Raw genomic sequence first — 134,276 nt, 5'->3', positions numbered from 1 at the left:
TTTGAAAATATTGTCTTTTCATTCTTTACAATGCATCTAACTATCCCATGTATTTTTTCATTAGCCTACTTTTGTAATTTTTTGGTCTGATGTGAAATAGGTTGGCTGTCTCCCTGCTAGCGCCAGCACTTTATAAAAGTGGAGCCACTCCAAGCCATAAAAGGTGGCATGCATGAAACATTGCTCTCAAAAAATAAGTTGGCCTAAATGATCTTATCGATTCACTAGTTTATTTTGTAAGCAGCCACTTCCCCGTGTTCTGTTCGGATATGACTCATGGTTCATATGATTCTGACATACTTATTGTTGCCATATTACAGTTTTTTCCAATCACTTTGACACTAATTTCAGAACTTAGATTTTTCAAAATGCTAACTATCTTTTGTCACAGGGGTTTTTCAACGTTTTTTGACACGCACATTTGAGCTGGTGATCAAATGTCTGATAATTGATTTTACATGGTGTTAAGAGCAGGAGTAAGGATGTGTATCCACCTGCAACAACATAGCGACAACATGGAGCAGTCAGATGATCCATGTTAGAATAGAAATCAAGCAGTGAGAGGAGGAGATGGAGGTGATCACTGGAATGGCAGACGTACTGTACTCCTTCAGAGAGGTGGGCTTGTTTCTCATCTTAGTGGTGGGGGGCAGTGTCTTTCACTGCAGTTCAGGATTTTTTACAGTTTTTTTTACAATTGCTAAAAATTCACTTTTTCAAAACTCTTCATACAACTCTCTGCACCAACATGCAGCTTGTCAGTTCATTTCACTCACAAAATGGATCAAAACTACCAAATCACTGCGAACATGGAAAAGCACTCAAAGGACTCAAAGGAAAAGCACCAGCACTACATTTTTTTTGCGTCAATCATAGAAAAATTATCTTAAAAGCACTAAATCAGTGGCATTATAGTTGATGCCTTATTTTCTGTCAAATTGGTATATAATTAGGCCAGATTTTTTGTAAAAGTAATGAAAAAATCATTCAGTTTGGTCCACATACAGTGCTCTTTGGCTAACTGTGAAAAGTTCAAAAAAGTCTGAAAAAATTATTGTTTACAATTGGAAAAAAACCCAAAGAAAAACAGTATATTATAATAATATTATTATTATTATTATTATTGTTTTTTTAATATATATATATTTTTTTTACAGTACTCAGATTTCAATGATTCCACTCTCTCCTCCTGTTTCCACTATTCCCTTTATTTAGGGCCACAAAAAGACCCTATTGAAACATGTATCAAGTATCTTTTCATGCTATAGTAAAGTATTGTAACAACAACTCAACAGTGAATCTATAGGTATTTTTTTGTGGGGGCAAACTTAACAAATAAATTCCTATAGTATTTCATGATAATGCGCAATTTGAACCAATGAGTTTAGAAGTGCCAGATTTCTTCAAAGATATGAATGCACAATGTATGTTTTGAACCGGTTAATGGGCTGTGTTACAAGTGCTTACCATTTTAAGTATTGTGTCTAAGGTTTTGAAAATTGAGCACAAACTTGTGAGATTAGGGTTGAAGTGATTGTAAAAAAACTGTAATTTGAAGAATGAACCAACAAATAAACATTTCTCTCCCTGGTCTTTCATGGTAAGCTAAGATGCAATAATAACCAATGGACATAACTTCAACAGAGATGGATTTGCTGACAAGTATTTTTCGCCATTTGCCAGACACCACTGCACATAGCACAAGAAGCCAAATGGGCCACATGACATGATTCAAACCCATTCCGCCATTTTCATCATCAGTTTCAGATGGTGCTCATTATTAGCGGTTTGTGTCTGTGCATCAGAACGGTTGTCGAACTGACCGAATTATCCCATTTTGCGAAACCGCGTTAATAAAAAAATCTGTCCGTCCTGGCCAGACCTGCTGTTTGGGAACGTACGCGTTGAGCGTGTTTGTCTTTGCGTCTGCAGGGATGCTGGCTGTGATCTGCGTCTCCGCCGCGGCTGCTGTCATGCTCATCCTCGCCGTGTCTCTCTGCGTCTTCTGGTGAGTCTGACGCCGGAACGCGCCGCGCAGGTGACGGGCGGCGGGTAGGCAGGTCGCCAGGCGACGGAACACGTGATCCTCTGGCAAACAGGAAGCCCGCGGCAGGATGTCTGATCTGTATCGCTGCTTACCTTGACCGATATAGCGCTCTAGTTTTGATAAACAGGAAACAGCGTGGTTAGAGCAGGCGAGTAGTAGGGCAACCACATAAGTGCTGATTGCACAGCTGTAGTGCAGGACTCTGATTTCACATTTTGATTAACTTCTTCAATATGCAATATGTATATCTACGTTCTTCGTACAGCCTTTCATTTTGGTGGTAGTCGCTAAAAGTGTGCCCCTGTGGTTAGCACGGCGTGCTCCCGATCTCGCAGAGATAAGGCACGTCTTACTTTCCGCCGTGTAGGACAGGCCTGTGAAAAACCACTAAATAGAACGAGAGACGCGAGGCAGTCCTCCATATTCTGCTCTGATTTTCTCGCATCCGAACCCAGCGGAGGACAGGCAGGTGAGAAAACCAGAGCAGTCTCTCGTTCTTTTTAGTGGTTTTTTTCCACAGGCTTGTCCTACACGTGCTCTCAAACAGCGGAAAGTAAGACGTGCCTTATCTCTGCACGATCGGGAGCATGAGGCAGTCCTCCATATTCTGCTCTGGTTTTCTCGCCTGCCTGTCCTCCGCTGGGTTCGGATGCGAGAAAATCCCTCTCCCCAGCTGTGCTGTGCTGCGAGATGCTTCCATCGACAGGTGGCACTCATTTGGTTCTCAGCAGCCCAATCAGAAAGGCACGCCCACATCCTGCTCAGGGACACAAGGCTGCCATTCCTTCTGTGACGGCTCCTCTCTCTCATTCGCACAGCTGGGCCTGGAATCCTTGCCTGTCAATCATCAGCTGAGGTCAGAGGTCAGGGGAATAAGGGGTGTGAATACCAAACTGCTGGGACATTGCAGGTTCAGATGATCAGTTACAAATGCCTAAACTGTGCCAGTAAGAAAGGGGTGGGGACAGTTGTAAATGCTGATAAATCATACACGGTATGTTGGGATACTCAAATCTGGCCCTCAAAGTTAGAAAGTCATGTTTTCTCTTCTGTATGATAGTCTATAGCTCTGCCCCACCGTCATGAAATTAAATCATGCACTGACTGGCCGGAGATTACACTCACCTGGAGCATCAGGTTTAAATCAGTCCTTGAGTAGAGGGGAGAAATGAGAACCAGCAGTGGGGGTCAGATATGAACCTCTATTATGCACTATATGTTATACATATTCCCCTGTGATGCACAGTAATGCTTAGTAGCAACTGGAAAATTATACATAATGACAGACTGCATGGGCAGGTTATCATTGAGACTTTGAAACAATTCATGAAGGACTTTCACAATGATATTCCAGTTAGGTATGGTGCGCAGATCCCCTCCTTATCTGTTCTTTTCCATGGCAGTCTACTGAGAGCACGGACGAGCACCTTGCGCTCTGAATGAGCATCATGGCGTCACGTTTCCTCTTGGACACTAAAGCTGCGCCCGTCAGCAGAACCCGCTAATTTGATTGCTCCAAATAACTCCCTACCTGTGTAATAAATGGCTCTGGACCGTGGACGCCAGGCACTTTGCGCGTAAAATAATGAATGAATGAAGGAGCGCACCCAGAGTAGCGATGGCAGCAGTGGACCACGAAAAAAAAAGAAGTCGCACTACGTATGCTACACGCTCCCGTAATTTATTCAGCGCGTGGTGCCTCGGTGAGCAGGACGCCACAGACCCGCCCGTGCACTCTGGCGGGGCGGATGGCGGGATCGCGCGGCCCTCGCACGAGAGCCTTTGCGCTTCAGCGGTGAGCGAGGCGCGGTCAAGGTGCCATTGGCTCTGGGCACACCTCCGTCTCATCAGTCCTGGCTCCTGAGGGAGGCTCTGATGCGGGCCCGGCTCAGAAGGTCAGCGGGGTGGCACGCGCACGCAGCCAGCGAGCCGCCCCGGTAGGCCGGCTATTTCGGGATCAGTGTGACCCGATCGCGCCGGCTAGGGGATGTCGGGGCGGGGGGAGAGTGTTGCGGGATGAGACAGGTGAGACACGGCTAGCATCGCATGATGTCACAGGCACACCGCTGTTCTTTAAATGACAGTGATCAATGCTGTGGCCTGTCGCTTGAGTGTATTATATACCCAATTCATCAGTAGAGGTAGATGAGAAAATGTTTCAGGCAAGAGCACCCCTCATGGAAAACAGTTTGTCTCTGCAGTCACTTGAGACTGTATAATGTGATAACTTGGTATAGTTTTCCTTTGTGACTTGCAAATTGACTTGAGAATCAATTTAATTTACTGATCCTCCAAGCCAGCACAATTTATATCACCCCAAAGATAATATATTTAAGTATTTATTGCTATGCATTCACTAAATGGAGACATTTAATTAAGACACGAGTGCATTGTAGGAGTATGTTGGCGTTGTTTCCATTGAAGGAGGACACACAAACAGTTAAAAGAGAGGAAAAATAGGCAGAAATAGACTCAGATCTAAACGTTTCACTGGAAGGTTGTTTCTCGTATGCGTGGAGTAATTTCGATGAAAACTACCCTGGCTGTGCCTGCAGGCTGACTGTTCAGATGGCTGAGAGAGATATCATCTCAGAAGCGGAGATATCATCGCACAAACGGAGATTAAAACAGCGCAGGAGCGATTTCCTCCGTTCGTCTGTCGCTGTTCGCCCTTCGTCCGCCTCCTCCCGCTAGATTGATAACAGCTGTCACTCTCCTTACTTTCTCCTTTTTTGAGAGAAATTCATCAGCTTCTCCTGAAACCAGACCGTGTGCAGATGAGCCGTTTGGCTGCTGTCTTGTCCTCAACCACTCAGAGAACAAAGATGAGCTCAAGAGCTGTGTTTAGTGCGGCCGGCAGGGAAGTGCGTTGTGCTGTTTTCCATTATGGCCTTTAGCAGACACTCTTATCCAAAGCCATTTACACACATTACATTTTAACGTGCTGTACAAGCCATCTATACAGCTGCGTATGAACTGAGGCAGCCCGGGTTAAATACCCTGCAGTAACCAGACTAACCATCACCCTAACCGTTGCATTACACTGGTCCGAAGGTTTCTGACCAAGAAATCAGGCAGGCAGCTAAAGGCAGCTTTTAAACACCGTCTTTCGCTCAGAATCAAGGCCATGTCCCTTACAGTTTGCCATCTACTGTGACTCCAAGTAAATCTGTGCAGTATTTTTCCCCAGTAATCAGTTTTATTTATCTTTTTTGTTTTTCAGTAAAAGAACTGACAGCGATGGTTCCAGATCAAAGGTATGTAATGATCAAAGGAGTGCGTGGGAAGGATATCGCACGTTTCTCCGGATTTTGTAAACGTGTTGCGTTTTTTTCCAACATCAGTCGCTTTCTAGACTTTGATTTGGTGCAGCTTCAGACATTTTGCAAATGTGATTGTAATTTGTCATTCTGACCAGGTTTCTGCACAATATAAGATATGGCTTTTTCTTAATTCTCCTCCTCTGTCTCTCACTCTCTCTTCCTGTCTCTCTCCTCTCTCTCCACCTCTGTCTCTCTCCTCTCTCTCCTCCTCTGTGTCTCTCGCTTCTCTCTCCTCCTGTCTATCTCTCCTCTGTCCTCCTGTCTCTCTCTCTCTCTCTCTCTCTCAGGCGGCCCATGGTAAGCGGGAGTCCCTGGCTGCGCTGACCTCCCTCATGCAGGACCCGTCCTCCCCAGCTATCTCCGTGCAGAAGCACCCCAAGTACGCCGAGCTGGTCAGATACTCCATCGTCATCGACGTCAAGACCAACGTGTGAATCCGAGGGCTTTCTGCCTTCCACACGCCCAGTGGGTTTTCTCCTTTGGTTGTGCCACTGAAATACAGACAGTGACACGGGGGCACGTGATTGGTTGCGTAGGGAGAGAGGCTGAGTTCACAGCATCGAGCACTGGAGTGTGATTGGTCAGCAGCTTCTGTGCCGTTTGTAACCTCAGGAGTTACTGAGGAGCAGTAGCCACCGCACTAGCCTGCAAAAATCTGATTGTTTGACAGAAACAGAGTTCAAAATCACGGAGTTGATGCACATAGTCTATGTGGACATACTGTATGGCATGCCTCCTGTTTTTCCCGTACATGACAACTTTGTGAGTAGCATATTTAGTTCTAAAGGGATTGCTTTACCTCTCACAGACCATTGTGAACTCAGCATCTACAAAGCCTTGTTGGAACCAGGATTAATCCTGACAAAAATATGACATAATAATTCCTCTTTACTGTGCTGAGATTTTATTCAATGAACATTTTTGCCTTACCTACCTGCATTTTTGCTTTACATACCTGCAATTGCACTGCACTTACCATAACAATGCAGAGAATATGAGAGAAATAGAATATAATGATTGTTTACTCTTTTTGTCCTTATGTGCTTATATTTAGACATTGCCGAAAACCCCAAGCATTATTGATAGATTTTTTTCATATTAATCTGTACTGTATTATTTGAAATAAAAAAGAAAAAAAGCATTATTGATAGATTTTTTTTCATATTAATCTGTACTGTATTATTTGAAATAAAAAAGAAAAAAAGCATTATTGATAGATTTTTTTTCATATTAATCTGTACTGTATTATTTGAAATAAAAATGAAAAAAAAAAAAGCCTGTCTTTGTTTGTACACTGTAATACTTGCCTCTGTATCCTGAGCATACTGAAGATGCATAAACACGTATTCAGCACATCAAGCCAGGGAAATGATTTTGTACTTAAAATAATGTTTCAAACAACAAGCTAATCGAATTACTTACTGTCTTAAACGTACACATACCCACAAACACACACACAAGGTACACTACATGCTCACATACTGACAGACATGCGGAGACACATACACACACACACACACACACACACACACACACACACCTAGCAGATGAAGTCATTGTCATTCCAATTAACTGGATAGGAGCCCATGAAATGAGAGTCATGTAAAAGACTTGACCTTCAGAGTTACACAAAAAGAAAATAATATCAATTCTCATCCTGGAGAGAAAAAAGCTATATCGAGCTGGACGGAGATTAGCATAATTTCAATGCAGAGCGCACCTCTCCTCTAATGAGTTTAATATAAATTCGTGGCGCAGCAATTTCTCCAGGCTGCTAAGAGCGAGGCATCTCTCCATTTGATTGAAGTGATGAATTTGTGGTTCAGGGTCTATTGTTTTGAGTGAGTGGGGTAATTAACTAGATTCCCCTGGGACGATCGGAGCGATAATGTGCGAGTAATTACAGGTACAGTATGTTTTTTATCTCTGCCGCTAGCCTGAAAAACGCGCTGCGATGGTATCCACGCCGTCTGGCTCGTAAGGCTGACTAACTTAAAGAGGGAGGGCCTGGTTCGCCCGGCAGTGAATCCATACCGAAACAGTCTGCCGCGTCTGTGGAATTCCGCTGAGCTGTAATTAGCAGTCTCCCGTCCCCGCGTGTGCTGTTACAGCTGCCCGCCATTCGCTTTTCCCAGGTAGCTCAATATGCGCGTTCACACCTATTTATCTTGATGCCATGGCGATGGAGGGGTGGTGGTGAGGGGGGTGATTCAGTGTGAGGAACCTACCTCTTACCACATTTAATGTCGCCCCGGGCCTGAATTTTTCTGAAATATTGCCCCGAAGTTAAGGGCTGCAAGGGTGCTGTTTTTCACCTCTTCCACATCTTTTACCGGAACCCATTCGCCCCGAGCGCGTCGTTTTAGATGGGTTTTTCAGAGCAGAAGAAAGCACGCGCTCATCTTTTTATATCCTCTGTTTGTTGTTCATTCACGTGTTTATCACATAAATTAAACAGTGCTTATAATTCAGACATAATTAAATGGACACTCCAAGGGAAAGGTGTTTTCTTATTGAAGACTTGCATTAATAATGGATGGACACAGTATTCATTAAAATTGAATGGAATGAAAAATCACGGGTTCTGTTCGTAAGACATTAACGGAATGCAAGCTTGGCTTTTGTCTTATCTGACGTGTGTGTGTGTGTGTGTGTGTGTGTGTGTGTAAAGAATGCTAAGATTGCAGGACATACCAGATGCAGCCTGCCAAATCTTACAGACTGACACCCTGTCCCAAAGGAGCGCTTACCCATGTCAAACAACCTCTTTCCACAGATAATTTCTGGATAAACTCTGACCCTTTCAACACATCAAGTCAGGAAAATGACTTTCTCCTTACATTATTGTTTCCCTCATAATCGTTTCTATACACAGACAGGTTTATCTTTTTCTTAGTGCCTTTGATGCACACATTCACAGATACACACAAACACATGCAATGTATGTAGATGCACGCACACACAGTCAGCACACGATATGGGGTGATAGCCATCGTTCTGGACATTGTCCATAGAGTGGAGCATGTGGGGGGGGGGGGGGGGGGGGGGGGGGGCATTCCTGCTGAACAGTTGCTGCCGTTCAGTAAGTACACTGGGGTCACGGCCGGGTCTTCAGCACCAAAACCAGTACCAAGACAAACACCCTCTCCTGGATTACTACAAGAACACACAGCTCACGTCTGCGAACAGGACTGGGACACTAATGCTAAGCTTGTCTTGGGTGTCCTGCCATGTTAATGTGATTTTCCGTGTGCAGATGACAAGCACGTCTACTGTGTCGCTCCTGCAAGTCACCCACAGAACACTGACTCGAGTCTGAACCCTGCGTTCAGATTAAATGTCAGGATATTGACGGAGGAACCACCAACAAAACGATTCCATTCCAGGGATATTATTGACCCCTCTGTCTTCATTGCAGTATTGAGTTAGTTATTTCAAGTTAATAAACCATGCATAAATATTGTAGATCAAATTCAATTACCTTAAGACATGCAATCAGACCCAGCGAAGCATCGCTTTATGGACTCGTGTCAAGTTATGAAATTAATTTTCCAACCCTGGGTTGTGACTGTTCCAGAGACTACAGCATGGGGCATCATCATGTTTCATCAGTACTGAACCTGTCACTCCCACTTCCATCACACTGGGGCGGGACGTTGATTGAGGAGATGGGTAAGGCGCTGTGGATGATGCAGAGGAGTGTGTTGTTCTATAGGTGCCTTTGGGGTTGTATGAGACAGGAGTGTGTTTTTGGGGTCTTATGAGACAGGAGTGTGTTGTTGTATAGGTGCCTTTGGGGTCCTATAAGACAGGAGTGTGTTGTTGTATAGGTGTTTTTGGGGTCGTATGGGACAGAGGAGTGTGTTGTTGTATAGGTGCCTTTGGGGTCCTATAAGACAGGAGTGTGTTGTTGTATAGGTGTTTTTGGGGTCGTATGGGACAGAGGAGTGTGTTGTTGTATAGGTGCCTTTGGGGTCGTATGAGACAGAGGAGTGTGTTGTTCTATAGGTGTCTTTGTGGATGATGCAGGGGAGTGTGTTGTTCTATAGGTGCCTTTGGGGTCATATGAGACAGAGGAGTGTGTTGTTGTATAGGTGCCTTTGGGGTCCTATGAGACAGGAGTGTGTTGTTGTACAGGTGTTTTTTGGGTCGTATGAGACAGAGGAGTGTGTTGTATAGGTGTTTTTGGGGTCGTATGAGACAGAGGAGTGTGTTGTTGTTTAGGTGTTTTTGGGGTCATATGAGACAGAGGAGTGTGTTGTTGTATAGGTGCCTTTGGGGTCATATGAGACAGAGGAGTGTGTTGTTGTATAGGTTCCTTTGGGGTCATATGAGACAGAGGAGTGTGTTGTTGTATAGGTGCCTTTGGGGTCATATGAGACAGAGGAGTGTGTTGTTGTATAGGTGCCTTTGGGGTCATATGAGACAGAGGAGTGTGTTGTTGTATAGGTGCCTTTGGGGTCATATGAGACAGGAGTGTGTTGTTGTATAGGTGCCTTTGGGGTCATATGAGACAGAGGAGTGTGTTGTTGAATAGGTGCCTTTGGGGTCATATGAGACAGAGGAGTGTGTTGTTGTACAGGTGTTTTTGGGGTCGTATGAGACAGAGGAACTGAGGTGGCCACAGGACAAGGCATGCGGGCCACTCTTTCAGAATCCTAGCCCAGCATCAGAGCGTTCCTCTGCACTGTTAGTCACCCTGTCTGGGAGAGTGCAGCTCTAGACTCTTGGAGACTTGCTGTTTGGCATGGAGGTATTGTTTCTTATTGCTTTTGCAATGGCTATCCAAGCCCCAGGGCCCAGCTTGTAGACTGGTTACAGGTACAAGAGGCCAGGTGGGAGTTGTTTGTTGTACATATATTACCCCACAACCAGGACAAGTGATCCTGTCCATACAGTATAAGGTGCTTACCAGCGGGAGGCACAATGCCAGATGACCAGAGCTTTGTTATTGAAGCTGGACTCACTGCCCTTCACCACTGCAATGACATTGCTGTCGGCATCAGAATATGGAAAGCATCGATTTACAACTTATTTTAATCCTACATCACTTGTCCACTCTTAATATGCTGATGGGAGCTACATAATGTGGCCTGAAAATAATAAATCTCTGTGTAGCCCTATGCGCGTGTGAGCATAATGTGTGTTTGTGTGTGTGTGTGTGCCTGTGTGCTTTTCAGCGTGTAAGAAAGTGTGAATATCTCTACAACCAGTCTGTTTTTTTCCACTGCAAGTGTATTCACATTGCGTAAAATGTATAAATTGATAACTAGCAGATGAAATGTGACTCGACATTGCAAAACCTAAGCAAGCGACTTAAAAAGGTCTACCAGGACATGCACTTCCTTAATATGAACTGTACAGCAGCACTAATGAGCAGAACTAATGAATCCTCCTTGCGTTTAATCGCTGCGGCTGTGTTGCACCTTGCTTCTTGCTGGTATCAGCATCTGCACGTCTCATCTCCGGCAGGGCTGGTATTGGCTTCCTGGCCTTCAGCCCAGTCCGTTCCGTCATTCGACAAATAATCCCGGCGCACAGGGACACGTTCAAACGTCCGGAGCCAGTCGCCAGAGCACTTTACTGAATGCAGGGCACCGTGCTCTCGCTCTCCTTGCTTGCACCGTTAACATGCGAAGTGTTTCCTTGACATTCTTTGTCTTGTTGCGCCCTCTTGTGGTAAAGACTTAACACTTTAATTGTCTTTACTGTACATACGTCACGACATATGAGAACCTCAATACTGTTAATTTTTTATTTTAATTTGAATTTGAATTCATTTTTTCTGCAGGAATAGCCAACTTCACGTATTCACAATATTTATTATATTCATTCATTCATTCATTCATTCATTCATTCAATGTCCTTATCAAATAGCCTATAATGTCAAATAGTGAAACGGTGCAATAGTGCGATTTTCCAGGTTTCTAACCGAGTACAACCACCATCAGAGCATTACAAGTGGTCCTAGCTACCAAGTTAGTTGATCTGCAGTTTGAATGGAATGTCACGAAATTATTCAGCAGCTTCAGTTTTATCTCCCGGGATGATTGTTTAAAATAGCCGTTTTCAGCTTTTTCAAAAGTGTTTATGCGGTGGACGAAAAGATTGTGAGGAACTGGAATTTCAGGGTGTCGATTCTGGCACCTTGAACCAGACTGAATGGACTACCCGAGCTGCCGTAGCGTAGTTAGTGACCATGGGAACTATACCAAACACTTTGCAGACAAGTGTGAGATCTTCGCGTCCGAAATTTTAGCTATTGGCTACAGGTGAGACAATATAAAGTCTAAAGTTAAATTTAAAAATAAAGTATTCATATTATGTCATTAACGCTGTCGTTTAACTTCACTTATGCATAATAGACCGCCACAGATATACTCGCTTAGCACATGTTCAAGTTAGGTAGTTTGCAAACTTTTTGCTTAAGTAAGTAACAAAAAAGTACAAATCACAAAATTTGTACGGGGAGGCGGAGGTAGTTTTAGTATTTAATTGTGCTTGAATTTACATTGTGATTTTGCTGGAACCAGGTATGTGCCAATGCCAAGGCGTGCTCTATGACTAGCTTTAGGTATATTGTATGGAGCAATACTACTAAATGTACTCTGTGCAGAAAGTAAATTATATTACCAAATTATGTAATATCATTATTTTGATGCGGTTAAACTAACTCCAGAACGTCAACGCGCACAATAAATAAATAAATAAATAAATAAATAAATAAATAAATAAATAAACAGCCTACTTTGAATTGAGAGCGATTTAATTTAACGAATTAAGTGGCTATTCCTCAAGGCGCTTTCATGCTGTCAGGTACAAACGCTTCCCAGGGCCATTGCACGCGCTTTGTAGTTCTACAAGTGTATAATTGCAAATGAAATAGAAATTACAACAGAGTATTAATTAGTTGCCTTCGGTTTTGCTAAATTATACGAGGTATAATTTTATACAGCTCCACAAATGCAGATGGCCAATTCAATTAAAAATGATTGTGCACTTTTTTTGCACAATTAGTTATTATTGACAAATTCAACATTGTCAAGGCAAATTGTCGCAAACCTGAATAAAGTATACAACTGAACTGAAGTAATGGGTTGTTAACTTAAATGGTTGTACGTAGCAACAATCACAGGTTTACTATTTTAACGGTTTACTATTTTGTCCACGTTAATATGAAGCTACAGGTGCATTGATATGCGCATTTTCAAAGAATTTACGTCAAATAGAGTAGAGTTATTGATGAAGCGTCGTTAGACCTCTGTCCTTGGTTAATGACTTCTCTCAGATATGTTCTTTGGTGTTTGTGTTCTAGCATGGTGGCATGGAAGAGATGCACCTCACGCTTCACTGAACACGGAGAAAGGAGAATGCATGGAATACTGTTCAACATAAAATAAAAATAAATCGAAACGATGAAAAAATGAGCACAGCAATGCCCTCAACCAAGAGAGATGTCCGACCCAGGTCCCCCACCATCCCAACAAGGCCAAGCCTTCCTGTCAGGCAGGGCAACCGTAGACATTCTGTAAAGTCTCCCGCTATGGTGTCCCTGCCTCTGCTGGCCCCTGCAGATTTGGGTGGCCGTGCCCCCCATGTGCGCCCCTCCCCGGCCTTCATGCAAGGCCCCCAGCCAGGGCGTCCCCTGTCCCCCATGAGGTATTCCCCTGTCCCGCCCGCGCTGTCCACAGCAGAACTCCCCCGCCTCGTCGCAGAGGTGGGCCCCCATGTGGCCGTAGGGGACTGCGCATGGATGGAGGGGCCCCAGCTCATGGCCTCTGCTTTAGGGGTCCAGATCCCCCTGAGTGCCAGCCAGCTGTCCTGTGAGGAGCTTACAGTGGAGAGGTGAGAACTGTCTACTATTAAATTCTGCAACCGTCTATCCAAAGCAAAAATTTCACATGTAGAACTGTCTATCACTAGACCTTACTGAATGAGGCTGGTGCATCGTGCAACAATAAAACCTTTCTTAAAAATGAACCCCCCCCCTCTTGGGTAGATTTGAGTTATTTGAGATTTGGGTGTTCTTTTATAATACATTCTATTCTGTCTACTTTCATTTTTATTACAACACTTGAACAAATTTCTCTTGGCTTTCATTTTTGTGCTGTGTGCCATAATACGGAAATCTGTCATTCTGTGTGATAGATTGCAATATCACTTTACAGTAGTCTTTGCTTTAATCTTTAAAAAAATATATATTCTGAAAGTACAGCAAATATTTTAATGCCTGTTTCTAATTTGTTTCAAACTGTATGTTAAACACCTGCTGTATGTAAAATGTTAATTGGCTTATTTGTTTTGTGCAAAGTCCTTAAAACTTTAACCATGTAGATGGAATTATTTAAATAATCCATCTTTAAATAATGTGGCGGCGATATATAAATGCCAACCATTTTATCTCCATTCAGCCATTTAAATGTGTTTTGCATTCTCTATGTGCAAACACAGGTCATACACAGTTGATGTGCAGATCATAACTCAGTGAGTCCCTAGTCTTTATTGTATAAGTCCTGATAAGTACACTGACTGACTGTCATTCAGTGTTACAGAGGAAGAAGTACCTGAAGAGCAGAAGAAGCCCATGGCCATTTTAAATGCAGTGGGAAAGACTGAGACGGCCATTTTAAATACAGTGAGAAAGACCGAGCTGCTCAGGCTGGGGCCGCTGACGGGGATGGAGGTGGCGGACATTTTCATGAAGAGGAAACACGTGGGGAAGCTTCAGTTTGTTCACCTAAAGGCCATGGAAGGCGGCGCTTATAGGTACCCTGTTTTTACGATGCTTCCTCACCCACTTCCTCCCTACGTGACTCAGACTTAAGTCAGTCTTAAGTCCTGTAGCCCAAGCGCTTTGTAAAACAGCTTCCTGTCCTGTGAAAGATTCCAAACATTTCCATGTGCAAATATTCTAGCCCTGTCCTGTCTGTTGATGTTATTGTTTTATTTTGTTTATTTAAAAAAGTTGTTGCACTGATGATGATGTCAGTACTGTTCATACTCATGTCTTGTTCAGAATAGCGAGCCTAAACGTGATTGAACAGTCATGGCTCAGGGATTATTAAGTACTTTTTGTGAGTTCAGCAGATGGAAATAAGACAGTAGCTGCCTTGCCACATCATTAAACATTTTAGCAACAGCCTCTTTAGATAATGGACGCAGACTGAAATCACTGTTGCCAAAAAAAGTTTCTGCTCGAGCAGTCTAGTTATTTAGCAGTCTAAATAAAACACAGCACAGCTGCTGATGATGACAGTGACTAATCCTTTCCATGCAGATAACTTCATTTTCAAGGGAAACTCCTCCATAACAAACGCACAATCGCTACATGTGTAAAATGGATGGCGAGTGGCGTAATGGCACGTAATGGTAGTTTCTCCCTGATTGTCTGTCCGAACCCTGGCCCGTGTGTCCGTCTCCTTGCCCCAGGCCCTACGACCTGCGCGTGGTCCCCCACGACCGGACCGGGCCGGACCACTACATCTTCTCCCCGTCCTCGGTCCTGCACGTCCGGGACGGGTGCAGCGTGGGGTTCCAGACCCTGGAAGAGTGGCATCGGGAAGCCCTGCTGTGGACCCTGCTCAGGGGCCTCCCGTTCTTCAGGCTCTTCCGGCTCCGCAGAGCCTTCACCCGGTGACTGTTACACACCGCCGAGTGTACATACCCCTACATTTAACACCTTTCAACATGTCCTCCGCAACACCCAGCCAAGTGTGTAATCGCTGAAATAATGATTCATCGTCTTAAAGTTGTGTGTTTAAATTATTTCTTTCTTTCTGGCTTAATTGCCGTAATTTCACTCATTATTTTTTAGCTTAGTGTTAATAATGTGTGAATAGTATATGTCTTTGTTCAAGTATCTGCAGTTCACTGATTTAATCATACTTGGTGATGCATTCTTTGATGAAACTACTAAAGCAAGGCCGGCTTACTGTTCACCACAAATTCGCTTTTTTTCCCAAATTGCCTTGGCCTAAATGAAACCTGAACATGATACGTTTTGTCCTGATACTGCCATAATAACTGCTAAGTGCCATGACAAAGCATTCCTCCCTAATGTAACTGATTGGTGCTGATTTGAGTCTGAACTGTAGCTCTTCTGATGCCTGCTGTCTGTGCTGGGCTGGATGCGTGTGTGTGTTTGTGTGTGTTTGTGTGTGTGTGTGTGTGTCTGTGTGTGTGTGTGTGTGTGTGTGTGTGTGTCTGTGTGTGTGTGTGTGTGTGTGTGTCTGTGTGTGTATGTGTATGTGTGTGTGTGTGTGTCTGTGTGTGTGTGTGTGCGTGCGTGCGTGCATGTGTGTGTGTATGTGTGTGTGTGTGTGTCTGTGTGTGTGTGTGTGTGTGCGTGCGTGCGTGCATGTGTGTGTGTATGTATGTGTGTGTGTGTGTGTGTGTGTGTGTGTGCGTGTGTGTGTGTGTGTGTGTGTGTGTGTGTGTGTGTCTGTGTGTGTGTGTGTGTGTGTGTGTGTGTGTGCGTGTGTGCGTGTGTGCGTGTGTGCGTTTGTGTGTGCGTGTGCGTGTGCGTGTGCGTGTGCGTGTGCGTGTACGTGTGCGTGTGTCTGTGTGTGTGTGTGTGTGTGTGTGTCTGTGTCTGTGTCTGTGTGTGTGTGTGTGTGTGTATGTGTGTGTGTGTGTGTGTGTGTGTGTGTGTGTGTGTGTGTGTGTGGTGGCCCCTGCAGGTGGCGCAGGACCGTGCGGAGGGCCCTCCTGTGCCGCACTGGCAGCCTCCTGCAGGAGCAGCTGCTGATTTCCGTTCCTCAGTTTAGGGAGGCCCTGCTGCAGGTGTCCAGGTGCTCCTCATCACCCTTTCCCTTTCATATTTAACCTTTTACCAGAGCTACTACCAGCCATGGACTGACTGACAGATTTCACACATTTTCATCTGCAGTTATTATTATTATTATTATTAATATTATTTTGAAATACCACGTGTTGTTTTCCCAGGTTAATTGAGGAGCTGAAGAAGGTTCACTGGCTGCCCCAGGATGACTCCCACACCTACACGCTTCTGGAGTTCCACAGCGCCCTCATGAGGCAGAATAAGGAATCGCGGGCACTGCTGGAGAAGTTTCTGCAGTACCGTTCGCTTATATTGAACATGGTACCCTTTCCGTTTCAGTGAGGGAGAGAAAAACATATTGAATTCAGAGGCACTTGTTGGCATTGTGTTATTAATTCAGAGCCGGTGTAACCTAAATTTACTATTTGCTACTAGCTCTGTGTCTCTTTGTTTCATCCTAAAATTCGAGTAACACATTTACTTTTTTGCCAGCATTACTTTTCTTTATTTTTTATGATACAATATTATTTTACTGAAAGTATTGAAAGAGCAGAGTTGTTAACATAAAAACAGTCAAAGCCAGTGCATAAAATACTGTGCATGCACATCAATTAAAAATGCTCTTAGTGTTGAGTTGGGATACAGATTCTGGTTAGGTAATATTATGAAGACTCGACACTGTGGTTGTGGGTGCGCAGGTGCAGGAGGACAGCTACAGGGCCCAGCAGCACTTCCAGCAGCAGGTGGAGCAGGTTCAGGTGAACCGGCCAGATCAGCCCCTCCACCTGCAGCGTGCCCACCAGCAGCACCTCCACCAGAGGCAGGCCCAGGCCCAGAGTGCACTGCAGCGGCTGGGCAACATGGCCGCCCTCGTCAACCACATGACCGTCCAGTGCCTGGCCACTGTCGCCCACCGCGAGGTTGCCCACTTCCTCAGAAATGTCGTGACGGTGAGGGGGTGGGCGGGAGAGCCATGACCACAGCCTGTCCTGGGTTCAAATAGTGTTTGTTTTGGATATCGGCCGGCCTGTAGCGTGGTAGTTAAGGTACATGACTGGGACCTGCAAGGTTGACGGTTCGATCCCCAGTGTAGCCACGCAAGAGCCACGCAGCCGTTGGGCCCTTGATCAAGGCCCTTAACCTTGCATTGCTCCAGGGGAGGATTGTCTCCTGCTTAGTCTAATCAACTGTATGTCGCTCTGGATAAGAGCATCTGCCAAATGCCATTAATGAAATGTAATGTAATGGATTCAAATCCTCTTCTGAGCTGTATTGATCTTGCCTAGTGCATTTGGGCCTGCAAGGAGAAGTCTTTCTACTTTTGGGATCATTTAATTTGTTCCAATACACCAGGTCTCTTAACGAAGCTTAAACAAAGGGAAAACAGTATTTGAATCCAAAATAAATACTGTATGAACCCAGGTCTGAGGACAGCAGTGAAATTAGCGGTGATGACGGCAAAAACATGCAGCTTATAATTTTCAAAACAATAAAGCAAATTGTGGTAATTGTTTTTATCAATTTGTAACAGTAATATTCATCATGTTAATTGAAGTCATATTGATAGAGGTTATAATTTGTTACCCATTGTGCTGTAGCTGATATAACGCTGGTGCATAATAGTACAATACTGCAGTATAATATTAGAGTAATATATCTCATCCTAGCCACACATATTTATGCCTTATGTGTGTGTGTATGTGACAGAGAGAGAGCGAGAGAGCGAGAGATTTTATTGGTTGGTTATTAATCGATGGCCATAAAAGTGCTTTCCCTGTGTTTCTCTGGCCAGAGGAGCCAGCCCCAGCAGGGGGGCCTCTTCCTGATGGAGCTGGCTTTCGGGGCGGAGGCTCAGCTCGCCCTGGTCCCCCCTGTGCACCTGCTCCAGGAGGCCCTGCAGGGGGCGCTGTGCTCTGTGGCTGATTCTGTCCTGCAGGTGAGTGAGTCCCCTCTCACAACATGGATTCCTGTTTTATACTCTGTAGCGGCGAGCTGAAAAGCTGTCGCTCGGTCTTACTCGATTTTGCCGTTATTATTTTTGTTTATTGCGCTTGTTGAGGGGGGAAGGGCGAAGACTTTTTATTATTTATTTTGTGTTGGTGTGTCGCCGCTCTCTCTCTCTCCATGCGGCAAACGACGGCTGCAAATCCCAGAAGTGCCGTATCTCCCTCCCAGGGTAGTCACCTGGCGTGTGACATCATCTTATCCAGCGTCATATCCATCATACAGCTTCATGTGGTGTAAAAGTCTCAGGACTGAGCCAGTAACATCAGTCCAAACCCCAGTGTGACTTCTCCATAACACTGTGGCATTGAGTGACCCTTTTTTACGTTCCTGATAATTAACATGTCTTAAATATACAAGCCCTTCCATGAAATGGTGATAAATACTGGACAGCAGAGCCATAATTCCATGCTAATGGTTTTTTAAAAGATAGAAGAAGCTGTCGCACAGATGTGAAGTAATGTATGTATGTAAAGTATGTCTTCTGAAAGGAGGATTGGAGTTCCTTGGAGTTCCTTGGAGTTCCTTGTTTTAGCTAAACATTTATCACAATGGGAAAAATTGCCCCCCAAAACTACAAATTAAATCCACGGTCCACGTATGTGAGGAAATTGCTCTCTTCTTTTGTAGGTGATTGATAGTAACTTGTCTGGGTCAAAAGACTCCATCTCTGATGCTCCTCAGGACCTGACCTCAGACCCCACACTGCCCAGTAATAATGAGGTGGCTGGCACTATTGGTGAGCTTTATAATAGAGGCCTCTTAACATCTATTCTCTTCTGTGGTAGCCATTCAGTTACACTGCAGGTTTTGTCAAGCAAAACAAAACATGCCCGTAATTGTTCCACTCTGTATTTGCCTCGAAAGATCCCTGGGCGGGACATGTCATGCCGCGCCCCCAGTCCCGTGCCAAACTAGTGCTGGCCAATGCGTCCACCCCGAGGGTGGAGGGGCAGAGGCTGAAGGGGCACTACTGCCCCCTGTCCCGCCCGTCTCTGGAGAGGCAGCTGAGCGCCAGCGTGGGCGAGCAGGCCGCCCAGGCAGACCTGGAGAGAGTCACACAGGTAAGGACACCTGGGCAACAGCGCAACAGTGCCTTTGTGCCTGAAGATATAGAACACAACGCCTACAGTATGTCACACCCTCTGTATATCAACATCTACATGTACACAGCAGTCATGGCAGTTCGCCCTTATCATCCTGTACAGTACATGAGGATAGAGAAGGATACGCCATTTATTTATTATGAGCCACTACTACAAATGTAGTACCAGTGGGAACTACATTTCCCTCAACAAATAAATATAGTTTTTTCTGACATTTCACAATGTAGCTATATTTGCACCATAAGTTATGCCCTGTCATTTGTAATAATTGGTGTTTTATGTGCACATTGCCGTTATTCGGCAGAAGTGTTTGTCCAAAGAAATCTATAAAGAGTGTATGCCAAAGCTCATTGGCTCAACTACAGAATACAGGTCAGAGTCTTTCATAGCCATGAACCTTAGTTCATTAATCATTTATCAAACGCAGCAGCCTCTGTAGCCCTGCTGGTTCATTAGTAACTGTGCTGTATGGTGAAGCGTTACAGATATGCAGTAGCTGTATTGTGCCACAGGGGGCGCTGCAGGAGGTTGAGGGGCTGTGTGACAGGTTCTCCTGGCTGGGGGAGGTCCACATGAGCTGCAGCCAGTGGAGCTCGGCCAGTCTGGAGGCCATGAGGGGGTGGCCCTCCCAACACTACCATGAGCACCTCCAGAGAGGCCGGGACTGGGCGGAGAGGCTGAGCACTCTGCCTGTCTGTTTCACCACCTCCAACCGACTCGTCACTGTACGCTGCAGCCACATACGGGAGGACCTAGGTGTGTGTGTGTATGTGCGCGCGTGTGCGTGCGTGCATGCGTGTGTGTGTGTGTGCGTGTGTGCGTGTGTGTGCGTGCGTGTGCGTGCGTGTGTGTGTGCGTGTGTGTGTGTGTGTGCGTGCGTGCATGCGTGTGTGTGTGAGTGTGCGTGTGTGCGTGTGTGTGTGTGTGTGTGTGTGCTTGTATGTGTGTGTTTGCATGTGTGTTCTTGTGTGTATATGTGTCCGCATGCATATCTGTTTGCGTGTCTCGCAGTGTGTGTGTGTTGCACTCAAGTGTGTGCTTTAATGTCAACATAGGTGTTACATTGTCAAACCAAATCGATTTATTTGCAGTGGTTTTTCTTCACTGAAGAAATAAATTATATAATAAATGAGAAATATGTAAATGTTTAATCTGTAAAAGGTTGTTATATGCTGATGGAAACCTTAGCCTAACTGTAAAACGCCAGCCGCCACATAGACCAGGCGCAGATGTAGCATAAGGAGCTCTGCCTCTCCCCGTCTCAGCTCCTCAGCTGGCCTCCATGGAGGAGGAGGTGCTGTCTCTCCTGCAGGAGGAGGTGCAGCGGCGCTCGGAGGCCTTGGTGTCAGAGCTGAAGACGGCGGCTGATTGGCTGAGGGCCGAGCCCGCTGACCTGGACGGCTTCTGGCAGTACGCCAGCAGGGTACTGTATCCTCCCTGTGTCTCAGTGATGTGGCAATGCTGCTGTGAGGTGTCCCCCATTTTCTGCCTACACATTTACAATACAAATCTCCCTGTATTATCACTCCCCAAGCCTGTTGCTGTTGCAGTAAATCAGTTTCTATCTCCCTGCTCCCTCTATCTCTCTCTCTCACTCCCTCTCTCCCTCTCTCTCTCTCCTTCTCTCTCTCTCCCTTTCTCTATCTCTCTCTCACTCCCTCTCTCCCTCTCTCTCCCACTCCCTCTCTCCCCCTCTCTGCCTCTCTCTCTCTCACTCCCTCTCTCCCTCTCTCTCCCACTCCCTCTCTCCCCCTCTCTGCCTCTCTCTCTCTCACTCCCTCTCTCCCATTTCTCTCTCTCTCTCCCTCTCTCCCTCTCTCTGCCTCTCACTCCCTCTCTCCCCCTCCCCCTCCCCCCCCTCTCTCTCTCTCTCTCTCTCTCTCAGGTAAAGCGGTGTGAGGGGCTGTGTGCAGACCTGCAGACTCAGACGCAGTACCTGCAGTCTCTCCAGGAGACCCTAAGCTCCAGCTCCAGGCCCCTGAGCCAGAATGAAGCGGTGCTGGAGGCCCTGGTCAGTACAGTCTTACTGCTCTTCTGTTCGTGCCTGTCTCTGTCTGTGGGTCTGTAGTTTGTCTCTGTGTCTCTAAGTTAAGTGTAACTGGGTGCGTAGTGTGTCTCTGTGTTGTTCGGTATGTGGGTAGTGTGAGTGGGGGTAATTTGGTAAGTCACACATGGTCCTACCTGTGCACAGGTGCAGGACAGCTGGAAACACTTCCTGCCGCTGCTGCAGCAAGCTGGGGAGACGGTTAGGCAGCACACACCTTCGATGGCCGTCACCCTGGACTGTACTGCTTCCTCCCTGACCCACAAGCTGCAGGGCCTGGTGGCCCAGGCCACCTCAGGTCCCTACACGGACCCCTCCCAGGAGAGCGCTGTCATGGTGGGCCAACTGCAGTCCATACACAGCCAGTTCTGCACCGTCGCTGCGCAGCTGGAGCAGATGAGGGAGGCCAGCGTGGTCATCGGCGATGGTGGTATGAGTGGCATAATAAGCGAATTGGTTCAGCTCATTCAATCTGCACGTGTGTGTGTGGTTGCAATGCACAGTCACATATAGGAAGAATCATCTTCCTTTTAAAAAGTTTCATTTTGATAAATTTGTTGTCTGATAAGTTTCTGACAGTGAATTCTGTTCCCGTAATATACCCTCTCTCCCTTTAGAAAATCCCCTTGATATATCCTTAGTCGTGGAGGAGAGGCAGAAGTTGGAAGACCGCAGAGCATTGTGGGAGCTGCTGAGAGTGTCTGCTTCTTACATTCATGAGTGGAGACAGCTTCTTTTCAGCAAGGTCAGGAAGGGGGTCCGGGATGGGGGAGCCAAGCAGCCAAGAGCCTCATAAGTGTGCATACATTACCCGAATGTTAGTCATTATGCTTTTTACAACATAGAATAAAGCAGGAAGTGCATTAAAATATGCTGACTTGGCTAAGCAGGCAATGTGCAATAAGCAAAATGTAAAAAGAAATGTCAACTCCTGAAGATAATTGTATAAGTGATCAACATGCACTGTACCTGCTCATCATCATAAAAGCCAGATGATTAAATATATTGTTGCTATATAATGTAATTTATGCAGCACTCAATATTAGATGCAGCCTAATTTAGATGCATGGAGATGATTATGATGATATAAACAGATGAGGTAATTGCTGAAAGATTTTAAAGCGCTGGCTTGTGCCCTCTGGCAGTTTGTGGTACTCCGTGCCCAGGAGAAAGTGGACAGGTGGCTGCAGCAGGCCATGTTGTTGAAAAGGACAGTTCCTCCCTGTGACATGGTGCTTAAGCATGTTCTGCAGCTCCTGGAGGGCTTCAGGCAACAGCTTCCCCTGCTGGCCAAGCTCAGCAGCCCCGGGCTCGGACACAAACACTGGGGGAAAATCTTCAAAGGTCAGGTCATCCAGGCACTAGTGAGAAAATAATAGGTATTTACATATGAATACACACACATGTACCCCCCTCTCGACACAAACACACTCTCCTCCCTCCACAGGAATGGGGTTGGTTTTTACCCCAGAGTCGGGTATGACAGTTGCTGGTCTTCTGTCCACAAACCCGTTGGACCACCAGAACATGATAACCAAGGTGAATAGAGCACTGTTCCCACTCCAGTGCAGTACTGTTCTGGACATACAATAGAACTACTTAACATCATAGGACTGTGTTTCACTCTTTCAGCCCTTTTGGCATCGCTAACCAATCAAACAAACTGTGATGACTGATCCTGTTTCTCATTTCTGTGGTGACTCATTTTTCCATGTATTGTTTTTCCATCCATGGAATTGAAAACCCGTCTGTGATACAAACAGAAGACCTGATGTGTTGGGCTGATCTCCCCGCGGGGTGTACAGTAAACACTGTTATCTGATCTTTTGCAGGTGTGCCAGGAGGCGAGGGCCGAGGCGGACATGGAGCAGGCCTTCCGAAAGATTCCGCAGTGCTGGGAGGAGACGCTCTTCCGCCTGGCGAACTTTCTCCTGACCGTGTGGCGGGAGGAGGAACCGCACCGAGAGCCAGCGAGCGGGAGGACCACTCCCGACAGCCACGGGGCGAAGCACCATCCCAGGGCACGGCAGTCTCGCGACAGTGGCACCTTCATCGTCATTGGTGAGAGAGGAGGATGAGGAGTATTTCATCTCAAATATGACGCATCTGTGCCATCTTCTACTCCCTTATCAAAATAGGACAATAATATTATCAAATTTTTTGTTTCTTTTGAAATTTTGCAGTCCACCACATCAAAAGATATGATTTTGTACTGTACATATGGCGATAATGATTTAGTGTCTTCCTCCCACTCTTGTCTGTGTGAGCCCAACTTGCAATATGTCATGTGATGAGAAGCGACGTCAGACATTGCCTGCTTCATGCTTGGCTGCACTCTCCCGAACAAGGGCAGTTGCAATGAGCGTTGCAGCTTTTGTATGATCGGGAATCCCAGCCTGGTGAGTAAAAGTATAAAAACATCATGATTCTCTCACGGTTCTCTCCCAGGGCTGGAGACTCTGCTGTCTCAGACGCAGGGCAGCATCATGACTCTCTCCAGCATGCTGCTGTCCCCACACGGGGTGGAGCTCAGGCCGGAGGTGGAGCAGTGGCTGCAGCAGCTGCAGGAGCTCGGTACAGTGCATCCGGGGGGGGGGGTTGGGGTTGGCGGAGAGTATATTTCTGCTTTGAACGGCCAATTTGAGATTATTTTTCTTTGTAAACCATTCAGAGGAGCTGTTGGATATCTGGAAAAGGTACCAGCTGAAATGGGCCTACCTGAGTAAAATGTTTCATGAGTTCGGAGTCATCATTCAGAATCCAGAGGTGGTGAGTTCATGATGAGTTTTGTTATGATCTTTAATTGGTGAATTCAAACTTTCTCAGGGAATTAATTTCTGTTTTATAGTCATTGCACCAATTAAACAATTAAATAAACATGTAAGTATTGACCTTTTTAAAAGTAATTTTCTTACTGAAACAGATTACCTTATGCATGTGTCACTGTATGTTACATTTGTTATTCACTGGTATGGCACACTCAAACCTGTGTGACATGTTTGAAACCCATGTATGAAATAGGACAAGTCATTGCCATGTTATTGTAATTATCAGCTGTAGATGGCAGTATGGACAGGTTTGTCTCTGCTGTTCTATATCTGCAGTATCAGCGGTTCCTCCCAGTGGATGAAACGTACCGGGAGGTGATTCAGACCATGTTGCGGCACCCGCAGGTGTTAAACTTTCTGCAGCTGGGGCACGGGCAGCCTGGCCTGCATGCCTTGCTGGCTGAGGGGCTTTCCACCATGGAGGGGATCTCCGCCCAGCTTTTGGACTTCTTGGACAGGCCCCGTGACCAGTTCCCCCGGCTCTGCTTCCTCAGTGACGGGGAGGTGATGGAGCTCCTCTCCCTCCACCCCACCCCCACCAGCTTGCTCCCTCTGGTGCGGAAGTGCTTCCAGGGGGTGCAGGAGCTTGAGATAGCCTACAGGGTAAAGGAGAACCCCGAGGAGGAGGAGGACCTCCCCAGTACCCAGCCCTGGGTGAGGGGTGTGTTTGGGGGTCTTGGGGAGAGGGTGCCCTTCCTCTGCTCTGTGGAGCCCAGCTTGGACCCCCTGGGCTGGCTGGGCGAGCTGGAGGAGCAGCTACATTATGCCATGGTGCAGCTCATGGCAGACTGTGCCATCGCTCGACAACGGTGTCAGTCACAACAGGGGGGCAGGAAGGGGGACACCCCGTCATTGGACCCTCAGCAGCCCTGTGTTCTGTTAGACTCTGCAGGGCAGGACAGCACAAAGGAAGCTGTCACACCCCCGTCTCTGTGGGACCTCATCTCCAGTTTCCCTTTACAGTGCCTCCTGGTGGTGGAAGAAGCGAAGTGGTGTAAGGAGGTTCGGCAGGCTTTCCTGAGCCCAGTGCCGGGAAAACGGGCCCTGTTGAAGTCTCACTATAACACCAAGCTGCAGAGCTTATGCCAGCTCATTCAGGATGTGTGTGTGGGCCGCAGCGAGAGGTCGGTGGGGTCGCGGCGGCTGGCGGCCTCGCTTAGTGCCATGGTGCTTCTCGCCATCAAGCACTCCCAGCAGCTCTCGGGCCTAATGGAGCTCAAATGTGAGCTGGAGTCCGCGTTTGAGTGGCAGAGTCTGATGAAGTATCACCTCAGTGCGTATGACCACAGCGGCCCAGTCGGTTTGACTGACATCGCGATAGCTGGTCACTCTATGGAGCTCTCCTGCTATGTGGAGATCCTGAGCTCGCGCTTAGCCTACGGTTACGAGTACTTGAGCCCGGAACATTGGACACTAGTCAACACCACGTCCTCAGACCGAGCAGCCCTCGGGATCCTCCTGGCCCTCACCTGTTACAGGTGCGGCTTTCTCAGTGGGCCCCGCATGTCTGGGAAGACAAAGACTGTGGTGCACCTGGGGCAGGCCCTCGGTCGACATGTGATCACCCTGCGTTGTTGCCCGGAGACGAGTGCTGGTGTTGTCCTGCGGATGCTGATGGGCTCCCTGCAGACCGGCGCGTGGCTTCTGCTGGACTCTGCAGACTCCATGTCCCAGGGGGCATTGTCTCTCCTGGGACAGCACCTGTCTGACATTCACCAATGCTTCTCATTTCTGCTTGGTTGTAACCAGCAGCAACCAGGCAAATCTGAGATGGAGCATGAACAGAGAGGAATATCCAGGGACAGCAGCAAAGGTAGCACTGAATCTGTTGACGTGCCAATAACACTAGGAGGGAAGACCGTTTCCGCCAAATTGGGTTATGGCTGCATTCTCCTCTCATCATCCAGGCAAGTGCTTGAAGTCCCGGAGAACCTGCGAACAGCCACCAGACCCGTTTCACTGGTCAAGCCTGACTACAGAGTCATCGCAGAGGCCACACTGGCTGCATCAGGCTTCTCAGACGCCACCGCCATGAGCCGTCGCCTGGTGTCACTCTTCCGCCTGGCCAAAGATTCGGCTTGTCTCCCAGAATCCATCTGTGCTGGTCCCGCTTCCTGGCTTGTGCTCCTAAACAGGGTCCTCACCTTTGCTGGGATGCGCTTGAACCAGAGCATGAGAGTAGAGTGGGAGAAAGACGAAGCTCTTGCACATGACCAGGAGAACCAAAGGCAGCTTCTCCACATGGTCCTGAGAGCTCCGGAGGGTTTGGGGGATGGATCCAAACGGACCCGACCCACCAAATTCAGACGCGCTAACCAGTGTGTCATCGTCTTGCAAGCTATAGCCGAGGAGCAGGCAGTCATCAAAGCCGTGACGTTGGCTGTGGCGTCGGCCATTGTTGACCCCGGAAGGGCCTGCCACTTCCACACCATCTTTGAGGAGATATTCCCAGGAGCCCGCTGCCCTGCATACCGCCTGCAGGGCAGAGAGGAGAAGCAGGAGGCTATGCTGAAGGCAGCTGTGGAGGAGGAGCTGCAGGAGGCTGGACTCAACCCCAGCCCCTGTGTGCTCTCCACCGCGCTGTCCCTGTACCAGGCCATGAAGCTCTCCCGGGCCGTGGTTCTGCTGGGCCTGACTGGCAGTGGGAAGACGGCCTGCTACCAAGGCTTGGCCGGAGCTCTCAGGAAGCTGGCGGGCAGGGCGGCGGAGGAGAGGTCTGGCGGAGGCTCTTGTGAGGCAGCCAAGGGTACGGGGACAGAATCCCTCTCCCCAGCTCCCAGCTGGAGCTCTGTCGACACGGCGGTCATCTTCCCCAATGCTCTGACCATCGGGGAGCTCTGGGGTGGCTTCTGCGGGCCACAGGGCTGCTGGCGGGATGGTACAATCACAGAGGCACTGAGGGAGAGCCAGGAGCTCTCCAACGCTGAGTCTTCCACCACCGGCACCTCCGTCCCCAATTATACCCCAAGAAGTAGGAAACTGGTTGTGAAGTTACACACGGTAAAGTGGCTGGTGCTGGACGGAGAGCCACTGGGCCAGCCTGGCTGGCTGGACCCCCTCTGCACCCTCTGCGACCCCAAGGACCCCTTCCTGTGCCTCCCCACTGGAGAAAAGCTACGCCCGCCTTGCGAGGAGCTGAAAGTGTTAATCGAGGCGACGGCCCTGGAGGACGCCTCGCCGGCAGCGATGACGCAATGCGGCCTGGTTCACCATCGCCCTGCAGAGGACCGATGGAGGTCTGTGTGGAAGGCACAGCTGGAGGCCCTGAACAGGGACCCGGCCCTGGACCACTGGTGCCTCAGGATGTGGAGCCGGCTGGCAGACGACCTGTTTGGCAGGACCCTCTCCTTCCTGAGGGAGAGGAAGCTCGGCTCCGTCCTGCCTGAGCAAGTTGCGGGAGCCGAGGAGGTCATACATGGGGTGCAGGAGGTCATGTCCTTTAGCAGGGTCTTATGTGCCCTTAAGGAGCAGTTTGGGAGGAACAGACTGAAAGCTGCATCTAAACACACAGATAAGAAAGGTAGGCAGATTTTGAGTCATTATAACTTCACTCTGTGACTCAGTAATAATTTGGAATGTACTGATTATTATTAGTTATTAGAAGCCTTTAAATAAAAATTGACTCCATCATGATCTCCTGTCAATATTCAGTATGCAGAAACAAATGGTGAATAAATTGCAGAAACCTTTGTGTATGAGATTCGTAACTCTTGCTATTCTCTTATCGTCGTGGTTTTAGAAAAGTGGCATGCAAATAAATGATGATGATGGTAATGATAAAGGATAATGATGATAAATTAATGATCTGTTTGAAGCAGAACATAACTACACTAATTGTTTTTGTCCCTGCTCCCTCATTGCCTGCTGTGACCCCATACGTGTGATACCAGAGGGGACCTCTGAGACCCCCCAGAAAATGTCTGTGGCCCTTGTTACCCCCTCAGCGCAGCAGGAGCTGCAGGCCAGGAATGTTTTTGTGGTGGCCTACATCTGGGGCTTTGGGGGACACTTGCATCCCAGGTACAGCTTTTGGACTGTCCCAGAACGCCAGTTAACGAGCCCCTTTTTTTACGATCCTGGGGATTTAGTTTTGTTTCTTGAATAAGGAGAGTGTTTTGCTGGAATGCTGGAATTTTGTGTAGCAAACACCCCACGCTTGTTAAACACCATTTTTTATGACTGGAGCCACAGAAAACATGGTTGTTATTACCCTCCTTAGCATAACACTGCTGTGCAAGCCAAAAAAAGTATTCCACATCAATCCAGGGGTGGTGAGGGAGAGAGGAAATCTCTTAAGCTTGAGATTTTCTTTGATTGTGATTTTGATTGTATTATATATTATTTGATTAAGTTGTTCAGCTGTGCAGTTTTTGTGCATGTCACCCATCAGCAGGACTCTAAGTCTTCAGCTTGCTTGTGTTTAGAGATGTTTAAAGGGTTGCAGGTAACCTTATCCCCTGTTTATTGAGCTTGTTGCTGTGCTGTGGGTCCTCTTTAGACACTGGCCGCATTTTGATGAGTTTGCCCGCAGCACCCTGTTTGAGAGCCGGTACAGGGTTGAGGTGCCTGCTGAGGCCTCTGTGTTTGAGTACTTTGTTCATCTAAATGACGGGCCTGTGGAAACTCACTGCGGACTCCAGAACAGGAGTGTACAGATGCCCTGCACCACCATCCCCCAGGTCTGTGGCCCCTCCAAATCTTACACCCTCTGTGTAATACATATGAGAACTATTCTCTACTGAAAAACAGCCCAGTACGTCATATGTTTTGATGAACTAAACTATGTAGCCTACATTTGGGTGGCTTTAGCCTACGTTTGGTTAATACTGACCTTCTCTGGAGTTCCAATTAATAAAATCACAAATGGGCCTGCTTCTACATTGGATTTAGCAGAAAACATAATCAGATCAGGCCCACATGGCTATGCATGCTTAAGCTGAGGATGAGTTCACAATGCATATGTTGTGACTGCGTACACATCCTATGCACTGTGACCTCATCTTTAGCTTTTGCATTTTGACATCATCCTACACCTCTACATTGTCACCGCTCAGTCATATCCTACGCAGTGTGAAGTCATAGTTTCTATTTTGCATGAACCGAGTGACCTTTTGTGAAAAGTGACCTTTGGCCGAGTGACCTTCTGTTTCTCCCCATGCAGTACGAGAGGTATGTGTTCTTGCTGCGCCTGATGCTAAAGGCCCGCCAGCCGGCCCTGCTGGTGGGGGAGGTGGGTTCAGGGAAGACCACCCTGTGCAATTCTGCTCTGGGTCTGAAGCTCCCTCACCTACGCCTCCCTACCTGTGCTCTGCTGAGAGCCGCCCACCTGCGTGCCTTGCTGGAGGGTGTGGGCTGTCAGGCAGCGAGATTAGACGCCATGACCACCGTTACCAGGAAACCAGGGCTAGTGCTGTTCCTGGATGACGTACATGATGCCCCCTGCGGTGAGCTGGCAGTACACATTAATGTATATATATATGTGTATAAAAAAATATATATATATATATATTTGTTTGTTAACATGATTGTTATGCTATTGTTTTCATCAAAATTGTGATATACATACATATCTTAGGTGTTGTGTAAAAACGCTCTCCAAACAACAGAAAGGCTTCCCAACATAGCATTTTATAATTTAACCACATGAGGGTTTGAACCAACTGTATTAGTTGTTGACTGAAGAAACACTGACAGAAAAAAAAATAGCAGTGAAGATACATTATTAAGCACATTCACTTGTGTCACCGTACCCAGATGCCTTTGGAAAGGTGTCGATGGCACTGGAGACGTTGCGGCAGTGCCTGTCCACAGGGGGCGTGCTCACCTCCGCTGGGCAGCACTTCAGACTCTGCAGCTCTGGAGAGCTCAGCTTCCTGGCCTCCTGTGCCACGCCAGGAGCGGCCATTTCCCCCCGCCTCTCTCGCCTGTTCTCCGTCCTGGTGCTGCCGGGGCTGTCCGCGGACCTGCTGTTCTCCATCCACTCCCCCCGGGTGCAGCTGTGGCTGACCGAGCTCCCCTGTGTGTCCGACATGGCCACCTGCATCCTTACCGCCACCCTGGATCTGTACCACGCCGTGCAGCGAGCGTTCCCACCCCGCTTGGACAGGCCCCACTTCCTGTTTTCGCCACACGACCTGCGGAAGGTCTTCCAGGGGATGTGCCTGTGGAGGTCTCCCTGGGGGGGTGGAGATGCCCACTGCCTCCGGGCCTCCCTTTCCTCCACGTTTACCGCCACGCTGGGCGTGGTCCGGCTCTGGGCCCACGAGTGCCTGCGTACCTTTTGGGACCGGCTCTGCTCGGAGGAGGAGCGTGGGGAGGTGCTGGCGCTGCTGGCCCAGGTGTCCCAGAAGAACTTTGCCAGCAGGCTGGCTTCCGAGCGCAAAATGGACACCAAGGAGCGGGAGTCTAACACTCCCGACATGTCTGCGGCATGTGAACCTGGAGAGGGAGAGGAGGAGAGGGCATCAACAAGAGAGGAGTCTCCAACATCCTCCTTAGAAGAGGAGGAGGATGAAGATCACACAGAGACTGGGGAGCTGGACGAGGGCAGCTCCTGTGTCTCAGTCAGCCTGAGTGAGGAGGAGGAAGAGCTTAGTGAGATTCCCTCTGGAGAACCTGACATGGAGAGCATGAATGGAGAGGCAGTAGAGGGAGATACTGGAACACTGTCCAGCCCAGAAACTCTGTCTGAAACTTCAAGGGCCCCTTCAGCCTTAAGGCCCTCTCCCCCAAAAGATGCCAGGCCCCAGGGTAAGCCAAACAGGAAACGAAGCGGGAAGCTCGTCATCCAACTCCCACAATGCACCAGTACTGACCAAGAAGCGCAGGCAGAGCAGAGTCCAGTCAGCGCCCGCTTGACTGTGGAGCCATTGCAGAACCTGGGGGAGTCGCTCCTGGACGTGGTCTACGGTCCAGACCTCTCCGGGCCACTCCATCTCCAGACTCGACTCCGCAACTTCAAACGCTGCTCCGCTTACATGGACCAAGAGCTGGAGGCGCTGGTGAAGCAGCTCGCTGCCGTGATGAAGCTCAAAGAGGAAGAGGAGGGGGCAGAAAAGGACCGATACGCTGCCAGTTACGGGCTGCACGTGCAGGGGGTGCGTCAGCTCGCACACGCCCTCCGTACTCTGATCATACCCGGGGGGCACGGAGTCCTGTTTGGAGCTGCGAAGGGTACAGGCAGGAAGACCACAGTGCGCCTGGCTGCCCGGCTGATGGGCTACCGACTGCTGGAGCTGCATTCTGGGAACGAGACAACCGTGTGGGAAACGCTTAAGGAGGCCAGTGCCCATTTAGGGGTGCGGAGGGAGGGCCTGGTGCTGCTGGTGCATGAGAGTGCCAGCCAGGTGGTTCAGGAGGAGCTCCTGGTTGCCATGGCCAACAAGACCTTCCCAAGGCTCTACACCTATAAAGAGTGGAAGATCCGCAACCTGGTTGGCTCTCACAGACATGAAGAAGACCACAGAACAGAGAGGTAAGGGTATAATTATGGTATGTGTATGTTATGAGATATTTTGATGCTTGCTTCCTTGTCTGGGATAGGACACAATTTGTGGATTTCCTTAATCCCTAATTGCTTGCATTTGCAAATGGATGGATTTAGACTGGAGCCACTGAGACAGATGGCTTCAGTTTATGCAAGATCTGAAGCTCCACAGGTCATGCTGTCCTTGTGGTCATCAGGGTGACCGGGAACTTCCTTGTGTCTCAGGTACTTTCGACAGGTCCCGTGGAATGTGCACGTTTTCCTGCTGATGCACCTGACTCCAGGTGGAGAGTGTCCCAGGACGGGGGGGTTCATAGCCAGAGCCCTGAGCCTCTGCAGCTGTGTGGAGGTGTACCAGTCCTGGACCACTGAGTCCCTGATTGATGTGGCCACTCACCACCTGACAAGCTATCTGCAAATTCCCAATCTGAACACTGAAGGTTCATTATGATACAATACTTATCTAAACTAAATAATTATTTCTAGAAAGCTGATCTTATTCTTATAGGCAATAGGAATCATATGAATCATAATGTATTGTGTTCGTATATTGAGACTGGCACCATAAAATGAACAAGCCTTTGTGAATAATGTTGTTTATTCCCTATTGTTTTAATGATAAATTCCATCAAGTGTGTTATTGCCTGGTTCTTTTGCTGTATGTATTTGCACGTGACTGTAGCTATGTAATTACTCGTGTCTATCTTCCTGCATCTTGCTCTTTATTTATGTAATTAATTTGTTTTTATATGACTCCCCCAGCAGACAGGCTTTGCCTAGTGCTCAGTCTTTCCCAAGCCATGGCTGGGGTCCACCAGTCAGCGCAGAGATACGCCTCAGTCCTCACTCCAGACCTGCAGCCCTTCGGTCCACAGACTTTCATGGAGTTCCTGTCACACTTCCTGTACCTGTGTGCACACCTGTATGACGAGGGCAGGTGTCAGGCCAACCGGTGAGCAGAAGCTATGGGTGGGGGCAGGGGGGGATTATCTTTTATCACAAGTGACTTGGCTTCACTCAAAACACATGGTGCATGGTATTCTGGGGTTAATTAAATAGGATTTATGTGGGTATAATGTGGTGGGTATAATGTGATGTACGTACAGCTTAATCAAGTGGTATAATGTGGAATTAGAACATTTCTGTGAACAATACAGTAAGATATACACTGATAGAACAGACAAAAGATAGGACTGAGAGCCTGGAGAAAACATCCTCAAAGCTTTTGTTTCTGACCCGCTGCCTGTTTTTCAGAGTGGCAGCCATCTTGGGCCGAATGAAGGAACTGACTGAACAGGCTGAGCGGTACAGCCAGGAGGTTTTGAGCCTGAAGGCAGAGCTCACTGAAGCGCAACAGGTAAAATCCAACTACCTCATGTCCAGGGTCAAAAGCAGGTTCTGAAAGGCCTTTTCCTACTTACTCTTTTCCACTGTATTCTCAGTAATGTTTGAGAGTGCTGGTTTATCCTTTTTTTCTAGCATAAGTGGTCTTTCATAAGTCTGTGTGTTTTCGGGAGTGTATGAGTGTATGTATAAGTGTGTGTTAGTGCGTGCGTTGTATGAGTGTGTATTAGTGAGTCTGCTTTGAGTGTGTTGTATGAGTGTGTGTTAGCGAGTGTGATGTATATGAGTGTATTAGTGAGTGTGCTGAATGAGTGTATGTATATGTATTTGTGGGTGTATTTATGTGTGTGTTAGTGAGTTTGTTGTAGGAGTGTGTGTTAGTGAGTTTGTTGTATTACATTTACATTTACATTTTAGTCATTTGGCAGGCGCTTTTAATCCAAAGTGACATAGGTTCTTCCACAAGTTTCAACAAGCAACACATCTATAACTAGTAAACACATCCATAACTTGTATGAGTGTGTATTAGTGAGTGTGCTATATGAGGGCATGTATGTTAGTGGGTGTATGTATGAGTGTGTTTGTTGTATAAGTGTGTTAGTGAGTGTGCTATATGAGGGCATGTATGTTAGTGGGTGTATGTATGAGTGTGTTTGTTGTATGAGTGTGTATTAGTGAGTGTATATATGAGTGTGTGTTTGTGAGTTTTTTGTAGGAGTGTGTGTTAGTGAGTATATGTATGTGTGTGTTAGTGAGTTTCTTGTAGGAATGTGTATTAGTGAGTGTGCTGTATGAGTGTATGTATGTGTATTAGTGGGTGTATTTATATGTGTTCGTGAGTTTGTTGTATGAGTGTGTATTAGTGAGTGTATATATGAGTGTGTGTCAGTGAATTTGTTGTATGAGTGTGTTTTAGTGAGTGTATGTATGAGTGTGTATTAGTGAGTGTATATATGAGTGTGTTTTAATGAGTGTATGTATGAGTGTGTATTAGTGAGTGTATATATGAGTGTGTGTCAGTGAATTTGTTGTATGAGTGTGTGTTAGTGAGTGTGCTGTATGAGTGTATGTATGTGTATTAGTGGGTGTATTTATATGTGTTTGTGAGTTTGTTGTATGAGTGTGTATTAGTGAGTGTATGTATGAGTGTGTATTAGTGAGTGTATATATGAGTGTGTGTCAGTGAATTTGTTGTATGAGTGTGTGTTAGTGAGTGTATGTATGAGTGTGTATTAGTGAGTGTATGTATGAGTGTGTGTCTCTCTCCTCCCTGCAGAGGCAGGCCCAGCTGCAGCGCGCTGTAGAGGCGGGCCGTAATGCCTGTGAGCGGGCGCGGCAGCACTGCCTCCTGGAGGAGAACCGGCTGGCAGAGCTGGAGGAGGAGCTGCTGGAAGCGCGGCAGATATCCCAGGATGCCTTGGAGCTGGTGAGACTGAACCCATTCATTACATTACATTATATTACATTACATTATATTATAGGCATTTGGCAGACGCTCTTATCCGGAGCAGCGCACATCAAAGTGCATACCCATAACCAGAGACAGGTGCGCTGAAAACCCTAGAGGGAAGTACAGTTTCAAGGGCTTCCCATACCCCTCCTCATACCCATAAAACCTGGGGAGTGTCGGGAGAGGCTGGAACAAATTGGGCTTTCTTGAGTAGACGGTCCACATTAAATACCATACTAAGAGTACGTAACATTACTATCCAACAGTGCTGACTTTTCCTTAATTTTGGCATCACTTCAAATGACATATAGAAGTATAGAACATATAAGTTCTCCTGCAGGGGGCAGCACTGAGCTATGGAATGACACATTTCACTCCAGCATTCATTGTGTCACATTGCAAACCATCTGAACCTGATAGTGTGATCGCCCCCCCCCAGGTCAGCCCTCTGTACCAGGCGGCCCTGGAGGCCATGCAGTCTCTCAGCCAATCGGACCTGGAGGAGCTGCGGCGGTACAGACGCCCCCCCGAGGGTGTGATGGTGGTCATGGACGTGATCTGCCTGCTGTTCGGCCGGCCCTGCAGCTGGGAGAGCTCTCAGCAGCTCCTGGGGAGGCCCAACTTCCTGCAGGTCAGATACTGGAGCTGCCAGAGGACACGCGAGCAACGTGTCCTCCCGCTAGGAGTGAGAACAGATTGGAGGGGTTCAGTATTTTTAATACCGTCCACAATTTCTCTGTGTAAATGACACTGTGGGTTTATTAGAGACAGTAAAAAGCTGGGTGTTTATGACCAGGTTCACTCTCTCATAATGTGTCGTTTTTTAACACGCCTCTGTGTCTAGTAAAGGACAACACATTATAGGTTACTTTCAACACAGTCTGTGTTAAACAGTCTCCCCTTTCTCATGCAGAAATTGTTTATTTGTACGAAAAGCAGTAACTTTAAACACAATGTGTTGAGAATAACACCCAAAGTAGTAGTGCAAAAAATGTGTTGGACATTAACACATCCGTTTTGAGAGTGTGTCATCTGTCCATTTTTAAACGACGTGGCGGTGTGTGGTCTCTCCCAGGAGCTGGAGTTCTTCGACCGCTCGGCGCTGAGCGGGGAGCTGTTCCGGGCCCTGCGGGAGGCGGTGGGGCGGGCCGGGTTCCGGCCGGAGGCGGTGCGGGAGGTGAGCCGGGCGTGCGAGTCGCTGTGCCGCTGGGCGCGCGCGGTGTACCAGCACGCCCGCGCGCGGCGGGAAATGGCCCCGCACGAGGCCCGCCGGGCCCTGCTGGAGGCCCAGGCGGCGCAGACCCGCGCGCGGCTGAGAGACGTGCGGCTGCAGGAGGAGGCGGCGCGCGCCCGGCTGGGGGAGGCCGAGCGGAGGCTGCAGGAGGGCCGGAGCGCCTCGGAGGAGCTGGCCGCCCGGCTGCGCCAGGCCCAGGCGCGCGAACGGGACGCTGCCGCCGCCGTCCAGCGGGCGGCGCCACACATCTCCGACTGGAACGCTTTGGCACGGGTACGCGAACGCCCCTCCGCTAATCTCTACACTCCACACTCGCTATGCCGCGCTAAACGTGCCTCTCCGCAGTACGGCTGGGGAACCCGGCTACTGGAGCGCCCCTGTTCATGCTTGTTTTGTGCTCTAATCTCCAAATCCTTAACATTCAGTTTTCCCTCAACGATTTACGTTTCGTGATTCTAAAAATATAATTACCTATTACAGAGTAAGGGTGTACACGTCCTCTCGAGTACGGCAGTGTGCTGGAGAAGTGCATGAGCGCAAAGAGATGTGGCTAATTAGCCAGTCGGGGCGTTTAAAGCGGGGTAATCAGCCGGAACAGAAAGCAGCGCACGCCGGCCCCCTGTGGAATCTGCAGCTCTCCACACCGCGTTCTCACACTAAACTCACATAAACAGGCTGTCAAGTGAACTGCAAACACTCTGCGGGCTTCAATTATTTAGGCAAAGAGAAATGAAAGGAAATCTTCTGAATCCCCGTAGCGAAGTCGAGTTCTCTGTAAAGTTACGTCTTATTTAGATGTAAATACATTCTGACATTCTACTTGCTTTGTATCGCTATTTTTCCAAGTTTGATGTTTTTCAGTTGGAGTATATTTATTGTGTTATTTTCAGAGAAAGCCTCTGTTCCCTCCCTGCAGGAGACGGAGAGGGCGATTGGGACAGTGCCAGGGGATGCCCTGACGCTGGCCGCGGCTCTGGCCTACCTGGGCCCGTTTGGGCCTGACGTGCGCTCGGAGCTGCAGGGGAAGTGGCGTGCGCTGTGTGTGACGGGACGCATCCAAACGGACCCTGCCGACCCCAGAACAGTGCACCTCTCCGCCACGCCCTGCCCCCCTCCTCTGGCCTCTCCCTACGCCCCCGTTCCCCTGGGGGAGGACCCGCAGGCGCCCATGGCCCGGCTGGTGGGTGGGGTTGAGGGCGCGGGGCAGGGTGTGGCTCCAGCGCTGCTGCTGAATGTGCTGCTGTGGGGATACAGGAGCCCCAGAGCTCAACACTGCCCTCTGCTGGCAGACATAGAGCAGCGGGAGGGCATAGTGGCCTCGCCTTCCTCAGGTGAGCTAAGCTACGGTGCTCATAATCTTACTCGTACAGTAGTATGACAATGTTTGATAATGAGAACAGGCTATTTGGTGCATTACAGGCGGCCTGTAGCGTGGTGTTTAAGGTAAATGACTGGGACACGCAAGGTTGGTGGTTTGAATCCTCGGTTTAGCCACAATAAGAGCCACACAGCCGTTGGGCCCTTGAGCGAGGCCCTTAACCCTGCATTGCTCCAGGGGAGGATTGTCTCCTGCTAAGTCTAATCAACTGTACATCGTTCTGGATAAGAGCGTCTGCCAAATGCCAGTAATGTAATGTAATGTAATTTAGGTCTGTGACCTTGCCTGCTGTCTCTAAGTGCATTGCACTGTGTCGAGCCTGGTCTAGCAGTGCCTCAAGGTCTTTTTTCCATTATTTTGTTTATTCTTGTGTTTACTGGAAACAGATAGTCAAGCTGTTCATAAAAACTGCCCTATTATATAAAGTCATAATAAGTCTGATGTACTGTAATTAGTCCACCACATGATTCAGTAATATCACTGGCATCACATTTGTCCTGGGTAGGCCAGCTCTCGGAGGGAAAGGGACAGAATGAGTATGACCTGGTGGTCAGTGCCGACGACCCTGCCCTGCTGGACAGACTGAGACAGGGGGCAGAGAAAGGTTTGGGCGCTCTACATCAGCTCACTCTATATGCCTCTCCATTGTGCTGTACTGCTGCCTGGCTGTTGTGCGGCATTAACATGCTGCTTCTGTTCTGCAGCTGTTTAATCTTTCACGCTGGCTCCACTGTCCTGGTTAGTCCTGCACGGCAGTCACAGATGTTGTTTAACCTACTGCCGGTGACGATGCATTAACTCCTCATCTCTCCTCTCGGACCCGACCCCGACCCTCTGGTCCTGAACCCCCTGCAGGTCTCACGGTGTTGGTGACTCACGCTGAGCGCGCACAGCCCACCCCCGGCCTCCTGGGGTTGCTGGGGCGACGGGCAGGGCTCCCCCCCGCCGCCCAGCGGGGGTTCACCCTCTTCCTCAGCACCTCCCTGCCTGTCAGAGCTCTGCTGCGCGGTGAGACACACAGCTACTGCTAATGATGCATTCACACAAGCCTTTACAACACCCCTGTGAAGAGCTCAATGCTCGGCCTCAATGCTAATGAGTAACGAACACATATACCTGTCAGTGTATCTTGAGTACATATTCATATATTGTGTGATTTGGTATTCCCTCTGTATCCTCTCTCTCTCTGCCCCCCACCCCTTCCATCTTAAAATACACAGAGATCCACCCCTTGATCTTGGCTGAGGTGCGGGTGGTCGACCTCTCTCTGAGTGGGGCAGAGCTGCAGGAGCTAATGCAGACCGAATTGATGCAGTCCAAGTGCCACCGAATTTGGTCGCAGAACTGCCAGGCGAGGGAAGAGAAACAGATGCTTCTGGACAGACTGGAGCAGGAGGAGGTAAAATGGATGCCTTCTGGAAGCTTCTGTTTTTCACAACATTACATGACATTACAGTAATTTAGCTGACACTTTTATCTAAAGCGACTTAGAGTTGATTTGACTAAGCACTTATTTAGGCTACACTGGGGCTTGAACCACCAACCTTCCAGGTCCCAGTCAAGCACCTTAGCCACTATAGGCTGCCCTATAGCTGTTGTGGGGCATTATGTGTTCAGGCATTATGAAGGACAGTCTTCCTCTCTTTTTTTCAGGTCTCTCTGATGGACTACGTCCTCCAGTCCTCCGCTCCTCTCCTGCAGGACCCTCAGTTCCTCCCGCGGGTGTCGGCCTGTCAGACCACCGTCTCCGGGGTGCGGAGGGACCTGCTGGACCTGGACCAGGAGCTGGAGGGTCTCCGTCCCGCCCTGGCGTGTTTCGACAGGGAGGCGGAGCCGGTCACGGCCTTCTACCAGGCCCTGCAGGGCGTGGCCCGCCTCTCGCCCCTGTACCTGTTCCCCCTGCGTCACTTCCTGCCCGCCCTGCGGGAGGCGCTGGCCCTGCAGGACACACCCGACCCGATGTTCGGAGGGGACGCGGGGACGTGCACGGTTTCGGGGGAGGTCCTGGTGGCCCACCTGATGGTGCACTACCGACCCTGCCTGTTCCAGAGCCACGCTGGCGTGCTGCGGCTGCTGGTTTCCGTGGCGATGGCCCACCGCGGTGGCGGCTGCTCTGAAGCTGAGAGGGTGGCCTTCCTGCGGGGACTGGCGGACGAAAACATTCCTGTCCCCACCCAAACTGACCCTGGCCCCACCCGGCCTGCCTTCACCCCTTCCACCCCACCGACACAGCTCCCTACCTGGATCCCCCCGGCCGTTCAGAGGGAGGTCCTCCGCCTGGAGAGCCTGCCCTCCTTCAGGGGCCTGGTCTCCTCCCTGTCCTCCTGCTCCGAGCAGTGGGCGGAGTACCTGCGCTACCCCTCCTCCACCGTGATTGGTCCTGTCCAATGCCCCTCCCACTCCCACCTCTCCGTCCTGCAGCGCGCGCTGCTGTGGAAGACGCTGCTCCCTCATTGGCTGGCTGCGGTGGCGGACGACTTGGCGGCCTGTCAGCTGGGGGAGGCGTTTCAGACGGCGCTGGCCAGCGCACCGCACCCTGGTACCCCCGAGGCCCTGGCCCAAACTTTAGACAAAGCCAAGGGCCCCGTCGTTTTCATCCTCTCTGGGCCCAGTGAAGCAGGACCGCCGCCCGTACACCCTCTGCACTGGCTGGAGCAGGCTGCCCGGGGCCTGGAGGACACAACTGTGAGTACAGCCAGAGGAGAGTGTGCATTTGACAAGGACAGATTGATTCTGTTTAACGTATGCTGATTGACATTTTGTCAATGTCACGGTTAGGCTCAGTTGGGGTCCAAGCAACTATTTAAATATAAACTATATTAGACGAATGGTCCCCGACCCTGTTCCTGGAGATCTATCCTCCTGTAGGTTTTCATTTCAACCTGAATTTGGAACACCTGACTCAACAGCTCAACGGGATCACTAGCTGTTGAATGAGGTGAGCTTTGTTACTGTAAGGTTGGAGTGAAAACTGATTGGATGGTAGATCAGGAATTGGGATGGGAACTATTGATGTATAAAAAGTCATTTTCATTTTAAGATTTGATGTGCGAACCAGCCGCACTGAAGACGATTGGTGTTGTTTCCAGGTTAAGAAAGTGCAGGTCATTTCCTTTGGGGCCGAGTGTCTGAGGGGGGTCGTGCTTAAGGCACTTGACTTGGCTGTGCAGGAAGGCCATTGGCTGGTCTTTAATAACTGTCATCTGTTGGACCAATGGGATGAGGAGGTGGAGTGTCAGCTGACTCAGCTGGTGTCATGCACAGACAGAGGTGAGCTGACCGTAGCTTTCCATACCTGATCCATTTTACCTTCTCTTCGATAATATCAGCATTGCGAATAAAAGCGATTAATCCAAGTCATTTGTTGGGAGAGTTTTGACGAATAGTCTGTAGATAGTTGATGTAGTTCCTGTTATTTTTGTCACCAAGAAACAAATCTTATAAAACCATGTCACTCTGCAGTTGAAATACCATGCAATAGCTTGTATATTACAGACTTTTCAATGTATTCAATATTCTGTCTGTGAACCATGTAAATGCTGTTTTGCTGTGTTAATCAGGTCATGTGACTGCTGTAGAGAGGGGGGAGGGGCGCTCTGAAGCAGGGGGGTGTGGAGAGACTCAGATTCACCCCAGCTTCAGACTGTGCTTCATCACAGGAGGAAACAACCCTCTATCCATCCCAGGTATCAGTCTCTGCGCTACCCAGCCAGCGTACATATAGACCCTGCCCAATGAATCAGCTGTATCTGCGTACTCATTCTGCTTTACTCTCACAACAACAGAATCCACACCAGCGGCCAAATTCATACATACATAACCGCAGCGGTCAAATGACCTGTCCCTGCTCTGTCCGTAATGACACGCTAGTGTCAGCTGAAACCACGCCGCTGCCCCACACATTCCTCCAGGAACCGGTTTCCTGTTTTGTGTGCAGCCGGCCCTCAGGAAAGCCATTCTTCGCGCTCTCTCCTTTCCCGTTCCACCCCCCTCCCCTCCCCTCCCCTCCCCTCCCTCCCCCTCTTTCCGCAGCGGGGGTGAGATCGTCCGCCCTGCGTCTGGCGTGCGATTCCCCCTGGGACCTGGAGGAGGCGCTGCGCGGCTCCCTGCGGCAGGCCGGGTCTGCCGCGCTCTCCCCCGCCGGGGCGGGGCCCCTCCTGCGCTGCGCCGCGCTGCACGCCGTCCTGCTGCGGAGGCGTCGCTACGGAAACCTGGGTCAGGGGCGCGTGTACAGCTGGTGAGCCCCAGGAACCCCCACCCCCCCCCTTTCCGTTCAATTCAATTCGGTTTCATTTGTATCGCGGTCTTTGCAGAAGACGTAACAGTGACAGAAGAATAATGGAGCCAACACCGGGCCTGAACCTAGCAAATAGCACATGAGCACATGAGGTAAAATAACTCCCCAGTGGGGAGCGAGACCTTCACAGAGCAGACGCTCTCTGTCTGGTTTAAGATTTAAGAGGGAAGGCATGTTTTCAGACTCGGTGACCATGGCGTCCACCCATGCGGAGTATAAACTCTGCGCGAGGTTCTGCCGGTGAACAGACAGTGCTCAGGCCACATATTTTGGAATGGGGCCCGTTTGTGCAAAGGCGTCAAGTGTTCATAGCACATCCTGTACAATGCGGACCTACTGGCAGGATATTTTACACAGAGGAGCCAGGTTTGGGTTACACTGGTCTGGACTGACGCTGGGCTCCTGAGGGATTTCTGTTTTTATTGGACCCGAGAGGCCCCGCAGGCACTGCTGGAGGCCCAGGTTTGGGTGACACTGGTCTGGGCTGATGCTGGGTTCCTGAGGGATTTCTGTTTTTGTAGGACCCGAGAGGACCTACAGGCACTGCTGGAGGCTCAGGTTTGGACAGCCAGCCGCTGTGGTGACCCTGTGGGGGCGCTGGAGTACATAGCAGGTATTCAGCTTACAGTGGGGACATGTTGTTCTATTGGAACTATATTTATTATATGTCAGTCTGGAAAATATACATTCATATACATGTGCTTCAAGCAAGCTATAGACTGCAAAAAAATTACTGTCGTAAACATTTTAGTTCTGAAATATGTCTTAAGATCTTACTTTTTTCTCTCATAGAAAATATTATATAATATAGCTTGTGTTAAGTTAATGTTGAAGTCAAATGTTGTTATTCCATTAGCAAATTTTCAAACTATTTTTGTCTTATTTAGTTTATTTAATTAATAAATACTTGTTCTTTTATTTTAATTTTTTTGCAGTGTACTGTCTAATCTTTCAGCTCTGTAGCTCCTCTGTATTTCCCAAGATAATGGTAATAAGCTGCCTTTCACATTTTTTTCCACAAGCTTGCCTGTGTGATGTAGGATCACGGAAGCGGTAAGGTGTGTGTGTGTGTGTGTGTGTGTGTGTGTGTGTGGGTAGAGGTGTGGCCTGTTCTGGTTCCTCGTCACCCGTTCACTGTGCTCAGCCCCCTCTCCTGTCCCTCTAACAGGCTCTCTGGTGTACGGCGGACATGTTGAAGACCCCGCAGATTTGGAGGCGGTGAAGGGCGTGGCTAAGGCGTGCCTCAGACCGCCCCCTCGGCTGTGGGGGCGTGGCCCACACACCCTCTCGGAGCTCGTGGCCAGGGGCCGCTTCGGTATGAACACACAGTACCCCTCACCCTGAGCGCAGACACACACTGATCCAGTACTGCTCATCCTGACAGCAGGCACACACTGATCCAGTACCCATTACATTACATTACATTACATTACATTATTGCCATTTGGCAGACGCTCTTATCCAGAGCGACGTACAGTTGATTAGACTAAGCAGGAGACAATCCTCCCCTGGAGCAATGCAGGGTTAAGGGCCTTGCTCAAGGGCCCAACGGCTGTGCGGATCTTATTGTGGCTACACCGGGATTAGAACCACCGACCTTGCGTGTCCCAGTCATTCACCTTAACCACTACGCTACAGGCCGCCCCATCATCCTGACAGCAGCCACACACCGCAGGCACACAGTGATCCAAACACAGATTCTCATTTCCGGTCTGGTTTCAGATCAGCTGCTAAAGTGATTGTTATTTTAAAAGGAAGTCCTACTGCGACTGCACATTCTTAGCTTTCATGTTCTCCCCTACATGGACTCAAAATTATTATTTAGTTTTACTCTGAACTGCGCGTGGGTGTGTGTGTGTGTATTATGTTTATGCATGTGTGCCGTGTGTATTTTTGTGCATGTGTGAATGTGTATGAATGCTTTGTATTGTGTGTGTTTGTGTGCTGTGTATATGTGTGTGTGCAGAGTGTTTCGTGTGTATGTGCATGTTGTGTATGTGTGTGCATGTGTTTGTGTACGTATTCTTTGTAAATGTGTTGTGTGTGTGCACATGTTATGTGTATGTGTGTGTGCATATTGTCTGTGTGTGTGTGTGTGTGTGTGTATGTGTACTCCCCATGCTCTACCCTGGTGTGTGCGTCTCTCCCAGGCCGGAGGGCTTTGCTGCAGGATGTGGAGCAGCGTCTCCAGGCCTCCTCCCCCAGCTCCGACCCCCTGCTGCTGGGCCTGAGCGCCGGGCTGGCTGGGGAGCTGGTCAGGCTCCAGAGTCACAGGCTGCACCTCCTCCTGCGGGACTCCCAAACCCCCGCGGTCCAGCCCTGCCCCCCTGCCCTCCCTCAGCTCACACAGGCCCGGGACCGGCTGCAGGCCCTGAAGGACACGCTGGAGAGGGGCGGGGGCTGCAGGGTCACTCCCCAAACGCCCCTGGGCCTCTTCCTGCAGCAGGAGTGGGACGGCCTGGTGCGGAGAGCAGCCTCTCTGCATGCTAGCCTCGCTCAGCCCGGCCGAAACCACACCCCTCACCCCTCGGCTCACACCCTGTCCCGCCTGGAGGTTCGGGCAGAGCTGTTGGGGGCATATCTGCGGAGGGAGTCCCCCGGAACCCCGCCCTACGCCTACCGCCTCTCGGCTTTCCACAACCCCCGCGGCTTCCTGACGGCCCTGCTGAGGGAGGCGGCCCGTGCCGAAAAGGGGGACCCCTCCGGCCTCTCCCTCCACTACCAGGTACAGCCCCCGAAAACAGAGACAGGTGCAGCTGCAAGCCGCGTTCAGTCATGAGAATCCGACCTGCACCTGAACAAAAACACTTACACACACCAGCGCATTAAACCACCAGCACAGAAACCAGAGATAGCAGGTCGCGCATTAGAGGCAGTTTTCCTACCGTGCCAGAGGCAAGATTAGTCTTTCATTTGGGCTCAGTTCTACCCTCCCCTTAGACTCTCTAATGCACAACAAAAGGTGCTATTATATTTCATGAGACATATCGGCAGGCGTGTACAGTGTACAGTGAAACGAGCCGTGTCCTCCCTCCAGGTGCTGAGTGCTGGGATGGTGCCCTCCTCTGCCCCCCCATGCGGGGCGTACTTGTGTGGACTGGAGCTGCAGGGGGCGCTGTGGGACACAAGGCTGACCGCCGTGCAGGACACGCTGTCCCCAAAGCCCTGCCTCCTGCCCCTCGTCTGGGTACGAGCCCAGACCAGGCCCCCAGAGGAGCCCGGGGGTTCCTCCCCGCTACCCCTCTACCGCTGCCCCCTCTACCTGGACGGGGAGTTTGGGGAGGGGGGTGCGGTTACCCGCGTCCCGCTGGCGGCCAAGCTGGACCCTGTGCAGTGCGCTCTGAGACCGGTGAGGCTGGTCAGCACTCTGGAGGAGGGGCCTCGCCCGTGAGATGAGATCCACTTCCCCGCACCAAGAGCAGGGGTGTCAAACTCCAGTGCTGGAGGGCCGCAGCGTCTGCTGGTATTTGGTGCGTTTCAGCACGATACGAGATACGTTTCAAAGTCTTTAATTGGCTAAAGAGTCCACACACACCTTGTTCTCAAGGACTTAACTGGCTGCTGATTGAAAGGAAACCACAAATGCCAGCAGACACTGCGGCCCTCCGGGACTGGAGTTTGACACCCCTGATCTAGAGGGTTCACACTGACCTATACCACAAGGGATATACGTCCTTTCAAGGACCCATCAAAATATCTTGGTGCAGACCACAACTTAAGCAATGTAAAATGGTCTCAGTATCCCTAAAAGGGAACAAAAAGTTCAGGATTACTCTCAACACATACCCCAACCATGCAGGACCTTTCAAGATCGCTATCAAAAATCTATAAAATGATGACAAGCCCCTTAAAGTACATCTTATCCCTTGATTTTTTTTTACCACCTCCTTGATTACATTTTGTTTTAAATATGAGGACTTGAAAGGTTTGTGAAGGAGTGTGGGAACTACTTAAGAAAATATGAACCCAGCTGGATCACATACTGAATGCGCATTAAATCTAAAACATTGTCGCGTGTCAAAGGACTAAGTGAATTTTTTTTCTTAAGAACAACATTTTGTACATTTAGTAGATATATAATATGATGTTGACTTGTGGCTGTTTATAGCAAAATTATATACACACATATCCTTGATGTTCTTTCAATAACAGCTCTTTATTTAAAAACTATTTTTTTTGAAAATCACAATACCAATGATATTAATAACAAATAAAAAGTGTGAAAATAGTACACGTTCGCATGTAGGAATCCTGGGGTGATTCAAAAATCAGCTGTAAACAGTCTGTCCTTTTTTAAGCATCAAAATTAAAGCTGTAGGTTAGGTCCATTACAGAAAATTTGTCAAAGATCGGGCTAAGCAACATGTCTTGAATCGGCCTCTCTGTGTTGCTGCCTGGTTCTGGGAGGAACTGCTGGGAGTCAGGCGGGTTTAACGTCTGTCACGCGATCAGCTTCAGACAGCCGTGTTCTCCTCCGCCGCTCCCTTCTCTCCTCCCTCCGTTCTCTCTCCTTTATATCCTGTCTTCCTCGCCGTGGCTGCTCAGGGCCGCTCTGGGCCGCTCACCGCTTCTTGTAGACGCAGGGCCTCAGCTCCAGCCCAGCCTTGCGGTAGCTCTCCGGCGTGTCTCCCGTCTTCACGAACTCGAAGGAGTAGAAGTGGCTGCTCTCCGTGTCCTGGTTGGAGGAAGAATGGATTGGAGGGTGATGTAACCGTGGGAACGGTTGAGCGGACACCTCATCACAACGACAGCGGAACAGAAGGCCCCTCCCCCTCCTTCCCCTGGAGTCTGGTTTGTGGGCTCACCTTTGTGACCAGCTTGAACCCCAGGCCTGTGAGCGACCCCATGAAGTTGCGCAGGTTGTCGAACCTGCTCGCCACCTCCGCGATCTTCAGCACGCCCCTGACACACACACACACAGACCATCAAGACCGGGGGAAACTACGGCCGCTCCTCACCCCAGAGCAAATCTAAAGATGTGCTTTGTACCCAGTGATTGACAGACCAATACAAGCTTAGTTCTTCCTCAAATATACTCATTTAAATTTGCTCCTGGCACTCCATACTCTTCCGAAAGTTTTGGGTTACTCATCATTTAAATGCCTTCTTTTTGACAGGCTGGTGTGAAAGGTAAGACAAACAGACAATTTATATGGTCTCCTAGAAACGACTGTATTAAACAATCCCAGCATTCTTTTTTCTGCAATACCATGCATGTATATCTCAATTTCAGCTGACTTTGTCCTTTATTACTATATTCTGTATATACTTGAGTACTAATTATTAATTGGACCACGATTACATCTCCCTAACAATTATTCACACATTCATGCTAGCCAGCTGTCTTTATACAAGTTGTGCTATTTATTCTGTATAGGTGAAGAGTTTGTTAAACTAGTTTTCACAGCGATATCAGCAACAAAAATGACTTCTTTTGGACTTTTGTCATATGGACTTCACACAAGACAAGACCTTTCGACAACTTCCTGTTCCCCACTCTCCCAGTGTCTCTCTCACCCCATCACCAGCACACGGTTGGCCTCGGACAGGAAGTCCCCCAGGTTGGTCCCCATCAGGGAGAGACAGAACACTGCGATGTCCACAGTGGCATCACGCAGAGGGACCTGCCGAAAGAGAGAGGAGGGGGGTGAGGACGCAGGCAAGCAACATGGCCGCTGTGTTTCACTAGCACTGCTCAAATTCTGGCATCCCGCCCAAAAAAGATTTAGAATCAGATCCATTTATATATAAAAAAAAAAAAACATTACAGGCCTGGAAATACTGATGGGAGTTTAGAAATGGGATGTCTTGGGAAAGGTTCGGAAGTTAATGTAAATTATTTGGCAATTTCATATTTACTATTCACCCATTTCCTTTTTAATTCTTGCTTTTCTTCCTGTGAATTATGTCCATATAATTATGCTAAGAGCCAGCCTTCTCAGCCCCTATTCATCTCTGTGGAGGGTGCTATGACTGCCAATGCTGTGGTAGTTGCCAACTTGCCAGGTACTGTGGTAGCAATATGTGTTGGGAGTAAGCACCTGGCACTGTGTGCAACTTGCCAGTGCAGTGGCGATATGCTCCTCTGTAGAAATACAGTTGTCTGAAACCCCTTATGACAGATATTCAGCCAAGCCATTGTTTTGTTTCTCCCTATTGTAATTCCATAGCACAAACTGGTAAGTAGCAGGCTAGACAGCATTAATAAAATTAGACAGTAATGAATCTATCTCTAAAGATGGAAAGTCAAAACAAAAAGGAACAGTATCTCTGAAATTACACACTGCTAAAGCCAGACATATTTTGTAAAATAAGCAAAATTATAGCTCCTCTTCAAAACACTAGCAGGATAATTGAGCCGGCAGTCCCAAAAGGGATATTGTTACCATCCTTGATTCTCTGAAACACTGATGTGTTAACCACATTACCCAGCCTTCATCCTAGACTACTGGAACATGTTTTAAAACTTTACAGTTAGTAAAGGCACTTGCTAGTCTAGATCCTACAGGATACACCTTACAGGTTCAAACCAAGGCAATGTCTTTAGCCAACAATGGCGGAGAGTCCAGAGGCTGGGCACAACTGGTTCAGTCCACACAGGGTGAGTTTAAGCCAGCCAGTGACCCTCCTGTTTACCACCTGCCTTGCCAATGGTGACGTCCTACACCTTTGCTGACTAAGTACAAGCAGCATTAGCTCAGGAGGCAAGGTTGTCTGGTGACAGACGGTTGCCGGTTCGATCCCCCGCCCCCCACCCTGGGTGTGTCGAAGTCTCCCTGAGCAAGACACCTACCCCCAATTGGCCCCAACAAGCATTGCCATTGGCATGTGAGTTTGAATGGGTGAATGACAGGCATTAATTGTAAAGCACTGTGGATGTGTGTGTGTGTGTGTGTGTGTGTGTATATATATATATATATATATATATATATATATATACACAGTCCATTCACCATTCAGCAAAGGAGAGGAGCAGGGGAAGAGGAGCTCAGGCCCAGTGTGTGCCACCAGCACAGGAAGCATACTCACATTGGCCATGTCACAGACGGTGACAAGGTCGCAGACTGGTGCCAGGTCAAAGCTGTGCACCTTGTTCTTCACGCTGCGCGCAATCTTGCAGTCGCCACAGCCAAAGTCTGCCACCACCAAGGAGACAGGCCTAGAACCAAAGCGTAGGTTATCACAGTGACATTTGCAGTTGCAAATGCATATTATGGAGACAACGTTTTCAGAAAGATTTATTCAAGTCATTGTCAAGAATTTATAGAGAAACACTGCACTCCCTATGACAATGCTGAGCCTTGAGTATGGTTTGGGGACTAGTTCTTCTCTAGCCCAGTTAGAACCTATTTCTTCAGAAAATGCCCCCCAGATTTAAATGCGAGTAAAGAAACTCACTTGTGCTTGATGTAGGAGATGATTGCGTCCACGGGGTTGGCTGGCCAGCGCTGAACCTGCGCGGTGTAGCCGCGGTGGTAGATCCCAGAGGCCTGTGGGTCCTGGGAAAAAATGCGCCTGGCCTCGCGGCTGGTGGAGGTGTACAGCTGCTCGTTGATGTAGCGGAACCGGGCCGCCTCCAGGCGCTGCTCCATCTTGGACCTCAGGATGGCCGAGCGATCCAGGACGGTCCCTTCCGCCTTGGTCTTACCTGTGCCGTCCTCTTCCTCTCCCTCCCTCTCTTTCCCTTTCTCCTCCTCCTCCCCGGTGGATCGGCCCTTGCTGCTGGAGCCGTCGCTGTGGAGCATCCGGCGTAGCTTCTCCGCTAGCATTCGCTTCTCCGCTAGCATTCTCTTGTCTTTGCTCTGCTGCAGCTTCCCCTGCACTTCCAGCCCAGGGCCCTTCTCCTCTGCCTCTGTCTGGGGCACACTCTCCTCTGGCTCTGTAGCTTTGCTGAGAGATTCCGTAATTCCTGGCGATTCCTCCCTGAGCTTTGCTTTTTTGTTTTTCCGCTGCTTTTTGTTTGCGCCAGGTTGAGTGTCTGCGAGACTGACGCGGCTCTCCCCTTTCCTTTCCGCCGGCTTCACCCGCTTCTGCGCTTTGCTCTCGTCCTGCTTTTGCGCTTGGTTTTTAGCTTTCAGAGTTCGCGCCAGGACAGTTTTTTCCTTTCTGTTTGGGACGGAAGACCCCACCGCCGTCTTGCCGTCCAGCTCCAGTGGTTTTGGGTCCGCCTTCTTAGCGCCTGCCGCAGTTTCGTCATGTGACAGGAACTTGTTCTTGGACTTTTTCTTCATCTTCATTTTGTTCCTCCACTGCTGTCGGGATAGTGTATTTCCACTGTCATCCTGCTCCCCCGGAAGTGAAGCCTTGTTCTGCTTGTCACTCACATGCTCTGGCTTTACTTTAGTTGTGGATTCTTCAGAAGTAGGGACAGAAAAAAAAAAAGTGTATTGAAACCATGAAACAGGCCAACATCACACACTCGACCAAGAGAAAATAACAGTTAGCACTTACTTGCTGCCTTGGGTTGTTTCTTTTGTTTCTTTATTGGTACGACTGCCCAGGGATCTACCTCCTCACCCTCTTGTGTTCCCATCTCCTCTCCCTCGTCCCCAGCTGCTCGAGCCCTCTTTCGCTTTTTATTCCTCTTCTTCTTCTTCCTCTTGGAGGTGGAGGGGCCCTCCTCACTGTCACTGTCGCTGCCCTCTCGGATGGAGCCATTGGTCCAGGTGGGCACTGACCCCAGCGCCTGGAGGGTCCGCAATAGGCTCTTCTTACCAGCCCCCTTTGGCTGTCCAGCAGAACATGCAGACACAAAGGCATATTAATACCGGTTTCATACGTCCTGTCATTTAAGACCGTGGTCCTCAATCCTGGTCCTGAAATGGTCTTTGTTTTCACCTAAACACTGCTAGCTAGTAAGCATGCTAACCTGCGAGCTTGCTACAACTTATCAATAAAATAACTTATTTGAACACTATAGCACTGACATTTCATGGAATGAGCAGGGCACAGGCAAGCTCAAAATTTGTTATCAATAATGCTGATATGTTTTGAGGGAAAAAGAAAAGGGTTGAATGAAATTTTTTCCTTGAATGAAAAAATAATTTGATCAAAAAAAGATCAATAAAGCTGATTAACTGGGCCTGTGAAATGTGCATGTGAAGCATTTTTCATAGGCCCTGATCTTGTTGGTGTTCAGGTTTGTATTCACTTGTTTCTAAGCCCCAAATCTCAATGCAAAATGCATGAAATATATCAGTAGCACCTGAGCCAGCAGCAAGGAAGGTTTGTCTACTTCCAAGTCTACTTTCTACTTTCCAAGACTGCTAAACACTAAACGGCTTAAATCGAATATCGATCCATGTCCCAATCACCAACATGTCACTATAACTTTGAACTGTCGGTATAGTTCAACATTCAATTTGTTATCCACCTATGGGATTGTGTTCGAGTGGTCTTACTGTTTTCACTTTGAAATGAATATTTGCTTGAACTGACCGTAATATCCGTGCTGTCCACTCGTTCAGTGCCACGGATGACAGCGCGCGTTAGAGCTTCAGCATCGGGGTCATCATTCCATTCCTCTTCTTCAACAAACATGTTCTTCTCACGAGAGAGCAGCAAGTATATGCTGGATAACTAGCTGGAGAAACCACAGTTGGTACTCACATTATTGCAAGCCACCGAAAACATAGTCATTTGCTAGCGATATTATATGAATTTGCAAGCTGCCTATGTTATCATACTTTAATTAAAATGCATAACCAAACTAATGCAGCTAAGCTAAGGCTATTTGGTGGTTATGCTAACCAACTAGCTAGTCGCTAAGAAAACTATCTGGCTGTATATTATTTGAAAAGGCAATACTCACCTGATTGATCACTGGGGAAGATGTAATGTCTATATCTGGCTTATCCTCTCAATTGTTTATGATATGTGTGGACGTTTTGAAAGTAGAGAAGGCAGCAAGCCACGCTCGATTTGAAACGGCACATGTTTACTGAAAGCAGCAGTGACTGAAGGCGCCTTTTAATGACGTAATCAACACAGCTAACGTAGTAGGATCCTTTCTTTAAAAGTAATTAATAACACCACATCTCAAAAACTACAGTCTTGTATACAGGAAATATAAAATATGATTTTTTTGGGGGGGGGGGGGGAAACAACGGAAAGCTTTAGTTGTCGAACAGTAAACCTTCCACAAAGAACTACCGTTGCAATACAGTTGCTAATAGTAGTGACATTATTATTATTATTATTATTATTATTATTATTATTATTATTATTATTATTATTATTATTATTCATAATGAGTAATGAGTATGCATTATGAGTAATAATATTGTAATAAAGATTTTACATGCCTAATGGAAAAGTCTAATGACATTTACAGTTTACTTTTTCCTGTGCTACATTTGGATTAATTTGAGGTTAATTTGAGGTCATTTTTTAAAGAGCTTTTCAAAAATAAAATGTAATATTGGACACCCACAGGTTAATGCATCTTATGTCTGGTACCAGTCAGAAGTTTGCAAAAAGATAAGTTGACCAAGTGCTTAAGTATCCATTAACAGGCATTCACAACTACTTTTACTATACTTGCTGACTTTGATTTGTCTATGATTTATCAAGCAATACATAGTGTTGCATAAAAAACCTTTGGTCCCTGTGGCCCATGCTCTTGCTGTATACGTTGTCATGATCTCTCCATTTGCCACTGACTGTCGTCAGGCTTTATTGACTTTTGTTAGGGGTTTAATAGCCCTCAAGTTTGCTTTTGAGTTATATGGTTGTGTGGAGTAATTGTATTTCCAACCCCCCTCCAAACAAGAACACACACAATGTTTTCAGTTGTGATAGATTTAAACAGCCAAAGTATTGAGAAGAAATGCACGTATTATTGGTAGGGAAATCTGCTTGTGAGAGTGACAGCTTCTTACTGTTTTTGGTATGAATCGTTGGATACCTAACATGCTTGTGTAGAGAGGGGGCAGGCTATTTAGGGCTGGCTGCACTTATAAGCAAAGCCCATTCGCTGCTCTTTACCTCCCACCATGTGTTATTTGCGGAACCTTTTCATAACTTTCACATGTTATTACGCTTGTCAGCCAGTGCTGCATTCCATGTAGGCATGTTGGCCCTTATTCCCATCATGACAATACTGCCCAGGTATTCTAAAGTTCCGCTCTACTTAATAGTAACACGAAGACGGAGAAAATAATAATAATGACGAAAATAACGATGACGCGTTTCTGCATTTTAATTGGCTAATGTCTGTAACGGTAATTAAATGTAGGCCTACGTAATGTTTGCTGGACGGAGGACAGTTCGCCACACATTGCATTGTCTTCAGGGGGTGACGTTACCTTGGGTATCAAATATCACAGCTGACAAAACATGTCTAGAGGCTCAGTGTGACTGCGAAGTCAAAAACACTGCGTTCTGGAGAATGAAAAAAAAAAAAACCCTGTTGAATTTTGCGAAAAAGACACCCTCGAGCTAAACTAAGATCTCCAGACAGGGGGCGCTGTGAGTACAGCGAGACAGAGAAAATATTCCTCCCCCACGGTACTGGATTTTCACCGAATGAGGGTGTGGGCAGGGACGTAAGCGATTTTCGCTTCAATCTTTTTGGAAAATCTGAACACAAAATTCATCAGGAGTCGTTTGGTAAGTGAGACTGGTTTACCAGCATGAGCAGCATCTATTTTTGCCTTGTTTTCTTTTTTTTCCCAAAAAATTATTTTAAGAATGAAATGTGCTTGCTAGCCCGCTTGCTATTTGCGTCCGGTTCAGGAAAGACCGAACTGCAAATGCTGTATTTTTCTCTGTCCAGCAATACGATCTCGGACCGTTGTATTCTCGGATAGCTAGTAATGCTAAATAACTAATCTGCTAAATAAAATCCGCTAATCCATCAACCGTGGAAAGTTCACTAATAGTTAACAAAATACAGCCTGCTACGTTGGCTGAAAGTTTTTATTGGAGCAGGTCGTTTGCGACATTACTATTAGCTAACTAACGTTATTTAAATGAGCAAGCTTGTTGCCTGGATGCTTGGAAGTTGTTAACTTGTGCAAAGTTTCCTAGCCGGCTACATAGCTATTTATTTGTAAGGAACAACTTTTTCAGCTGTTTTCCTTTCTGACTTGAGCGCGTGTCTAAATGAGAAAGCAAGGAAGCAACATGGATTAAGTAAATTTGCCAAATTACCATGGTCATTTTATGCTGTTTGTTGGTAGTTAACGTTAGTCAGTTACATTTCTTAGTGCCAGTGGCTGTTATTTGGTATGGTTGGCTGTGAACTGAAATTTACTCCTTTCTGTCCAATATTTAATTCTATGAAATTATGGACTGGCGACCACTTACCGCTTATTTTATTGGACCAGGGACTTTTCATGGGTAATCTGAACATATGTTAATTTGCACCATGATCAGTCTCAGTCTCCTTTTTAATAGTTTGGAGTTGGACTCGCATATTGGTGTATTTAGTTCATTTATCTTATGCTTTTTGATCTCCCATTAACTACGCAGAAAAATAATATTAATATTAATAAAGGCCATTTTTCAATGTACACACCTTTCGTAAACTTTGTCAATTTTGTTGTTCAAACACAATATGGGTTGTTACAAGTCCAAAATCTGGACAAATATTACGTCCTCGGCCATTGACGATTTCTGTTTGTTATCAAAACAAAATTCAACCCTTGTGGTTATGATGCAATAGATATGAATGTTTTAACCAAACCCATAGTATTTAAACTGCAGTTTGCAAGACCTCTTGGCCTGGCACTTTAAAGTCCAGCCTGATGCGATTTGTCAGCTGCATGTAGTTAATGTGTTGCAGTGCTTGGTTGAAGGGTCTCTAATGTTGATATGTCGGGGGTAGATTTGGAGGCACAGGGTGGATAAACACAAGAGTGGTCTGTGGACTGTTGGGAAGTTAATTCAATTATGTCACGTCCATGGAAGCAGACCTGCTTTTCCTGAGCTGTGCTTTTCAGTGATAAGAGCCACTGACATTTCTCACTCCACCCCCTCCTCATCTAACTCCTCTGCCCCCACTACACTGCCTGCAAACTCTTGCATAGGTAAAATTACTTTTCTTTGCTTATTTATTTAGTTAGTTAGGCTAGTTATTGGGCTGATGTTAAAGACAGGTCTGTTTGAGATGAATGGTCTTCACTCCAGTGTAGGTCTTGATTGCATGACAGACGAGATTGTGTCCTATAAGTGGGGGTGAAATTGGCTCAGGCGGTAAGAGAAGTCAGAGGGTTGCCGGTTCGGTCCCACCGTGGGTGTCTCGAAGTGACCCTGAGCAAGACACCTAACCCCCAAATGCTCCTGACGCGCTGGTTGGTGCCTTGCATGGCAGCCAATCGCTTTCGGTTTGTGAATGTCGTCGCACTGGATAAGAGCGTCTGCCAAATGCCATGAATGTAATGTAATGTAATGTGTGCGTGAATGAGAAGCATCAATTGTACATTGGATTGTGTGAATAAAAGCGCTATATAAATGCCAAACATTTAGCATTTACCATAAGTCTTGGTGTCAGACAACTGCTGGTTTCTAGAGAAGCTCAAAAACCTTTAGTACCATGAATCCCCTGGACAGCGCTTATGTCTCACCCTCCATCAAATAATGCACAACACTTTATACTTGCCTAGTGGTGAACATCAGTGTCAGTCTCAGGAATGCAATAATGCACCGAGAAGGCATAGCAAACCCCTGTGTAATCGACAAGCGTAAAGTTAGCTGAACTGGAACGGGCAGTCGGTGTAAGCGGGGCGAAGACCCTGGTCCCAGTGACGGAGGTGAGGCTGCAGCAGACGTGCAGGCCGGTCGGCGTGGGTTAGTCAGCATGAAGGCACGGCCCAGGCGTGGGGCATGAGTCACGGCCTGCCCGTGGTGATGTCACCCTGTAGAAGCTGACTCTCCGTCTCCTTTCCCATTCAGATTGCCCAACATGGCTATTTCCTTATGCTCTTTCAGCTTGCTGGCTCTCTGACAGGCTAGCATTACAGGGCGCTTGGACCTTTTCACCTTTCACAGTTGCAGCCTTATATTGGCTTGGCCTTAGGTGTCTCAGTGCCTAAAAGCTTTGCAGCGAATTGATCTGGCCCCAGTGGTGCATTATTTATGTACGAGGAGGGCAAGTTGTGGTTTAATAAATACTGTTAGATGGGAGTGTTGTGACCGCTTTTATTCCCAGGCTTATTTGGCTTGCTCTCCGGCTGTGTTGTGGACTGCCTCAACAACAGATCCGAGATTAGTCCCCTGATACCCAATCTTTCCTCTGGCCATTAAAACAGCCTGGGACTGAATGGGGCCCAGGGTCACTATGTTTGAGTGTAGAATTTATAAATACAACTTACGCCACCTCAGCTGTCCTTTGCCAGTCTGCTTATGAATTGATTTTCTGTTACAGTAGAAATGCCCGTGTTTTGCTCGCATGCAGTAAGAACCAGAGTGTTTTCATGCTGAATTTCTGACCTCGCCTTTGTTGTGTTCTTGGTCTTGTCCTCTCAAGGTGGTGGTGAGAGAGCTTCCCCCTTCCTGTTTCTGACTGCATCTTCCCATTCACGCATCACTTCCTGTTTCTGACTGCCTCTTCACCTCGCGCATCACTTCCTGTGGACGAATGCGCTCCAGAGCCGCAAGGAACTCCAGCCTCCACCTGTGTCGATCCGCCCAGTCCTCCCACACCAGAGCAGCACTGCCCTCCAGGAGCACAGGCTTCAGTTAGCAGAAGAAGCGGGAGCCGTAATGGACGACATTTTCACCCAGTGCCGGGAGGGCAATGCAGTGGCCGTCCGCTTGTGGCTGGACAACACAGAGAATGACCTCAACCAGGGGTGAGTTTATTTGGGTGGAGTAAATCTCAGGGAGCTGGCATTTGTTTACTTTGCATCACCACTTTAACACACACACACATGCATACACACACACACACACACACACACACACACACACATACACACACACTGCATTGGCGTGAGCTTCCACATTAATAACTGACTGCAAAAGATCCTGTTGTCTTAGGGTTATTTATTGCTAGAGGATTGCCTATCCACACACTGTTGCACTTCTGGTGTCCTTCAAGGCAATTTATAAATGTTTCAAATTAGTATTTCTTGACACATTAGCTTATACAGTATGTGCAGTTTTATTTTAAGTGTTTTTTTTCAACAGGAGATTATTTAATCAACTGAGACAAAGCCACGCCTATCAGTGTTTACCTTTTAAACCAGCAGGCAAGCCCTTATTAGTGTGTTAAATCAGTGCGTGGCTATAGCCGTAGTTTATTTGCTTTAAATTTGATGTCCCAGTATTGAGGAAGAGGGCTGTTTTTGTACTGTGGCTAATGTGATTGTGTGGAACTGTCCTCTCCACAGTACTACTGGCTGTTGAGTCAGGTTGCTGATGGACTTGTGCCAGGGAAAGTAAACTGCAGTAAAGTAATCATTATTACTTGCTTCATGTCGGCAGTCAGGTCTTGTTGAAGCTACCTCTGAGCAACCTTGTCTGTCCAGCAAACCATGTTCTGTACAAGACAGAATGTGTGTGTGTGTGTGTGTGTGACCCACAGAGAAGGTATAAATTGGTTCAGTCAGCATGGTAATTAGTTGAATCACGTGGTTAAGTGCCTTGCACTAATCGGTGCCCTCAAGGTCAAAGCTTGGGTAGCCATCTTTCAGCTTAACTTAGTCTCAGATCTCAATCTCTGTTTAAGTTGGGGAAAACAGCAGCAAATGAATCCAAAAAGGAATGTAAAAGGAACTGCTTCAGTTTCAGTGGTTGAAGTTGTTCAACATTGTTGTGAATTGGCATTCTTGCAGAGCATTGTGTGAACTGTGGCTTTAAGCTGCATGTATGTGGGGGCGGTATGTTTAGGTGTCCTCTCTGTGTGCTACGGCCAGTGAAAGGGCAAGTTTCACCAGCTTGGACTTGCCGGTATTCGCACAGTGGGGCACGTTCTGTAGTCAAGCAGTAGGGCCTTCAGCCTGTCCAGCAGCAATTCAGAAAAGCACCAATAGAACGTGGTCCAGTGCGAAATTATCCTTTAGACACGGCCCCATGTGTAGTACTGAAACAACTACGTGTACAGAGAAAAATAGGCTCAATTTGCTCTAGGGGAGGCAGAAGAGACAGTGGGACCGCTGCGCACGCGCACACACACACACACACACACACACACACACACACACACACACACACACACACACACACACACTCCATGTATGAAGGTTATTTTTTACTTTTATAAGCTGCCATGAGCTCTCGGCCTGGAAAGTCTTGTGCAGATAATTGGTTCCAGGCGGCAGAATCTTCCAGAGAGAGGCAGACCGTGCCGCTCGCCTTGCCCATCCATTATGTGAGAATATGTATCTCACACAGCTGACGGTGTAATCAGAAGGGTCTGACGTGCCCTGGAACACATTAACCAGACTTTCCCCCTCTTTTTCCCCCCCTCCCTCTTTTTTTCCTTTTCCTTTTCCCGGTCGGAGTCTGCAGCTGGGACGAGGGCCCTTTTTCTTCAGGTCACCTCACTCTGAGGCACACGGGATTTGAACCCGGTTCTGTGAGGTCACACGTTCTGAAGCATGAACTTTGAACTGGCTACCCTCTGGTCTGTTGACCTGTCTCGTGGATAAGAGGACGGGAGTTCTTGTCAGCATGTGACCTGAGACTTGAGGGCAGCCTGTAGCGTAGTGGTTAAGGTACATGACGCAAGGTCGGTGGTTCTAATCCCGGTGTAGCCACAATAAGATCCGCGTAGCCGTTGGGCCCTTGAGCAAGGCCCTTAACCCTGCATTGCTCCAGGGGAGGATTGTCTCCTACCTAGTCTAATCAACTGTACGTCGCTCTGGATAAGAGCGTCTGCCAAATGCCATTAATGTAATATAATAACTGGAACTGTTACCTGTTGCCGAACGCCCTGTTTCTCCCAGTGTATGGGTGGCAGTGCTGAGGTGGCCGTTCGCTGGCTGTTGGTGCTGTTAGTTGGTGGTTGCTGCTTGGCACAGCGGTTGGTGGAATATTGTAAGAGCCAGGAGCTGTTGCTGGTGAAGTGGGGACAAATCGTTTCCATATTGTGTGTACCACAACTGGCGCACGCCTCAGCTCCCCACTTCACAAAGTCTTTTATTTTCCTTTTGCAACCTGCAGAGGGAAACCAAGCAGACGTTAGCTTTTAGACCCTGCTTGTGGTGTTTCAATGTGCGCAATTACAATCTCTCAGGTGTGTGTGTGTGTCTGTGTGTCTGTGCGATCCCACCCGTGTGTGTGCGCTTGTTCATGTGTGTCTGCTCGTATGCATGTGTGTATATTTGTTTGTTTGTGCGTGTTGTTGTATTTCTGTGTGCATGTGCGTTTGTGTGTGTTTGTCTTTGTACGTGTGTGTGCGCTTGTTCACGTGTGTCTGCTCGTGTGTATGTGTGTGTGTGTGTGTGTGTGTGTGTGTGTATGTGTGTTTGTGCGTGTTGTTGTATTTGTGTGTTTGTCTTTGTACATGTGTGTGTGCGCGCTTGTTCGTGTGTGTGTATGTATGTATGTATGTGTGTGTGTGTGTGTGTGTGTGTGTGTGTGTGTGTGTGTGCGTGTTGTTGTATTTGTGTGTTTGTCTTTGTACACATGTGTATGTGTGTGTGTGAGCGAGCGAGCGAGTATGTGTGGCCATACGTGGCCTCTCTCCCCCCTTAACCTCGTTTGACTCCGTCATGTTCAGCGCTCGTAGCCGGGCCTTTCATCAGAGATGTATGTACCCGGCCCTCTGGAGGAAGTGCTCTTATTTTCCTAACTGCTACCCAGAGTTTAGGCTTTCCTTATCGGGCAGGATGTGAATTAGGACGTAAATAATTCCTCAACTCTCCTGGCAGCCCAAGTATTTAGCGTGTTCTGTTGTAAATGATGTAATTAGCGTTTCCTTTTGATTTATTAGCGTGGAGTTTTAGCGTAGCTCGCTGTGGTGGTATGGAATACCTCACTGTGCGTGGGGTGCAGTTTGCTTCTGTTCTGTTTGACTTTCACACTTATTTATGCCTGTTAGTGTGAGCCTTAACTAAAGAGCATACGCACAAGGTGGGGTGGGGGAGTTATATATGTGTGTGTGTTTGTGTGCGTGCGCACACCCACAAGGTCAGCTGTGCAGTCCATTAGCTGATTACCTCCCGGTGTAATTGAGTGACTTGTCAATTGGTGAAATGCATTCATTCATGCAGCTCCGCCCCTTTGATTTGTTGTGGGTCATGTGTGATTCCACCCACCCCTGGTCTCCCAGGGACCCCATTGAGCATGGCTGTGAAAGGGTGTGAAAGGCTGTGTGTGAAAGTGTGTGTCAGTGTGAGTGTTAAATATTTTGTTGCTCTCAGTGTTTCTGTAGAGGCCTATATGGATATGACTGGCAAATACAGTCTCAGACTCACATCTCCTTACATGGAATAACATTCAGAGCTCTGGGAAACGATTCTACGTCTCACAAGAGAGAGAGAGGGAAGGAGGGAGAGAGAGGGGGGTGTTCTGGAAAAGGAGTGTGGTATGCTTGGTTTTTTTGTTCGCGAGCGTGCGTGTAGGTGTGTGAGTTTGTGTATGCTTGTATGAGTGTTTGTGTATTGTATGTGGTCAGTTTTATGTTTTTGTTTGTGAGCGTGTGTAGATTTGTCAGTTTATGTATGCCTGTATGAGGGTGTGAGAATGAGTCAGTGTGTGTGGGAGAGAGCGTGTGTTGTAACTCTAATTCAGTGATGTGTATGTACAGTGGAGAGAGTTCATGTATTAGTCAGTGTTTTGGGCAGATCCAGAGTAGGGTTATTTTCTCCTGATGCAGTCTTGCATTTCCCTTTGCCACCCTGTCTCTCGATTGCAGCTTCCTCTTAGCGATCAGCCTTTTGATAGCAAGGCTCAACTGATGAGGGCAACATAGGAACATAGATTTCTTTTATTTTTTATTTTTTACATTTTATACACCACTCTTACCTCAGTCCTGATGGCATTCCTTCAGTTTGAGCTTGTGAACCGACAGGTCATGTGACTCTCCCTTCTGAAATGGAAAAAAAAAATTATTTTAAAGCTTTATTGGCAAAGTTTGATATCTTGTGTTTGTATATTTTGGGATATCCTGTTGACGTTGTGTTGTACACTGGCCTGAAAAGCTCAGATAGTGAATTGTGACCTGTGTCCTTTCCCTCTGGTCCAAACTGTAACCTGTGTGTGTGTGTGTGTGTGTGTGTGTGTGTGCGCTTGTGTCTGTGTGAGAGCATATGTTCTTTTGTACATTAGCCTGTGGGTTGGTCAGTAGTTTGAGTTTGGGGGACTGTGTACAAAGGGAAAGGATGGCCACAGTCCGTGTTGGGCCAGTGAGGAGGAAATGGAAGGAAACGGAGACTCGTGAAAGATTCCAGAGCTGAAATATAAATAAAGCGTGGGGGGGGGGCTGTCACACACACACACACACACACACACACTCGCGCACACACACACACACACACTCACACACTCTCTCACACACACACACACACACACGCACACACACACACACACTGAAAGAATGAGGGAGGAGGGAGTGACCATGGCGCTCCTTGTTTGGAGAGGAGGGTGAGCTGTGGGCAGGCCCTGCTCTGTTTATATTTAACCTCCTGGGAGCTGGGAGGAGACTCTGAGCCTGCCCCCAGCAGCCCCCCCTCTGACTGGGGGGGTAAAGGGGGATCTGAGAGGGGCGGGTGCTGTAGTCACAGTCCTGCAGGGTTCCCACGTTCATTGAAAATCCTTGAAAAGTACTTTCATCCTGGAAAGTCGCAGAAAAGTCATGGATGGTGGCCAAACATCTCGCTGTGCTTGAAAAATGATGGAATGTTGCCCGTATCTTTTCAAATAAATTTGTCAGGTTTTTTTTTTTTTTTTATCCAGCAACTGGAAAACATCCATCTTTTCTTTTGTTATTAGCTAGTAGCTTGATGTCATTTATTACTAAGCCTTACAAGGTCAGTGGCCTTACGGCAATAACACACCCTGAACCAGTTGTAATATTATGGCCATAAAAATTGTGGAGTGTGAAAGATTGTCTCTGACAAAAAGTAAAATATTTTATCTCCTATTTTTATTTTCTTTAGAGTAGGTTACCATTATATCAGTTTAATTGTGCAACCATATAAATAATTATTGCAGATTTTATTTCTCCTTCAGAGGTCATTGAAACTTACGGAAGGAATAAGTCTGTCAGTGGGATTCTTGTCTGAAATCCACTTGCTGTGTAGTCTCCACCTCAGATGGGAAGAGTCTTCATCAGAAGCAGTAATGGACTGTTGGCCTAAGATGAATTACTGACTTATCTCATAGGAGCATCAAGAGTCCCATAAGATTGAGAGGCGGGAGGTGATGTGGCTGGTTGAGTGTGGTTTATTGATGTGACTGGTTGAGCGTGGTTTAGTGATGTCACTGGTTGAGTGTGGTTTAATGATGTGGCTGGTTGAGTGTGGTTTAATGATGTGGCTGGTTGAGTGTGGTTTATTGATGTGACTGGTTGAGTGTGGTTTATTGATGTGGCTGGTTGAGTGTGGTTTAGTGATGTGGCTGGTTGAGTGTGGTTTATTGATGTGGCTGGTTGAGTGTGGTTTAGTGATGTGGCTGGTTGAGCGTGGTTTAGTGATGCCACTGGTTGAGTGTGGTTTATTGATGTGGCTGGTTGAGTGTGGTTTATTGAGTGTGGTTTCGTAAATGGTAAATGAGGTGGCAGGTTGAGCGTGGTTCAGTGAGGTGACAGGTTGAGCGTTGTCAGGAAAAAGGAACATCTCTCGAACGTGATGAAAACAAAGTTTTCCGATAGTTTATTTCCGATACTGACAGTGACTAAGTGCACAAATGACACTTAGGATTTAGGAGTCAGACTGAACCACAAACGTTTCAAATGACTGCTTCTTATCCGGTTTCCCAACGACTTCTTACAGCATGGTGGTTTGGTCAGGGCGTGGGGCTCTGGGAGAGGTTTAAGTCTGGTTACTGTAAGTTGAGTGAGGTGAGTCAGTTTGTCATTGGGTGGCTGGGTGGAGTAATTGTGGTGGGGCACTCTGGGTAAGTCCTGGTTTCAGTTCCAGTTAAGTTATCTCATTCTGCAAAGTTGCGATGTAACTGTCACTGTGGCCCTCCCTGCTGCCGTTGGTCAGTGGCCAACTGTTGGACATAGTGGCTAACACTAAGGCCTGGCCTGCTCCTGACCCTGTGTGTAGTCTCCGTGAGCGTTGATCCATCCGAGAGGTGGCGAGGACAAGGCTGTGAACAGATGAGCCTCAGTCTGTCAGCGCTACGGCTCCAGTGCATTCCAGCCTCTCTCTGGTCCTCACTGTCCCACTGAGGTTGGGCCCCTGTCCGAGTGTCCCAGTGAGAGTTACGGGGGAGGACAGGAGGGTTAGCACGCAGGTCTGGTCCTAGTGATGTCAGAGGCGCTTTACCTGCATCACATGACCAGCTTACACCTTTCAGAACCGCTGCTGGCTGTGGGGGTCATGTGACTAGCTAACATCAGTCACCGATCTGGAGCACACATGGTCTCTGACTCCGTATGTGTGGCAGTGTTTGCAGTGTCCTGTGATCTGGGGTGCTGAATGACTCATCAGAGGTCCTGTTATCTACAGCACAACCTGTCACATACAGACACAATGCCATTCTGTATGTGATTATTTGATGTTGATGAGCCAACCAAGATTAACCATTGTGTCTGTCTAACTGAGAGTGGCCTCTTGAAGGACAAGTCTAGATTGAATCTAGGCCAGTGTCTTTGAGTCTCTGTTATCAGTATGCGGTGGTATCTTAGTACAATGTGAGCACATATTTGAAATCATCGTGTTGTAGCCTGTGCTGTGTTTTAGTGCTTTGCGAGGACTATGAGGCAGTAATATACAAGGTGCTGACAGAAAACAGTCGTCTGGTCTCGGCCCTTCCGTCTGCTTCTTTGAGGCCCTCCAGCAGGTGGCCTGGCCTGAAATAACTGGCACGGGTGCAGGGGGGCCAGGCCATCTCACCCCTGGGTGCTCCGCAGTGCAGACCACCCCGGTCCTGCCCCGGCTGAACCGTCCCTGAGACGCTGAGGAGGTCCGGAGGGAGCTGGCGTTTGGCACGAGAGGAATGTGTCGAGGCTGGGTCCGCAGCGTCCCCGCGGCAGCGCTAACGGGCGTAGCGACGCAGCGGGAGAGGACACCGCCGCAGGAGTCACCGGCCGCCTCACCCCGGCAGAGGACAGCGTGATATACGGCCCCGCGGGGGCGGAGCGGCCCCTCGGGAGAACACACCCGTCTCTGTGCGCCTCCGACAGGGGGGGGGGGGAGGCGAGGGGAGGGGCCTCCTCCTCATCACAATGCTCCCTCACATACCCGCTCCGTGCTCTGCAACATGAAATATGTCTGCTTTTTTTTTGTTTTTTTTTTTCTCCTGTTTTCTTTTTTCTTTCCCCCCCCTGTGCATTTCTGTCATAACTCCCGGAGCTGCGCTCCGCGGCTGAGCCGCAGTGAGCAGAGCCTGAAGCCGAATCGCACTGGGGCCGCTTGTGACGCGCCGGCCTTTTGTCACGAGCTCCAGAGAATAGCAGCTGCCCGCGGCCATTCCGGCGGCTCCTCTCCCGCTGAGAGAGAACGAGACGGGCTGTAACCGAGAGGGGGGTGGGGGTGGGGGGAGTGGGGGAGTGAGATGAATGAAGGGTGAGGTGGATGACATTAGCAGCTGGGGAGCGGCACAGCTAAGTGTGAAGGGCCTTGGAGGAGATTTGGAGAGCCCAAAGCGGCCTGCCTTTCTCTCCGGCCGCTTTCCTCTGCAGCGCCCCCCCTGTTCATTCAGGCCAGGGAACCCGGCGGTCAGTAGGGTCTGATGAGGACATGGCTGTGGTCCTGCAGGGACCTGGTTATTTTGGGCTTTACTCCGTCTCCCCCGACCGCTCTATCTGTGGGGTAAAGTGGACACGTCGAGCCGCGGTTAAGCCTTAAGCCTTGCTGACTGCTCCGGTGATGTCATTGCAGTCACGGTGATGGACTCCTTCCTGTTTTGATGGTTTGACATACTGTCTTCGTTTAACGGTCTTGTGAGGATGCAGCTGTCAGGCTCTTGCTTGGTCCTGAACAGCTGTCTTCACCACTAGTTTGTCAGTTAGCGGCAGTATGGTCTTGTCTATTAATTTCTCCACCAATACCATCCAGTGTAGCCTGTGTTTCCCTACCAAGTCTCCACCAATACAGTCCAGTGTGGCCTGTGTTCTCCAATTGAATCTACCCCAATACTGTCCAGCATAGCCTGTGTTCCTCCACCGAGGGCCCATTTCTGCTGGGTCAGTGAAAACGCTGTACATTCTAGCGCGGTGGGAGGAGTCTTTCCTGCAGTCATGTGACCATTGTTTCTCATGGACGTCACTCTTGCGGGTTACTTTTGCATCCCCAACCGTTGGTCACCTGACAGAGGTAAGCGTCGGTTAGCCTTGCGGTAGCCCGTCCTTACGCAGTTTCTGAGTGGGACACGTAAGGTGAGTCCTGGCTGTCAGAGATGAATGGCTGCATTTTTTTGCACTGTTTTGTTTTGGGACGTTGGGAGCTCTCTCGGTCATCTCCGAGCTCAGCCCGACAGCATTTCCTCTGTTTTACTGGAAATAATCCCTCTTGCCCCTGCATACTCCTCTATATATATATATATATATACTCAGTGTGTGTATCCACGCTCATAAACATTAAAGCCATCAGCGAAGGCTGCAGGGAATTGTCTATGACTGTGAAAAGTAAATCAGTAGCATTAGCCCCGGCCTGGCTTTCTTTCCTGTTGGGCTTATCCTGCAGAATGGATGAGCTCAGAGCAGCAGAAATATACGCCACAGAGGACCTGACTGCACAAACTCACAGCTGTAATGTGCTGGCCTGCTCCTCTGATGGAGAATGATGGGCCTGCTGGAGGTTTTTTCAGCCCAGCGCTGCTGCTGCCACTGTCTCAGGCCTCAGCCCAATAAATAAACCCTGTGGATGCCCTCCATATGTAAAAGAACACCGTCACGATGAACTGGGAAATAAAGCGTAATTATGAATACTGACTCTCCATAAAATGCGCAGTCTCTGAATGAATGTTGCCGTATTCAGTCTGGTTCTAGTCTGATGCAGCCTGTGCGGAGGGGTTTGAACAGAAAGTGCAGACCTGTCCCGAGTGATCAATAGAGGCCTGAGAGAGCTCTTGGCCTGCTGCACTTAAAGGCATCAGTTATTCCAGCTGTTGCTTCAGCTTGCTGCTCGCTGACATTTCTGGAGCCCTGTCACGGTGTCCGAGCCAGAAGAAGCTAGTCAGGAAGCTAAGCCACTTCAGGCCAGTTCCCTTCCTGTCAGTCGTGCCTCTGGCTAGTGAGCTCACACACTGAGTTTAGATCACCTCCGCTTCCTTCCCTGGATATGTATGGAAGTGGAGTCATGCCAAACCACACCTGTAAACAGTGTAATGGTGGAATGATGTGTGCTGTGCCTCTTTGACAGCGCAGAGCAGAGAGTATGCACTTGTGTACAGGCGTGTTTGTGGAAGATGACTGCATGGCTCATCTTCACTGTTCAATGTATTGAAGGAGATGAACAGAGAGGGCTGCCCAGGAGAGGGGAAGGAAGTGGGTTAATTCTGAGTTTTGTTCAGTGTAAGGGGGGCTAACTTAGTAACGGTGGGTGTGTATTTATACTCCGTCTCACACACACACACACACACACACACACACACACACACTGGTTTCACATTTATTTAACCAGGTCTCTTCCTGAAAACACTATCTGTTTGAATAAGTGTCTGGGCCATATGAAGGCTACACAGGCTACATAGTTAAAATGGAAACAATCCTATTACACAAGGTCAATCCAAGTCGTTTTCAGGCTGTTCTAATAATGTACAACAAAACCATAAGATACAAGCATCAGTAATGAGCAGTCTTATGGTTTAAAGTGCTCAATCGTGTAGGGGGGTTAGTTGTACTGAAGGATATTGCTTTGAGGGACTGTTGAAGCTGGATGTTTTGTGCAGTAGGGTCCTGAGCCCCTCTGTCCTGTCCTCCCCAGGGATGACCACGGGTTCAGCCCTCTGCACTGGGCCTGTCGGGAGGGCCGCTCCAGCGTGGTGGACATGCTGATCATGAGAGGAGCCCGCATCAACGTCATGAACCGTGGAGACGACACGCCCCTGCACCTGGCCTCCAGCCACGGCCACCGCGACATCGTGGGCAAGGTGGTCCACACGCCTCAGACACGCCTCAGACACGCCTCAGACACACAACACCGCTCAGACACGCCTCAGACACACGCCTCAGACACACAACACCGCTCAGACATGCCTCAGACACACGCCTCAGACACGCCTCAGACACACGCCTCAGACATGCCTCAGACACACGCCTCAGACACACAACACCGCTCAGACACGCCTCAGACACGCGCCTCAGACACGCCTCAGACACACGCCTCAGACATGCCTCAGACACACGCCTCAGACACACAACACCGCTCAGACACACGCCTCAGACACGCCTCAGACACACGCCTCAGACATGCCTCAGACACACGCCTCAGACACACAACACCGCTCAGACACGCCTCAGACACGCGCCTCAGACACGCGCCTCAGACACGCGCCTCAGACACGCGCCTCAGACACGCGCCTCAGACACGCGCCTCAGACACGCGCCTCAGACACACGCCTCAGACACGCCTCAGACACACGCCTCAGACACGCCTCAGACACGCCTCAGACACGCCTCAGACACACGCCTCAGACACGCCTCAGACACACGCCTCAGACACACACCTCAAGACACGCCTCAGACACACGCCTCAGACACACACCTCAAGACACGCCTCAGACACACACCTCAAGACACGCCTCAGACACACGCCTCAGACACACACCTCAAGACACGCCTCAGACACACACCTCAAGACACGCCTCAGACACACGCCTCAGACACACTCCTCAGACACACTCCTCAGACACACTCCTCAGACACGCCTCAGACACACGCCTCAGACACATCAGACACAGCGTATGACACGCATCAGACACACAGCACCGCTCAGACACGCCTCAGACACACAACGCCACTCAGACACACATCAGACACAACACCGCTCAGACACGCCTCAGACACGCCTCAGACACGCCTCAGACACACACCTCAAGACACGCCTCAGACACACGCCTCAGACACACACCTCAAGACACGCCTCAGACACACGCCTCAGACACACACCTCAAGACACGCCTCAGACACACACCTCAAGACACGCCTCAGACACACACCTCAAGACACGCCTCAGACACACGCCTCAAGACACGCCTCAGACACACGCCTCAGACACACACCTCAAGACACGCCTCAGACACACACCTCAAGACACGCCTCAGACACACTCCTCAGACACTCCTCAGACACTCCTCAGACACGCCTCAGACACACGCCTCAGACACACATCAGACACAGCGTATGACACGCCTCAGACACACAACGCCACTCAGACACACATCAGACACAACACCGCTCAGAGACGCATCAGACACGGCGTATGACACGCCTCTGACAACACTGCTCAGACACGCATCAGACACAACACTGCTCAGACACATTGCACAACTCGGGCATGACACACCTGAAGCTGATAAGACACTCAGTTGTAGGGAAAATGGGCTTCTGTATCTACTGAAGCGAAGCTCTAGTCGGTCATTCCTTGCTGCACAAAAGCACTGTAAAACCTTTGACACTTGAGGAGTTGCTTATCAGCCAAATTAACTCACTCACTGTATTTCTGGCCCCGGTGGTATAACTGGTGACTGTGTGTCTCTGCTGGTTGGATTACTCTAAACAGAGTGAGGCTTGGATGTTTTAGCCTCCACTGAAGAGTCCTGCTGTCTGTGCAGTGTATGTGTGCAGTTGTTGTCGTGCATTAAAACATGGTCACATGAGAACATTCTTATTTTCACACTGTTTCTGCCCATCTCACCAGAAGTGCTTTGAGCTTCATTATTATGTGTGAATGTGTAATCAGACTGCAGTGTGACACTGACACCATGTTTAGGGTAAGGTGAGATTTCTGGCACGTCGCTGATAGCATATCAACCCTGCCGTGTTTTAAATATAAACCAGCTCTGTTTTCTCTTTCCCAGCTGATCCAGTGCAAGGCAGACACCAACACGGCCAACGAGCATGGCAACACACCACTACACTACGCCTGCTTCTGGGGTCAGGACCTGGTGGCTGAGGTCAGTCTACCCCCTGGTGGACGCTCTGCGTCACTGCAACTGGCACTCCCTCCATGCGCCTCTATAGAACGGGCTGGCAGGAGCTGCCTAGTGGGGTGAAAAGTGGTGAAGGTTCTAGGGCCCCACAGCTTTGTGGGGGCCCACACATTCCAGTAGGATTAAAATTGGGGCCCAGGGTGATATTCTTTCAGGGGGCCCCGAATTCCTAGCAAGGTAACCAGCATTTTCTTTGCCATTATAAAGTTTGAACGTGTTGTTAAAATATGTGTTGTGTACGTTTCTCTGCTCCTCAGGACCTGGTAACTAACGGCGCCCAGGTGAGCATCTGCAACAAGTACGGAGAGACTCCGCTGGACAAGGCCAAACCCCACCTGAGGGACCTGCTCAAAGGTACGGCCGGCTCAGTCACACGTTTTCACCGCTGCTGCGGGGTTCAGCCTCAGCCGTCACTGTGACTCCCTGCTCACCCTCTCTGTTCCCCTCGCCGTCTCCACTCACGCCCCCTCTCCCTCCCCTCCAGAGCGCGCCGAAAAGCTGGGACAGAGCCTGACCAAGATCCCCTACAAAGACACCTTCTGGAAAGGCACAACTCGAACCCGGCCCCGTGAGTCACAAAGCCTCCTCCTCACATATGCACAGCTTTGATGTGAAGAACAAGCCGGTTTGAAGCCCACTTTCTGTCTGAAACTGAAATATGTGTAATTACATGCCTGTAAATGCTGAATGAGAGATAATGTAGGTGTAGTTCTGTAGAGATGAGTGGTTTTATACAGATACAGATGTTGTAGGTATAGTTGTGTAGAGATGCGTGGCTCTATAAAGCTACAGATGTTGTAGATGTAGTTCTGTAGAGATGAGTGTCTATACGACTACAGATGTTGTAGATGTAGTTCTGTAGAGATGAGTGTCTCTATACGGCTACAGATGTTGTAGATGTAGTTCTGTAGAGATGCGTGGCTCTATACAGCTACAGATGTTGTAGATGTAGTTCTGTAGAGATGAGTGTCTCTATACGACTACAGATGTTGTAGATGTAGTTCTGTAGAGATGAGTGTCTCTATACGGCTACAGATGTTGTAGATGTAGTTCTGTAGAGATGAGTGTCTCTATACAGCTACAGATGTTGTAGATGTAGTTCTGTAGAGATGCGTGGCTCTATACAGCTACAGATGTTGCAGGTGTAGTTCTGTAGAGATGAGTGGATCTATACAGCTACAGGTGTGGGTCTAGAGATGGGTGACTCTATATAGCTACAGATGTTGCAGGTGTAGTTCTGTAGAGGGGAGAGGCTCTATGATGAGTGGTAGGACTGGTGTAGTGCAGGGAGAGATATGAGTATGTCTGTATGAGTCAGGCACTGTATTGAGCTCATAAAGCCCTTTTCCGTCGAGACATCCTTGTCAGATTCATGTTTTAAGGGCCTCCTCTGCTGTTCTTACTGAGCTCTACTGCACAGGAATAATAAGCCCTTTGAGTTCTCACTTTGTGTGTGTGTTCATGCATTTGTAGGTAACGGCACTCTGAACAAACACGCGGGCATTGACTTCAAACAGCTGTCCCTCCTGGCCAAGATCAATGTGAATCACTCTGGAGAGGTCAGTTGTGAGAGTGTGAGAGTGTGAGAGTGTGAGAGTGTGAGAGTGTGAGAGTGTGAGAGTGTGAGTGTGTGAGTGTGTGAGTGTGTGAGTGTGTGAGTGTGTGAGTGTGTGAGTGTGTGAGTGTGTGAATACTGGACGTACATTCCGTGAGCACTTTATTAGGTATTTATTAGACTTTAGACTTATTGGTCTTCTGCATACCACTGTTGTAATGTGTGGTTGTTTGCGTCACCTTCCTGTCAGGTTTGTTTTTCGTACCATTCTCTGCCCACTCTAGAGACCGTTGTGCATGAACATCAGCAGTTTCTCAGATACTCAAAACACCCTGTCTGGCACCAACAATCATTCCATGATCACCTCCATTTACATTTGGTCTGACAAACAGCTGAAACTCTTGACCACGCATTCATGCTTTTATACAATTGGTTGCTTCCACATGATTGGCTGATTAAATATTTGCATTAGCAAGCTGGTATACAGGTCTACCTAATAAAGTGGTTACTGAGTGTATTGAGATGCTAGTACTTTGGAAATTATTGTCTTTGACAGCTCTTTATTACATACTTGGAATTCCCGGTTAAAGCTTGTGTCAGGTTGAGTTAGTACAGAGGTCGGCAGCCCTGGTCATGGAGAGCCGGAGAGGGTGTGCTGGCTTTCGTTGTTACTCAGCACTTACTTGATCGATGAAAGCAGTTTACAGTTGACGTCATCACACCTTGTTTCTTGAGTCTGAATCGGTGGCTGATGTTAAGGTGAAAATGAAAACCAGCACACCCTTCGGCTCTCCAAGACCAGGGTTGCTTAGTACGGCATTGTGCATGTGACTTGTTTTAATCGCTGTGATTGGCTCTCCCTCTTTGTCAGCTGTGGCAGGGACGTTGGCAGGGGACTGAGATTGTGGTGAAGGTGCTGAAGGTTCGAGACTGGACCACCAGGAAGAGCCGAGACTTCAACGAGGAGTATCCCAAACTCAGGTAGCCAGAACCATGCCAGCCTTTTAGTGGTACACCACACAGGGTGTTCAATTATGTTCTGTCTGTCTGTCTGTCTGTCTGCCCCCTTCCCTGGGCCCACCACCCCATTCCACATTCCGCATCTGTATCAATGGACACACCATCTTAACCCTTAGTTTTTTAGGAATGTTTTCAGTCAGTGTTGTAGAACTTCATTGCTTTCAGTTGCCTGTAGTGGTCGTTACATCAGCAGTAGAATGTTCAGTGAAGAACATTCTAATCTCCATGCTTGTGCGCTTGCGGTGGGGTTAAGTGAGCTTTTCTGTTGTGTGTCCATCATTCTGTCCTGCACCTACAGTGTCTGTAATGTTGTTTGATCCTGTACCTGTGTCTGTGCCACGCCCTCTAGGATATTCTCCCACCCGAACGTGCTGCCCATGCTGGGGGCTTGTCAGTCACCCCCCGCCTGTGACCCCATCATCATCACACACTGGATGCCCTATGGCTCCCTCTACAATGTGCTGCACGAGGGCACCAGTGAGTACCCATGGCAACCACCAGGATGATGATGATGGACATGATGATGAAGCGCACTGCTTGAAGCCACTTGAATTCACAACGTTTCTTACTCACTTGTATATGCTGAGAGATTTGGCAGTACAGTTGGCTGTCTAACAGTACATCTGGTCGTGGTGTGTTTTTCAGCTGCACATATTTTGCAGTGGTTAATTAAGCTTGCATAATGAGTGTCTGCATTGCTGATGTTTGAGCCTGTGTCTGTTCTTGAGTCTGTGTTGGAAGCTGCTCGATTGAAGCTGAAGCTCACGTTGCCGACCGCAGCTGAAGTAGAGCTCTGCTTCTCGTTGGGTTGAAGCTGAAGTTCGGGTTTCTGACCGCGGCTGAAGCAGAGCTCTGCTTCTCGTTGGGTTGAACCTGAAGTTTGGGTTTCTGACCGCGGCTGAAGCAGAACTCTGCTTCTCGTTGGGTTGAAGCTGAAGGTTGGGTTTCTGACCGCGGCTGAAGCAGAGCTCTGCTTCTCGTTGGGTTGAAGCTGAAGCTCGCGTTGCTGACCCCATGGCTGAAGCAGAACTCTGCTTCTCGTTGTCAGATTTCGTGGTGGACCAGACACAGGCGGTGAAGTTCGCCCTGGACATCGCCTGCGGGATGGCCTTCCTGCACACGCTGGAGCCCATGATCGCCCGCCTGTATCTCAACAGCAGGAGCGTGATGGTGAGAGTCGCCTACACTCAAACCAGAGTGTGCCACCTTTATCACCGTTGGAGGGCTACAGCAGTCTCACACACATTTCACTCATTTACTACAAAATGATTATCAGCCCGGATTTTCACATTGTGATAAATATGAGTAATATAAGGGCATGTATTATTTCCTCCAGTGGTATGTCAGTGAGTACTCCGGTTTGGATAGTGTGGATGTTACAGTCAATGGGTTCCCTTCTCTGAACATAATCTTTTGTATTTTTTTGTATTTTGTCTGAAAGTGTTTATATTTTTGTGTCCAAGTGAATTGTTCAGTAATTTAAAATGAACTTTTAAGTAGTTTAAAATGTATCATTCAGTTGTTTGAAAACACAGTGGTGAAAAGCATAAAACAATTCTGGGTAATTGCAAGCTGCAGGTTTAGCTGTGATTCTCACACTCCTCCTCTGAAACAGAACTGTGATCATCTGATCTTGCTCATGAATGTGTGTTGGCTACTGCCAGTGTAGGAATTAATGGAAAAAAAATTAAAACCACACAGAGCATATAGATAAACCACCAGGGAAAAGGTCGCTTTGCAACAGCAGATGCAGTTCAGAAGGTGTAACTGACCTAAAATGAGATTGTTTACTCATTTTCTTGGTGTTTTGTTTATTCAGTGAAGATTGCCGCAGACCTTTTTAGTCTCACAAACAGCAGCATTTCTCACCGCAAGAGCGTCCGTGTCCCAGGCAGACAAGTGTCTTACTGGACTGCTAAGAGTTCTGCAGCCTGGAGTGCTAACGGTCTGTGGTGTGTGAAATGAATGCATTATGCACGCGTAGCTCTCAGTATTTACCACCAAGGCGTCTCCCCCATCAGTGTTTAACTCCTGTCTCACACCGCTGGATTCCCCCGGGGAGCTGCGGTCTTGTGGGTTCAGTTTGCCTTGCTTTCTGAACCGCTCCCCCTCCGATTAAGAGCCTTGCTGTGATTGGTTGGCAGATTGACGAGGACATGACGGCCAGGATAAGCATGGCGGATGTCAAGTTCTCCTTCCAGTGCCCTGGCAGGATGTACTCCCCAGCCTGGGTGGCCCCTGAAGGCAAGTCTCACTCCCCCCATCCGCACTGAATGCACCTCGTCTGCAGCTGTGCAGTGGGCTGTGAAATTATGGAGCGTAGCCAGCATCTTATCTGTTATTGTTTATGGGGAATATATTCAGCCGATAGCATTAATTTATGTTTGATTCCATGTTTCTTCACTTATTCACACTCACTGGCTCACACGCACACACGCACACACACACACACACACACACACACACACGCTCATGTACATACACACACACACACACACACACACACACTCATGTACACACACACACACACACACACACACACACAGCTCTGCAGAAGAAGCCAGAGGAGATTAACCGGCGGTCGGCGGACATGTGGAGCTTCTCTGTTCTTCTGTGGGAACTGGTGACCCGCGAGGTGCCCTTCGCTGACCTGTCCAACATGGAGATTGGCATGAAGGTGAGGGCACAAATCCCCCTGCGCCATCTTCTGTTCCTGCTTCTTTCCGCCTAGACACTGCCCTTAGTAACCAGCCCAGAACCTGCCAGCATCAGCCCTGTAAAGGTTAGCGTAGCACCGCCCAGTGAGTGAAGCGAGTAACAGTAACAGCAGCAGTAGCAGCAGCAGCAGCAGCAGCAGCAGCAGCAGCAGCCATCTTAGCAACAGCAGCAGCAGCAGTAAGAGTAACAGCATTAGCAGTAGCATTAGCATTACATTACATTACATTAATGGCATTTGGCAGACGCTCTTATCCAGAGTGACAGGTGTACAGTTGATTAGACTAAGCAGGAGACAATTCTCCCCTGGAGCAATGCGGGGTTAAGGGCCTTGCTCAAGGGCCCAATGGCTGCGCGGATCTTATTGTAGCTAGACTGGGGATCGAACCACCAACCTTGCGGATCCCAGTCATGTACCTTAACCACTACGCTACAGGTCGCCGCTGTAGTATTAGCAACAGCAGCAGCAGTAACAGTAACAGCATTAGCAGTCTTAGTAACAGTTACAGTAACGGCAACAGCAGCAGCATTAGCAGTCTTAGCAACAGCAGCAGCAGTAACAGCAACAGCATTAGCAGTAGCAGTATTAGAAACAGCAGCAGCATTAGCAGTCTTAGCAACAGCAGTAACAGTAACAGCATTAGCAGTAGCAGCAGCAGTCTCCCCAGGATTAATCGGTCTCCTGTATTCTTCTTACACCAGCTGCATATCAAGTGTAGTCCTCTGACAGAAATGCATTGCTTGAAGTGACCGCTACAGTGTTTCATGTGTCCTCCACTAAAGTACCCTGGCCCGTTCTGATACAGCAAGACCTCTTTCCCCATGACTCTATCGTCCCTTTCTCCGTCTTCCTCCCTCCTGGATGGAACCTCTTTTTTTTTTCTCATCCTCCCTCTCTTCTTCCTCTTCCTCTTCCTCAATCCTCCTCTTCCTCTCAGGTGGCTTTGGAAGGACTCCGCCCCACGATCCCCCCGGGAATCTCGCCCCACATCTGCAAGCTGATGAAGATCTGCATGAACGAGGACCCGGCCAAGAGGCCCAAATTCGACATGATCGTGCCCATCCTGGAGAAGATGCAGGACAAGTGAACTGCCCCCCCCACCCAAGCCCTGGCCCACCCCCCTCGCCCCCCTTCATGTATACTGGCCCTCGTACCCCCCACAGACGCGGTGCTTACCGGTATTGCCTTAAACTTTAGCGCTCACTACTTACCGCTGCTATCCTCGCCACTGTAGTCTGTGCTTCTGAGAACAGAAGCAGTTTGTTAGCATTAATAATGAGGATTTCATTATTACTGTTGCCTTATGTCTGGAAAAGAGCGTTGTCTTTTTCATAATTATTATTATTATTATTATTGTTATTATCATTATTATAACAGTCCTGTCATGACCCTCTTTGCGTTTGTACACATTTTTACAGTTTTTGGCTGTGACTGACTAGTGGAAGAAGCCCCAAAAAATTGAAGTGTGTGTTACTGACTGACTGACTGACTGACTGACTGACTGGCTCACTGGCTCACCGAGTGAGTGGCTCTGGCGCACTGAGTGAGTGGCTCCTGCTGTAACTGATTTTACCACTAGATTTCACGGCCGTAGAACAAGGCCTGTTAAGGTCCTTCAATTGTGTAGGCTCCACACTCTGCCCTGTTGTCTGACTGACTGACGTTTCTGTCTGCGTGGAAGAAGTTAGGGGAGCGTGTGTATTTTCCAACGCTCTCGTCTCCTTGAGGTGTAAATAACGTTTTGTGGCTCCCGACACAACGGTCAGACACTGTAAAAGAGGATCCTCTTCTACTGAATTTCTTTCAGCAGCCTGCTTATTTCTTTGTGTAGTGTATTTTCAAAGTCTGTTTTTATTAAAAATGGCAGTATGTATGTCCAAGGATGACGGCTAACAGGGTCAGGTGTCTACGCCCCCCCGTCCCCCCTTGTTGAACACCGTAGTTCTATGTACTGTATGCGTCTCTGTCATGGAACTTTCCGGAACCAACAGCAGTTCCCAACCTGGCCTTCTTCAGGATGGGAGCAGAGCCGAACTGCATGGTAGCGCCACCCTCAGTGCCTCACCTGCCCTCCCAAACCCGTCCCGGTCTACTGCAAGGTTCCCAAAGTCCATACTGTCAAACTGTGCTTAAGAGGGGGCCTGGGAAGCGCCCTGAACATTGCGTACTGCACTGCGTCCTGCATCACCTTGGAAGTCATCTACCGTCTACTATCCTTCACCAAGATGTTCTTCATGTTCTGACACATTTTTATTTCACATTTCATCCTATTTTTTTTTAAATATGCTTTGATAATTGTAGTGTTTCACAGGAGTGAAAAGGAGCCAGGAGGATGAAGATGCCCTGGTAATGGTCCTCCCATGTGGTTCTTTTATTCCTGTTTTTTTTTTTTTTTCTTGTTTTTTTTTTCTTGTTTTTTTACATGCGCTTCTTTCTGTCTACGCCGGCTTGCTTGTTTGTGCTGAATCAAGGGGGAAAAGCCAAAACAAAGCATGTCTTATACAAATGTATGTAATTTATATAAATATATAAAAAGGAGAAAATGTCTTGGTTTTTTTATATAGGTGCAAGATATTAAATTCCTCATATGACATGTACCTGAAGCTGTGACCTCTTTCATGCCTGATTGTGAAATTCCTTGGAAAACAAAAAATTATATTCTTGGATCTATTTCTATTATTCCTTGCTTGAATAGTTAGCTTCTTACTGTATACCTTTTCAATATTACATTACATTATTGGCATTTGGCAGATGCTCTTATCCAGAGTGACGTACAGTTGATTAGACTAAGCAGGAGACAATCCTCCCCTGGAGCAATGCAGGGTTAAGGGCCTTGCTCAAGGGCCCAACTGCTGTGCGGATCTTATTGTGGCTACACCGGGATTAGAGCCACTGACCTTGCGTGTCCCAGTCATTTACCTTAACCACTACGCTACAGGCTGCCCCTATATCTCACCAAATGATACCAGATGGGCTTTTTTCCAGCCTTTGTCACCCATTTCTCTTGGTATGTTATGACGCAAGACATTCGGTGATGATAATTCCCAAAATATGAGCTCTTATGTGGTGATAGAAAAGTGAAAAGGACAATGTTTTACTCCAAAACCAAGAGGCAAATCTGGAATTCCAATCATTTTTATACAGTAATGTGTGCCTCCAGCAGCACCATGTGTTTGGCACCATAGACCTTCACTCCTTTTGGGTGGCCTGGATTCTTCATCCAAAGAATGTGCTCTTATTTTAAAAATATGCCTCTTGATTTTGCACTCAAATGCCTTACAGAATTAAATACATTTTCCCCCACTATAGAAAAGGCTGCACTACAATGCTGCAGGCAAGTGCAATTGCATACAATTGTATACATATAAATTCTTTACTTGCAAAGTATATGTGAGCATTTGCCAACATCAGCGAGTCCTCAGTAATGATTAAAGGAAAACTGGCTGCCACTGAACTCCAGCTTTCCTGCGAACGCAAGTGCCAAGTCCAAAAAAAAGAAACTATTCGTCCTTTAACTCATGCACTGTCCAAATTTGCACAGCCCTTTAGCCATCAGTAACTTAAGTCAACACATTGTTCGGTAACTCCTTTACTTTAAGCATCACATTAATCTTCTTCAAACCTTTGCCTGTCTCTGAGCTTTTAAATCATGCAGAGGTTTCAGGTCATTTAATGCCCCAAGTGTCACCCCATTTTCAACACAAGTGACATACCAAAAATAAAATGCTTCCTATTCTTGAACCCTTTTCACAACAGGCAGGTGTCTTCTGAAAGGTAACCCTTTGTAATTCTCACTGAAAAGATTTTCTGTTTTTCAGTGGATACAAATTATTGTGGTGGTGTCTGGCAAACTTTGAAACACAATTGAGCCACCGGGTAAACACTGGACAAGTCCCCTTTCAAATATGATGACGATATCACCACAAATGAGTATTCTATCTCATCAAGCTATGTCTGGGCACGCTGCATAATAATACAATAATCAATTTTGAGAATGTATTTAGATGTAAACCGTCAACCTTTTTCGTCAAGCTCAAGGACAGTTTTTGCGGAAGCTTAACAGTGTGTGAAAAATGCTATGGTTTCGTTATGCAGGCTAAAATTGCTGTGTTGTTTTATGAAAGCCCAACAAACTATACTGTTAGAAACAATGTCATTAGCCAAAATGCTTCTCAGTCCTACTTCAATACCATACCACTAGCCAGTTCTCGGATCAGCTGATGTTATACTGTATAACTTCACGTTCACGTACGGGGATTCGAAGTAAACAACGGATATTATATCAGCGTTTCTCCGAGTTAGCACGTTTTTAGAATTGCATTATTATGAATTTGGTTTGCTGGACCCTTGCCGTGAAATGACACTGACACTACTGTATTTCGTGTAGTATATGGATTTCCAAAATGCAGAGAAGACGAGGTCCCCCACGCTCGTTTTGCCATCCACATGTTACAAAATAAGGAACTGTTGTCGCTAAAGCAATGACATTTTAAAACGGATTATACAGACAGAACCGTGAGTTTTAATGCTTTCAAACGTTATGTTCCTTTACCATAGCGATTGAAATTTGCTCTGTTAAAAACGGAATCAATGCAAGAAAACCCATGTTTGTAAATCTATCACCTCTATTCGAAAAGGAGCTTATACTTTCAGCCTATAAAAGCAGTTATTGAAACATGCTTTATTAGTGTCATGGAATCTTGTGATTGGAGCTACGTTAGCTGTTAAAAAGAAACCCACTCTGGTCTTATAACATGTCATATGGGATTTGAAGAATAATGTACATGCTCAAAAAGGATATGTTTGTATTGTTTTATATGAATTTTGTGGCTTTGTAGGTGCCAAGGTTATATTTTACACAGTCCCCATCCATGCAGTATGATATTTGCGAAATACAAGAGAATATCAGAAATGTCTGGTGAAAGAGGTTACCGTTCTTAATTGATGAAATTATAGACGGGTAAAGTCTAGTTGCCCACTGACACAAAATCATCCATGGAAAGTGACAGGCAACCAGCTAAATCTGTGTTGTGTTTAAGTAAAAAAAAAAAATCATGGTGAAACTTAAGCGCATATTTTCAACAGCCTTAATTGATCTGTAAAAAAAAAAAAACTGCATACATCCAAAAGAGACTTCAGGAACTACCACGCTACACAATACTGAGCTCTGACAATAATCTAACAAGCGATTACATCATATCCCATGGTGGACCTCTACAAAGGCATAGGAACTATGTATGTAATTCCCACAGGAAGATATCAAGAACATTTTTTAAATGTGCTTATAATCTCACCGAACACTCACAGCAGAAATATTTTACTGTTATTATAACCTCAATGCAGTCAGCATTAGTGACATTTCACTGTATTTTGTAGTACTTTCATATGCGTTGAAGTGTTAGTGTTTATCTTATTCAATCATGGTATTTACTGTGATTTGTGTCTTCTGGGTGAGTGGAGAGGCCTTTTATGTGAGGGTTTTTCCACAGCTGTACTGGCTAACAGTGACCACTTTATTAAGTACATCTGAACACCAGCTTGTTAATGCAAATATTTAATCAGCCAATCATGTGGCAGCAACTAAATGCCTAAAAGCATGCAGACGTGGTCAAGAGGTTCAGCTGTTTTTCAGACCAAATGTCAGAATGGGGAAATGTAATCTAAGTGGCTTTGACCATGAAATGATTGTTGGTGCCAAATTGTTGGTTTGAGTATCTGAGAAACTGTTGATATTCATGCACAACAGTCTCCAGAGTAAAAAAAAAAAAACAACATCAGTGAGCAGCAGTTCTGTGGCCAAAAATGTGTTGTTAATGAGAGAGGTCAGAGGAGAAGGGCCAGTTTGGTCGAAGCTGACAGGAAAGTGACAGTAATGAAAATAACCACACATTACAACTGTGGTATGCAGAAGAGCATGTCTGAAGTGGATAGGCTACAGCAGCAGATCTTCATGATCACTGATATCGCAGTCAGACAGATCTTGATTCTGGTTTTGGGATGCATGCAAACTTTTGTTGCAGAATAAATTAAATATATAAAATAAAATACATTTTAGCCATACTACTGTATGTAAGTGTATGAAGAAAAACAAAAGGTTTGTCATTACTGAGACTTCCTTATTACATTTCTTTAAACAAAAAGATTATTTATGTGATTTCCTTTCCCTTTACGAAGAGCGATTCATCTGCAATACATGTATGGTGCAATTTATAACTGGCATTATAATTGTATCCAATTGCCCATAAGTTTCATCTGATGTAGTATGCATGTATGGCAATACTATTTCAGAATGCAGCTTGGATATTCTACCATCTGTATTATTGTCCGGTAAAATAGGCAAGCAGTCTTAACATTTTCCAGTCACGGCAGCGTGATGATTGACTACGGAATGACGTTCCATAGTGACGTTTGACTCGGGCAACGTTGATTCTCCTGCAAGCTACTGACCATGTTCCACGTCCAAGGCCAACGAAATTCCGTGTTTTTAATTTTGTTACATTAAAACATCATATACAATAAAACAGGCAAGAGTCGAAACGGGTAAGTTCAAGAGATGCTTAATAACTGGTTTGTCGCTATATAGCCCGCTTGCGTGGGCATAAAAATGCGTTTGTTGTCTATGCTAACTAATGATAGCTTGATACCTAGCTAGCTAACGTTGGCTAGCTAGGTAGATTAATAATGATGGAGGTTGGATGGATTGAGGGCGGACGATAACATAATCAGAAATATTGCTGTATAGCCTGCATGTATGCATCGACTCTAGTGCTGTTTTCCATGTTCATTTTACGGATCTAAAGGTTTTTCCCTGGTGAACGCCCCAGTTGTGGAGGTAATGCGTTCCCTTCTATCTGTAGCGATCAAACAATGCTCGCAGTCAAGTCAGTTGGCTGCGAGCACCATCAACATCACGCCTAATACCAGGAGCGTGATGCAGAATGCTGGCATTAGCCAAGCAGGTATTGGAACAGTTCATCAGATTGACAGTGAAATATGAAATTTGGTTGGAATTAGATAACTATGTAATTAATATTTGCACTATGGAATGTACATAAAATTATAATTGTGGCAAATGTTACGTTGTTATGCAGCAATGTATTTTACTGTGCATTTGTGTTATGATTTCGTAAGAGGTGAGATGCACGGAGCTAGTGCTAGTCTTGCTATCTTGCAACGCTAGCTGCGGCAGAAAGGTAAAGCAGAGAGCATCTTTGGGTATGATAACGTTAGCTAGCCTAGCTGTATAATACTGTTCGTACCTACGTCACGAATGTTATTACTCTCAACATTGCTAGCTGGTTACAACGTAAAGGGATATGCAGCAAGGCGTGTAACAAGCTAGCGTTGCGCTGGGTTTACGAATAGACTCGGATAACGGACCAGCCGGTGTCTTAACATTAACCAGGAAAGATGGCTGTAGTCGCCCATCTTTTTCGTGAGGGGTGAGATTGAAGAGGTTAAATACCGGCTGCGACACCCGGGCATACAGTCACGCAAGCCACGCCCCTTGCTAAAGGCCTTAGAAATCTCACGCTGTAAATGCATTGTCATTTAATTTACTTTGAGTAATTTTAATTTAGTCATCGATCTAGATGATATACTGCTTAATCCATGGGTTTGCACCGATTGCTTTTTCATATTGCTAATGATTTCAGAAGGATATCACCAATTCATGACTAAGAGCTCAAATCTCATTTAGGCTTTTGAAGGCAGTTTCTGCACATTGCTGCGTTTACAAACAGTAGACTTCACCAAACGTGGTCTGTGTATAAAAAGTTGGCTTAACTGTACCACTAAAATGGTAGTGAATTTGGAATATTTTTTTTTTCAGCTGACCAAAGATATAGGTGAAAATATGACGCATTTGTCTGTATTAATAAAATAATCATTTTGTGTGTGTGTATGTCTCTATAGAAACAAACAGTGGAAGCATGATTGCGTTAACAGGCTTGTTTGAAATTGTCCCTGGCCTGAGCTTTGCCTCAGGCTAGAGACATATTACATTAAATACATATTACATTTTATGGAAGAAAGGAGGAAAACCATTTTTTTGATGGATCCAGAGTGCTTATATTGCAGAAAATTCACTGAGAGCTTCTTAATTTCACCAGTGACTCACTGGGTTACTTTACAGCAGTCACATTATATTTTTGAGTGTTTCAGCAGACACAGCTGAGCACACATTACTGACTGTAGGTTAGGTACTGAGGAGAGTCCCTTCACGTCTGGAAAGTGAACTTGTTTATGTCCAACATGAGGCTGTATTTGTGTAATCATTTGCATTACATTGAGAATAAGGCACCATTAACAATAAAGGAATGCTTGCCTCATTGTTCAGTTATTTTGGTGCAATGGGTGCACTGGCATGCTAATCCCAACGTATGAATATTTACTTTATAAATTGGATTACGTGCCTTGCTCAAGGAAATAACCTCAATGACTAACCTGATGTGGGCTGTGATTCTTTGGAAGATGTGCACAATACTTACAGTAGAAATAAGGACCTGGCACATTGTCATGAGACTAGGGCAGAAGATGAGCCTCATAATAGCCTCTACAAATGTACAGTGCAGTGCTGGCCTTATTATTGGACAACCCAGATTTTGCAGCTCTTGCTATCAGTGTGAACTGTCACCAGGGTGACAGTGACTTAATGGAAGCAGGCCTCTCTTATGGCATATTGGTTTAAGGGTCATTTGGAGTTGCTGCGAACCCAAGCCGAGAAAATAAGGTGCTCTAAATAAGCAGGCCTTCTCACCCAGGGCTAGTAATACACTTCATCCGTCAAACACCAGGGGTCTTTTTGTGTTTCTTATCACCTTGTGCACTGAAGCTGGACTTTCAGTGCGTAAGGAGAAGATAATAATTGGTGTTTTATGTGACCTGGGTGAAGGACATGATGTAGCACATTATTGTTATTGCTGTTATTATTTTTGGTATAATGACCTCTCTGCCAAAACCGTTTTTTCATTAGAAATATGTAAGCAAACAACATTTTATCGCACTTTACATTTTGCACATGGAGACATTTTTATTTCAGCGCTAATGAACACTAAGTCCTCCTTTAGCTCATCACAGCATTGCCTTGTTTGTCCCTTTCTGCCCCCTGTAGTGTTCCAGCCACTGCTCTGCTGTGTGAGCAGAGGAGAGCTGACCAACCAGAGCAGCTCATTTCCTCGGTCTGTGCTTCCTCTGCAGCCCCTAGGTGAGCACTGAGCTGGGGTAGAAGGCGAGGCCAAAGCAATCCGCTCTTCCTCCTGGCCTTCATCCTCTTCTTCGCCTTCTTTCCCGTCCCTTTCACTCGAGAGCCGCTGTTTATTCCCGACCTTCTACCTGCTGCCTGGAAAAATGGGCGGCCTTGGCGACGAAGCGTCCAATCAGCTGGTTGACAACCAGCAGCGGGAGGAGGGGCAGGCCCAGAACGAGGAGAACGAGCACGGGCACCGTATCGCCCAGGAGGCGGCCGCCACCAACGCCAAGTGGGTGAAGGAGGGCCAGAACCAGCTGCGGAAGGACCAGAACCGCAACCCCGACTGCAACCCCAACCACAACAGCATGGAGGAGCACCATCCCGGGCGTGGGGAGAAGACCACCTCCAACAAGACCCTGAGGTTCCTCTGCTCCGACCTGGACTCCAAGAACTCGGCCAACAAGCCGCTCATCATCGACAACCTGGTGTCTCTGGAGGGCGAGGAGGATGAGGAGGAAGAGGAGGAGGAAGACGATGAGGATACGTTGCCCCTGACGACGGTGGAGAAGGACACGGACTCGTCGTCTGAGACCCAGAGCACCGGGGAGTCCCGCAAGGAGAGCGTGGGGGGCGGCAGGAGCGCCTGCGTGCTTTTCGGGGGGAGGAACGGGGCACCCAGCGACGAGGACTCCAGCTGGACCTCGCTGTCCCAGGACAGCACGGCGAACAGCACCCCCGACGGGGAGACAGGTGAGCACAGCCGGGGGTGGAGAGGGGCAGGGGTCCATCAGGTGAGATGTATATGAACAGTTATATAATGATCCGTGAGGTTTAATTTCGTAATTGTTGGTCGGGGGCTTACCCGTAAGCATTTGCTAAGTGCAGTTTTTTTGCTGAGCACTTTCAGTAGGAATGGAACGTATAGACTGCCGAATTTTTTGAGATGGCTTCTCCAGCTAAATCTGAAGGTTCTAAAGCAGGAAAGCAAATATGGGACAGTCTGAAATTTGATCCTCGGAAATGTAGTACTCCTGTCCGAAAGCTGTGAGATTGATTACGTATTGTGTTGCAGGCCAACGTTTGGAGAGATACAATAGATGGGGGATTATGTCTGTTTTCCACCTGTTTTTCATTGTGACATCGCCAAGCACGCAAATAGACCATAAACAAGCGGTCATAATGCTGCAATATTGCTTGAGGTCAAATACTCAGGCAGCTCCAATTGTGGTTGAACTGAATAACCTGACAACATGGCACGATGTGTTTTGTTTTATAAGCCTCTCTCATAAATTATGTGTTTGCCGTGGGAGGAAATGAGTGAGTACTTCTGAAGAGAGGGATGAGTCATTACTAACCGCTACATGGAGTGCTTTGATTATGCGCTAATGTGTCTTTGATAACCTGGCTCCCCCAGAAGTCTTGCACATTTACTGAATACTTCAGAGTTTTTAACCCGATAAGAGGAACTAATGATGTGAATATCCAGACTGTCAGGGTGCGCATTAGCGCAGATAAATGTAACATTTTCTCTTTATCTGGGCTCATGTTCTGTCGTTGTCGTGCCCTGTATTCCCGCTTCCTCCCGGTATCAGAGACCTTCTGGGACCGCAGCGCGTTCGAGACGGACACGGACCTGCCCGCCGGGTGGATGCGGGTTCGGGACACCTCGGGCACGTACTACTGGCACATCCCCACCGGCACCACGCAGTGGGAGCCCCCGTCACCCCTGGAAGGCGGGGGTCCCGACCGGCCCTCCAGCGCGTCCTCGGGAACCGCGTCCAGCGAGGAGCCGCAGGTGGGGGGGGGGGGTGTTTGCACTTTTCTTTTTGATAGGTGAACAAATTCTTCGTATTGTTATTCTTTCTTCCGTTTTTGGCAAATGGCAAATGCCAGGCATTTATATAGCGCCTTTATCCAAAGCGCTGTACAATTGATGCTTCTCCATTCACCCATTCACCCATTCATACACACACTCACACACTGACGGCGATTGGCTGCCATGCAAGGCCCCGACCAACTCGTCAGGAGCATTTGGGGGTTAGGTGTCTTGCTCAGGGACACTTCGACACAGCCCGGGCGGGGGATGGAACTGGCAACCCTCCGACTGCCAGACGACTGTTCTTACTGCCTGGGCCATGTCGTGTTTTTCTTCTTCTTTCTTCATCTATGGACATGATTCTAAGCTGTCGGCACAAAATGAAGTATACACGCTATGGAATGCTAAGGCGATCCATTCTCAATGTGAATGTCACCATGTAATAAGAAGCTTCTAGCAGTCTAGAGAACCTAGTCCCAGGTTCACAGTATTGCCATGGTTGGAGAAAGGTGAAGAGTAAGGAGCACTCAGTACAGCACTTAATTTATTTAATCTCAATTAAAGGAGGACTGTGAGGAGATCTTATATTTTTAGGAAATGGCAGTCAGGTCATTAAATGTTCATTGAGACAGACGCACCTCGAGCCTTAACTCAGTGAGCGTGTCATGTCTGTGCCACTAAAATTTAAAGACGTGTCTGTGAGTGTGAGTGCTGTTCCTTCTCATTGGAGTACATTTATTAAACTAAGGGTGCACCAGCACCCAGTGGAGTAGAGTCGACTACATTAGATTAGAGTTGAGTGTGACTGAGCTTTCATTTCGAGTTGTGTGTACAGAACCAGGAGACTGAGGGTGAAATTAGAAAGTAACTTTTGTGCTGACTCTACGGAGAGTGGTGCTTCACACAGTGAGTTATAAATGCATGGATTCATGCTGAGCTGTGATCAGTCAGGGCCTTTAATCAACTTTTTTGACACATCAAAATTTTACTGGCTGAAACAAGGTTGATGTAAATGAGATCTAATGTAATGAGGACATTTATCATCACCAATTTATGGGATTAGAAATATAAATAATAGTATTGCAGAATAGGCCCAATGCTCATATCTGCATTTCTGAAGGGAAATCTACTGAAATTTGTTTTGATTTTTGAAATGCGAATTTGTTAGCGATATTTCAAATGAATCATAACAGCATTGAGGAGCAGACTGCAAGGCACATTGGGAATAATATATCCCGAACAAATTTGGGCCCAAATCTTTTAACAACCCCTTTAGAATTTAAACAGAGAATTGTCATTTCTGAACCTTTGGGGAACCTCGCCTGTCAATGCGTTTAGGTTATTTTTATTTTTAACCTTAGTCATAATATTGTAATTGTGAAATTGCTGTCTGGCCTAACCGACACTGCCACCGCAGCAGTTAAGTGTTTTTAAGCTTTTCTGTAATGAGAACAGTAGGAGCAGATCAGGGATCTCTAACCACAGTCCTGGAGGGCTGCCGTTGCTGCTGGCTTGTGGTTTCCTTTCTGCCAGCCGCCATTTTAGGCCCCAGGAGTAAGATGTGGACTGCAGCCAGTCGGTGACTTAAATAGGACTTAAGCACTGAAACGCACCAAAAACCAGCAGACACTTGTGTCCCTCCCCGGTGTGGATGCTCTGGGATGAAGGAAACTTAATAGCCTCTTCATTAGCCAAAGAGACATACCGTCTTCATCATCCCAGCTTACAGACATATACAGATGAGCCCAGTGTTTGAAACCGTGACGTCTGACCCCTCGTTTTCTCAGGAGGGGGACGTGGTGTCGGACCAGAGCCTGAAGGAGTTCGAGGGGGCCACCCTGCGCTACGCGTCCATCAACCTCAGGTACGCCGCCCTGAGTCCTGCTGGGCGGAGACAAACGACCCGCCGTCAGCCAACCGTCAGTAACGCGTTATCACCGAGGGTCACGGCACATCCGGCACCAAGTATAGAACATGACACGCGGAGGGGCTTCCTTTCCTCTCGGCTTAAATTATGTATTAAACACGAATGAAACGGTTTCAATTATTTACTCCACTTCTTAAAAAAGCAGGTTATTTTTGAAGAAACAACCGGTCTAAAAATTCCTCTTCCGTCATTGTGCGCTGACAAGAACGCTTAAAGCCTTTCGGTGTTTCAGTATGTTGACTGATATCTCTTCCCTGTTTTTGGAATTCATCTGTAGTTGCAGTGTTTTATTTGGCATATTATTAATAGCAGAAGGATAATATCTGCACTGATAATGGTGCGTTTCAGCATAAGAAGTGGGAGGTGTGTGTTTATGGCAATGTAAGCTGTTATGCAGATGGTGAATAAGACCCAGAATACAGGTTATGAAAGGCACTCCCGTGCGTTTTTAAGGGCGCTCTGGGGCAGGCGTGGGAAGGTGTTGTAGTCAGCTTGGCTTGATCGTGGGTTAGTATTGCTTTATCACTTTCACTGCACTGGGAATACCAAATCCGTCATTAGCATATCTGCTGCTTGGTTTAGAGACTGCTGCACTGCTTTGCAATCAAACTGCTGACGGACATGTAAACAGTAATTAGCAATTAAAACTGGCTCTGTCACCTCCCCCCCTCCCTCTACTCCTCTCTGCTCCTCCTCTCCCTCTCCCCCTCCCTTTCCCTCTGCTCCTCCTCTCCCACTCCCTCTCTCTTTCTCTCTCCTCCTGTCTCTCTCCCAGCTGTTCCCTGTCAGAGGATGAGGAGAAGCAAAGCTCGTTTAGCGCTGACCTGGAGGCCAAGGTACCAATGGTGCCCTTACATACATACACACACACACACACACACACACCCATATTGCACACACAAATGCACACTCGTGCACACACGGCCACACACACAGTCGAGAGGCATGTATACGTGCACACACACATGCACGCACACACACATATGCGAACACATGCACACACCCGTACCCATATTATAGTCACACGCATGCTCACAAATGCACACTCGTGCACACACAGCTACACACAGTCTAGAGACACGTGTGCACACACAAACACGCAGCCATACACACCCACGCTCACACACACCCGTGCACACACACACACACACACACACACACACACAGAGGCCCATCCTTTCCTCGCAGATCCTCACCTACAGGAGATATGTGAGGGGTGTGGCTGTAAATATTTCCGCAGTGTTTGGCCTTTCCCAGCTGTGGTTGTATGTGATTAGGCTCTTGGGGAATATTCTGTTGTTGTGCTAAAAAAACCGATTTTTCCTCACTGATCATCAGTTCAGCTGTCTCCTCAGAATCCCAATGACTGGTGATTTTGGGAAATTGTTCAGATTGTGTAAATAATGACACACTCACAAACACACATCCAAAAGATACATATACAGTCACACACACACACACACACACACACACATACAGACACGCAAACACACCTTTTATGTACTGTAGAAGAATTTATTGCTGACCTTTCTGCGGGGCTCAGCGTGTGTTTCCTGAGTGTGAACGCTGGACAGCGGCCTCTCGCCGGCCTAGCCGCCCTCTTCCCTCACAGTGAGCGTCTGTGTCTGTCTGCGCCTCCCTCTCTGTCTGCACCTCCCTCCCCCCCCGCTCCCCCTCGCCTGTCCCTCGGCAGTGCTTCGCCGTGCGCTCCCTGGGCTGGGTGGAGATGTCCGAGGAGGAAATGGCGCCGGGCAAGAGCAGCGTCGCCGTCAACAACTGCATCCGCCAACTGTCCTACCACAAGCAGAACCTGCACGACTCTGCGGGGATCTGGGGCGAGGTGAGGGGGGGCGCGGGGGGGGGGGGCTTGCTGGCGTTGGCGGCTTGCGCTCTGTTCTCCCAGCGCCTCCATCGCAGCGAGAGCAGATGTTCTCTGCGAGGGCAGAGCGAGGAATGTGTTTTCTGCTGTCAGACGCAGAAACACAGGTGGCAGGAACATTTCCCCGCAATTTACATTCACCGAACAGCTGAAAGTATTCTACCCACTTATAATTACCTCTGTCACTGGAGAAGCCTTCAGTCCTGTTGTATTCCCCAGCCTGACATTAAAGTGTATTGATTTCTCAAACGCCTCTTGGTATTATGCACTTAGAAGATTGGGAAGGCAGAGAGGCAGACTTAAATGGGAATTGGTAATTAAAGCTCTTTTCAAATTTAGTATACATCCAACTACAGCAGTGTAAACTACTGTATGGGTCAGGGCCCAAAATGGCTGACAGGAGTGTCTGAGGTGGGTCCTGTAGTCTGTGGTCCAATAGACTATGCTGATAGTTCCCTGAAAGGTACTAATTTGAGTCCCAATATTCAAATGTTTCAATAGGACCAGTGATATACAGTATCAAATCTTTGTATCAAATGTATCAAAACCATTTAAAAAAAACCTAATCTAATCCTGTACTAATCTTGCACTAAGCCTGCGAGATTAGTACAGGACCTGCAGCATCGGATACTAAAGGGACACAGTGGGGTAGGCAGAAGTGAGTTGACGCCACACACACACACACACACACACACACACACATACTTGTGTAAAAGTGAAAAATAAGAAAATGAATACATGCGGTAAAACAGCAACAAAACTGCCAGCACTTCACCAAAAAGATTTGGGCTCCCTGCAGTTTAGGATGATAACTCTGACAGTGACTTTGACTCATTACCGTCGTCTGTAGCCAGTGCCCATGAGTCCTGCGCGTTGGATGTCCTGTTGAACATGGGATGTGTGAGGAGCCCCTGTGTGTCAGGCTGGATTAAGGGGGTTTAGTCTGGGCCTGTGGATGTGTGAGGAGTCTCTGTGTGTCAGGCTGGCTTAAGGGGGTTTAGTCTGGGCCTGTGGATGTGTGAGGAGTCTCTGTGTGTCAGGCTGGCTTAAGGGGGCTTAGTCTGGGCCTGTGGATGTGTGAGGAGTCTCTGTGTTTCAGGCTGGTTTAAGGGGGTTTAGTCTGGGCTTGTGGATGTGTGAGGAGTCTCTGTGTGCCAGGCTGGCTTAAGGGGGTTTAGTCTGGGTTTGTGGATGTGTGAGGAGTCTCTGTGTGCCAGGCTGGCTTAAGGGGGCTTAGTCTGGGTTTGTGGATGTGTGAGGAGTCTCTGTGTGTCAGGCTGGCTTAAGGGGGCTTAGTCTGGGCCTGTGGATGTGTGAGGAGTCTCTGTGTGTCAGGCTGGGTTAAGGGGCCTTAGTCTGGGCCTGTGGCGCCACCTCTGGTGGAGTTAGGCAGCGCTCGGCTCGCTGGCTCAGCTTGGCCAAGTGACGCGTGTCTGAGGATCTTTCCCCCGTTCTGCAGTTCCTCTATTTCTGCCTCCAGACGGAAGACGGATGAAAAAAGGGTAGAGTTCCCAGGTCTGACACAGACCGTGTCCAGCCCATCATTGATTGCTGTACTAGATGCATTTCAGTGAGGTAGACTCAGCGGTGTGGACCGCTGCGCTTAAATAGCCCTTACTGTGGGACTGGAGGCATTCAGTCCACTGATGGCAGCCATATTACTTCTGTAACTGAACAGTTATAGCCTATAAATGTTTCATTGTCTGCCTTTATTTAAGTGGTCTAAACTATTGTCCATTACAGCACCGAAGAGAGGGTGTATGGATTGAGTTTTATAGGTTATATTTATGCACCCTGACACGTGAGGGCATTTTGTTCATGGCTGGCTTTTCAGTGAGTGATTAGGGGTACCCTGTGTGTACAGTATGGAAAATGAAGGGCATTTTGTTCATGGCTGGCTTTTCTGTGAGTGATTAGGGGTACCCTGGGTGTACAGTATGGAAAGTGAAGGGCATCTTGCCTGTTGTCAGGAAGGGCATGCTGGGAGGATGGCGATAAGGTTGTGCTGGAATGATGGATGATAAAATGTGTAATGTGTATGCAGTTGCAAGGTAATAATGCGTCTTTGATACTTGTTTTGTGTGTGTGTGTGCATACGTGTCTGTGTGCATGCGTGCGTGCTTGTGTGTATGTGTGCGTATGTGTCTGTTTGTGTGTGTCTGTGCGTGCACGTACTTGTGCGCGTACGTGTCTGGGTGTGTGTGTATTTGTGTTTGTGTGTACGTGTGTGTGTGTGTGTGCGCGTATGTGTCTGTCTGTGTCTGTGTGAGTACGTGTCTGTGTGTCTGTGTGTCTGTGTGTCTGTGTGTGTGTGTGTGTGTGCTTATTTGTGTGTGTGTGTGTGTGTGTGTGTGTGTCTGTGTCTGTGTCTGTGTCTGTGTGTGTGTGTGTGTGTGTGTGTGTGTGTGTGTGTGTGTGTGTGTGTGTGTGTGTGTTTAGGGGAAGGACATGCTGCTGGTTCTGGAGAACGAGACCCTGAATCTGATCGACCCGCTGGGCCAGACCCTGCTGCACTCCCAGCCCATCGTCAGCATCCGCGTGTGGGGCGTGGGGCGCGACAACGGCAGGTAAGAGCCCCCCTCCCCAGCACCCGTCCTGGGGCTGTCAAACCAGCACATCCACTTATTTCAGTCCCAATTTGGTTCTGTTTACTTTAGCATTTGTGCCTGCCTTTTTTATCCACAGTGGCTCTTTGTATTTAGCATGCTGCTCTGCTGTTGGCCTGGTGTCATGGGCACTCAGCCCTGGGTTGTCTGATTTTTCCATTGCTATATAAGTGCTGTGGAACTCTGACCATTAGGAGTACCACAGAAAGAACGCAGTGAGTCATAATGAGTCATTCTGGAGGTTCTGCATTCCATACAAACCCCCTATCGGAGGGACCACGGTCCTGTCTATCTAAAGCTCATACTGCCCTCTGGAGGACCGACACTGTAACTACAGGCATTATTTTACTGGTTTCTGCGAAGTGCTGAATTCAGACAGTGCCATTTTTTTAAATTAACATAACAGATATTTATGTTAGTAGTTCTAGCAAAATGTATTTAAGTTAGGTAGCTTTTGTTAGAATGCATGCGCCCGTTTATGGAATAAACATAAATATTTATATATTATGCATGGCTATTATGCAAGTATTATTTTTTTAAATCTTTTATGATGTGAATGTTCCTATCCTATCCTGCAATAATTTAATGTGAAGCCTATTCGAATATATGAATCCACCTATAATTTATGTTTCTTTATTTCTGTTTTGTGTGATATTTCTTTTAAATTCTGCCTTTCTCCTCTATCCCGCTGCACTGTGTCACAGAGAGAGGTAGTGTACTCTTGTCAGTGTGCTTCCTAACCGCCCTCGTTAGACTGCATCACTCTCACTCTCCCTCCATCTGTGTCTGTGTGTGTGGCTGTCGTGGTGAACACGGAGGAGCAGATGGTCGCTTCTGTTCCCAGCTCTCCCATTCCGGAATGTTCCGCGCCTCACACCCTCGCTGTTCTCCGCTCCGGAAAAACCCGTAGTCACCAGCCGCTCACCCTGACCCCACGCGGTCGTTTAGCTTCTTGGTCTCAAAGTGTTTTCTTTGGCTGTCAGAGCACGTTTTGAACGGTGAAATAATCTCTTGGTTGTGATTCACCCATTCAAATAAACACTCATGCCCATTCAAGAAGACCTAGCTGTCACTCGGGGTAAATGTTTCTAAGATTGTTTGTTTAATGGGGATTATGCACCACAGGTAGTTAGATTAGTATGTTGTAACTTATAATTTAAAATAAAATTTATATTTAGCTTGATTTGTTTTTGCTACTTTAAACAATGTTCTTTTAAAAATTCTGTTATCCTCAGCAAAAAAGGGTGTTCCAATGTGTCACTGTTGTCATGAAGCATTACACTAATATCTCATGGACATGGCCTTGTGAACAATGACCTTGTGATGAACGCTGGGAAGTTGAGGTACAAAAGGTGAAATGTGGTGTTGACACCAAATTTATCGCTTGGCGGAGAACCCAAACCAGTATTGGCAATTGCTTTTGAAATTGTAAAGATATGTTAGCATGAAAATGAGCAATTTGTGCTTTTTTAACCTTTCATTTTAATCAGGAGCAGAGTTCTTCCCAGCTGTCATCAGGAGTAATTAGTTTCACTTTAAGGAGCACTCTTGCATTGAGTAGGGAGTTGCTTGTGTCAGTCTTTGGCTGCATTATCATTCACACGCCGTAAAAATACAGTTTTTTTTTCCTTTAAGTTAAATATGGGGCTTGTTTATGAAATGAGTCTCCAGCTGCCAAATGGACCGCTGCTAGTTTCTCACGGTCTGTAATTATGTCAGTCATTAGGCTGTGTGTGTCTTGCATTGTGTTTCTCACTGAAAGGGCTTTGAGCTCCTCTGGTCATTAAAGCTGTACAGCGGAGTGACCGCACTCCTCCACCTCCATCAGTCACTCCGCTGCGTGTCTGCATGGCTGTCTCGGGTCCTGCGGTGTTATGTCCGGTCCTGCGGTGTTATATCCGGTCCTGCGGTGTTATATCCGGTCCTGCGGTGTTATATCTGGTCCTGCGGTGTTATATCCGGAACTGCGATGTTATATCCGGTCCTGCGGTGTTATGTCCGGTCCTGCGGTGTTATATCCGGTCCTGCGGTGTTATGTCCGGTCCTGCGGTGTTATATCCGGTCCTGCGGGGCCGTCTCGGGTCCCGCGGGGTCCTCACGCCCCTCCTCTCTTCCTGCCCCCAGGGACTTCGCCTACGTGGCCCGGGATAAGCTCACCCACGTGCTCAAGTGCCACGTGTTCCGCTGCGACACGCCCGCCAAAAACATCGCCACCAGCATGCACGACATCTGCTCCAAGGTGAGCCCCCGTCCCCCGCCTCCCCCGTCCGGGGGGAAACCCGAGTAGAGCCGCGCCCAGCCAGGAGGGGGCGCCGCTCAGCACAGCGTTTATACCCGGCCGCAGAGCAGTCGGGACTCCCCGGGCCTGCCTCTTCTGCTGCTGGGATAAGTGTGGTGTTTGGGAAAGGTCACGCTGAGCCCAGGTGGAATGGGTTGTTTGCGGCCGCTTTGCAGGGGGAAGAGCGGGGGGAAGCTCGTACGCCACAGCTGATGTAGTCACTTGTGTGCTCGTTGCCTATGCCGTTGCAAGTGTCACTGTTCAAACAGAATTAGATTTCACTTCTGATTACCGATTTTTCGGCTTACATCACCCATCCGAGACGCATTCTGAAACTTCTAACCCTCTTAATATTTTCCACTTGATCTCCGCTGAAATGTAAATTGTAAAATGTATTTTTAATTGTAAATTTCAAGGCTCTTATTGAATAATTGAATGATTGTCCATTGCGTTTACATTTTAAGTGAGCATTGCCCTACTTTCTGCCACATAAACAAACTTTTATTTTCTCCGGGGAATTCCTGGTGAAAGTCTGAGAAGTTGAAAGTGTTCACACAGAATCCTCACATGCTTCGGCTCATGTAATAATTTTCTGTGCGTCTTCTTCAGACCGTGTCGTTTTGTTGTGCCTAATGGGGACACACACGTTCGAGTGCTGCATACCGCGATGCACTAAAACCGTTTTCAGCATTCCTGTAATTGCTGTTCTGCATTTCGTTTGCAGATTATGTCTGAGAGGAAGTCATCCAAGTCCTGCCTGAACAGGCTGAACATTGACCCCTCCAAACTGGTGGATATTCCTGTACAAGGTAGCGAGCGTCTGTACAAACCTGCAGCACCCCGCCGCACTGCTCTGGGGCTTATTAATCCACACTGATACAACAGCAATTAGCCCATGTGAAATTCACTGTTCCCGTCTCTCTTGTTTCACCATCTCTCTCTCTCTCTCTCTCTCTCTCTCTCTCTGTCTCTCTCTCTCTCTCCCTCCCTCCCTCCCTCCCTCCCTCCCTCCCTCTCTCTCTCTCCCTCCCTCCCTCCCTCCCTCCCTCCCTCTCTCTCTCTCTCTCTCTCTCTCTCTCTCTCTCTCTCTCTCTCTCTCTCCCTCTCCCTCTCCCTCTCCCTCTCCCTCCCAGAATTCCCTGCGCCAAAGAATGAACTGGTGCAGCGCTTCCACGTGCGTTACTTAGGCAACATGCGGGTGACCAAACCCGTGGGTAAGGAACACTATAAGGAATGCTTGCATGTCCTAGCTGGCAGACTGTGGGCCTGCGAATGACGATATTATGCATTTGACTGTGCTGTGTGGCATACATATTTTTTTATCTCTGGTTGCTTTTATTTGACACTTTTTTGTTTTCTCTTCACTTTTAATTTTACTGATTTTATTTGTCTGTTCGTAATAGACATTTCTGTTCAGTTTTTTCTTGCCGCATTTTGAGAGATATAGATGAGACTCTTTGTTACTTTAATAATTTATGCGTTTTCAAATGGCAAATAATTAATGGAAGGCTGTATCTAATTTATGGGACTCTTAATGCTAATGGAAGAGTGTTTAATTGGGAAATGGTGTTAAATAATCACGCCTGCTTTGCTGTGAATTAGTATTTTCGCAAATTGTACTCTCCCGGTTGTGAAAGTAGAAGACGGCGGTCTTGCATTGCCTTGGTGAGTGGCTGTTTTCCATGACACGTGTCCCCTTGTGTGTGTCTCAGGTATGGACACGATTAACGTTGCCCTGGAGACGGCTCTGAATGCCAAAGAAATGCACGAGTGGACGCAGGTCACTGTCAATGTGGCTTCAGCCACCCTCACCATCCTGACCACGGAGGTAGAGCGCAAGACACTTTTAGACAACTCAAACCAATGCCGTTATACACTGTTAGTGGGCCGGGATCTACTCCTTCTTTCCATACTCTAAGAGCTCCAGGCCTACTCTTGAGTTGGCCGATCTGGCTAGGTTCTGAAGCCCTCACCAGACAGTCATTGATGGTTGTCCATGACAGAATTTGTTGATTATACGAATGAAATAGTTAAAAGAAGGCTGACATTTTGGACATGAGTGAATGCTTCTTTTCCTGTCCTTTCAGACGGAGGAGGTTCTGTCTGAGTGCCGCGTGCGTTTCCTGTCCTTCATGGGCGTGGGGAAGGACGTCCACACCTTCGCCTTCATCATGGCCGAGGGCCCGGGGGACTTCATCTGCCACATGTTCTGGTGCGAGCCCAACGCTGCCAGTCTGTCCGAGGCAGTGCAGGCCGCCTGCATGGTGAGAGCCCTGGGGTCATGGGCGTGTGTGCGTGTGTGTGAGAGTATGTATGTGTGTGTGTATACGTGCATGTGTGTGTGCGCGTGTGAGCGAGTATGTATGTGTGTGTGTATACGTGTGTGTGAGTGTGTGCGCGCGTGTGCGCGCGTGTGCGTGCGTGTGTGTGTGTGCGTGCGTGTGCGTGCGTGTGCGTGCGTGTGCGTGCGTGTGCGTGCGTGTGTGTGCTTGTCTGTCCTTGTCTGTGCGTGTCTGTGCGTGTTTGGGCGTGCATGTGTGCGAGTGTGTGAGAGTGTATGTGTGTGTGTATACGTGCATGTGTGTGTGCGAGTATGTATGTGTGTGTGTATACGTGCATGTGTGTGTGCGAGTATGTATGTGTGTGTGTATATGTGCAGGTGTGTGTGCGAGTGTGTGCGAGTATGTATGTGTGTGTATACGTGCATGTGTGTGTGCGAGTATGTATGTGTGTGTGTATACGTGTATGTATGTGTGTGTGTATACGTGCATGTGTGTGTGCGAGTATGTATGTGTGTGTGAGTGTGTGCGTGTGCGCGTGTGCGAGCAGCCGAGACCACACGTCGTATTTGCAATAAGCAGCTGACAGTCTGCTTGGCGTAGGCTGTCTGTGGTATGACCTCTCCCTGCTCTCACGCGGTCTCACAGCTGCGGTACCAGAAGTGTCTGGACGCCCGGCCCCCCAGCACCAGCTCCTGCCTGCCCACCGCCCCGGCGGACTCCGTGGCCCGACGCGTGGGCTCCAGCGTCAAGAAGGGCGTGCAGACGCTCCTGGGCAGCTTCAAGCAGAAGATGTCCGTGGCGGAGTCGCCCTAAGGGGGGGGAGAGGCGTTCGCCTCCCTCCCCTCTCCTCAGCCATGACCCGCGCGTTCTCGGTCACGTCCTCCACTTTCGCCGTTTAAGAGTAATATTGAGATTTTACTGTAAGACTCAGGGCCCTGCCCTGTTCTCCCCGAAGCTCGCACACACTGGTGGGCTGATGCACGATGCCCTCTCCTATTTTTGTTGCAGTTATTTATCAAGAAGATATATTTGCTTCAGAAGCAGAAGAGATGGGGTGTGTGATACATAAATGATGGCACTGCTCTTTCCTTCCCTGTGTCTAACAGGGGAAGAATTATTGATGAAGTTTAAGACCCATCTCGTATCACAGCCCATCTCTTCAGATTAAAGAAATATCACGGATAAAGGTTAGACTAGATAATTTGTATATATGAGTGTACAAAGTCATTGTCTAATACGTTGTAGAGAGTCTGGTCGGTTGTTAATGAAGAAAGCTGAAAAATATGTCTAAAAGATAGAGTAGAGAACTTCTGAGAATATCCAAATGTCAGGCTGGTTCAGTGTGACTGGTAAAACTTAGTGTTTTTATATTCATGTCTTGCCATATTGTCTTCTGCTGTGTAGATATTTCCTGTTGAAAATCCAGACATTCAAAATTCCAGCAGTTAGAATTTCAGGTTCTTCAGTAATTCAGTCATATTTTCAGAAAATGCAAAGAATTTTAAAGCTAAGAATGTAAATGTAGGGGAAACACTGTTTGAGAATGTGTCTGAATTCCAAGCTTTTGTAAAGGATTTCCAGGTGTTGGGTTTTGTAGCATAAGTGTGTATAATTGCCTGCGTTCCTCTTGATTACACAGGCTTAGGTCTCACTGACCAATCCTGAAGCCTTTACTCTATGACTCTTATTGTGGCTTTCAAAATTCTCCATCCCTTTTTGCCAAAAAAAAAAATTAAAATCATGCCCAACATGACAAATCAATCTTTTCCTGTCTTCCAAAAAAAGATGATTAGCTGTAGGCCAGGCACTGACCAACCAGAGGACCTGAGATTGCAATCATAGCTCTTTGGTGTGGCAGGGAAGTGATGCATGCTGGGATCTGGAGGCAGCAAGATGGCGTCCGCTACACACTCAGTAGGGCTGTACAGTGTGTGCCTTGCTGGTGGAAGGGGGTTTGCTGCAGTGAGCTTGGTGCTTCCGCCGTGGCAGAACCCGCCAGGGCAAACGGACGCCGGGGCACTTCTGCGGTTTGGGCTCAGGGCTCGGTGAAGCAAACTGCAAACGCTGCTTTTTCCATGAAAGCCAGCGCTGGCCGGCTGCTTCCCAGGTTTTACTCAGACGGTTGGTTAACTTCGCCGGTGCGCAATGGGCTCTTAAGCCACAGCTGAAGGGTACAGTTAAAGAGCACAGCTATGGGGGAAACGGAGACTTATAGCTGAACATTTTCCTCCATCACTGCCAACTTTCTATTTGAAGTCTATGTCAATGGGGACCTCAGCGGTAGCCCTGTTCTTAGTGGTGAGCTGGGGGTGAGAGGGTGCAGTATACTCTGTCTCCATAATAAGACCTGCTCACTGTAGGTTTATTGCCCAAAATCATCTATCAATATCTACCGTTCCCCCCCCCCCGCCCCACGTGGACTTGCGGTATTTTCCCAGGGAGTTGCCTTTAAAAGGTACCGCCTCATATTTTTCAATGTTATTTTGTACTATACTTTGTAAAATATTGATACATTGCACCATCTTTAACTATGTTTTTTGGCCTGATAGGGCATTGAGGAAATTGATGATGATTTGTGGCTACACATATTTTACAAGGCAATAATTAAGTAGTCTTATTTTTTTAAATATAATTTTATACTGTATTAGCTTGTCTTTGTTTTAATACCCTTCTTGTAAAAACACTCATAATTAATCACCATTTGTTGTTTGAAATTTTATCACGGCATCAAAACTTCAACTTGCACTGTTTATTTTTCAACTACAAGGCAAGATAAAATGCTTTCAGTCAAAGGACACTGTTGTGTCGGCATTCAAAATTCTCTGTTAATGTTTCAGTAGCTTGCTATCATGCTTTCTTCTCCTAACAGAAGATCTGGTCCACAGAACCACAAAGCAAGTGCTACTTCACTGGAGGTTAGCAGCATATTTTCTGAAAGCATAGCACAGTGGAAGCTTTTAAAAAAAATTAGATAAAATATCTAACTGTGTGGAACTGTGTGGAATTCTGTGTGAGATGTATGCCATTTAGATGCTGTGTGATTCTATGTGGATGCACCAATTTTTAAGTCATAAGAAGCGCATCGCTGAGTTGTAAAGGATGTTAGTTGGGATAAAATTTGTATTGTATGTTTGGGAATGAACCCTTTCTGAATAACTGAGCATGACTAATATATCCATTTCCTTGACTAAATGGAAATGCTGTTCTGTAGTGAAACTCTTAGATACTGCCCCGCCTTCAGGACAGGAGCAGGAAAGGCGATATTGAGGGGAGTGTGATCTACACGACCGTTAAAGCGGTCATGGCGTTTTAGACGCGGTTCTATTGTGTCGTCCTTTTCATTTCACGTGTGTGTTCTGGAGCGACTCCTGCCTTTCCTTTTGAAGTACGTGTGTGTCGCGTGTTTGACAGAATCGCATTCCGAAAACGTGGAAAATATGGGTCTTGTATTACCCTTGCTTTTAGCTGCGTCGCTGTTGGCTGAAATCTATGATCTTAGTGGTTTACATCACTCCAGTTTGCACCTAAGTGTATTTATTCATTTTTCCTCTATGTAAAGGCATCCTGATTTATTTAAGGTTTCATGTGTGTCAACACTACATTCTAGACTGCTAAGTAATGAAGGGTCTGGATTTTGAAGGATTGTTAAATTATTTAAAGATGTAAATTCGGTGTTCTGTATATACATGTATATTAATATAAAGTGTCACTGTATAAAAAATAAAAGCATAAGTATCACCGTTTGTTCCTTTTTTCCTTCCTTTTCTTCTCCCGTGTCATTGTTTCTGGTTTAACCGTGAATGAGTGACGGGGCACAGGCAGCCTCTGAATCGAAGGCAGGGGTGAAAGGACCTGCCTTTTCCGACCTGCCCAGGGCTCATGTCCCTGTGGCGTTTGGTTAAAACTGTGACATTTTTGGGAGGTTCCATGCTGGTTAAATAGAAAAGGCTGCATATATAATTCCCTCTGATTAATATCTCTGTGCACTGTGTGTTTCACTCTTGTCCTGGCCCGAGTCCTCCTTTTGCTGTCTCTCTGGAAGGAATATCTGTGGCTGGGACCACCGGGCGCACATTTGCAGTGTAACAGGAGCATTGTCTGTCTCAGACCGCCCCGGTCACTGCCATTACGCGTGGAACACCCCCTCGCCTGTTTATACGAGCCTCCCGCTCGCTCTCCCACCCCCCGCCGAGTTGAAAGGGAGAGCAGGAATAGGTTTGTGTTTCCCGGGGATGTGGCTGGCAGATGAAAGCTATTGGCAGTTGGGAGCCAGCTGCCCCAGACTCTGTCCAAGCCCGTTAATGCCCTCTCCCACTACGCGGGGAACTCTCTCCCGCAGCACAACAGGACAGCAGGGCTCTTCATGGCTTGTAGTGTAATTATGTGGTTTTTTAAGGGCCTTGTTAGAGCTGTTTTCACACAATGACTGCCTCTGTAGAACTGCATACAGGCCATTCACTGTGTATCCTCGCTACTATACATACATATGTACATGCACTGACTGGAAAAAAATAAAAATAACTATATACTATAATAAAAACTTTGTTTATTAACCTGGTCCTGCTTAACGACAGTAGTAAAACCTCACCTTACCTGTCTTCTCTCTTTCTCACATCAGTTGCATTGTGTAATGTAAGGAGAGTTCATTTTGTGAATGGTGATGTAGAAAAGCTGCTTTATACAGTAGAGCTACTGTAGCTGTCTATTGTGATCATATTCAATAGCTCCCTTTTACCAGCCCCACCGATACAGCGATTACATCATAACTAGCTTTCCCCTATTTCATAATGAAAATAAAATATAGGAATAGAAATATTTTATAACTAGGAATATTTAAATATATTAAGTAAAAAGCCTAACTGAAATATTCTGTTATCCTTTCAAAGTCACTGAACTCATTGTATGTAAATAAAGTTCGCACCCTACTTTTGTAAAAGGGTGATTTGTCATCCTGTTGGTTCTGTTAGCGCTGTTTGACTGGCCTCCACGTTGTGTGCAGTCGTGTTTCTGAATTCTGCTACAGCAGTGACTCTAAATGTGAGGGAGTGTGGGAATCTCGGTGTGAAGGCTTCTCGCGTGCACACACTCAGTCTCCCGTTCGAATTAACCCAAACATTCCTCCTCGGACACTCCACTGCGAGTGTCACTTGGAAAAATAAAAAATAAAATAAAAATGTTCGACTGGGCCGAACTAATCTCGATATACTGCTTTGTCTGGGAGTGTCTTTAATTCAGAGACACTTCATATTGTTAATGAAATGGTTCGTTTCTCTTTTCCCTGTTCATGCTCTCTTACTTAAAGGAACACCAAAAACGGTGCCAGTGCCATAGAGAATATGGATTGTCTGTGTTTGTATGGGGGTCCCTGTTGCCTCTGTATACTCTTTTTTCTTTTTTTCCACCTTTTTTTTGGTGTGGTTGACAGCTGCCCAGATGAAACGCTGCGCTTCCTCTTTCTCTGTGCCTCCCCGGGGTTGTTATTTAAACCCCGTGCCAGTGACACCATATTGGACTGCCTGGGGCTATGGGGCGCTTAGGTAGCCGTGTCCTGCCACAACACTCTCAGCAATATAACGCTCCTTTCTTCTGTCACTGTGAAGTCCAGAGCCATGGCTCCAGGCGTCGTTGTGAAAGAGGGGCTTAAGTGCCTTGGTGTTGTAGTTAAACCTTAAACACTTGGAGAGTGACAGTGTGTGGGTGTCTGTGTGAGGCCGGGTAAACTCGTGGTCAGTTCCCCGCTGAGTTTGTTTGTTGAAACCGTTAGTGGGGCTGCCTTCTCAGCTTCCTGGAGTGCGCTTGCCTCCACGTCCTGAGATTATTATTCCCGGGGGAGTGTATGCTTCGAGTGCAGACGAACACGGTGTTTCTGATTTCACCGCTGTTTTTCATTGTTTAAAATCATCATCTGCATTGTGTGTGTGTGTGTGTGTGTGTGTGTGTGTGTGTGTGCGTGTGCGTGCACCCAAATTACAGATGTCAGTCATGATTTGCTGAATTTGGCTTTCTGAGAAAAGAAGAATTACAGCATAATTATTTGTATAATTATGCGCACGTTCTTTGTTTAATTGAGATTTATTTGCATTATGAATGTGTAGTCTTGTGGAAGATTGCCTTGTCTCTAGGTGCTGTGCGGGTACGTGCACCCCGAAGCAAGAAGGGGTGACAGCCGAAACGTCGGTCCCGGAGCAAGCCTGTCAATCTGAAGCCTTCTGACACCCCCACCAACCCCCCCAACCCCGCCAAACCCCCAAACCCCCCAATCCCCCAAACCAATACGTTTGTTCCCTATCCTGAGGCACGGGATGCCAGAACACTAAACGCGGGGAAGTTTCTGGATCAAAAGCTTGGTTAACAGATGAGAAGGTAATGTAATGCACAGTGCATTACAACAACTTTTCTCGCAGTCGCTGAGGCCCGTGGGAGTTCAGTGTGGTCTTGTGTAATGAGGGGGGACGTCGTGATGCTCTGAGGGCCTGTCAGGTCAGACGCTCCATCAGTCCGATCTGAACAGAAGTGTGTGCGTGTTGAGTGCTACATCACAGGGATGAGGGGGCAGGAGGGGGGGAGGGAATGATAAACCGAAATGCTGGTAGACGGTTTTCAAAAATCATAAAATTCACACGCAAATATTATATTTCTTTTGTTTGATCATCCTTTTTTTTTTTTTTGTTAAATAAAATAGCTTCCTTCATTTTGGGATCATGCTGGGATCTATTTTCCTTTTCACTTTAACAATTTCTATTCATGCTTTTATTCATTTTATCCTGATTTGGAAAATTTGAGTTGTACCTTTAAGGCAACCTCAGTATTTCTACCTCCAGCGTCAATTATAGAGCGAGCAGACGGTCATGTCCTCTGAAATGTGTCGCTCTGCCACAAACTCCACCAGTGCAATCTGAGGTGTACGATTTGTACTGGCAGCTTTCAGGGACCAGGGTTGAGAGGATCAGTTACATTTCACCTCAGTCAATTCAACTGATATAAAATTTATGAATTGAAAAATGGTCATGGAACGTCAATGCCATTTTCCAATGGATGAATCGCCTTTAAATTCATTTTGTGAATCCACTGAACTAATTACAGAATTGACCCCAATGTTGCTGGGTCCCTGGTCATTCAGAAGGTGTCACTCATCCAGTCCCATCCTCTCTGGACCAATCGTGTGCCACCCTGCAGGAATGCTGCTACAGTCACTGCTGGCATCACGGGGCCCACCCCGAACACGTTACCAAGGCGAGCCACCCAGCTGTCCTCTGCACACCCTATTCATGTATATACCGTATGCACTGGATTATATACTTGACTTTATGCTATAGCTCACACAAGTCCGCTCTTACAAATGTTTAGTTGGGCCTGACGCGTGGCTTAACCGTGTAGAACATGCACATTGTGGGCAGTAGTCGTTTGTAAAGCGGTATTTAAATTCCCACGTTGATGCTTTCAGGAAAATCTGAATGTCACTGGATGGGAAAGGGATTGGTTGCCATGGCTACAGGGAAGCATGTGCCAGAAACGGACAGCATTTAACAATGGGTCTACACAGACTTACACGGGCTAAGCCTGGCTTTAGCTTACAGGCTCACATTAATAACAATATGCGTTTTAGAAATGCCTTCAGCCCGTTATCTTGGTCAAAATAGTCAACTGCTATTCAGCCTTTTGATACAAATTATATTCTTGAATGTAAAACACATTTTGATAATCAGTTCTCTTATTGATGAATGTACATTTGAAAGTCAGAAGTCATGCTAAGATGATTGGATTCACTGATGATGTGATTGTATGTCCAATGCTTGCTTACACATTTATATATTGTGTAATATACAGTAAATGTGCTATCTATCCGTAAAACATTCAAAAACATATCTAAAATATTCCAAAAGGCAAAAAGGCTAATAAAGGCTCATGTCAGACTCTTTCTGGTCCTGTGCAGTAATGTGATTACAAAATCATCACGCAAACGTTATGTAAACATTTCAGTTCTAGCTTGTCTTTTTTTCCTCTACATGTCTTCATGTTAGTTTTGCTGTTGTTTGGCAGGAGCTGCTGTGTCTCCTTCCATAAATCTTCAGGAGTAATTACAATGAATTGTCTCCGTTGTTAAACTTGATCAGCTGTTTTAATCTGATGGGAGACAACCTGAGGTCTGAAGATGATTACTTATTGGGTGATAATGTGTGCCAGGATTAATTACTCACGGGTCCACATCGGAATTCAGATATAAGCATGGACAGATAATAAATGGATTTTATGTTTAAAGTCTTCAGGGGCTGATGGGTGGTCTTGATTAAGGGGGACGTGTTGCGATATCACTGGTTATTAACTACCTTTTCCCTGGTTTCCGCGGTGTCAGTCACTTTGAGCTGTGATATTGCTGAGGGTGCCCCTTATGTTCGCTGTTTCTGCTGGAATGACTGAGCATCTCTCTGTGGATGGCTCCTTTCCCAGACAAGGATTAAGACTAGTCCCAGACTAAAAGATAGAAATCAGTGAACATCTCCTTTGAAGAAAGTTTTTTTTTTTTTTTTTTGTCTAGGGCTAGGCTTAATCCTCTATTGTGAAACCCAGGCCCTTACATCCTGTTCTATGGAGATGTGTGTGAGAACGGTTATGGGAATTGTCTGTGCTGACTTTGAGAAGCTGCATTCAACATGAGTCTATGCTCCACATTTTCGGATTAATTTTTTTTTTTTTACTTTCACACGGCAGTGAGAATAGCAGAAATGGTGGCCGAACTGACTGAAGACCCACCCCTTCAGACTGCACCCCGCCCCTAGCACTTTTACTCATGCCTAACAGCTGATAGGTGTCACTTCTTCATTTTTCCAGAGTCCGCGGACCTTTGCTGCTTGTGTAATTTAGGTTAACGCTCATTACGGTAGCTTCGTTCTTGTTTAACTGCGTTGAATGTTCAGTTGGTTTGTTCAGAAGCTGTCCGTTGAGTCTGCTCTTCTTGCATTTTCACGGTTCTCTTTGGACTATACTTCCCCCTATTAGGAAATGTCTGCCCAATGCTCTCTGTTCTTTGTACTTGTATTGTTAGTTGCTCTGGCTAAGAGCAGCTGCTAAATACTGTTAAAAGAAAGTAGTTAAGACAAGCCTGCTGATTCAAACATTTCAGTGAGCTCTCTTCATCAGTAAAACGGATATGCTGATGGCAACCTTATCACCTCTTAAATGCCACCGCAGGTGTTCAAGTTAATTAGAGCTGAATTTCCAGATCTGTTTTCAGTGAGACTATTAACAATTTTTCATCTCCTGACACCAAAACGAAGAAAGTATATTCGTTTAGAATAATCCTGATTTACTAGATTTTTTTTCAGCCTTTATATTAACAAATTTAAGGAACAAGTTACCGATCACATCATGGTTTCTTCAGTTACATTTTTACAACCAGCCTCAGTGAGATGCTGATACACCTGTGTGCTGATGGAAACTTTGTAATTAACTGAAAATGTCACAGAAAAGCGAATTTGTTAAAAAAAAAAAAGTGAATGAGAGCGGAATTGACAAATGTATGCCTATTTTGGGGAAATGGTTCCCCATGTATGAAAAAGTTTATCAATTTGTGAGCAAATTCGTTGCCTATTATGCCTCCCTCCCCCATTTCTATACCCGCCTGCTGGGGGAACCAGTGGAGTGGTCTATTCAGCAACTGCTGATGTGTATAAAATGTAATTATTCTGGTGATTTTTAGCCAGTCAGCCGTATACAGCTATGTTAATGACATTAACGGTGAATATTTTAGCTGTAGGAAAATGCATGATCTCCGACTGAAATGCTCTCTGTAATTGCGGCTTCTGTCCAGTGCACATCTGCCGCTCCGAGTCCCTCGGTTTTCCGTTTCACGCGGTTTGGAAGCCTTTGTTACAAGGAGTGCGCTGTGCGTACAGACACCTGCTCGTGGCCATTGTGAGTTCGGGAGTGCTTTCTGTATGCAGAGTGTGCATCGGGAGACACCTATGCCCCGTAGCTGTTGGCGTGTTCTGTAATGCGCTATACGTGAGCGCAGACATCAAATACCTGGAGATCAGAAAAGAAGAAAAAAGAGGAAGATTTCTGTAGAGACGTACCCTCTTTCTTCTTTCTTTATTTTCATGCACGCACTGTATACGACGCGATATGATGGAAAACGCTTGACTGATTCGGTTTGATTGTGGCGCTCTTCTTGGGGAATACGTATGCAAATGAAGGCGTCGCGGCCTATTAGTGACAGGCATCTCGCGTCTCTGGCGGGTTGAATAAAAGCTTCAAAGGACCCGTGTCTTTAACCCTTTCTCCTCACGATGCACGTTCGCGTTGTTTGCTTCGCTTCGACCAAATCTCCATTAAGGTTCCGGGTGCTGTTCTTTTCAATCGAGCGTCTTCTTAATTGTCCGATCATAGAACGGGAAATATCAACAGAAATATGTGACAGCAGTTTTATTGTCAAGGTTCTTATGTGGGGGGTGGGTCTTTACTTTGAGGGGCTGTTGAATGGTTGCCCCCCCCCCCCGCCCCGCTTGGTTGACAGCTCAGCTCAGTGATATTTTTTGGGCGCACCAGGGCCATATCCCCCCTCTTTGAATGGGGGAAAGCGCAGACGGTGTGTTTTATTTTTTATTTTTTAAATGACATGTCACAAATTGGTATCTACATGCACTTTTATTTATTTATTTATTTGTTTTTTAACTGCCACTTGCCTTTAATCCTGGTTTATATTGGTTCAGGCGTAATGTATTCAGCCAAGGACAGTGACACGCCGCATGAATAATAATCTGGCTTTCGCTCTGAGAACGATCCCGCTTTTCTGCATGCGCCTAATTCCTCCGTGAGCAACATCCACTTGTCACTTAAGGCTCTGTCCTTTTGTTTTAAAACAAATATATTCCCTCTCCAGCCCTCCGGCGCTCTCTCTCCTATTCTTTCTCGTTTCCTCTCCTCTTAAACCTGGTCAGAACCCATTACTGTATAATTGCTGAGGAAGATAAGAGCTGTCATGTTCACAAATGAACGACCGTTCCTCTGGCTCCCTCCGTGTCGCGCGAATGTTTAATCCTTATTCCGTGAGTGGTGACACGGGGGCCGAGCTGAACCAATTCTCAACCGTTTCACAAATCACGCCAGTTTAGAGGAGTCGTGAGCCTTTTATGGTCTGTAATCACGGCAGACGCCGGGAAATGACACCGCCAATCTGTTTCACCGGAGCTGAACACGCCAGGATCTTCGCCGTCTTTTTTCGAGATGTATCGCCTGGGGTATCTGAATCTTATTGTTGTCCGTTTTGGTGAACCCGGACGGAAAGAAAAATGCTCATCTTTCGGTCCGGCGCGGAGACCCTGACAAATTGTGGCCGCGTTGGCAGAATTCCCCAGACGGCGGATGAATGCGTGTCCCCGTGTGGAGGGAGGGAGGGAGGAGTAAACGGCCAGGCCACATCGCCGCTCTGCAGCGCTAGCCTCACCCAGCGCACCCCGGTCCCCCAGCACATAATGCGCTCGCTTTAGTGTGTTTGACTCTGTGAAATATGCAGAAGCAGACCCCCATGGGGGTGCTGCTCCCATCCCCAGGACTGTCTGTTTGGATAGAGTCCCGCCCAGTCGTGAGCGCTACCTTTGATCTTTGCTTGGCGTGCTGTGGTAAATTGCATTGTTACTTGCAAATTTGTCCAAGTAATCAACTCGATCTCAGTTGGGGTGTGAGTCTGACAACAGCCATGATTATATTCCTGAGTGGTGTGCTAGCTGTCGCCAGAGAGAGGAATGAGGGTGGAATGACAATGAGGGTTATTATTATTATTTCTCTCCTCCCCCCATTCCCCCCCTCCCTCCTTCCAACCCCCTGCAAGCCCCACTTAATGTTCTAACACATCCTTGCTAAGCATCAAACACACAGTAACGTGCAAAATATGAAACAGGTGATTTCTATAATGAGGAGTGAAAGATATATTTTTTTTAGGATAAGAGTCTGAAGTATATCTTTTGAGGAATGAACTGCAGAAAGTGGAAACTAAAATCAGAGTTATAGGGGGATGGGAGATGTGGAGTGATCTCTGTGATAATGTGCTTCAGGATTTAGAGCAAATTAATATTCTGAGTTTGGCCTTTACAGTGCCAGTGGAGTGGATGAGATATTTTTTTATAAAATAAGAATGCAAATATATGAATACGGCTCTTCCCGATGCTGTTCAGTTCCGGAGGAAGAAGACATTGCATTAACCCCGGGACCGCGGCTGAAACGGACAGGGAGAAAAGGAGCCAATCCTTTCCGCTGCTTCATATTTATCAGTCTCCTTCCGCGCGTTGGCGTGCGGGAGGAAGAGATGAATCGAGCTGACGGGAGGTGAGAGAGGGGGCTGGTGCCGTTGGTTCTCGTTCCCCCCGCTCCCCGTCTCCCCGCAGGATTGTCTGAGACGGAGATAAACACGTCCGGCGCCTCATACGCCCGTTACCGGAGCGACTGGCCCGCGCGGCAGCGGTTCCCGCGTTTCTATCTCTCCCGCGCAGACCCTGCCCGCGGACCCGGCCTCCCCGCGTCCTCTCCCTCTCTTAACCCCGCCGGAGAGGAACACGCCGCTTCAGCTCTCCCTGCTTCCACGGCCCGCCGCTGAATTGAAATTTTACACCTCAAAGACCTTTTTTTATATGAGCATGCCACTGGTTTTCTTGCTTTTATTTTTAAATGACAAAAAAAAAAAGGTACAGTTGAAAAGTCAAATGCAATTTTTAAAGGTCCAAAGATCTATTAGGCTACCTGTTAGGCCTGTCCAATTTCAAACTGCTTCTGTTAGACGTTAGATTCCATTTGCTTTGGTTTCGCACTGTGAGTCATTTTTAGTGGTTTTGGAAAACTGTAGTGCCGACAAACGCGTATTTAGATGCTGGCCAAGGCCTCGCTCTCTCCCTCCCTCCTCTCCTCTGCCCGTCTCTCCTTTCTTCCTTCAGCGAGACAGTTAAAGTGTAGTGCAGTCGTCTTTCATTTCTCATGTCTCTAAAATATTGCGGCAGTCTGGATGCCCCTGGCTGCACCCCCTGCCATATTGCGGGTTCTCTCCAAATTGGGGCCTGTCTTGCGCGTTTCGCCACCTGTATCGATTCTGGAATCAAAATGGAGCTCGATGACACGGGGGGGACTTTGGCTTGACATGTGTTGGGAGTGCTTTTTATAAATCAGGGATGATGCCAGGTTTTCCTTGACAGGAGCCTAATGCACGACCTGTGTGTCAGCCATGTAGCTCTGCTGAAGATCTAAGAGTGGTGGAGAAGCACAGCTAGAAACACAGGAGCAGGTGTGGTAGATGGGGCACAGCTAGAAACACAGGAGCAGGTGTGGTAGATGGGGCACAGGTAGAAACACAGGAGCAGGTATGGTCGGTAGGGCACAGGTATAAACACAAAAGCAGGTGTGAAGGTTGGGGCACAGGTAGAAACACAGGCGCAGGTGTGAAGGTGGGGCACAGGTAGAAACACAGGCACAGGTGTGAAGGTGGGGCACAGGTAGAAACACAGGCACAGGTGTGGAAGGTTGTTTATTAATAACTGTTTGTCGGTCCTACAGTTTTCTGACACCATAAATAATTGCACACAGCGTGAATAAAACCCCCAAATCTGGGAACACCATCTGTGTGTCAGGCTGGCAAGCCCCACAGTCCAATGAAGAAGGTTTACTGGAACTGAGATTTATTTGAGTTCTTTGCTTTTTTGTTTCTTTATTGCAATAGAGTACTGGGAACGCAGAAACATGTCTCACATCCTGCATGATGGCCTCTCCGAGGTAGCCAAGTCATGCTGGGCGAGGGTTCATTGATCTTCTTCACAGCGGGAAAGACAGTCTATACTTCCGATTTTCAGTGAACACGAACAGTGAACGTTTGTACAAAGACCCGAATTCTGCAACTGGGGAAAATGTAAATATTCATATTCATCACACAGACGAATGTGGTTTTAACTGCAGTGTATAGATCCTTGCACAATGGCAAATCACAAACACTGAAATGCAATTCCATTTTCACGCTAAGTATGAGGTGCTACGTGTTCATTCATGTCCTATTCATAAAATAGGAATGTAAGGGTGGTATTGACAAGGTTGCATTTCATTAATGGGTCAAATGTTCAAATCCCACATAAAACACTTGTCCCCCGAGTAACAAAATGGGGTGCAGAGTTTGTGATGTTGCACTGCGTATTCGGCGGCTGTGGATTAGCGCTGCGTTCGTCCGTGATGTGATCCGGGAAGTGCGGTTTTAAGGTTGTAAGCGCGGTCGCGTGTGTGGATGCTGGCAGGGAATGAGATTTCAGCTTCTCTGCAGGCTATTGTGTTCCGACCGCTGTTAAATACCAGTCCGCCCCCACCCTCCGTCCCCTACCCCAGTACTCATTCAAAGTCAAATTACTCCTTCAAGGCCTGCCAGTAATATGGGTTAATTGTTCTGGATGGCTGGATCACTTCCAAGCAGTTCATCCAATTTCCATTTAAATTAAGCCATCGGTGCGTGACACTTGTGACGCTGGTGCCGTCCCAGGTTCGCCAGCCAGACGGCCAACTCCGTTCCCGGAAACTTGTTTACCGACGAGACCGCTTTTCCTTTCTTTTTGAAGCGACGAGGGGGGAAAAAATGAAATGCACGCGCACACCTTCACCGTCTCTCTGAGTGGATTTTAACCCCCCGGCGCTGAGACGGAGGGAGGGAGAAAATCCCCCTGCCCTGCGGAGTGAGGGGCAGCCATCATCGCCGGAGTCAATCTGCTTTCTGTCATCGTAACCGCGGCGACCTCGGTCACCGGGCTTAACCGAGCAACTGAAGTCGCCAGTGCAGTTCTTCACTTATCTTTGTTGACAGAAGACTACGAGGTAGTATTTCTTGGTTGAAAATGTTCAACGATTTGATACAGACGGTCGATGCTATTTCCCCATTATTTTAAATAAATGAGCAAAATATTGTCCGGTGTCTTATATTCATTTTCCTTTCACAATATTTTGGAGATAACGCTGTACGGATATCAAGTTAGTGCTGAGCCAATATGACGATAAACACCACAGGCTTGAATGCAGGCTTTGAAACACTGCACGATACTATGGGCAGCAAACATAAAGTGAGCTTTTTGCAAGCTGAGGCTTCTACAGTCAGAACAATTCTGTCAAAAAACAAAAAAAATAAAAAATAGACAGGCCTTATTCTTGCGTTGCGATCGATGCTGCAGTCCGTAGTGACTCGGAAGATTGCAATCCATTATTTTGTGTGAATGTGGTGTCGTCCGCTGGCATAATGTGGATAAAGAGGTTTGCTCATGGGAACGGTACAGGAGGCCAGGCTGTGCTGAAGGCCTCTCCCTGTTGCATGTCCTCTCCCACAGTCCAATACATCATACCGACAAGAGGCGTGCTGTGGATGTAGCTAATATTGGTGGCGCTCCTTCACTGAGCAACCGTAACTCACTGTAAAATGGGCCCGACCGCAATATCGACCCCCATCCCACCCCCATCTGATTCTGAGATAAACCTTTTGTGACCGTTTTCAGACCTAATCAGTACCGTTGTTTCAGTGGGTCCTGATTTAAGAGCAGAGGGCCGGTGGGTTAATCAGAAATTAAACTTCCACAATGCCGAGGGCCCCCCGGCCATTTTCTTTTTTTAAATGAAGTTACAGAGTAACCTTGGAAACCAGGAGTCTGCTCCAGGATGGACAACCAAGAGGCAAACATTAATGCGTGTTGTACTGTATTATTAATTTGCTTAGTAGATAGCCTCAGGTGAGCTATACTGTAGGGTGTGCCTGTAAGTCACTGATTTCATAAAAGCCCAGTTTCATTATAAGCAGACCCAATCACTACTGGATATTTTTCCGGTACCAATCCTTTGTTATGACAACAGTGATCAATAACAAAAATGACTTTTTTATGTAGACACATTTAATGAATCATTGAAGCTAGCAGGCCATTGTACTACTTTTCCGATAATCCAGACGTGTCAGGTAAGTGTATCAATCACCCATAGCCTCCTAGAGTGAAACTCTTTGGAATTCCTCCCAGAGTTTTTTTTTTTTTTTTTTTTTTAATGCTGCCAAACGTATATAATATGTGAATGAATCAGTATTTTCCCTGCTCATTTCTAAGAAGTGCGTGCGCCATTGTAGGTGGTCTCCTCCATCATTGTCAGGAAGCTGTTTCACCCCTGCGGTTGGGATTGCCCAGGCTCTCTTTGTTACTGCAGCGGGGTCCATAAATTTGGGTTGAAGTTAATCATCCACCTGTCAATGAGGCTTAATGGACACTTTCTCACGATAGATTGCTTCCTTTGACGGAGTTGAATCCTAAGCCTGAGAAAGAGATATCATCTAAATATTCAACTAAATCATGACAAGTATTTTCCATATCATGGGGAAGTGACTCTTTCTCTCTCTCTCTCTCTCTCTCTGTCTCTCTCTCCCTGTCTCGCTCTCTGTCTCTCTCTCTCTCTAGCTTACATCCTTTCATCCTTCCAGATAATTGTTCACAGCACTTCCATTATTACTCAAATATCGAGCAACCTGTTTTGTCCCCTCTGACTTTCCGTAGCACCGCTGGACAGAACCCTCCGGTATGTGTTCACTGTAGGGGGCCAGTTGCTCCGCGCAGGGCAGTCTTCTCCATGTAATCTGCTTAATGAAATTAAGATGTCTACCTGAAACGGGGGGCTACTGCGATACGGCCTTATCTCCCCCAGGCACGGACGACGGACACAGAGCGGACACATTACTCTTGTGGAGAGGCTGACAATAGGATGAATGAGAGGTCCACTCCATCCAGGACGAACTCTGACCCCTCTGCCTTTCTGCAATTTGCACGTTACACTTCTTTGCATTACATTACATTACATTATTGGCATTTGGCAGACGCTCTTATCCAGAGCGACGTACAACAAAGTGCATACCCATAACCAGGGATAAGTTCGCTGAAAGACCCTAGAGGTAAGTACAATTTCAACTGCTACCTGTACAACAAAGATAAGGACAAGGGCCATTTTTTTTTTTTTTTTTTTTTTTTTTTTTGAACAAACACACAAACAGAGCAAAAGTCACCAAAGTTAACTATCCAAACACTGCTTACCTAGCCAACTAAAATACTGATACACAAGTCACAGAGACAACAATTAAGGTTCACAGGGAGGTAGGGAGGGATGGGGAGAGGTGCTGTTTGAAGAGGTGTGTCTTCAGCTTGCGCTTGAAGGTGGGGAGGGATTCTATAGTTCTGACCTCAACGGGGAGTTCGTTCCACCACCGTGGAGCCAGAACAGACAGTAGTCGTGAGCGTGAGGTGGAGGTTCTGAGAGGGGGAGGTGCCAAGCGGCCTGTGGAGGCTGAACGAAGAGGTCTGGCAGGGGTGTAGGGTCTGATGATTTTTTGCAGATAAGCTGGGGAAGACCCTTTAACTGCTTGGAAGGCTAGCACCAATGTTTTGAATTTGATGCGAGCCATGACAGGCAGCCAGTGGAGGGAAGTAAGCAGGGGGGTGACGTGTGAGTATTTGGGAAGGTTGAAGACCAGACGAGCTGCTGCATTCTGGATGAGTTGGAGGGGTCTGATGGCAGATGCTGGGAGGCCAGCCAAGAGGGAATTGCAGTAGTCCAGGCGGGACAGAACCATCGCTTGGACCAGGAGCTGGGTCGAGTAGGGGGTGAGAAAGGGGCGGATTCTCCGTATGTTGTATAGGAAGAACCTGCAAGACCGGGTCACCGCCGCAATGTTCTCGGAAAGGGACAGTCTGCTGTCCATCACCACGCCGAGGTTCCTTGCACTGGGTGACGGCGTGAGTGTGGTATCCCCGAGGGAAATGGAGAGATCCAGATGGGGAGAGGTATTAGCAGGGATGAATATCATTTCAGTTTTACCTGGGTTGAGCTTTAGATGGTGGTTGTCCATCCAGCTCTGGATGTCCCTCAGGCAAGCAGAGATACGGGCTGAAACCTGCGTATCAGACGGCGGGAACGAGACGAAGAGTTGGGTATCGTCCGCATAGCAGTGGTAGGATAGCCCATGTGCAGTGATCACAGGGCCAAGGGAGCGAGTGTAGAGAGAAAAAAGAAGCGGGCCAAGGACTGAGCCCTGGGGAACTCCTGTGGCGAGGGGCCGAGGTGTCGATACCGAACCAGCCCAGGCAACCTGGAAGGAGCGACCAGAGAGGTAGGACTCAATCCAGTCCAGGGCTGTGCCACAGATGCCCGTTGCTGACAGGGCAGACAGGAGGATGGAGTGATCCACAGTGTCGAAGGCAGCAGAGAGATCTAGAAGAATGAGGACAGAGGAGAGGGAGGCTGCTCGTGCGGCATGAAGTGACTCACTGACGGAGAGGAGTGCAGTCTCTGTCGAGTGGCCCGATCTGAAGCCAGACTGATGGGGGTCTAGCAGGTTGTTGTTAGAAAAGAAGGAAGAAAGTTGAGTAGAAGCGGCTCGTTCTATAGTTTTAGAAAGGAAAGGAAGAAGAGATACCGGGCGGTAGTTCTGGATGATGGAGGGGTCCAGGGTAGGCTTTTTTAGCAGCGGAGTGATGTGGGCCCTCTTGGAGGATGCCGGAAAACAGCCGGAAGACAGGGAGGAGTTGACAAGGGAGGTGACAAATGGGAGAATGTCAGGTGTGATAGTTTGGAGAAGAGAAGAGGGGATAGGGTCAAGGGCACAGGTTGTAGGGCGGTGGCAGAGCAGGAGTTGAGAAACATCAGAGTCTGTAAGGGGGGAGAAAGTGGAAAAGGAAGGGATGGGCCTAGAGGGGGGGAAGGGCACAGTGAGGGGGGCGGCGGTTGTAAAGGATCTGCGGATGACTGCGACCTTCTCATCGAAGAAATCAGCAAAGTCATCAGCAGCGAAGGAGGACTGAGGAGGAGGAGGCGGTGCGTTGAGGAGAGAGGAGAAAATGGAGAACAGTTTCCGGGGGTTAGAAGCAGAGTTCTGAATTTGCGTTTGATAGTATTTTGCTTTGGCGGCAGTGACATCGGAAGAGAATGCCGCCAGGAGAGACTGGTAAGTCATGAGGTCGGAAGCGTCTCTGGATTTCCCCCACTTCCTCTCCGCTGCGCGGAGGCTGGCCCTGGAGGTACGGAGGGTGTCAGATATCCAAGGACTGGGAGGGGATGTGCGAGGTGGCTTTGAGACAGGGGGACAGAGAGAGTCAAAGGCGGAGGAGAGAGATGAAAGGAGGGTGGCAGATGCAGAGTCAGCGGGGAGTTTGGAGAAGGATTCGAGAGGGGGGAGTGAGGCGGTGACGGTGCTGGCAAAGGAAGAGGGTGAGAGGGAGCGGAGGTTACGGCGGGCTGAGGAAGTGTGGGAGGGAGGAGGGAGAGGAGGATGGGGAGGAAGAGGGAGGGAGAATGAGATGAAGTGGTGATCAGATGTATGCAGAGGGGTAACCGTGAAATTGGAGCATGAGCAGTTCCTTACAAAGACAAGGTCTAGGACATTGCCCGCCTTGTGGGTCGGAGGAGAGTGTTGCAGGGAGAGGCCGAAGGAGTGGATTAGCGGTAGGAAGGCAGCAGACTGGGAGGCTTCTAGGTGGATGTTGAAGTCTCCAAGGAGAATCAGTGGGGTGCCATCCTCAGGGAAGGAGCTGAGAAGGGTGTCTAGCTCATCAAGGAAGTTTCCCAGGGGCCCTGGAGGACGGTAGATAACTGCAATGAAAAGGTTAGTAGGGTAGGATACTGCAACAGAATGGAATTCAAAAGTGGATATGGACAGGTCAGAGAGGGGGAGAACAGAGAATTTCCACGAGGGGGAAATTAAAAGACCAGTACCACCGCCACGGCCGGAAGGCCGGGGAGTGTGCGAGAAGGAGAAGGAGGATGAGAGGGCAGCGGGAGTGGCGGTGTTGTCAGGTGTGATCCAGGTCTCAGTTAGGGCAAGGAATTGTAGGGACTGGAGGGAGGCATACGCAGGGATGAAGTCAGCCTTCCGAGTGGCAGACTGGCAGTTCCATAGTCCCCCTGTGACAGCAAAGTCCTCACAGGGGGTCAGCGGGGGATAGCTGAGGTTTGAGGGGTTCCGACGCCGTGGAGGCCCACGTCGCAGGGGGGGTCTTCGAGGTTGCGTTAGTTAACCCTTCTTCGTGAGCCAGAGGGTGCTGTAAGGTTACTATGCGCTGATATGTGTTGGTACCTTTACGCTCTGCCTTAGAGGGACAGATTATAATGATTATTTTTGTTATTTACTCTGCTTAGACACCTTAGGGTGTAATTGAGTTGCTAGGTTAATATTCTCCGTCTCATAGGGATCAAAGCATCCCATTTCCTCCTGTAGAGCAGAGATCACCCCTGGTTTAAATGTCTGTTAGAATGAATCTGTACGTGATCGAAAACAAACCTGAACACGAAATGGCACAGAGTTAAATATGAGACCTTTCTGCAAATTTTAAAGCAAGATTGCTTTTTATTTTCATTTTTTACTGTTAACAAATTATATATATATTTTTTAAGTTTGGGAACCCTTTCAGATTATTCTTTGTTACTTTTTAAAAAGATGAATAGTAAGACCCAGGTGATTTACTTGTTGGGGCTTCAATGAGTCAGGTAAGTATAATTCCAGGGCTGAACCTTTTATTCTGAAGTAACTCCATGCGTTCTAAAGTATCCAAATGCAGTGGCTGTTCTGTCTGGTGTTAAAAACCATGGGTTCCTCTTAACAGTTGTCCAAAGATTTCAGAATGAAGATGGTTTGTTTCCAGCAGGAAGGAGAAGGCTACAAAAACTCTCAATGTATCAAGTATTTCAACTGTCAGAAACATTATTAGAAAATGGAAGATGAATGGAACAGTTGAAATCAAGGCAATGTCTGGAAGAAGAAAGATTTCAGGTAGAATGGCCCGAGACCTGGTGAGAAATGCTCAGAAGAACACACTAATAACTGCAAAAGAGCTGCAAAAAACAGTAGCAATACAACAATACAAAAGTACTGTCAACAACAAAGATCTACATGGCAGAGCTGCCAGAAAGAACGACCTGAACACAACATTAGTATGCAAAATAAAAAATTCTGAAGCCTGAAGCCTGATTTTCAGATTGTTTGGTACCACCAAAGGTATGTTTGGAGAAAAAAGGGTGAAGTCTTTGTAGAGAAGAACACATTGCCAACTGTGAAGCATGGAGGTAGATCCATTATGCTCCTGGGGGTTGTGAGGCAGCTGGGGGCACAGGAAATATTGTGTGAGTGGAAAGAAGAATGGATTCCACCAAATATCAAGTAATTACAGAGGCTAATGTTCAAAGGTCAGTCCACACATTGAAGTTGAAGAGTGGTTGGGTATTCCAGCAAGACAGCGATTCAAAGCATACCTTGAAATAAACCGTGAAGTACCTCCAGGAAAGATTAAGGGTTTGGAATGGCCACCACAGTCCCGAGATTTGAATATTATTGAAAATCTGTGGAGAGATTGTAAACATGCCGTACATTCCAGGAGGCCAAAGAAGAATGGGGAAAAATTTCAAAAGGGAGTATTGAAAGATTCTTAGCTGGTTGCAGGAAGCAAACTGTTATAGTTGCCCGAGGAGGATTTACAAAGTACTAACTGACAGGGTTAGATTTTAAATTTTATTATTTTGAAACTATTAAATTAAAATAAAAAGTAATCTTGCTTTAAAATTTTAAGAAATATGTCATGTTTAACATTGTAGGTCAGGTTCGCTTCTTTTCACTTCAATTATTTTTGACCAGGGGTGCCTACATTTTAGCACACCACTGTAGCTTACATTGTACTGGTTCCACTTGGTTTTCCTTTAAGCTTTCTTTTCACCCGTCAATGTCAGCTTAGCCTACTGGTAACACCGTCACAAGCCTTCATGAGAATGAACTGTGGGTAGAAGATTATATTGCATTCGTATAAAGAATATTCGGTTACTTACAATGTTAAACCAGCACACATCTAATTAGACTACTTTATTCTGACACCCAAAGGTTTAATTTAACGTAAAAACATTTTGATCATGACAATTATTTATGGTCACAAAGCTTTAAAATAAAAAAGAAACATTCAAATCTTCAAATCTTGTGGCTGTTTTTGTTAGGACCCAAAAGAGAAATGGGAAAGGGTTTTTGTGTTTTGGGGTTGAATGCACTGTGCATGGAGAATTTTCCCACAGATTGGGACAGATTAACAGCTCCCCTTGAGCCGCCCTTCACCTGAGTACGCTTGAGCCCCCCCCTCCCCCCCCTCGGACCCCCCCAGGGAGAGACTGAGAAAATGTATATACATATATTATATATGTCCAGATATTTCTCATTCTTATCTCTCTGAACTTCACACAGGTTCCTAAAACAAAGCCCCTTTATTAATATTTATGACCTGTGTGATGGGACAGGATCAATAGAGATATAAAGAGTGTGTGTGTGTGTGTGTGTGTGTGTGTGTGTGTGTGTGGTGAATAATCACAATCCATCTGCACTTCCAGCCTCCTCTTCTTTCCTCTGAAGTGTGTGTAAGTGTGTGTGTGTGTGTGTGTGTGTACAGCACCAGTCCCACAGAGCCAGAGCTCTACGGACTTTAAAGTTCCCCTTGAATTAGTAACAGATTTACACCTGCTACAGCAGATGAGGTTGCTTCCTATCCAGATAATAGCTGTGATCAAACAATTACAGCGCAGGCCCCATCTGATACAGTCTCCTTCCAGCACCCTTCCGTCCAATCCACTCTGGTTGGTTGCCAGTCCCTTTGTCTGTGGTTGCCAGTCCCCTGGTCTGTAGTTGCCCATGTCCAGGTGTGTAGTTGCCAGTCCCCTGGTCTGTAGTTGCCCATGTCCAGGTGTGTAGTTGCCAGTCTCTTTGTCTGTAGTTGCCCATGTCCTGCTCTGTAGTTTGCCAGTCCCCTGGTCTGTGATGTGTAGTTGCCAGTCCCTGGTCTGTAGTTCCCAGTCCCTTGGTCTGTAGTTGCTAGTCCCCTGGTGTAAATGATTGTACCTTGACTGATGCTTTGTCACCACTCTGTAAGCGGATGCCTTCACTTGTTTTCGCACCCCTGGGAGTCTTCCACGGCGGTACAGAACTGCACACGGTGGGCCCCCCCCCCCCCCACCCCCTCACGAGGCGGGCCCCGGGGGGCAGAGTCAGCCTGCCTGTCCCTCTCCGGGGCCCTCCGTACGCCAGCCGCTCCGTGAGCAAATCAGCCGGGGGCCGGTCTGACGAACGGCGCGCCCCGCACAGCGGTGTTAAGCTGCGCAAGGAGAAAACCATTAATCATCGGAACGCACACTCCCCGACCCTTTACCGCGCAACAGAGGAGGAGGAGCGCACGGGGGGAGGCCTCCGTGATGAATGCGCCTCCTCCTCCGCTCCGTTTAAAATATAGTTCATCAGCGGAGAGTGCAGGAGCGCCCCTCCCAGCCTCGCAGCGCTGGGGGCAGGACGTGCCTGTCCGCCGGGCCCTTTCGCTGTGAAACTGCCCAGTGTTAAATCAACTCTCACACTGCATGCCTCCCTACTGGACTCTGTTGGAGTTGAATGAAACACCGGACATTTTACAATGTCCGTGAAAGAGGAGGGCCAGAACTTTTAATCATCCTCTTTTCCTCCTCTCACTCTCTCTCTGTCCCGTTCTTTTCCTCCCTCAGCCCTCCTCATAATGGCTCCTCAGTTTTATTGAGTTTTTTTCTACATCTCCCGTGTGTTTTCTTAGCATCTCCCTCCCGAAAGACGGCCTCTGAGAGACATACAGTACCGTATCGCCATTTATGGCCTACCTGGATATCTATTTTTTTATTGTGCGAAAGCTAAAGCTATGCTTTCCGGGCCTTTGTTCTGGAAGCAGAATTTCTGCTTTTAAACAAGCACCATTACCTCTACCTCTGCCAGCAGGACCCCGTCCCCCACGATGCACTACAGCAGACTGGTGAGTTGCGGGCGGCTGACAGGTGGAGCTGTGGGGGGGGGGGTTGGGGGTCGGGGGGGGGGCGGGCGCGGGTGGGATGGGAAGGCCGGGAGACGGAGCGCTGAGGCAGCAGGGCCCGTCAGCGGGAACGCCGTGCCTCAGGAATACCGAAACGAAGCGCAGCCCCCGAGCACTGCTGACCTTGAGCATGGAGCGCAGACGCCCTGCCCCACTGCCTGCTGGGTACTGAGGCTCGCCATCAGCTCTGAGAGCAGAGCCCTCCTCACCGGCTGCTTGCCGAGTGGAAAAATATACATATTCTACCAAAATGATCAAATATGTAATATTTTATTTTGAGGCTTTGAATCACTTGAGGCAATGTGGCCTAAATTGAGCTAAATACTAACTCCCCCCCCTTTTTTTGGTAAGTTATTCACCATCTGATTGTTGTTAATGAATTCACTCATTTGTATTCCACCAAGGGTGTTCTGCAGTGTGATAAATTCCAATTTTGATTATTTATCACTGTTATAACCGATTCCTCCCCTGGGCACCCGCCTGTGTGTGTGTTTAAGTAAATTGCTGGTAGGCAGGATTTGACAAAATTAGTTCCACACCCGGTTTTTTCTGTCCCGCGGCCTTTCCCTGTCTGACGGACGCACAGCGCTTTGTCTTCGGGGCTTTTACACCGAACGCAAATAACCGCCGTGTGGCTTCAGAGCAACACCTCTGGGGGAGCGACTCGCGACTCGCTCACCGTTGTGTCTTTCGTTGCCCGTGGCCACCGGAAACAAAGAGAGAGATTATTTCAGCTCTTTATCTCCGCATATGGCTCCCCCCCCCCCCCAGAGCGATGCGGGAACAATGCCCTCTCTCTCTCTCCCCGCCACGCGTTTGAACTCCGCGCGCCCCCCCCCCGCCGCCCTCCCGCCCGGGCCAGGGGTCCGCCACGGGGCCGAAACCCCCGTCTTTCATCCGCCTCTTTGTGGGCACCGCCGTCTGGACGGACGCGCGGGTTTCCGGCCGCAGAACTTTGAACTGCCGTGGCACTTTGAACCGCGCGGGAGTGACCCTGAGCTGCGTGCGCCTCTCGACTGAACGTGAACGCTGAGCATACACGAGGCCAGCCTGTATGCTGCGTTTGTTCTCCCTCCCGGACCAAAATGAAATCGGTCATTGTGAACACAGCATCAGTGTAAAGTATCAGAATCACCATGAGGCAATTGGGAGGTATTTTCGCGGTATTTCCTGCTCTTTATATTGTCCAACAATGCTCGGCAGGGGGAGGGATTCTAATTGGATTAGAATATTGCTGCATGATGAGGTCGTGACTTGCAGGTTCACTACACCTCTGAGTTCCAGTTAGTCTCTCTGCGCGCCAGCACAAGTCCGCGTAAGAGAGGAACGCTTGGCCAGCTTCATTCAGAGCCGAAAAGAACCACAGCGGGATAGATTGGCAATCTCAAACAGCGGTTGTGGAATTAAAAGGCGAGTGGGTTGTCATACGTACTGTATCTCTCCGGTATTGTGGAGCGACCGGTTCCCACTGCAGGTTCTTCAGAGATCTGTCTCCCGTCTGCAGTCACAATAGACATTGTGCTGTACTGTAACTGAATCCAGCTCAGCCTGGATTTAAATATGTATCTTGTACTTCCAGCTTGCTTTATCACATGCCAGGAATATTATTTTCCCCAAGAGATAAATGTGTGTGTTTGTGTTCACTGGGTATACATGTGTGTACGCACGCAGTGCATGTGTGTGTGTGTGTGCATTCATTGTTCACTCAAATGAATTTAATTAATTTCTTGTGTTAGTGAATAAAATAAAATAGGCAATTAACTCATTAACATCATTCTATTTTGTAATAATGTTTGCCCCTCCCTTTATGTAGATGTGCTTCTTCATGACTGAAAGATCAAGAAAGACTTTCCTTGTGTGTGTGTGTGTGTGTGTGTGTGTGTGTGTGTGTGCGTGCATGCATTTATGCATGCGTGTGTGTCTCTGTCACTTGAGTGTGACTGCCAACATTGTGAAATAATATACTGCTATCTACAAAATGGCAGCATTCCTGGGAGATGTCGCCCATTCTCTAAATTGCATATAAATACGTGGGTTTATTAAAATGGAGGGGATTGGAGGCTGACGTTGATTTATTGTCGGACGAGAGGCTGAGGGGAGGTGTTGATACGCATTCAAACTGTTGGAGTGCTAGAAGTGTTTCGCCCCTGCGAACCATGCAAAGACACGGACCGTCTCCAAACATGGAGTACGCAAGCAGCCAACGCGAAGCGCGCACATCCTGCAGAGCCAGGCTCAGCTGCTAAGAGTCGGTGGACCCTGCGCGTTCCTCCCGGCCTGAAGCACCCAGCCTGTCGGACCGAGCGAGGAGTGGGCCTGCAGCATTGGGAATGAGATAAATGCATAATAATAATAATCGCCCATCTCTCTGTCTCTCAATCTCACATATTTGAATCGATGGGTTCATTAGACTCAAGTGATGAGCTCAGTTCTGTTTCGCAAATAACGGACTGTGTGTGTGTGTGTGTGTGTGTGTGTATGTGTGTGTGTGTGTGTGTGTGTGTATGTGTGTGTGTGTGGGGGGGGGGGGGGGTGGTGGTGTTTTGAGTGATGCTCAATTCATTGTCTTTGTTCTCTAAGGTCGGTGGGGTGGGTCGCTTTGCTCTTCCTCTCTTCCGTGAACGGAATCGGGATTCCCGCCGTCTCTACTGGACCGCTTGAGGGCGGGAGGGGAAAAGGAGGGAATGTTGAAAATAAAAATCATTCTGCGCCTTTGACACGGGCAGAAATAACGCTGGTCGGAGCGCCGCCCCATCGATCACTGAATGGATTCAGTTTGATCACACGCTCTGGCTCGGTCGGGATGATCCATCTGCGTGAGTGATGGGCCTGTTCGGAGAGGGCCCACCTGTCTGCGCTCTCAACCCTTTGTTTGGCCTCCATTTTATTTTGTGGGGGGGGGGGGGGGGGGGGGGGGGGGGGGGGGGGGGGCACTCCCTCCCTGGACTGCCCCCTCTCCTACACGGGCTGGCCTGCGAGGGGGAGGTGGGGAGAGGCTCACACACGGCAGATGGCAGCCTGTCTGTGAGCGCAGTGCTCTGTTACGAGCCGCAGGACTGCAGGAATGCCTTTCTGTCTGAGGGCCAAATGGCCGCCCGTGCAAAGTGCCGTTTATCTAGCCGTACAGTCAGCTGGACTCCACTGGGGGTTCCCCTGGCCTGAATACCCAGGAGAGAACACACAGTAAGGAGAGGCAGGGCGTGTTGTTTTGACGAAAGAAAAGTGTGTGTGCATGTGTGTGACGCGTATGTGTGTGAGCGTACGTACATGCTTATCTGTGTTTGTCCGTGTGTGTGTGTGTGTGTGTGTGTGTGTGTGTGTGAGACCGACCATCCGTCCATATTTATGTGTGTGTGTATGTGTGTGTGTGCGAGCTCAAGTGTGCATTGAAATGATGTGCATCTTGCAAACGATGCACGGATATCCCGTTGATTGATGACCCCAGGTTCTGCATTTCAAACATTTAATTAGCCTCGTATAATAAAGAGGCAGCACCTGGTCACTGTGAAAGAAAGTCAGCTCATAATGAGCCCGTATTGGGGAGAGAGACAGGTAAACTGCACTCCTGGGGCTTACTGGGGATATCCCAACCCCCCCCACACTTGTTCGGCAGGTCTGTGCTCTGTGCTGGCATGGCCCCCTCCTCCCTGACCCACAATGCCCCTCTCCCCCCCCAGGGAAGGGACATAATTGGCTAATTACAGCGGGAGCCCTGAAAGACGGGGCCCCCTACACGCCTTATTAAAAATTACTGTCCCGTCAGCTCCTGCCATTTGGCTCCCCTGAAAGGCCGCAGCCGTTGTTGGAGAGAAAGGTCAGATGAGATGTGGATGGGGAGGGGCCGGGGCTTTGTGCACCTCTAACCGAGCTGCTGAAGTGGGCACAGACACAGACAGACACAGACAGATACAGACCGATATTACTCCAGTCTGACTCCACCTGCAGACTGTTTTATCACACTGCTGGAGAATATAAGAGAAGATAAACAATGTCACCTAAAGGTTGAGATTATTTCTGTTTATTTTACTCTTAAGTGTAGATTTTCTAGGGCGGCACGTATGGTGTAGTGGGTAGCACTGCCGCCTCACAGCAAGGAGGTCCTGGGTTCGAATCCCCGTTGGCCGGGGCCTCTCTGTGTGGAGTTTGCATGTTCCCCCCGTTGTCTGCGTGGGTTTCCTCCGGGTACTCCGGTTTCCTCCCACAGTCCAAAGACATGCAGGTTAGGCTGATTGGAGAGTCTAAATTGCCCGTAGGTACCAGTGTGTGAGTGAATGATGTGTGTGCCCTGCGATGGACTGGCGACCTGTCCAGGGTGTATTCCTGCCTTTCGCCCTGCTAGGATTGGCTCCAGCCCCCCTGCGACCCTGTTCAGGATAAGCGGGTTAAGATAATGGATGGATGGATGGATGGATGGATGTAGATGTTCTATGTATTGAACGTGCATGGCTCTAGTTGTTGTTCTGGGCTTCTAAGGTCCGACAGTAGCAGCAGCTGAGAGGCAGCAGGCTCAGTTGTGCGTATGAATTTTAACAGCATAAAAAACAAAGGATTGGTAAAAACACACCGGAGTCACAGAGGAGGATCTGTCCATGGGCTACAGAGGGAGAAAAGTTGAGAATCCATCATCCCCCCCCACCCCCCCCTCCTCCTCCGCTGCATCTATTCCCGCGCACTAGGCAGCCTTGTCAGGCTGATGGATGAAGCTTGACCTTTCAAAGTCAGGTTATTTATGGGCCGCCCCTCCTCTCCTCTCCCCGTTTAGATAAACATTCACGCACGCCCACGCGGCCCCATTCATAAATATTCTGGCTGACGGCCGGCTTTGTGTCATTGACAAGGGGGGTTAATACGAATAGCATCTCAAATGTCAGCGCCGCATCCAACACCTCGGGTCGGCCGGGCCTAAACGCCGGGACCGGGGCTGGGGCTGACACCATCGAGTCTGCCCGTGTTAGTCTCACCGTGCGACATGCTCATGCCTGCTCCGACTGCACACTCACGGGGAGGGGGGGGGGGGATTCGGATCAATCAGCGGGACATGAATACGGAGGGGTCAGGTGCCCGGATTGGGCTCGGGAGTATGCCACTGATACGAAGCCCCGCCCCTGTGGGTCTCGGGTCTCGGGTCTCAGCTGAGCGAGCTGGGAGCTGTGGGAGAGGTGCCACTCAAGCTCGCCCCGCGCACCTACGCCCCGCCCCCACGCTGATTTGTAACCATGGATTTTATGTCAGGTTTGAAAAGATGCAGCTTTCAACTGCGGCGGGGCTGGAAGGGTGGAACTCGATGTGTCACTGAGCGAGAGGGAGGGTGAGGGAGCGCTTCTGAAACTGTACTGATGGCCTCTGATCAGGACAGGTGCTGTGCAAATGTTACACAATATAACCAATGCCCTCATATTTGTGTTATTTTAAACAAGGACTCCTAACCTTTTCCTAAACCCTTTGAAATCAGAGAGAAATGATAAGTCCATTGTTGTCTAAATCCTCCTGTTGTATCTATACCTAATTCATTTCCATAATTCCAAAATGTGCCATTTTTTATTAGCCACATTGTATAAAAGAGGGATATCTATCCCAAATCTGAGCTGGTACCCATAATCCCCAGCAGAAACAGGAAGTACGGGACGGGGCAGACAGCGTGGGGAAATTTACCATCCCTCTCTATGCGTCGTTTCGGAGACGTTAAGGTACTTATTAATTTCCTCCCCTGTTTGACAAACTGAAGCGGGCGGCAGGAAGCGGGCGGGCGGGATGATGGACAGATATCCGTGCCACCAGACCAGGCAGGAGTCTCACACACACTCCCGCGTCTGGCCCATCGCGCTGTAATCGCACTCTGTTTATTGCAATTGATTGTAATAAAAAAACTGCTTTCTGTTATTGCAGTATAGGATACCGTGTTTGTTTTTATATAAATGTCGGCGTGCATATTAAAGGCAAATTTGTGTCTCAATTTAAACTGCCTTAGCATAACAATAAGCGCGCTTTAATAAAAACTGTATTACTTTCAATTACTGCTGCGACGTGAGCGATGGGATTTGAATTCTGCGCATGCTGTTTTGGAGTGTGGACGCTTTCTCTTATTTATTCATTAGTTGATTTGTTTATATTTATTTCTCCTGCACGTAGCGGGAAGGGAGTTTGGTGTATAAATAAGGCCTTCTGGGGTCGTGGTTCGCGGAGGCTGGTCTTTCGGAGAAGGGCCACGCTTGGGTGGGCTGTAATCAAATCGAAACGCGAGTAATCTGAAACGATTCCGCCGTCCTTAATTACGGTTTAAACCTCGCCGGTAACTGATTCTGCCCGGGAGACGCGAGAGACACGCGCACCGCTGTGTAGCGCTGCGGGCTGGCACGGTACCAGGGTATTGTCTCGGAATTCATGTGCGTTCAAGGTTATGTTCCGCTTCTGTTCCTCAGCGCAGCACGCGTTCTCTGACTCTCGGGTTATTTCGCGTCTCGTCACAATTCGTGCTCGACTTTGGAAATGGTATAATTGTGCCTGTGCATATTGATGACTGATGTTAGATGTGATGATATCAGTAATGTCAATTGTAGAAAATACTTAAGGGTCGTGAAAGTGGTTAATGGTCTCTAATCTATACTGGTTTATCTCCATTGGTGATGCCATATGCCTGGGATTAGATTGATAAGCCTACAGTATATGTGGGTGGGGTGGGGAAATGGTTACTTTTAGTTTGACATGACGAAGATCCACTATGGGTCAAAACGTTGTTTGATACAAATAAATAATTATATTGTATTTGGGTGTGCAGGCTCTGCTTTAAGGGAATTTGGACAGACTCCCTGTTGTGGGGCAGGTGTGGAGGGGCACTGCTCTCTGGGTCTGTTTGGGTATGTGAGGGGCAGAGCCACTAGGTACCTACTGACTGAGACAGGGAGACGCAGAACTGTAAATGGTGTGAGCTGTACCTAACCTCCGTAAACATGTGTGTAAGCGTGTGTGTAAGGTCATGTGTCTTACGCATGTGTCTGTGCTTATGCATGTACACGTGTATATTAGTGCATTTATGCAAGCATACAGTTGACATGTGCTCACTTATGAACATAACTGTATATTCATGATTAGGGAATGAGATTTTCCAGATACCTTTTCTGTCAATGGCATCATACAGTTACCCCCAGTAAATATAATATATAACTGTTATTTTTCTTAAATGGCATCTCCTTTGGGCAGCTGGAATGTGGCTCAGCAACATTCACCCCAAGCCTCGGTGTTCAGAATCAGGATTAAGCTGCTACTCACATTCATGGGAAAACAAACACGAACACAAACACCTCCGTTCTGATGTGCAATTTGTACCTGTCTGCTGTTGGGCCTAATTGGGCTTTATGAGTGAGTCGCCCCCCCCCAGCACCACCCTCTGAGCAGTAACAGCTAACACTGGTACAACATGAACAGCACTCATTTCCAGCTCAGGCTCACCCCCGCCACCCCCCCAGTGTGTCGGTGACTAGTGCTTATGAGGCAGAGCTAATTTGCCTCCATCAGAGGATATACGTTTAAGTGGCATTTAAAATCTTGGCACAAAATCTATACAAGACAAATAAAAAATAACTGGGATGTGCTTAATCACATAACAGCCCCCCCCCCCCCACACGCACACACCCCCCCCAAATGACAGAGAGGTGACAGTGGGCAGCCAGCAGAGGGCACTGTAGAGCTGCTTCAGCGTACCCTGAGGTAGGCAGGGACGGACTGAGGGCTGGCGTGCCCTCTGTGTTGCGGCACTGTCCTGTCTTTGAGGGTGACGGTGAACAGGGTAGGGCACTCAAACTCCGCCTCACTGCACTGCTTTGCTCTTTAAAGGCGCGGTGACGGATCCGCTGCCTGCCGCGTTCCGCTGCCCCAGCGGCGCGACCGGGTTTCGTGATACTCGCGCTGTGGGGAAACACCCGGTCTAGACACGTCCTTGTGCGAGCGCGTGAGTGTGTGCGGGAGCAGTGGCTGGGGAGGGCGGAGGGGGGAGGGGGGGGATTTGGCAGGTGCTGAGACGGGGGGAGTGGGCGGTAAATGTGTGCGCTTTAATGGAGCGTTTAGGCTTAGCGTGCTGCGCGCGGTCACTAAGCCGGGCGGCCCATGTGCGGGCACAGGGGGGCTGCCGCAGACAGCTGTCCCAGCAGATGCTGGGGATGGAGGGCCTGGTGTGGCTGGCTGCTGCCTCCCCCGGCCTGGCACCTGTACGGGCAGTGGTGCCAGGGCCCCTGTTCAAGGACTCGTAACACACCCGCCCGGGCTGGATCTGTCAGCCGCTCGCGCTGGCTTTCTGTAGCGGCCGTTCCCTGGGGCCTGCCCCCGGAGGGAGGAACAGATATTTCCTATTACCATGACAGTTCTAATTGTCCCGCTGTTTGCCCCGGAGGCTGGCCATGCTGCAGCGGATGTCCTTTCGTTTTGTAAGACCGTGCTTGCTCAATACGGTCCCGTCTCAAGCAGCCGAAACACCTTTGTTCCATCTCTACTTGTAACCAATATTCTGTTTGTCAACACATCTTCTCTGGAAAATGCGTATTTGCATCCAGAGGGTACATTTACATGTTTGGAACAAAGAGCAGTAGTCAAGTCACATTATGAATCACTGCTGAACTTTCCTGGGGGCTCTTTGAATTCGGTTGCTTTGTTCATTCCGTTTACCCCCATCGTAGCCCTGACTCACCACAGGAGGTTTTGCATTCAGCGTCTACATTCAGTGCCTTTTGCGGGGTGTTGGCATCCAGCTAAAGCACTAGCACTTTCCGGTGATGTTCCCCCACGGTTTGAAACGTGTTTGTGGCCTGAAGTCCCACGGGGTGGAGTGTAATTGGCCCTAGCGCCACCCGTGTGCCCAGAGTCTCCGTTAACAGGGCATTCCACAGCTCATCACACACTGCTGACTCCTGCGGTCAAATGGACACTTGCTATCTCTCGGCTGTTAGCAGGCAGCGCAGCTCAAACTGGCGGAGACGGAGAGGAAGCTGTTGCCTGCTGTGTTTCGGGACATGTACGCTTGCCTGTTATTTTTTCAGTCCGTAGACGCCATTTCAGTTATGGGCGAGTCCACGAACGTAACTAAACATTCCCGATTTGGAGACAATGGGGAAATAAGGATGGCAGCGTAAGCAGTTTGTTCAGCATCCTATCGAGCAAAAATTTCCAAACACTGATTTCCATTTCCCATCAGAAATTTGATCACAAAAAAAAGTGCCGACGCAAAGCCTGCCACTCGGCCTGCCGATTGGCTAAACGTGGAAATGGCATTTTAATCAATATTTGATGAGGGAAGATATTTTTATCTATTCATTACACCGGGAGAGTAATATGTGTTCATTAGTGCAATCTTCACTAAGAGGGTTTAATATTCTTTGTTTACAGTGGAAGGTCACATGGAGGAGGGGGGATAGCATGAATATGCAGGAAGTGGTCTCATAGGCGGCCGCATCATATATTCCATGCACAGCTGTCTGCTCACTGGCTTTAATTAAAACAATTAAAGTCACTTTGGTGACACGCATACATTTCAGGATTGACAGCGAACGCCGAGCGCGTTCTGGCACTCGCCTCCCATTTGTTGGGGTAACAAACACCCCCTTCCCACCTCCTCTGTCACCAGATGCGAGTGCAGATTAGGATCGCAGACACTGTTTCCTGATGCGCTGAGACGAGACTGGGAGGTGATGGTGAGAGGAGGACGACGTGGGGGTGGGGGGTGGGGAAGTGTGTGTGTGTGTGCGAGGGAGAGAGAGAGTGTGTGTGTGTGTGTGTGTGCGATGGAGAGAGAGAGTGTGTGTGCGTGTGTGTGTGTGTGTGTGCGAGAGAGAGAGAGTGTGTGCGTGTGCGTGTGTGCGAGGGAGAGAGAGTGTGTGTGTGTGTGTGTGCGAGGAAGAGAGAGTGTGTGCGCATGTGTGTGTGTGCGAGGGAGAGAGAGTGTGTGTGTGTGTGTGTGTGCGCGAGGGAGAGAGAGTGTGTTTTGTGAGAATGTGTTTGTGAGAGTGTATATGTGTGGGTGTCGCTTGTGTGTGCATGCATACAAGTGTGTGTATTTCTGAGAGTGTGTGTGTTTGTGTTTTCATGTGCATGTGTCTGTGTGTGTGTATTTGTGAAAGTGTGTGTGTGTGTGTATTTGTGAGAGTGTGTGTGTGTATGTGTATTTGTGAGAGTATGTGTTTGTGTATGTATTTGTAAGAGTGTGTGTGCATATGTGTGTATGTGTGTGCGTATGTGTATTTGTGAGAGAGAGTGTGTGTGTGTATAGGTGTATTTGTGAGAGTGTGTGTGTGTGTGTGTGTATTTGTAAGAGTGTGTGTGCATATGTGTGTATATGTGTGTGCGTATGTGTATTTGTGAGAGAGTGTGTGTGTGTGTGTATAGGTGTATTTGTGAGAGTGTGTGTGTGTGTGTGTGTGCGTGTGTGTGTGTGAAAGACGAGTGCTGACAGTAGAGGTGAGGGCTGTGGGAGTGCGGTGTACGGTGTGCAGCAGTTGAAAGGGTGTAGGCTGTTTAAGCAGGGGTCTCAGCAGTGCCCCCTGGCATTTGGCACAAAGGGGCTCATGTCTATTCATGACGCTCCCTTCTCTGGGAGTTGAGGGAGATGAGAGCCGCTTGCCCCTCCCCAAAGGAAACGCAGGCTGGGGCCGCCACACTGGGCTCCTCCCAAAGTTTTAATTGAATCTGGCAATACACGTACGCTCTCTCCACCTCCTTTTCCTCTTTCTCTTTCCATTTTTGTGCACTCGTTTTTTCCTCCTTTCACTTTCCCCCCGCACTGACACTGAGTAACGCAACGCTGAAGGGTGTGGCTTAGGACCCGCAGGGCAGCTCCCCCCAGGCATGGGTCAAATGCGGATTTGAAATGCTTTAACCAACTGTCATTCAGGTACATTTTAAAAATCCAGTACATTTTCACTGGAATTAAATAAAACATGAAATTATATGAAATGCATGGTCTTCTGTGTATGTATAAGGAAAGTCTCTTTAAAATTGTCATTGAACTTATATAGTTTCACAAAGAAATTTGTCTAAAGGGTTAAAGTATTTAAAATAATTAGTTAACCTAGGATTCATTGTGGCCTCTTTGTGGCTGTGTATACCACAGGAAGAGGATTCCCATGACATTTGGATTTTATTTGCTTTTAACAGTCCCTGCATATCTGTGCAATTCACTCCATAGCGCTTCCAAAGCAAACAGCACAGCTTGCTGGGAAATGTGTACCGATCATGTTTGCGCATTCCTTCAGACGCTGAGCAAATCCAGTAAAATCAGGATTTCTGACTGCTGATTTTACTGTAAGTCTGTTGACAGGGGAATAGAAAATAGTGTTTGAACGGTGATTTGACTTCTTAATCTTTAAGTCTATCTTATCACATTGAACACATTGTCACATTGAATGGTGACAAGAATCTCTCCCATTTCTGCCCAAACTTTTTAAGTTTGCAAATGGATTTCACTTATAAATGTATCCACATTTGTTTGCAATTGTGGAAAGGGTTCATTGATTATGTTCCACATCTATGGCCCCAATTCTGTTTAAGGATGTAGAAACTGAAAGCATAAAGATCCAACTGACCTTGTTCATTTTGCAAGCCCTGCTGAAAATTCCAGCTTAAACCAGCCTAAACTGGTCACGCTGGTTTAAACTGGGGTTTTTTTGACACAAAGCACAAAGCTTTATCCAGCGAGAAACTTGCTTTGACCAGCCACAGACCAGCCACAGACCAGCTGAAGTTCAACTTCAATTTCATGGTGCTCCCGAAAAACACTTAGATTCCCTGCTGAGTATTAGACTAGATGTGAGTGAACCAACCTCTCAGAGTTTAATTTGTAATTTGTACTTTGAATCCATTTTGCTCAAATGGCAGTTCAGCTCACCTGATTGGGATGGTCAAATAACTTGTTCAAACTGTACAGCTGAAATAAAGTTTCATGACGCTAGTTCATATTAACCAACTTCCCAAATACAAGGTAACTTTTTTCAGCCCTGGTTTATCATCAGGATGCTCTATTTTGTCCACTTCTTGTTTTGCCCTTGTGGAATCATCATCCAATTTGTGGAATTGACCTTTAGAGATGGCGATACATTGGGAATTTCAAAAATGAATCAAGCATTTCATAACTGAATGGAGATTTGCTGGACCATGTCATTTAATGCATACTAAATGACATGATTTGAGTTCATATTAAGAGCTGTTCTCATGCTTTAACCGTAAATATGCTGGACAGGAGATGGGAAATATATCAGTCAGGCAGGCTGTGCGTAGGATTTCTTGCATCTGCTGCTAATGCAGTTAAAATCTTATTACACAAACAAAGCACAAACACAGTCATCACCCGATCATGATGAAATTAATCAACAAGGCGAGTGTGGATATAGTGCCTCTTCCATCTTAGATCTCTGTTAGATGGAAGTTAAAGCCCAGGGAATGGTGATTTTAAGTTCCAAACAATTCATTACGTTCTGTTCAATATCATGCAGAACGTTATTAGAATAAAGATGAATCAACCACCAGAATGGGGAAGAAATGTGATCTTAGTGATTTCAACCGTGGCATGATTGCTGGTGCCAGACAGGCTGGTTTCAGTTCTCCTGGTTTTTTTGACACATCAGTCTCTAGAATTTACTTAAAAAATAAACAATAAATAAATAAATAAACATCCGGTGAGCGGCAGTTCTATGGGCAGAAACGTGTTGTCAATGAGAGAGGTCAGAGAAGACGGGCCAGACTGGCCAAAGCTGACAGGAAGGCGACAGTAATGCAAATAACCACACATTACAACAGTGGTATTCAGAAGAGCATCTCTGAACACACAATGTGTCAAAGTCTCTAAGTGGATAGGCTTCAGCAGCAGAAGACTTAAGTCTAAAAATAGGTCTAATAAATACCTAATTAGGTGCTCACCAAGTGTATATGTTTTCTTGGTGAAATAAAGTAAATAAAGAAAGTCCTTGAGTCTGTGCCCAGTCAAGGTCTAATTCATGTTAGGTGCGAAAGGTTGCATTCTTAAACATTCCACTGCGAGTACATGTCTCCATATTTTACCCTTCTTGGTTCATAAACACTATGGGACTAATGTGGCAGTGTAAAATGGCTGACATTCGCCTATAAACTACAACTAAGGGGTGCAGAACAGCCTTGCCCATGGCAGTTATAACACCTGTTCTTGTTTTGATTTGATTTTAATTTCCCCAAACAGTGGTTTCCCTGGTTACTGTGTCTAGAAACAGAGGGTCACCAAGCCTTGTAATACATCTACTGAAGCAGTTTATTGCCCTACATCCAAAGCAAAATACCTCCAGTCTGTATGTGTCTAGTGGTATGGGCGGCTAGTACAAGCAGGTTCACAGGACTGTCAAAGTTAACTCATCTCTCTCTTGCTCTTCTTCTGATGATGATGATGTCTACATCAGCCATGACCTGCACCGTAAGCCTAATTCAGGCATCTGAATTCCGGCATCTATCCACCAATGCTTGGATCGGAACCAATATCTAAGAATAGTTGGGAAGATAGTAGTTATTACTCGTTAAAGTAGTTGGTACTGTTCTCTAAAATTAATTAAGGTATTTATTTATTTTGTATCTCCAATCCCAGTCCATTTGGAATGTCCAATTTGTGAGCGTGTGCTCATCCCATTCGCTGCGCTCGTACGGCAGGGCCGGAGGAGACCCAATCAGAGAGATCATGAGATCCGATCGCATGTGCATAGAGAGCAAGCCATTTTTGGGGGCATTTTGGGCCAACAGGGGGTCGCTTGATCACTGATCACTGCTCTCCAGGCTGACTGAATCCTACTGTATACCTGTTGGGCAATGCAGAGCCCAGAGGACAAGCAGCCTCGGCGGGCGCGGCCTGGCCCGGATTCAGAACCAGACTGTGGTGCTCCCTCACGCACTACAACCGGTGCTGGTACTGAGAGAGCTACCCAGAGGCTGTTTTGGGGGCAATTTAAAATCAACTATAAACTGCACTGAATTTGTCAATGGATGATGTGGCAGCGGCTCTTTAATTGTGTTTACAGTGTGGATAGTCTTGTCTTCCAGTTGTTTTGCTTTCAGTCACCTTATTCACTGTATGCATTATGTATTAAGCTTGATTACTGGTGAAGGCCTAGTTTCCAAGATTGTGGTCAAACTTTCTTTAAAAAGTACTTTTGTTTCATAAATATAGCTAATGCAAAACATTGATATACATTTGTTACAATTAACTAGTAAAATTTATGTCTAAACATGATTTTACAATAACAACAAATTGACTTCATTTAAAGGTAATAAAAATGTCCCAAAATGCTCTTCTCAAATGGATTGCATAGCTAAATACATATCTAAACATTAAGTTAAATGAGATGCTATATAAATATATTTTTTCCACCGTTTTTCAGTGACATGTCATGTATTTTGAATACCAGGGTTCATGACATACCATTTTGTAATTATGGAAAATAAATATTTGCGTATTTTTTCCCTTTGGCCTCAGAAATGAGCATAATACATTGATACAAGTATGTATCATTTACACCTGTTATAACAGGCTCTAAGCAAACTTACAGTAGCATGGCATCTTGACTCATCATCCATCAAGAAAACCTATTCGGTGTTTTCCCACTCAT

General features: G+C 47.6%; 5 protein-coding genes across 6 annotated transcripts in view; 4 read left to right on the top strand and 1 right to left on the bottom strand.

The window, feature by feature from the left end:
• Positions 1-6,577, top strand: part of si:ch211-149e23.4 (uncharacterized) — a 23,626-nt gene extending 17,049 nt beyond the window's left edge. The window contains exons 12-14 of the mRNA XM_061217937.1: positions 1,933-2,008; positions 5,271-5,304; positions 5,658-6,577. Of these exons, the coding sequence (XP_061073921.1) occupies positions 1,933-2,008; positions 5,271-5,304; positions 5,658-5,804 (257 nt within the window). The 3' untranslated portion in view covers positions 5,805-6,577. The remainder of the gene's footprint in view (positions 1-1,932; positions 2,009-5,270; positions 5,305-5,657) is intronic.
• A 6,336-nt stretch (positions 6,578-12,913) lies between these two features.
• Positions 12,914-44,712, top strand: LOC133107315 (dynein heavy chain domain-containing protein 1). The gene is made up of 42 exons (XM_061216307.1): positions 12,914-13,215; positions 13,915-14,136; positions 14,800-15,003; positions 16,050-16,160; positions 16,315-16,471; positions 16,849-17,100; positions 17,943-18,086; positions 18,785-18,893; positions 19,022-19,218; positions 19,773-20,016; positions 20,526-20,683; positions 21,146-21,271; positions 21,452-21,734; positions 21,922-22,049; positions 22,471-22,648; positions 22,752-22,843; positions 23,137-23,365; positions 23,753-23,878; positions 23,976-24,073; positions 24,409-24,980; positions 25,035-27,652; positions 28,023-28,152; positions 28,631-28,811; positions 29,294-29,576; positions 29,887-31,606; positions 31,844-32,058; positions 32,381-32,570; positions 32,873-32,975; positions 34,239-34,388; positions 34,852-35,043; positions 35,488-35,919; positions 36,563-36,977; positions 37,530-37,628; positions 37,880-38,032; positions 38,245-38,423; positions 38,678-39,709; positions 40,114-40,294; positions 41,057-41,261; positions 41,843-41,934; positions 42,490-42,636; positions 43,472-44,046; positions 44,359-44,712. Exons 1-42 carry the CDS (start codon positions 12,914-12,916, stop codon positions 44,710-44,712), a joined length of 13,578 nt encoding a protein of 4,525 aa, XP_061072291.1.
• Positions 44,713-45,458: 746 nt separating this feature from the next.
• On the bottom strand, positions 45,459-51,285 carry rrp8 (ribosomal RNA processing 8). Its single transcript, XM_061217686.1, has 8 exons — positions 51,133-51,285; positions 50,760-50,904; positions 49,773-50,049; positions 48,720-49,674; positions 48,351-48,480; positions 46,839-46,945; positions 46,127-46,223; positions 45,459-45,996 (listed from the first exon to the last, which is right to left on the bottom strand). Exons 2-8 carry the CDS (start codon positions 50,859-50,861, stop codon positions 45,883-45,885), a joined length of 1,782 nt encoding a protein of 593 aa, XP_061073670.1. The 5' UTR covers positions 50,862-50,904; positions 51,133-51,285; the 3' UTR covers positions 45,459-45,882.
• Positions 51,286-52,411: 1,126 nt separating this feature from the next.
• LOC133108219 (integrin-linked protein kinase) lies at positions 52,412-76,422 on the top strand. Its single transcript, XM_061217687.1, has 13 exons — positions 52,412-52,931; positions 55,792-56,116; positions 66,308-66,473; positions 68,403-68,498; positions 68,792-68,888; positions 69,019-69,102; positions 70,008-70,093; positions 70,961-71,070; positions 71,459-71,586; positions 72,158-72,279; positions 73,254-73,353; positions 73,656-73,786; positions 74,763-76,422. The coding sequence occupies exons 2-13, from the start codon at positions 56,028-56,030 to the stop codon at positions 74,910-74,912; spliced, it is 1,359 nt and encodes a 452-aa protein (XP_061073671.1). The 5' UTR covers positions 52,412-52,931; positions 55,792-56,027; the 3' UTR covers positions 74,913-76,422.
• A 3,819-nt stretch (positions 76,423-80,241) lies between these two features.
• LOC133108254 (amyloid beta precursor protein binding family B member 1-like) lies at positions 80,242-99,541 on the top strand. Of its 2 annotated transcripts, none has more exons than XM_061217722.1 (13): positions 80,242-80,365; positions 82,938-83,765; positions 84,608-84,810; positions 86,619-86,695; positions 87,534-87,594; positions 88,452-88,598; positions 91,077-91,204; positions 93,368-93,482; positions 94,246-94,330; positions 94,655-94,735; positions 95,234-95,349; positions 95,609-95,785; positions 96,449-99,541. In XM_061217722.1, exons 2-13 carry the CDS (start codon positions 83,174-83,176, stop codon positions 96,614-96,616), a joined length of 1,950 nt encoding a protein of 649 aa, XP_061073706.1. In that variant the 5' UTR covers positions 80,242-80,365; positions 82,938-83,173; the 3' UTR covers positions 96,617-99,541. The 2 variants fall into 2 exon arrangements, with proteins under 2 accessions (XP_061073706.1, XP_061073707.1); XM_061217723.1 differs by having other exon boundaries at positions 80,253-80,365; positions 83,024-83,765.
• The last annotated feature ends 34,735 nt before the right edge of the window (positions 99,542-134,276 follow it).

This window comes from Conger conger, chromosome 13, assembly GCF_963514075.1.
Source record: "Conger conger chromosome 13, fConCon1.1, whole genome shotgun sequence".
Lineage (NCBI taxonomy): Eukaryota > Metazoa > Chordata > Actinopteri > Anguilliformes > Congridae > Conger > Conger conger.
The sequence above is the reverse complement of the archived record's forward strand: the minus strand, read 5'-3'. Positions and strand labels throughout refer to the sequence as shown.

Coding starts and splice junctions, on each gene's coding strand:
- LOC133107315 (XM_061216307.1), top strand. CDS start 12,914: ATGGTGTCCCTGCCTCTGCTGGCCCCTGCAGATTTGGGTGGCCGTGCC. Junction 21,735..21,921: donor CGTGGTCATCGGCGATGGTG/GTATGAGTGGCA, acceptor CTCTCCCTTTAG/AAAATCCCCTTGATATATCC. Junction 40,295..41,056: donor GGTGTCATGCACAGACAGAG/GTGAGCTGACCG, acceptor CTCTTTCCGCAG/CGGGGGTGAGATCGTCCGCC.
- LOC133108254 (XM_061217722.1), top strand. CDS start 83,174: ATGGGCGGCCTTGGCGACGAAGCGTCCAATCAGCTGGTTGACAACCAG. Junction 94,331..94,654: donor GGTGGATATTCCTGTACAAG/GTAGCGAGCGTC, acceptor TCTCCCTCCCAG/AATTCCCTGCGCCAAAGAAT. Junction 95,786..96,448: donor CAGTGCAGGCCGCCTGCATG/GTGAGAGCCCTG, acceptor GCGGTCTCACAG/CTGCGGTACCAGAAGTGTCT.
- rrp8 (XM_061217686.1), bottom strand. CDS start 50,861: ATGTTTGTTGAAGAAGAGGAATGGAATGATGACCCCGATGCTGAAGCT. Junction 50,050..50,759: donor TGGACAGCACGGATATTACG/GTCAGTTCAAGC, acceptor TCTGCTGGACAG/CCAAAGGGGGCTGGTAAGAA. Junction 48,481..48,719: donor ATCTCCTACATCAAGCACAA/GTGAGTTTCTTT, acceptor CTTTGGTTCTAG/GCCTGTCTCCTTGGTGGTGG.
- LOC133108219 (XM_061217687.1), top strand. CDS start 56,028: ATGGACGACATTTTCACCCAGTGCCGGGAGGGCAATGCAGTGGCCGTC. Junction 66,474..68,402: donor ACCGCGACATCGTGGGCAAG/GTGGTCCACACG, acceptor TCTCTTTCCCAG/CTGATCCAGTGCAAGGCAGA. Junction 70,094..70,960: donor ATGTGAATCACTCTGGAGAG/GTCAGTTGTGAG, acceptor CCTCTTTGTCAG/CTGTGGCAGGGACGTTGGCA.